General features: G+C 38.2%; 8 protein-coding genes and 1 long non-coding RNA gene across 12 annotated transcripts in view; 4 read left to right on the forward strand and 5 right to left on the reverse strand.

Annotated features, from left to right (window-relative positions):
* The window catches only part of LOC112182635 (peptidyl-prolyl cis-trans isomerase FKBP42), a 3,962-nt gene extending 300 nt beyond the window's left edge, over positions 1–3,662 (forward strand). The window contains exons 2-8 of one of the 2 annotated variants that reach the window (XM_024321146.2): positions 1–53; positions 1,011–1,193; positions 1,557–1,646; positions 1,919–2,103; positions 2,219–2,341; positions 2,465–2,617; positions 3,120–3,446. The exon at positions 1–53 is cut by the window's left edge and continues 11 nt beyond it. In XM_024321146.2, the coding sequence (XP_024176914.1) occupies positions 17–53; positions 1,011–1,193; positions 1,557–1,646; positions 1,919–2,103; positions 2,219–2,341; positions 2,465–2,617; positions 3,120–3,446 (1,098 nt within the window). In that variant the 5' untranslated portion in view covers positions 1–16. Of the gene's footprint in view, positions 54–1,010; positions 1,194–1,556; positions 1,647–1,918; positions 2,104–2,218; positions 2,342–2,464; positions 2,618–3,119 lie in introns of both variants that reach the window. The other variant, XM_024321145.2, reaches the window with a different exon arrangement.
* A 1,243-nt stretch (positions 3,663–4,905) lies between these two features.
* LOC112181836 (protein OBERON 4) lies at positions 4,906–9,989 on the reverse strand. The gene is made up of 2 exons (XM_024320231.2): positions 6,615–9,989; positions 4,906–5,828 (listed from the first exon to the last, which is right to left on the reverse strand). Exons 1-2 carry the CDS (start codon positions 9,730–9,732, stop codon positions 5,269–5,271), a joined length of 3,678 nt encoding a protein of 1,225 aa, XP_024175999.1. The 5' UTR covers positions 9,733–9,989; the 3' UTR covers positions 4,906–5,268.
* A 6,572-nt stretch (positions 9,990–16,561) lies between these two features.
* Positions 16,562–24,141, reverse strand: LOC112179575 (DNA topoisomerase 2). Its single transcript, XM_024318040.2, has 19 exons — positions 23,504–24,141; positions 22,164–22,456; positions 22,000–22,066; positions 21,641–21,911; positions 21,355–21,554; positions 21,065–21,274; positions 20,867–20,980; positions 20,673–20,783; positions 20,412–20,576; positions 19,955–20,296; positions 19,711–19,844; positions 19,269–19,623; positions 18,989–19,175; positions 18,848–18,897; positions 18,332–18,760; positions 18,057–18,246; positions 17,847–17,914; positions 17,640–17,736; positions 16,562–17,334 (listed from the first exon to the last, which is right to left on the reverse strand). Exons 1-19 carry the CDS (start codon positions 24,074–24,076, stop codon positions 16,775–16,777), a joined length of 4,416 nt encoding a protein of 1,471 aa, XP_024173808.1. The 5' UTR covers positions 24,077–24,141; the 3' UTR covers positions 16,562–16,774.
* Positions 24,142–35,104: 10,963 nt separating this feature from the next.
* Positions 35,105–39,794, forward strand: LOC112176041 (cytochrome b5 domain-containing protein RLF). Its single transcript, XM_024313856.2, has 6 exons — positions 35,105–35,230; positions 35,729–35,800; positions 35,949–36,309; positions 37,910–38,044; positions 38,757–38,807; positions 39,463–39,794. The coding sequence occupies exons 2-6, from the start codon at positions 35,768–35,770 to the stop codon at positions 39,558–39,560; spliced, it is 678 nt and encodes a 225-aa protein (XP_024169624.1). The 5' UTR covers positions 35,105–35,230; positions 35,729–35,767; the 3' UTR covers positions 39,561–39,794.
* Positions 39,795–46,744: 6,950 nt separating this feature from the next.
* Positions 46,745–49,528, reverse strand: LOC112182672. Its single transcript, XM_024321221.2, has 3 exons — positions 49,312–49,528; positions 47,947–48,444; positions 46,745–47,582 (listed from the first exon to the last, which is right to left on the reverse strand). Exons 1-3 carry the CDS (start codon positions 49,397–49,399, stop codon positions 47,062–47,064), a joined length of 1,107 nt encoding a protein of 368 aa, XP_024176989.1. The 5' UTR covers positions 49,400–49,528; the 3' UTR covers positions 46,745–47,061.
* Positions 49,529–57,860: 8,332 nt separating this feature from the next.
* Positions 57,861–60,921, reverse strand: LOC112181544 (nifU-like protein 2, chloroplastic). 2 transcript variants are annotated; one of them, XM_024319915.2, is made up of 5 exons: positions 60,766–60,921; positions 60,132–60,282; positions 59,917–60,022; positions 58,862–59,172; positions 57,861–58,206 (listed from the first exon to the last, which is right to left on the reverse strand). In XM_024319915.2, exons 2-5 carry the CDS (start codon positions 60,192–60,194, stop codon positions 58,018–58,020), a joined length of 669 nt encoding a protein of 222 aa, XP_024175683.1. In that variant the 5' UTR covers positions 60,195–60,282; positions 60,766–60,921; the 3' UTR covers positions 57,861–58,017. The 2 variants fall into 2 exon arrangements, with proteins under 2 accessions (XP_024175683.1, XP_024175684.1); XM_024319916.2 differs by having other exon boundaries at positions 60,132–60,291; positions 60,766–60,909.
* A 13,073-nt stretch (positions 60,922–73,994) lies between these two features.
* LOC121051728 lies at positions 73,995–76,404 on the reverse strand. The gene is made up of 3 exons (XR_005806681.1): positions 76,009–76,404; positions 75,886–75,936; positions 73,995–74,290 (listed from the first exon to the last, which is right to left on the reverse strand). It is a non-coding gene; the product is annotated as an uncharacterized LOC121051728 (long non-coding RNA).
* Positions 76,405–87,680: 11,276 nt separating this feature from the next.
* On the forward strand, positions 87,681–101,489 carry LOC112181939 (cycloartenol-C-24-methyltransferase). Of its 2 annotated transcripts, none has more exons than XM_040513010.1 (14): positions 87,681–87,699; positions 96,497–96,616; positions 98,018–98,084; positions 98,569–98,642; positions 98,761–98,845; positions 98,954–99,009; positions 99,324–99,378; positions 99,563–99,610; positions 99,735–99,818; positions 99,939–100,055; positions 100,166–100,249; positions 100,347–100,481; positions 100,585–100,682; positions 101,113–101,489. In XM_040513010.1, exons 2-14 carry the CDS (start codon positions 96,534–96,536, stop codon positions 101,180–101,182), a joined length of 1,056 nt encoding a protein of 351 aa, XP_040368944.1. In that variant the 5' UTR covers positions 87,681–87,699; positions 96,497–96,533; the 3' UTR covers positions 101,183–101,489. The 2 variants fall into 2 exon arrangements, with proteins under 2 accessions (XP_040368944.1, XP_024176112.1); XM_024320344.2 differs by lacking the exon at positions 87,681–87,699 and adding an exon at positions 96,193–96,352.
* Positions 101,490–137,042: 35,553 nt separating this feature from the next.
* On the forward strand, positions 137,043–138,452 carry LOC112198820 (phenolic glucoside malonyltransferase 1). The gene has a single exon (XM_024339928.1). The coding sequence runs from the start codon at positions 137,043–137,045 to the stop codon at positions 138,450–138,452; it is 1,410 nt and encodes a 469-aa protein (XP_024195696.1).
* Positions 138,453–144,179: the final 5,727 nt, after the last annotated feature.

Consider the following 144,179-nt stretch of genomic DNA (forward strand, 5'->3'; position numbering starts at 1 on the left):
AAGGCTGTGATATATAATGGAGGATGTCCAGGAGCAGCAAAGTCAATCACTTGGTACTTCATCCTACTCTGCCCTTCATTTTCAGTTATGAAATTTTTACAGCTCTAGTTGTGATGTTGGTACCTTTTTCATGTTGTTAATCATTGATGATTGATTATCTGAAGCTGAAATCACACCACCAAGTTTGGTTTTATGTGAATTTAGAGTAATATAGCAGTTTTGAAATTCAAGGGAAATCTACAATGACCGGTATTTGTTTTAGTAATAATCTTAGGAGGAATTCCGTTTTGTAGTGTAATAACAATCAAGAGATCATCAGTTTATTTTTGATGGAATGGAATTCAGTAGCGACTGAGTTCGATCTTAAGGTATAAAAAGACTCTAAACTTTGGGGATGCCACTAGTAGTAGTAGTTTTGTTAGCACTCGGATCAAACTGAGTCTTGAAATGTTCACTTATCTAGTGTGATACTGTTAGAAAGTGGTTTCGTAGCTTCAAGTCATGTTTGTGATTCAACAACCTTCAGATAGGTGTTTTTTTTTTTTTGAGTCATTGAGTTGGACTGCATACATGAAGATGTTTTTCTTTTATCGTTTTCTACTTAATTCTTGACAAACTATTTTAGGTCTCATTCTTATGATTGGTTACTTGATTACACCATCTTATGTTTTTCACGAGTTGATTAGCATCTGAAATGTATGTAAGTTCCAAGAAGAGACAAAATACTTGGACAACGGTGACTATGTTTTTGTGCTCCTCATACTTTGATTTGTCATTCCTCCACATTTTTACCTTGAATTGCGTGTATTTCAAAATTTAGTAGCTATATGTGAGGACAACTAAACAACACCTGTCTTGTTAAGCATAAAAGTAAGGTGTTTGTTTTCCCCTCCTCTTATGAGTGGAGCAGATTACAGATGACCATATTTTGTTCTCTTCAAGTGGTCTTTAGCAAGTCATGTGAGCTTTGGAAACATTGCAAGATATGCTAATGTCTGTATCTTTTCTAGGTCAAGATGGTGAAAACGAAATAGTCATTGAAAATGCTGCATCTGTTCATGGGGAACCTCCTCAGGATGCTAATGGCCCCCCAAAAGTTGATTCCAAGGAAGAAATTCTTCAAGACAAAGTCAAGAAGCAAATCATTAAGGAAGGCCATGGTCCGATACCATCCAAATATTCGACATGCTTCTGTAAGTGTCAGATGGTTTGCTTATTCTAGTATTTTTGATGGGGTAACCTTTGAGTACTTGTAGATATTCTTCTATTTCTGATAAGTTTCAAGCGAGACATCTCACTTATTGCACAAAATTCATATTTGGAACATCTAATAAAAAGTACATTTATAAAATATACAGACAAGACAAGCACACACCATATGTATCTCGTATGGTTGATGTTGAAGAAAAAGCAATCACACACAAAGTACACATACTATATCATTGGGAGGTTTACATATAGTGTAGATTAGCCAGATATTTTACTTTAAATTTTAGTTTTTTGTTGTCAATAATTAAGTAATTTATCAATATCTGACGTCTTCATACATGTGATAGTGCATTACAGGGCATGGACTGAAAGCACACAGCATAAGTTTGAAGACACGTGGGACGAACAACGACCACTTGAAATGATTTTAGGAAAAGGTAATTGCCTTGCCAAGTAATCTATTGCTATAAATAATTTGTGGATTCTAAATATATGGAAATGAATGTTGATGAGTTGCTTGTTCTTACGTGTTCAACACATTTAGTTTTGGAATTTGTATGTTGCATTAATTCACTCAATTTTCTTTCGTCATCCTGATTATTATGTAATTAAAGATTCTACACCAGTATCTATATGGAGTCATAGACAAGTGGCCAAAATAGGAAATGAACTTCTTCTAGTTAGTAATATTTTTGTTACTGCAACACAGAGAAAAAAGAAATGACCGGCTTGGCTATTGGCGTATCCAGCATGAAGGCTGGAGAACGTGCCCTATTACATGTAGGCTGGGAGTTGGGATACGGAAAAGAAGGAAACTTTTCTTTCCCAAATGTTCCACCCTCAGCAGATATATTGTATGAAGTTGAGCTTATTGGATTTGATGAGACCAAAGAAGTAAGTTGCTTTCAATTGTCCTCCCAAGTAATTATCAATAAAAGGTTCAATTTCTTTTTTAGGACTTGACTTGAGTAATATGCTAAATGTATATATGTGGGTCTTTCCTTCATAGGGGAAAGCTCGCGGTGATATGACTGTGGAGGAGAGGATTGGAGCAGCAGATAGAAGAAAGATGGATGGAAATGCTTTATTTAAGGAGGAAAAACTGGAGGAGGCTATGCAACAGTATGAAATGGTTACGAACTTGTGATTCCTAGATATTACATTTGTGATTCCAGATGAGTTCCTGAGTTGCACAGTTTCTTCAGCTCAGTTTCATGTGACAACAATCTGATGGGTGTTCTCTGTTTTTTGTCAGGCAATAGCATATATGGGTGATGACTTCATGTTCCAATTGTTTGGGAAGTACAGGGACATGGCTTTGGCTGTTAAAAATCCATGCCACCTTAACATGGCAGCCTCCCTCATAAAGCTTAAGCGATATGAAGAAGCCATTGGACAGTGCACTGTTGTAAGTATATCAAATCACAAGAAAAGTGTGTTTCATTTATTATTGGCAATTGTATTATTCATCCCTAAGATACTAGGAAGTTGAATTATATTAAGCTTATTTAGGGACTGAGATACCAGAAGTTATTTAGGGACTGAGATACCAGAAGTTCGAGTCGTAGTAACCTTATAGTGCTTGAAAAATGGTTGGTCTTTAGTATGGCTAGTTGGCTACAGTCCAATACAATGACTTTGAAGGCTTACTGGCAGGGTTTTAATCTATAATCAGAGTCAGAAAGTCCTTGCTTTATTTGAACCGTTGTTCCTATAACAAAATTAAAAATACTGCACTATGATCTTTGTAGTATACTAGTATGTGCCTATGACACTCCAACCCAGCCGTTTTTGTCCTTGTCATGATTCTTTTGCATTGTTGACAGCCTCATCATGCATGCTTTTTTTCAAAGATACCCAATAATAGAGTTTTTGAAACTTCTGTGATAACTATCTTTGATTGAGTGCAGGTACTGACAGAAGATGAAAACAATGTCAAAGCCCTATTTAGGCGAGCAAAAGCCAGAGCAGAGCTTGGGCAGACAGATGCTGCCCGTGAAGATTTTCTAAAGGCACGTAAGTTTGCTCCTCAAGACAAAGCTATTGCAAGAGAGTTACGCCTGCTTGCTGAACATGACAAGGCTGTTTATCAGAAACAGAAGGAGATCTACAAGGGAATTTTCGGACCAACACCAGATCCTAAACCCAAGCGAACTAATTGGTTGATCATTGCTTGGCAATGGCTGTTGTCATTGTTCTACAGTATCTTCAGGCGTGAGAAGCGAAAAGCTGAGTAGTCAAAACTCTTTCTTTTTTTGACCAAAGAGACTCTTGAATTGTAACATAAGTGAGGAGATTACATGATTTGAATAAACACTGAAGACTTGTTGTGATCCTAAAGGTTCACTCAATTGTGAGGGGAGGATTCCATTAAATCTTGGATGGCAACAGTTTTCGGTTCTAAGATACATGGACTGAATGTATGATTCTAAACTTTTCGGCAGGAATTTATTTCTCGTTTTTACCTTGTTAAAAGAACAAGAAATTTTTCTTCAAAAAAAAAATATATATGAAATTCATTCTCAAAAAAAAAAAAAAGAACAAGAAATTAATCAAAGCCTTTCTTATAGTCATGGCGGAGACTTTATGTTCGAGGGCGTTGTTGATCTCCCAGACCGGACATGAAGATATAAATCAGAAACAGAAAGCAGCCTTTCGTTGTGGTACGCTGTAGTGCACCACCATAGGGTTATAACATACTACTTTCACAATCATAATTGCAAAAGGAAAATGAAATTGCCTTGTTAAAGTGGTAGTTGTAAAAATCATATTCAGAATTACAGTTGGTTTTTATTTACAGTCTTTCTATGCTAAGCACCTACTTAGATTTTAAAATCTAAGGATTTTCTTGAGTAGAGTCACTTTTCGATCACATATTCACATCTCGACCGTTCAATTTTTAGATCTTAATGTAGAGATCACTTCTGCAAATTTTCAGCCAAATTGATGATCGTTAAGGTATCAATTTAGATTAAATCAATGAAAGAACTGAATCTGTCCAACCTGAACCGTTCATGTTTATAATTGTAAATCTCAGTTTTGAATTTTGCTGAAAATTTACATAAATAATATACTCATATACCTAAACACTGAACTGACGAGATGTCGATATGAGATCAAGAAGTGAGTCTATTCAAATAAATCTCTAAAATCTAAGGAGGTCCTTAGCATAGAAATATTATTATTTACATGTTTTTTTTTTTTCTTTCCTTTGTAATACCATGAGACCAGAAAGCATTGCCGGTTTGCGTTGACGTTTGAGGTCCAGAGTCTCACCCTATCCTGACCATAAGTCTCTCACCTATCTACCTTACACGTGGTGTACTGTCGTGTAGTCTAGTACCTTTCTCACTACCTTCGTAGTAGTAGTCTCCCTTTCAGTCCGACAAAACCCTATCAGACAGCAATTGCAGAAGGGAAAGGTCAAGGCTGAGCATTCATCTGGTGTCCGGTGACCTGGTCTATGGGCGGGATAAACCTATGGCTTGACGCCACGTTGTTGCACGAGCACGAGTTGCCATCAACATTATTCTAAAGAAAATTCTTGCTCGCGCGCCAATAATAATAGTGACTGATGTAGATACCTCAAGCATAGGCGACTGACCAAAACCCAAAAGCAAAGGAAGGAAGCGTGAAAAATAAAATTAAAAATTTAAGGTAAATGATTTGATTGCTCCATTAAGTTCAGCACACTACTGGAAATTAAAAGTGAGCACCTGCAATTGCTTAACCACATTACAATCAGGCAACAACCCCGAGACGTATCAAAAATTTGATCCACGATTTATCCCCAGATTCGTAAAAGGGGGGAAGATCTAACTTACAACACATAACTGGAAATAGGGCACTCTCTGTACAGATTATGGTTAGCAGTGCAAATACTGGTACAACAAAAACAAATACAACAGAACTACCTTGAAAATAAGCCTAAAGATCACCAGCTTCATCAAATTGGAGCCGCGATGCTACAATAGTACACATACAATTTTCAGCGGACACAAGGTTAGAATTACCTGCCACACTGACAAATTCTACAGCAAATCCTGTTCATCTTGCAAATCACAAGGAAAGGTTTCGCTTTGTTGCTTCCATTTTTAATAAAAGATCTTTAATATCCGCTTCCATCCTCATCTTCATATTGGAATATTCTCGATGAGCTCGATCTAGAGACTGCAGTTCCTCAAGTTTCTGTTTCCGCATTTCCTCAGCTTCAACAAAACGGAGTTTTGTTATTCTATTCCTATATTCTTCTTCAATTTTCTCATTCTTTGCCAGTGATATGCGTTTCAGCCCCTCAGCTTCTTTTCTTGCTTCGTCCGCACGTGTTTGGAACATTTTAGCCTCGGCCTGCTTGATCCTCACAATACTCTCCAACTCATCGAAAACAGGTTCTTTTTGAGAACTCATCTGCAACTCTGACTCCATAATGCGTTTATCGTGCTGCTCATAGTTGTAGCTAGGAAGAACGCTAGGAGCAGATTCCAACTGACGGGCCTTTTCTGTATATACAGACTTTAGCCATGCTGGTTCCTGGCTTGGCCCAGCAATACCACTGCTTCCTTTACCTAGATCCTTCCCAGGTAAAATGGGAGTTTTGCCCAACTTGGAACTGTCAGTATCTGCAGCCAAGAATCACACAGAAAACACTCAGATTCCGATACACATTGGAAACTGCAAACTCATGTCATTTGATGGAAATAAGATACAACTGCATCACCATATATCTGAATCTCATATAAGCATTCAAAAGCAGTTCAGATTTACTTATTGCCACTACAGATGCCTGGATCCCAGAATGCTAAAAACAAAATGCATCAAATACAGAAATCATTGTTACAGTTTATATGTCCAAAATTATATCATTTATTTTTGCACTCTGGTATTAGTAGATCCCTATTATATAAAGCAGAAAACCTCCCCCCCCCCCCCCCCCAAAAAAAAGACTTCAACATATAAATAAAAGGCTTAACTGCTTCTTTATTATCCGAGTGCTGCCATATCTGTGAAATCAAAAATACTACTGAAGACAATTTGACAATTTTTCACGAGTATTCCCAAAAAATTGCATTAGCACATCCATATCTTATAAACGATGGATAGATGCAAATTTCAAATAGGCAAGAAAGTCCGTTTGAGAAACTTTGACTTTTTTTTAGGCATAAAAGGCCAATTGGTATAAAAGGTCGAAGAATTGGCTTTTTATACATCAATAGCATATAACATTCTGCATAGATATTTTTGGCAAGACCATCTTAAAATCATTCCTAGCAATATTACTCATAGATAAAAAGCACAATACCAAACTGAAGTATTATGACAAAGTGTATGTATTATGACCTCAGAACCATTAGGAAAACAGAACACAATTTATTTTGCAGATAAAAGTCATAAAACAAAGAACTTACCCTCAAGAAAAGCCATTATGTAACTGTAAACCTCCGGAAGGCTAGACTTATTTGCCAATCTAACCACCGATTCATCAGCAATTTCATACAGCCGTCTCCCTCTCATGTCCTTGCTGACAAGGAAAATTCTCTTAACATATTCAAGTTCCCTGGCAAGATTTTCAATCGTCCAATCCTTGGCAAAATGCTGAAAAACCTCCTTCACAAAGCCAAACATCTCAGAAGGATGATCACAAGCAACACAATGAAATTGCATCTCAGTCGTCCCTTGAGATCCAGTTGCACTGCGTCCATTTCTAATATAAGATTCCCGCAATGCACAATCAGCATGGCACCAATGAAGACAAACATCACACCCAATCCAACTACATGTATTTGAGGCCATATCAAACTTTGAGCACACAAGACACATACAAGCGCTGCAAAATCCATTCTTTTGCGAACAGACCTTGCAATCACATTCATCCGCAGGCACAGGACTCCGACAAGAAGGATTTCTGCATCTCAAGTACAGAAAAATCTCAGCCAAATCAGAAGATGACACACTGCACTCTTGCTGAAGAAAATCTGGTAGACCAGTCTTGAGAGCAACCAATATTTCCAATTGTGCCCGATGGGCTTTTAGTAGCATCTCCAAGGTTATGTCAGACCTGTTCTGCAGTGCCTTCTGAAATGCAAATAGTTGCATGCGCTTATCCACATTTAACATAATCTCGCGAATGCTCTCCTTCACACATGCTGCATGTTGTCCTGTCATTTCATGAAACTTCTTGGCCATTACATGGACTGGATCAGATACTATCCTGGCAATGATTGTCTCAACAAAATCAGCCCCACCGATGAGCAACTGCTCTTTTTCCTTCTGGCTGCTAGTCCTATATAAACTACCACTACTTCTCTCTCTCATTAGTCGTTTCCTGTCAAAACTATAATTTGATCCCATTTCTTGAGATCCAACACTATGCGAAGGTGACCTAACATCCTCATGGTGCTTTGGGTGCCCTCCTGACAACTGCTTATGGAAGCTTAGCTGCCTGTCAAATCCATTTGCCACTTTAGAGCTTCCTTCCGAATGTTTAACTTGTTGCCCTTGCACAGATTGACCATTTGTAACGCCGGACTGTGGATGAGAACCATTGCCAGTCATCAAGGTTTTTTGATAAAATGGAACCTCCTTATTCTTAGCCTCATTCTGAGCTAGCGCCTGCCAATCAATTCCCTGGAAAAGGGGACGACTTTTAACCGATTGCTCAAAGTCCATTGAATTCTGGGTCGTTAGTGAACAGCTAGGATTGTGATAAAATGACTGAGAACCTGAAAAAGATACTGATTGAGTAAATCCATCCGAGTTGGTACAGAAAGTGTTAGTTAAAGACTGAACACTCATTGCTTGATCAGGAGAACCAGGAGTGGCACCAATAGGTAACAAAACATTAGGCAAGCTTAGTGAAAGGTCAAGCGGCTCAAGTACCAACTTCTCATCTTTCATATTAACACCAGAATCAGCTTTCTCCTGCCTCCTAACAGGAGAGGATGTAAACAACTCGAAACCCCTAGTGCTCGGTCCTTCCATATCATTGTCCATGCAAGTTAGTAGTTCTCTGGATTCTCTCTCAGCCCATCCACTATTTTCTGCTGAATCCTCCACATGGGCCACGCTTTTCCCTTTGTCCTTGAAATTCCGAGTCAAATCCGCACTCAGATTCAGTGTATGAACTCCAGTGTCCTCTGTCACTTCCCTATCAGACTCTGTCATTTCGTCATCCTCAGCCTTCACTTCAAGGTCTATCCCCTTGTCTTGCTTTGGCTCCTCGCACACTTCCAACGACCTCTCCGAAACCACTTCCTTGCTCACTTCCTCCTCGCACTCATTCCCTTCTTCCCTCGCAAATTCTTTTCCACCGTACCCATCTTCCTGCCCCCCTACATTTGTGGTCTCATCAACCGAAGGCAACTCATCTTCTTTCTTTTCCTCTTCTTTCCCCTCACACACTCCCTCTTTCACCTCTTCTCTATCTAAGCACCCATCTCTCTCCTCCATAACCGTAGTCCCCGTTTCGCTCCCAATCTGAACTCGGCCTTCTTCCATTTCAGCTCCACCTTCAGGCACCACCTCTGGCTCTTCACCTCCATCCCCACCTTCCGGTTCGGCTTCGGGCTCAAGCTCTCCTTCCTCCATTTCACTACTAGTCCTACTTCCACTCTCACCCTGAACCTCCTCCACCACAGCCTCGGCCTCAGGCTCTGGCATAGGTTCCGGCTCCGGCTCGGGCTCAGGTTGGGGCTCGGGCTCGGGCTCCCTCTCAGGTTCGGGCTCCGGCTCCGGCTCCGGCTCGGTCTCGGTCTCAGGCTCACTCTTCTTCACCTCAACACTCTTGGATTGCTCACTCCCAACAGAATCTTTGGACCAAGTCGGCGACTTAGACTTTGATTTCGATTTCGACGATTTCCCGTCTTTAAATCTCCTCGGCGGAGACCTAACCCTCGACTGCTCGCTGCCGGAATCCCTCGAATTCGACCACGACGGCGACCGGATGCTAAACCCTCCACCCTTCCCTCTCTCCTCCAACCTACTACTACCACTACTCCTCCCTCCTTCCTCAAACTCCTTCCCGAACCGCCGCCACGACAGCGCGCTGCTCCCTTCCCGCCGCGACCGGTCCCTCTCCGATCGGAACCCTTTCGGAAACTCCGACCCCCTGCTCCTCGACCCGCCGCCGCAGAAGCTCTCCGACCGGTGCATCAAATTACGATCGTACCCTCCGCCGCCGCCGCCGTCTCTGTTATACCGATCCATCCCCTTCCTCCGATCAAACCCCCCGTCGACGTCCGCCGGCCTCTTCCTCACCATCCTCGACCCTCCTCCGCCGCCGGCCGCCAACTCGCGATCGTCGTCTCCCCTATCCCGGTCGTACGACCTCGCCGCCGCCGCCGCCAGAGAAGAGGCGGAGGAGGAGGAAGAGAGCAAGCCCTTGCGGGCGGTGTCTGGTTTGTTGTAGTAGAAGCTTCGGTGGGAAGAGGAGGAGGAGGTCCGGCTCGGGTTCGGGTTCGGGTTCGGGTTTGGGCTCGGATCCTTACCGTAAGAATCGAGATCCTCGCTGGATCTCAGCCTCTTCATTTCTCCTCCCTAAAAAAAAGGGGATTAGCTACAAAGTCGGTTGTGAATTTTCCCCAGAGGTGGAGTTGAAATTACGGCGAGTGCCACCGGAAGCGGGAAGTCGGTTGTTGTTGTTGTTGGCTTGTTGCAGAGTCACAGAGCGGCGGAGGAGGCGGCAGGGGACAGGGGCATAATTGGAAATTGGGGAAAATGGGAGCGAGAAGGGAAGGGAAGGGAAGGGAAGGGAAGGGAAGGTTGGTGTTTTTTGGGTTCAAACTTGCGAGTCAACGCAGTTTTAACAACTGAGGAGAGAGAAAGCGAGAGGGTGAGTTGAATACGCAAACTGCGTTTGGAAATGCATTGAAATCTGTGTCTGAAAACGATGCGCGTGTTGCTACGCGCGAATTTTAGTTTCTAATTTTTTTTTATCTTTAGTTTCGAATATTTAAGATATAAAATCTTTCAACATTTAATTGATTCGACACAAATATTGTGCATCTGTTTATCACATAATTATTCTTTTAATCATGTAAAAAAAGTAAAGAAAAAGAATAGTGCCCTAGTAAATTATGTGTGGCCAAACTTTTTGTTTGTCCTTATTGGAATTCTTTTACCGAAAATTGAAGTGTGGAAGATTTTCCCTAATTTATTTTTTAATCAAAAATATAAAGCTTTGTTATAATCGAACTTCTAATACAATTTAATCTTAACTCATTTTTCTTGCATCTCTCATCAATTGGAGAGAGAATATTTTAGTCATGCTATATAGTAGCCCCAATGGCCCAATTGGCATGTATTTCTAAAATTATATAAATAATCAAATATTGTCTTTGTAAATCGTTAGTGAAAAAAAAAATGTAAATTAGAAATCATTTTTACATTAGAGTAAGACTCAATAGGTTCAATGACAGAAAACTCCTTGTTTATAGTTGTTCTTGATATCGGCCTCACCATTTTCTATCCATAAACCAATGCCTTCATTCGTTTATTCATTTTTTTTTTCTCAATGAGAGTTTTTCATTTGATGGTTGTTGCAGCAAGATTCTTCTAAGGATGTTAGATGAACTACCTGCACAATAAAAAAATACTACCGAATTCCTTTAGCAAGGAGGGCCTGGGTCTGGGAATCCAGAGAACAACTACCTCCCAATGAGGATCGACGAAGTCCAGCTCCTTCCGTGCACTGGCCTACGAACCAAGGTCTCGTTTGGTTCGCAGAATTGAGGACTCAGGAAAAAAAAGTCATTACTTTCCTTTGTTTGATAACCACAAACTCCGGAAATACTTTCCTGACAGAGGGAAAAGTAGGGGGGAAATCATTCCACTCATACCCCATGGGAAATCCCTTCTCATTTCCAAGCATTTATTACAAAAATTTTGGACAATAATACCCTCTCTTGCATAAAAAAATTGGTGTACTTTAGAATTTTTATGATGTTTTTATTTTAAAATACAAGGGTATTATTGAAACATTGATATATTTTTACTTTCCTTTCCTGCACCAACCAAACATCGGAAGGGAAATCAAATGGTCTTTCCTGAATACTTTCTCTGCTTTACCAAAAGAGGAAAGGAAACCTAACAAGAACTTTAGTTTCCCTTCTCCATGGGAAAGACAAGGGAATTGATTTCCCTTCCGTGAACCAAACGAGGCCCAAGGAGAACCCATAGTTCTGCAGAGAGTTCGTCCGAAACGGATTAACGACGCTCTCACTAATCTGAGCATTTGGTGGCATACCCAGCTAGGTTCGCTCAACCACATTAGACGCCAATCACACCTAACTATACAGTAATATGCATAGGATCTGAAGCCTCGCTTGGATCGGCAACACACCTCCTAGGGTTTCCAACACGGTTATATATAAGCATCATTTTCTCCATCACTCTAGTAAGTAACATCTACACTTTCAACTAGTCTACTGGTAGTGGAATAAGTCACTGACTTGACCATTGGAGCCCCTTTGGCCGATACCACATTGATGCCCTCCTTACTAAAGGAATTCGATAGTCTTTCTTTATTGTGCGGCTGGTTCATCCAACATCCTTGGAAGAATCTTGTTGCAACAACCATCAAAACTCTCATTGAAAAAAAAATTGAATATATGAATCAAGACATTAGTTTATGGACAGAAAATGATGAGGCCTATATTAGGAGCAACTACAAACAAGGAGTTTTCTGTCATTGAACTTAAGACTCTTTCTTTACTCCAATGCAAAACTCGTTCTTACTCATTCTGCCTTCTGCCTTCGACTATAAACACTTAGGTTAAGGTTGTAGTTGTGGCTTTAGGACTCTTTGATGCTCTTTCTTTCTTTTTGTACCAAAAAAAAAAGGTACATTTGAAATCTTAATGAAAAATAGATATTTACCTAACCAAATATCAAAAATAATGAGTACACCCTTTAACCACTTAGCATCCCACTCTCTTACTGGGATCCGACTCCTCTAAAGTGAGCAACTCATGAAGTTCGTGAATTTCATAAAATCTCCGACCTCCACTTAATCTAATGGCTCAAAAATGTCCACGTCAATTAACAAGATTTTAGAAATTTCTTTTCCATAATAACTTTAATTCTATGCATATTCTTTTGTCTCTTTTTTTTCTTTATTCAGTCTTCACCTTCATAATTCTCTGCTTTTAAGAACCCAGGCTTCCATGGATCTCTTAGAAAAGCAGAGTTATGGAGATTCTTGTGGTACATGCTTCAATCCTTCATCCTTCACATAGATAAGATTATTGCAGTTTGAAAATATATGATAGAACAAACTGTTTAAGGTGATATATATATATATATACAGATCCTCTCCAGAGCGGAGCTCCGCTTTGAAAATTAACGTGTGAAGTTCAAGTTTTGGGTCACTTTTCGGTCACATATCCACATCTCGACCGTTCAGTTTTTAGGTACTAGTGTATAGATCGTCTCTGCAAATTTTCAGCCAAAATGATGATCGTAAAGGCATTGATAACTGCCTTAAAGCTAGTACGGTTCAGGTTGACAGATTCAGTCCGTCCATTGGTTTAAGCGAGTTAGATACCTTAACAATCATCAATTTGGTTGAAAATTTGCAGAGATGATCTATACACTAGTACCTAAAAACTGAACGGTCGAGATGTGGATATGCGACCAAAAAGTGACCCAAAACTCGAACTTCACACGTTAATTTCAAAGCGGAGCTCCGCTCTGGATCGGATCTGTATATATATATATATATATATATATATATATATATATATATATATATATATATAACTGCTTGCTGAATAAGTAATGCACTTCAAAGACAACACAGCAATTGCTAACGCAGTGTAAACCTCTCCACTGAGGAAACTTCACTACGTGGCTTGTAACGTAGCAAACACGAGAAAATAAATCCACTATGAATCAACAAGTTTACAGTATACAAGTAGTGATGGTTATCACAATCACGTTTACTAGCAACATAGCTAACTTGGTTTATAACTAATCTAACTTTTCACTCAATTAACACAGTGTCTAGATGAACCTATCTTCCAATCCTCCTTGGTATCAACGTCCCACTGATCTTGAGACTGATGTATGCAAATGAACATAGTAAGCAAGGAAAATGAATAACAATCAAAGAGAGTTTTTGTAGAAAACGATTTGTGAGAACTTATGCAACACCAAGAGAACAATGTTCTAATTACTCAAAAACTCTACCCATATGATACAGTTTGAAAACCTTTTATAGAGGAGCAAGACTCCCCCTCAATCAAATCTCTTCTCATCACAGAATAATCAAAACATGGAAAGATTTTAAAAACTGATTTTGATAAACAATCGAATCTTCCTAACTATAAGTAAACAAGATCTTTATCTGATATACATTATGAAACCTTGTAATGCATATAAGGATTTCAGATCAACTAAAGGATATGCACACCAATTTTGAATCATGCAAAATGATATGAAATGTAAACCTTATTTATCTCAAGATTAGTGAGCATGATTTCCCTGGATTTCCTCATTGTAATCTGATTCTGCAATCTTTTTCTGTCTTCTTTAACCACTGGAAAAGTAGGAGAAATGCTCTCCTAGTCCTTTATTGCAATTTCTGATCTCCTAGTCGCCTTGGGAAAGTATGTGTTGAATAGTAATCACCCAACATACTTACACAGTTCATGAACAATTGGGATTTACTCGAACGAATTTATAAACCAAAAACTAGAAAATAGCCAATTGGAAACCCATCATCTCCAGTAATCAATATAGGATATAAATTACAAAGCACATAAATGAATGGTAGAGGAAACTGCAAATCTCTTTGGAATTATTAATTTGATAGTGAAGAAACAAATTAAAGCGTTTGCTATTCAAAGCTAAAAAAAATCCCAAGCAAATTAGCATCAAGTTTAAACTTATGAATTCAAATATGAAAATTCGCTTGACCTAGTTTCATCAAGATAGGCAATTTTTTTTTTTTTTTTTCTGTTGATAGAGAAAAACATGACTTACATATAAATAAATAAATAATTCAAATAGTTGGTATTTTTTAATATGGATATGTTTGAGCCACTAGATTAAATGGATGTCAGTAATTTTATGAAATTCACGAACTTTATGACTTGCTCACTTTAGAGAAGCCGAATCCCTCTTACTGAACTTGATAAGTTAACACCAAAAGCACTGATTCCAGCCCTAATTCAATGCATTGTGGTCATTTCTAATTTACAACAAACGAAACACGGAGAACTAATTCGCAAATATAAATTATAGAATTAAAATAAGGGAAAATTTCACAAATAGTCACTCAACTATGACTCATTCGACACTTTGGTTACTAAAGTTTCAAATATATCACTTTGGTCACTCAACTATTACATTGTCAATCACTTAAGTCACTTTGTTAATTTTTTTTATTAAAAAAATTATAAAAAATACTCTTTGTGTGATTTAAGTGATTGGCAATGTAATAGTTGAGTTACCAAAGTGATATATTTGAAACTTCAGTGACCAAAGTGTCGAATGATTCATAGTTGAGTGACCATTTGTGGAATTCTCCCTTCAAACAATTATGTAAAAGATTTTCTAGCTATAAACAAAAATTACAAATTACATAATAATATTTTGGGTTGGATTCTACACCAAAGTCAACATAGTGACTAACGTGAGTAGAAGCCAAACTACACCATATATAATATTCTTCAATGCATAAAACGTAAAAACCAAAACAAGAGCCATTCTTTCAAGCAATGAGATTTGTTTCATTGATTGGAGTAAGCCACGGATTGAATAGAACAAATCAAAATCTCTACAAGGCCAAGAACGAATGAAAATGGCCAAATGATATAAGCGTGGAAAATAGACAAAGAAGAATTGCCCTAGGAGCCTAACAAAGAGTCAAACGAACCGTTTGGTCCCCTTATTTGAAGAATTGTCCTCATCTCATCCTATTTCCTGTTCCTCAGACCTAATTCACTCGACCTCATTTGAACGGGTCTAGAATTGGATTTTTCTTCCCTTTGATATCTAAATCTTTACGGAGAAGATTCGAGAATTTTCTTCTTAACTAAATATTTGAACGAGTTTTGCTCGTCTAAGTGCATCTTTAGCAGACTCTATTTTGACTTTTTAACCATTTTGGAGAGTATGTTTAGCTTTTTATTTATTTTAGCAGCTGCACCAAACTCTTAAGTGGTTCTCTATTATAACTTTTAGTTATCTCACCCCTAAATATAGATAATGAAATTAGACCCTCTATAATTGAAAACATTCATTTTGAGTTATTTTATATAATTTATCAATACACTTAAACTATTTAATCTTTATTTAAAAACTAATATAAATTCAAAACTAGCTAAAATAGATAGCACTTAAGTAGACGCATTTCTAAAGTGGCTAGTCAAAATGATTTTTTAGCTACTTTGGCTAAAAAATAACTAGCATTGCTAAAGATACTCTAAATAACCTTTTATGCCAAATACAAAATGCTGATTTGGTTAAAACGAAACTAAAGCAAGTCAAATATCTTGAACTTAATTATTTTCTCTGTTCAAAATACTCATATATTATAAATTTTGAACGAAGAAAATAATTAAGTTCATTACTGGGTGCTTTCCGAATAAAAACATAAACTTTAGAATCTGTATAAATGAAAACGAAATTGACAAATGATCAAGTTGCTCGACAACGAAGTCTGCCTCGCTAGGGTCTCTACAGCTAAGAGCCATTCTCTAGCTCTTTTTGGGGTTGTTGAATCCACCGTTTGAACTAATTTTTGGGTAATGCTTAAGAACGACAACAAAGATCTACTCATATTTTCAGCCCAATCAACTAAATTACTACTAGCTTTTACACAAGGACCATTTCACAAAACACAGTAACTTCCATAACTACACTTGCCAAAAAGCCGTAGTTGCTTAGCTCTAACATACATTTCGAAGGTTACTCCTAGTATCAATTATGGATGGAGTGGGGATAAAAAATATTGGATACATATAACTACACTCAAACCTTGTGCTACACACACACATGGAAATTTATCTTCTTTTGTTAAAGACAAAACATGGAGTAAACCATTCTTCGGACGCAAACCAATCTTAGTCGTTGAATTCCAAACAAGACCAATTGGAATAAGACATTAAGACAAGGACTACACACCCACCACTTGCTTTTACAGTTTCCAAATTCAAATCAAGAAACTACTTAAAAGTGAGGCAACAACAGTACCTAGAAAATGACTGCTGCACCTACGGCTAAGGCAACAAAAGAAACGATTCCAAACAAGAAGAAAAGCTAGTCCAAAATCACAACCACTAACTAAACTTTGTTCTCTTGACAACGCTTTCGACACTGTGCAGGTAGAGAAAAACAAAGCAAACTCAGAGACTCAAAGTAGTTGACTAGTAGAGCATTTTAGCATATTTTCAACACCAATCAAACTTGATAGTTGATAATAAGATGTTCAATAATGAGTTACCATAATAAAGCAGCAAACTTGAAATTTGTACACGAGGGAATGAGCTGAAATTTCCCCACATCAAGTTTTACCGCCACTCTCAGAATTCTTAACAAGCAACTAAACTGAAACTACATGACTTGCTTACTCAGAATCGTCAGAATCAATTTCCTCCACCTCAGACTCATCACTATCATTTGCATCCTCAGAATCACTTGACAGAATCATTGTCCTGTTACGAGCAGCCGCCCTCTGCGGTCTAGCTCTTCCAGCTGCTACTGGAGCTTCGGTTTTCTCTTCACTTTCGTTCATCTCATCTTCCAAGTTAACCCGGCTCAACACAGAACCACTCTTCTTGTTGAATGGAGATTCCCTCATCTTTCTCACTTTTGGGTCGGGTGAAACCCCAGAACTCTCAGCAGCAGGCTTCAACATATCGGTTAAGAGCTTCTGGCCTGAAGATGATGATGTTTGAGTCTCCTTAGCCGCTGGACCTCTCTTCTTGGCTGCCACAGGGGGCTTCTTAGCTGCTGCTGCCTTTGTAGCTCCAGCAGGCTTTCTACCTCCCTTCTTAACTGCTGCGGGGGCAGCTGCTATTTCCACTGCAAAATCATCATCGTCATCGTCCTCATCATCTGTTATTGTGGCCTTTTTGGTAGGTGCTTTCTTCTGGGCTGCTTTTAGTGGCACTTCAGTTTCCTTGTCTGCACATTGAAACAATGTTAATGCTCAAATTGAGGCAAAAGAAGAGGATAAAGGAATTGTTTCAATGCTAATTTCTTCTTTTTAACCATGAAGCTCATTGGTTAGGGAGCTTTCCAAATAATTTGAAAGTTGATAAGACAAAAGGTAGATTCATACTATAATCATAAATCATTATATTAGAACATAGTGAAAATTAAGAGTCCCAATTATGGTACAACAGATACTAATACCAAACAGTATCATTACTTCCAGCATCCCCATAAGAAAATAGAATGGAAAAAATTATAAAGGTGCATATAAGTACCTGGAGACGAATCAAGATTATAGGCAGCCAGTCGATCTTTCAAATCAAGCATTTCTTCATCTTCATCATCAGACAAAACTACTGTGGATTTTGCTTGCTGTTAAACAAGAACAACAACAGTATAAGTTTCAGATGACATTAATTCATTCACTCTTGTACAGCATATGAATTACGAAAATCCAAATAAATAAAAGTGTTCAGACAGACCTTCTTAACAGGAGCTTTCTTTGAACCTGCCGCTGCACCTCTCCGTTTCACCACCTCAGGAGCTTTCTCTGAAAAAACAGGCAGATGATCTTGGTTCAGTGAGTGCATAATCCAAACATGGAAATATAAACTAAATATCTATTGGAAATATAAACCAAATATCTATTGGAAATATAAACCAAATATCTATTGTTTGTGTAGCAGGCTTACCCATTTCCATTGCAGAACTGGAAGATGTTTCCCTACTGTCTGCAATAGCTTCTGCATTGTTAGCCTTTTTAGTATTCTTTCGTGGCTTAGGTGCTTGTTTAGAAACCTTCCCAACAGGCGCATTCTTGATTTGGTTGTTTCTTGATTTCCTTTTTGCCTCATCTGCCAGAGCCTCACTTTTCTCCAGCTCCTGGTATAACGATAGTATATCAGACACAAAGGTTACAAATGAAGTAAACAAAAAATAGTGAAATATGAGTGGTTAGTATGCATACATCAAGTTCCAATTCAAGAGCATCGAGATCCTTCAACCACAGTGACTTTGGAGTTGAACCTCTCAAATCAGTAACCTGCTCATTGACCTTATCCCTATCAGCCAATAAAGCTTGAACCCTCTCAATGGTCAAGGTTCCAATTGCCATGGATATTAGGTACTCATAATCGCTAATTCGTACTCCATTACCAGTGACAGCTTCTGAGTTCTCTTCTGTTTCATCTGTATCTTCAGTTGCCCCAGCAACCTCTGGCTCCACAGCCTTAGTTTTCTTCGGAAAAGGAGTGAAACCTTTCTGTTGGAGCTCAAGGAATAGATCAGCTCTTTTCCTATTACTCACAATAATTTCTCCATTCACCACACCAAGGATGAATCTAACCTTGTTTTCCAATTTCAACAATTCCAACTCAAGGTTATCCAACAATACTTTCTGCATACATGATATAAAATTAGTTAAGTTGTACCACAAAATCAGTTAAGTTGTATTACATTCATATCTGACAACAAATAAACTAACCTTTCTTTTCTCATAGAATTCAAGTCTTAGGTGAAAGAACTCCTCAAGAACTGCAGAAAGAAGAAGGCAAAAACAAAGTCTAGTTATAGATTTGTAACACTAAGCATTAATCAAACCACACTAGATCACCTTAACACATACTTTGTTCTGGGGTTTCATATTTCTTAATCACACCCTTTGGATCAAAGAGATGCATGTTTGTTGTGCCCATGCTAGTGGTCAATTTAAACTTCTTCAGCAAACCCTCTTTTCTGGCTGCCATCAGGTTCTCCTCAGGCAAGTGGACTAGAATTTCTACAGTACTATGATCACTATGCTGTGTGAAACCCTGCAGAATGAGTAATTTTGATTAGAAACTCAGAAAAACCTGAAACAACGTTTGATATATATTGCAGATGCCAAGTACTTTAGTCGACTATACCTCGATCAAAGGATCCTTGGCCTTGTCATTCCCTTGAGAGATAGACTCCAGAAATTCCTTATAATCTTGAGTCCACCTACGGATTGGTAACTCCGAAATCCTGAGTGTTGTCTCATTGACTTCCTCAATAATCCCACATACTGTGTAGCTTGGACCAGTTTCCTTGACAGTTTTCTCAATAAATCCAGTAAAGCCTCTATACCAAGGATCCATTGGCACCATTTCATCACCATTGAGCAACCGCCTAACGTTTGCAACAATGTCTCTTGGATTATAATTAGGGATGTAAGAGCTCCACCCTGTCCCAATTCCTTCACTACCATTCACAAGAACCGTTGGGATAACTGGCACATACCTATACAACAAAATCAGTCATTCAGCTATACTTATCCACCCATGTGTTAAAATTATATGCAATAATCCTTTGATACCAAAATAATACCAGGTTGGCTCAATAGATTGCCCATCTTCATTCAAGTAGTCAAGAAGTCTATCATCATCCTTTGGAAAAAGGAACCTTGTAATAGGAGAAAGCTTAGTGTATATATAACGAGCACTTGCATGGTCTTTGCCTCCCTATATCGAGCAAAACATAAATGTAAGTAAAACATCTCTGAATAAAATTACACTGCAAGATGAAATCTTCTTAAATAACTGATACGTTGAACGAGATTAATAATTCTTACCAAGTTACGAGTCCCAAATTGACCATTTGGTTGAAGGAGATTAATGTTGTTACTGCCCACATAATCTTGTGCCATTCCAATGATAGTACTGGCAAGACTTTGTTCACCATGGTGGTAGGCAGAATGCTCAGACACATAACCAGAAAACTGGGCAACTTTTGCTTCCTTGATAAAGTTCCTCTTAAAAGAGCAGAATAGTATCTTTCTCTGACCTGGCTTCAACCCATCAACCATTGATGGTATGGACCTTTGCAGATCCGCCATGGAAAACTGTATAAGCTCCTTGTGAACAAAGTCACTGTACTTTACAAGCTTTGCCTTCTGATCAAGATGAGTACCAGGCTGCAAACAAAAAAGGCCAGTAAGTTACCATATAAGCATAATTTCATAAGACAAGAGTCACTTTGAAAATACAATTATAGAAATGTATTTGTATTTTTAAGCCAAAACTTCCCACCTCAAACTGCCGAAGCCAATTCTTCCTCTCTTCTATTTTCTTCTTGCTAAAAGCAAGTTCAATTGCTTCCCCATCCTGTTCATCTATCCAAACGAAGTCTTTCTTGTGCATACCTAGATTCTGAAAGTAGTCCCTGCCTTCCTTTGAAGTACTTGTTCCCAACCCCTAAGATGTAAAGAAAGTAAATATAAGAATCATACAGCTACTGACAATATAAATATACTACAATAAGGCTTCCTTGCAGAAGTATAAAATGCAAACCTTATAGTATTTTATGGTCCACCCACTTGCATTACCCCTCAAGCTTTCCCTCCAAGCTTCATACTCGGGCATTGAATAAAAAGCAAGTTCTTTCCCATTCTTCTGAGTTGCCTGTGCAGAGCACATTACAAGTTAAAGATATTCTTCAAGAAATTTGTCCAGTAAAAATAAAGGTTAACTCAACCAGAACCAACCTTAACAATAGGCGTTATAAACTCAACCAAAAATGATGGAACTTTTAGCAGAGAGGGCCAGAAGGAATGAATGAAATTGATCAGCAGCCCTTTTATATGGGAGCCATCGTGATCCTATAAATCAGATAAGCTGTTAATATTACAACTAGAATCTCAGAGTAGATATAAAAATAAAACCAATGAAGCATGAAATTTAACCTGATCGGTCATGATCATCAGATGCCCATATCTTAAAGATTTGATGTTGGTATATTGTTTATCTTGCTGCAGACCAAGAATCTTCTTAATATTCTTGATTTCTTCATTATCCCTGACTTGAGTTGCGCTGGCTTCTCTTACATTAAGCAATTTACCTCTCAATGGAAAAACACCATAATGGTCCCGACCAACAACAGCCAGTCCCGCCATCTGATGTAGATCAGATTATGTTATTATAGAAAGGATGAAAAAAATTAAATTATTGCTGAAGGTACCAAAATGACACTTACTGCAAGAGCCTTAGCTGAATCTCCCTCTGTTAAAATCAAGGTACACTTTTCAGAGTTCCTTCCTCCTGCTAAGTTAGCATCCTCCAGCTTGTTGATATTATGAAGCCTCTCCGTTTTTGTTCCATCAGTTTTCTTCAGATCTTTGTTCTGCTTAAAACTTGCCCAAGACAGAAGACTTTCCACAACCCCAGACTTTGCAACTGCAAAATAATCAATATATGAGAACCGACTTTAAACATTTTGAGAGTAGCCTACCAGTAGAGCAATTGAACTAGTGTAAGCATACCTTTCTTTAAGAACTCTTGCGGTAGTTCACATTTAGACCCAAAACTGCTTGGGCGAATCGTCAAAGTTTCCTTTGTTTGGGAATCAAAGGCAGGGTTGTCAATAAGAGCATTGACAAAGACCCAAAGATAATTCTTCACGTTGTGAGCCTTGAGGTTGGCATTTTTGTTCTTCTTATTTACAACATTCATCACATGAGCAGTAATCTGGTTTGTGACATAATCAACATGAGTTCCCCCCTTGATTGTAGCAATGCTATTCACAAAGCTGACCTGGCAAATTAAATCCAGCAACATGAGACACACAATTCCAAGTGCAAACTTTAATTTAAAATTAAAAAAAAAAAGAATTTATAGAAACCTGTTGAAACTGCCCGTCACTGAGACTCACACAAATCTCCCACCTATCATTGACTTTCTCAGTCATCCTGACAAGTGAACACATATAGTTAGTGAACAGATATAGTTAGCAAGTTCCCCTAAGTGACCTAGAAGATTGAGAATAAACAGTTTCATAACAAGCACCTTGGAAGTTTAGTATCTTTAGATTTTCCGGCAGATTGCAAGAAGAGATCAACATAATCAAGAAACGACTTTACAGGGACCCTCTTTCCATTCAGTTCAACCTTCACAGTCTTTCCAAGGCATCCAGCCATGTCAATCACTCGTTTTTTCATCAATGCTACCACATCATCTTCAAGATGTGTCATGTTAAATTTTGTCAAATCGGGCTTATATGTCACCCGGGTCCAGTTCTCACTCTCTTTGCATTTAGTGATGACCGGTTCAGATTTCTTCCCCATGTTGTTTGTGAACACCTGGAATCAACAAGAATCACATTATTCATCTATGAGACAAATTTACCAGATGCTACCTTTTGTTCTTGAAAAACATTTAGAAAAAGAAAGATGGAACATATTGAATCCATGTCTCCCTTTCAAAACCCAAAACAAGTGAAGTCACAACATTGTGCTATTCATTAAGGTAATAAATCCAGAGTAACAACCAAAGATGCTTATTAACGTATGAAAGCAAGACATCACAGACCACTTCATTCAGAAGCTATAAAACTAACTGGATGTGCAAGATTCACAAAACCACTACACCTAACACCATTATATCACAATTGTTATATCAAATATTGCTTGCCATACAGTGATGCACTGCAATTTCAAAAGACTTTGACTAATAAAGCAGGAATAGACTGATATATGTTATGTTGATATCTACAACTAAGCAAATGCCCAAAAGGAAATATACAACCACGCACATGGGAGAACCCGAAATGACCATGCCTTAAAATCATATACTTAAGCACATGATTAAAACCATGGACCCTGTAACCTTCTCAAAGCCCTAAATATGGCCCTAATTATAAGACCTTTAATTCCTCATCAAAACAAAATATGAAGAAGACCTATAACAATCACTAATCACCAATCGAAAACCACTTTGTCAATCAATTCCACAAATGAACCCTAATTGAGCAGAATACAAACATGGAGAACAAAATTCACAAATCAAACACAAGTTCGAACAATTCAATAATTCCAACTAACTGTGAAACCCCTAAATACCAACTCTAACCTTCTAAAAGCCCTAATTATAAGACCTTTTAATCCTCATCAAAACAAAACATGAAAAAGACCTACAACATCACAAATTACCAATCGAAAACCACTTCGTCAATCAATTCCACAAATCAACCCTAATTGAGCACAGAATACAAATATTCATAACAAAATTCACAAATCAAACACCAATTCCTAATTCAATAATTCCAACTAACTGTGAAACCCTAAAATACGAAAACACAGAAGCAAACACACATTATTGAATATACACAGACAGATAGAAATATATACCTGCTTGTACTTCTTCTGCCGCTTGCCGTCGGCGGTTTCGATGACGAATTCGGTGGAGAATATATTAGTGAGCTTGGCGCCGTAGCCGTTGCGTCCACCGGTGGTCTTCTTCACCGTGTCGTCGTAGTTACTACTAGTCAGTAGGTGCCCGAAGATCAACTCCGGCACATAAACCCTCTCCTCCTGGTGAATCTCCACCGGAACTCCGTCGCCGTTGTTGTACACACTGATGCAGTTCTGCTCGACGTCGATGGTGACCTTGAGAGCGTCCATGGACGGATCTCGCTGTTTGTTGTCGGCGGCGTTGACCAGAATCTCGTCGAAGATCTTGTAGAGGCCGGGGACGTAGGAGACGGAGCGCTGGACCATCTCGTCGTTCTCGAAGACCCAGAGGGTTTGAGTGTGCTTCTCTATGGATCCGATGTAGGTATCGGGTCGGAGCAAGATGTGCTCCAGCTGGCTCTTCTTCTGGTACATTTCCTCGATCGTCTTCCCGTGGCCGGCGCCGTCTGTTGACGCCGCCGTGTTGGCGTTGTTGCTGCTCTGCAGCGGGCGCTTCTTCTCGACCACCATGGTTTGAGACCAAAACGATTCGTTTTGAGAGAGAGTGAGTGAGAGAGACGAAATTGAAGGTTAGAGAGAGAGAATGGGGAGATATAAAGTGAAACGGTACTGGGGATTTGAAATTTGAAATGCGTTGGGGTCTGAGCGGGATTTTGAAATTTGAAATACGATCGGACGGCTGTGGTTTGAGTTAGGGTTTGACGGGGATGATGGAGGAGAGTTGGGATCGGGTGCATCGCGGGTGAAATGGAGCTTCAAGTTTTGTTATTACTAAATTGAGACGAAAATTCTTGTATACACGGATGCATTTTTCGTTAGGAAAGAAAGGAAAGAGATACGTTATTTGTAATTTTTCGATTATCATTGTGATACAATGTAGATAAACTCTCTTACCAAATTTGTAGAACTATTAATCTTTATACTCAAAATGGAGCTCTAGTCATTTATTTAGAGGTAATGTGTTGAGTTGCAATTCGTTGTATAATTAATATAGATGATTTGGCGATATTAGCCCTTCATTTGCTCTCTTTCTAGCTGGGTGTTTGCTAATGCTGGTGAATGGAGGAGTTGGGATCCAGGGCCTCTAAAGGCATCATGGAGGACAAGTCTTAGATTAGGACTGAGTTGTCCTTCGGCACTTGTACTTTCAATGGCTCTAGCAAGATTGTGGTTGGATTGAGGTCGTTTTCAACTTGACCAGGGACAAATATCAAATTGGTGGTGTTGCCTATACAAGATGGCGGCGGGGGGGGAGTTGTGAGGTTGCAGATCCTCTGGAGGCTACAATCAGAGGTTGCATTTTGGACCCTTGTCGCCGGTTGGTTAGAGGTTCAGGCCTAAGTTAGAGCTGCAGGGGCGGGTTGGACAAGCGTTTGGCTAGATTGGTCGCTAGGGTTCATTCTCATTGGGCTTGGGCTTTGATTTTGCTTTGCAGATTTGGGCTTAGGCCTGTTTGGGTGGCTTTGGGCAGTGGCACTTGGGCTCATTCAAGCCTGGATTAGAATTTGGGGACCCTAGCGGATTTTTTATAAACACTTGGGATCCATGAAGGTTTTCGTCTCGATATATAACTCCTTATTTTTATCTGGATCAATACTTGCGAGGAATTGTTGGAATTATTGGTCTGAGGTTGTCAGCTAGTCTATTAATGGATTTTGCGGAAAAATTATATTGTCAGTTTCTTATTAGTTTACTCCCCTCTAAGTTTCACCTAATAGGTGGAGTGGTATTGAGTTTAGCGGTGTCTCTTCTAACAGCCCCACTGAAGTGGGTCACTGTGTAACAAGATTCTAAAAAACGCTAGGCGCTAGTCGGGCGGTGGTCCGAGACCTAGGGTTGGAGTCTAGGAGGGAACTAGGCGGTTTTAATTTATTTATTTATTTATAACATATATCAATAAAAATATAAAAGACATTAATAAAATTTTTATAACAAGCAATTCTTTTCTAACATGGGACATGAAAGATATACATTTTTATAAGTCTTAATTAGACTCATACTCCTTTTTCCTTTTTTTATTTGTATAGTTGTTTTTTTTAATTAGATGCTTTTGCTTTTTCCTTTATTTGTTTTTGGTTCTTTTGCTTATCCTCCTGATGAGTAATGACATTAATTGAATGTATATCCACACCCGAGCATCCCCTGTCTTCCTTCTCTTTCCTAAACAAAGATTGAGAACAAATAAGAGTAGGGATGGCAATGGGGAGGGTAGGGTAACGGGATTAAGTTGCACACGGATTGGGTTGAATCGGTTTTCACTCCAAACCATCTCTATGCCAAAGTGGGTGGTTTAGGCATTTTGGAAAACCGGTCATAAAAAAATAAAAAATAAAAAATAAAAAATAAAAAAAACTTAATCCGACCCAATCCAATCCAACTAAAGATGGTTTGGTTTTGTCGGTTAGGCGGTTTTCACCTATATATTATTAAGTCATTCTTTGAGCAGTTCCTTTTTTAGGAGCCTCTCCTTTGCCTAGGTCTAGCTTGGAGTTTATTTTTGTTAATCTACATGGTTTTGTCTGCCAAAGAATATTGTTTCTCTAAAGTTTTTCCATTTTCGTAAAGTTTATTCATGTATGGATTGTTAGTCTGACAACTAAAAGGTAGAACAAATTGGTTATTAGTTACTCATATCCCTTCAAATCCCATAGCAACAGCTTCACACTAAAAGGTACATAGAACAAATTGGTTGTTAGTACTTCTATCTATTTCTTTCAGAGAAGTTTAATTGGTTATATTTTTTGACTGAATTCTTCATTGGTTAGTAGTGTTCTTATTCATTCTGGAGAAATGTAGTTTTGATCTCAGAATTCCTCATGATTTAGCTTGCTTTTGCTTAAATTTGATTGCTTTTCTCAAACCCCATAAGCAAGATATGAACCTTTTTGCTCCATATGTGTCAATTTTTGAAGTTATTGATGATTTCGACAGACATGGTTTATTGAGCTGGGTCCCCCAACTTCTAAAAAACAAAATGCTTGCATTCACAAGTAAAAAGGGCTTTAATTAGCTGCTCTTTGTATGATTTCAATTCTATTATTGAAGAATTTGAAAACTTTAATTGCTTATTAAGCTAGGTCAGGTGGCTTTAACTATAAAGCTAAGTTCAGGGGAGCTACTGCCAAGTCCCTATCTTTCCTACAAGAGCCAAGAAGATAAGGGCCTCCCAAAAAATGGTTTCTTATGCAACCATGTGTGCACTTTGGACGGTTTTGGAGACTTTTGAGAAGGGCAAGAGGACTCTTCAGGATTGAAGGTCAGTGCTTCTCTAGATGTGAAGAGATGAGAGGGATGACTTAATGTTATGAGTTACAACTGAGTTTGGTTGTGCAGGCATTTTGGAATAAATTGGGCTTTGATTGATCCAAAGGACCTCGGTTGAAGTTTTTGGTTTCTGTCAAGGAGTTGCTGCCATGGGTCATGATGCCTCTTCAGATAGTGTATGTGAATGAAAATAAAAGTAGTAAACAGTCTATGACCTCTTTTCGTATTTGGGGTGGCACCCTTCAAGGTCAATTGCTACTTAGTTCTTTTTCCATTTTCTTTCGTCTCAGACCCTTCTGCAGTGGTCGTAAATCAATTGAAAATAGTTTGCTATTTATTTTCTTTGGTTTACTTGCTTTGAATTTTTTGCTTTTTGTTTGTATTTTGCTCTCTAATCATGTCTCACTTCTTGGTTAATGTTTTTGAGGTAAAGCTTTGCATTGATGACCTCTGTTAGGCTTTTTCATACATGGTTATCTATTATATTCTAATAGTAGAGATTTCATTTTCTTTTGTTTCTCAATGCCAGCTCATTTTAAATTTTTGTTTGAATTCCAATCATGGTTATATGTCAATATGTAGGTGAAAGTCAAATGTTCAACAACTCATAAATGTTTGATCTCAGCTCCCATAATGTTATAGATTCCCTTGAGGTTGTTCCATATTTGAAATACTTATGGGAGGGAACCTGATTGAAGAGGAAAATTGCGTGATATTTAGGATGACAATTCGTGTTCCATATTTGGCATTTGCAATTGCATATTCCATGCTTTTGTTCGATAATGCTGAATGATAAACAACCATCAAGGTTTGAACGTACTACAGAAGATACAAGGGGCAAATGACAATCTCCCTTGCTGATATTCTCTATTTTTATTGAACATTAGTTTGTATTTAACATGCAAGGAATTTTGGTTGTCATTTTGAGTGGGACAAAGCCATTGGAGGAGTCACATTACAATCATATTGTACTATCTTATAAGTGGTTTGTTGCTTTAAGAAAAAGTGGAATAGGTCAATGGCAAAAAAAAGTTGTTTTTTTCCATGTAAATATGCTGCGAAACATTACGATATTTGACAAAATAGGCTTCAATTCTATACTTGCGGTTGATCCTACAACAATAAAGGTTGCTTAGTATCTATTGAGAAAATAAATTAAAATAACCATGTATTAATTTGGAGCAAGTAATATAGTAGATACGAAAAATTCTACACACACGCACATAGAAATTAATGCTAACAAAATTACATTACACATAAAACAAAATACTATGCATGCAAGTGCGGACCTTCCTATCTTGCCAATTCCAATTACCAATTTGTATTTACCGGTGGTGTTAGCTCAGTTGTTAGAGCACCTACTACCTAAGATTGAGGTCATGAATTCGAGTCATCATGAGGGTGGGAGTGAAATCTTTTATTCTCTTTTTAAATAAAAAAGAAAAAAAAATACCAATTTGTATTTACCAGTGCATATTTTTGTACAAAGTTTTATGTTTTTTACTAATGGATTTCTAGCGACATATACAATATTTTATAATATCTGTATGGGCTAAGAGTTAGCTAATATGCAACACATAAATTATATTGCACTCATAAGTAACATTTCAAACATGCGTAGCAAAAGAGGAAGGACAATACGCACGCGCATTGCGCGTGCAGGAAGGCTAGTTTTTATAAGTCTTAGACTCATACTCCTTTTTCCTTTTTTTATTTGTATAGTTGTTTTTTTAATTAGATGCTTTTGCTTTTTTCCTTTATTTGTTTTTGGTTCTTGTGCTTATCCTCCTGATGAGTGATGACATTAATCGAATGTATATCCACACCCGAGCATCCCCTTGTCTTCCTTCTCTTTCCTAAACAAAGATTGAGAACAAATAAGAGTAGGGATGGCAATGGGGAGGGTAGGGTAAGGGGATTAAGTTGCACACGGATTGGGTTGGATCGGTTTTCACTCCAAACCGTCTCTATGCCAAAGTGGGTGGTTTAGGCATTTTGGAAAACCGGTCATAAAAAAAAAAAAAAAAAACTCAATCCGACCCAATCCAATCCAACTAAAGATGGTTTGGTTTGGTCGGTTAGGCGGTTTTCACTTATATATTATTAACATGCTATATATGAAAAAATTCATAGTAAAAATTCAATCTCAAGAATTGAAATTATGTTAAATTATCTAATTAAAATCCAAAACATATAGTCCAAAACTGAAACCTAAATTAGATTCAAAGTGATTCACTTATTTAACGACTTAGCCATCAATACTAGCTTAATATGATAGTATCACAGGTCAAAGAATGAGAGATTGAGAGATCTGAGATGTGATATGAAATGATAAAAAAATTGTAGCGATTATATACTAAGATTTCAGGCTTTGGGCCTTGAATTATATATCATAGTATATAATTTTAGAATAAAGTTATAACTGGAGATTTAAAACTTACTTAAAACAAACCGGACAAATGAATATATATTTATTATGTGTGTGTGTGTATATATATATAAAATAAAAAATTTCTCTTATATTTCAAACATACCGGTCGGTTCGGGTTCCGCGGTTTAAGTACAAGAGAAACCAAACCAACCTAGTTTATAAATGGTTTGGTTCGGTAGTGAACTGATTTTCAATTTTTAAAGTTAAAAAACCCTAACCAAACCATATTTATCGGTCAGTTTTGACCGGTTTGGCCGGTTTATACTATGTTTTGCACACCCCTTATTAAGCTACCATCCCCATACCAGACTTCATTCCCCATCCCCTTACCTGCCCAATCCCCGTAATAAGATACTGGGGATTCCCCGTCCCCATCCCTATTGGGGATTAGGTCTCTGTACCCGCCCCAATCCCCGTTAACAAAATTACTAATTTATTATATAAAAATTTATACAAATAATTATGGATTGTAAAATATGAAGTTAAAATCAAACATCAAAATAAAATAAATTTCTTATTTCAATCAAGGAAAATTGACATGTTCAAAAACATCTTTTATTAAAAGAATCATATTTTTTTGAACATATTTATTAACAGAATTTAAATATTGACAAAAAGTTGAAGTTTACATAAATATTTATTTATAAATAATATCAAAAGATATATATATATATATATATATTATTTGTTTTATATATATATATATATATATATATATCAAATAATTTTTATTGGGTGGGTATGGGGATGGGGATCAAAATATCATCCCCGCCCCGTACCCAATTTCAGAATTCGAATACTGGGAATCCCCATCCCCATTACCCGATTTCTCCCGAATTTCCCCTTGTTAGGGTCGAATACTCGATGAGGATTTTTGCCATCCCTAAATAAGAGAAAACTTCAACACTCCATGTAGTCCCGACCTCACCTCACCTCTGCCCAATGCCTCTGATCGATTCTCTTCTAATCACCGCTGCATATCTTTGATCCACTCTCAGGTAACAATCATCACCTGCGTCTGGGTATGTATCAAAAGCCCTATTTCTCTTATGCTTTCATCTTCTCTGTTTTGTCACCGCCGTCTTCTTCCTCTAATGACGAGATTCTCCAGTTCCAGATCTGAAAAGCACCCGACGCCCAGCGCCCAGCGGCTTCGCCTAGCTCTGCCTAAAGCCCCTAGGCGGACACCTAATTGCCCACTGCCTAAGGCAAACGCACAGGCCAAAATTAGAGCTGCTCCTTGACGCCTAGACCGTTTTTTAGAACATTGCTGTGTAATATTGTTTTTTCTTATTGAATGAAAATGACTGACCTCTTACTCAAAAAAAAAAACGATGTTTTAATTACATTACAATTGAAGATGCACAAGAACAAGTCTATGTGTCAAACTTATAACTGTCCATTTTAACAAAAAGACGGACAATTCTTAGGTTCACCCATATTATAATAAATTTATAATCTAACGGTTCATATCTTAAATTAGCCTTTAAAAATCATCTCTATAAAAAATCAATCGAATTGAAAATCGTTAATTAGCTAATTGAAATGATGAGCCGTCTATGTATTTCATAAAAATGAATAATTAAAAAGTTTTTAATTTGATTGATTTTTTACAGAGCTAATATTTATATTATGTTATACAACGTGAACGTGAATGGTTAGATTAAAAAATTATAAAGTTATTATACGTTAATCGCAAGAGAATGTGAATTTGCTCATTCACCCAAAGGATGAACCTAAGAATTGTCCAATCCTTAACAAAATCCTATTGTCTATAGGCAAATGACCCACGTATTATTAATAGGTAAGATATTTTAAAAATTATTTTTTTCTATCTTAAATTTTACCTGAGACTTTAAAGTTGGTCTAGTTGTCCAGATATAGGTTAGATCCCAACTCCAAGTTGATAACCTACTTGAAACGTTATGCTCTGAACAAAAAATGTGAAGACCAAAGTTAAAAATGTGAAGTCACTTTTTTTTTAGAAAATTACACAGTAGCACCAGACCAAAGATATAAACACAAAAAACCAACCTTCAAATAGTTTTATACAAATAAGGACACAAGCCTAGGCCCAAAATCAAATTAAGCAGGCCTGGCTTCGAATTTTGATGAAAAATGACTAAAATGTCCAATTTTCATCACAATTTACGCGCATGCCACTGACATAATCGAAAACTGAAATCTCAAAATGTGTTTTGCAACGCAAACCTCAAATCAGAAACGCTAAAACCTCCAGCGACGGATCCAAAACGCATTGCAAAATCTCTGAAGCAGTAGCACTAAGCTTGAATCTGGCTTCAATGAAGGTCGATAAGGTAAGCCCTTACTCCAATTTCTGTGGGTGAACACAGCTTTTGGTTTATACTTGAAGATTTGGAATTTGGGAGACCTCGACTGTATTGTTCGCTGTTCATAGTGACAGTTTGGTTTGGTTGGCCCTTTTCCGACCTCAATTTGTTCCTCTGGGCATGGATTAATACTGGATAATGCTTGGTTCACAGAGCTGAAGAATTTGGTTCATAGTGACAGTTTGGTTTGGTTGGCCCTTTTCCGACCTCAATTTGTTCCTCTGGGCATGGATTAATACTAGATAATGCTTGGTTCACAGAGCTGAAGAACTTGATGGAAATCAGAGAATTTGCTTTGTCTCTGGTCGAGTTATCGAAGAAGAATAGCTAGCCCGTTTGCTTTCAATGTGAACTAATCGGTTGCCCAGATGGGGGCAGACTTGAGATTGATAGAAGTTGTGTTGGAATCAGAACAAGGGCTGGGAAGTTTTGGTTTGTTCGGACTACGCAACATAAAGGTATAATTCTCTATACTGGGAATGATCTCAACATGTAGATATTGATATTTGTTGAAAAATTAACAAAGTTTGGCAATTACTTTGATTATAGAATTGGACACCTAATTCTTCATGATTATTATAAAAAATGAATATGAAAGTTTGATGCAGGAAAGTATGGATGTACAACAAAGGTGCTGGGTTTGAAATTTATGTCGTCAAGGTCAGCTGGGTTTTATTTAAAGATTTTGACTTTGGTGAGATATGGTTGTTTGTGCGCAATGATAATTGGTTTACATGCTTATTTGAGTTCATTTCACAGAGAATGGTAGTTTGGTATCCAATCTTAATTAAGAGTGATTATATAGAAAGATGAGAACCATTGTATATTAGTATATGCATTGACTAAATTGGTCTTTAAACGTGAAATAAGAAGGGGAAAGAAAGATATTTGGAATTAGGATGCTGTGCCTTTTGCAAAGTAGCGGTTACTTGATAATTGTTGGTAATTAAGAAATGTAGTGGCTCTTAGTAAGATTATGAACTTAAGAGATGGAAGTGTACGTATAGATCGTTAGTTAATTTGGTATATGCCAGTTTCCGGCCAGTATACTTGGTTTACCATTAATTGTGATACTGGACATAAGTTGTAAGTATATGTATACATTGTGTGTAAGCACGGAAATTTTATTCCCACATGCTTTTGAAGTAACTGGTTTCTTCTTGTACTCACTTTGATTAATTGAAATCCTTGAGTTCTCTGTGAATAGGCATAAACAAACAAAGAGGAATCCTGTAAAATAAATAACACCAGCGAGTGCAGTAGCAAGATTGGACGATGACGAGTGCAGTAGCAGAACACGAGTACGAGGGCAGTAGCAGAACTGGACGAGTATGAGTGCAGCGAGTGCAGTAGCAGGATTAGATGAGTGCAGTAGTAGGATAGGCGATGACGAGGGCAGTAGCAGAACTGGACGAGTATGAGTGCAGCGAGTGCAGTAGCAGGATTGGACGAGTGCAGTAGCAGGGTTGGACGATGACGAGTGCAGCAGCAGAACACGAGTACGAGGGTAGTAGCAGAACTAGACGGAGTATGAGTGCAGCGAGTGCAGTAGCAGAACTGGACACGAGTACAAGTGATGTAGCAGAATTGGACGAGTATGAGTGCAGCGAGTGCAGTAGCAGGATTGGACGAGTGCAGTAGCAGGGTTGGACGAGTGCAGTAGCAGGGTTGGACGATGACGAGTGCAGTAGCAGGATTTGACGATGACGAGTACAGTAGCAGAACACGAGTACGAGGGTAGTAGCAGAACTAGACGGAGTATGAGTGCAGCGAGTGCAGTAGCAGAACTGGACACGAGTACAAGTGATGTAGCAGAACTAGACGAGTATGAGTGCAGCGAGTGCAGTAGCAGGATTGGACGAGTGCAGTAGCAGGGTTGGACGAGTGCAGTAGCAGGGTTGGACGATGACGAGTGCAGTAGCAGAACACGAGTACGAGGGTAGTAGCAGAACTAGACGGAGTATGAGTGCAGCGAGTACAGTAGCAGGATTGGACGAGTGCAGTAGCAGGGTTGGACGAGTGCAGTAGCAGGGTTGGACGATGACGAGTGCAGTAGCAGAACACGAGTACGAGGGTAGTAGCAGAACTAGACGGAGTATGAGTGCAGCGAGTACAGTAACAGAACTGGACACGAGTACGAGGGTAGTAGCAGAACTAGACGGAGTATGAGTGCAGCGAGTACAGTAGCAGAACTGGACACGAGTACAAGTGATGTAGCAGAACTAGACGAGTATGAGTGCAGCGAGTGCAGTAGCAGGGTTGGACGAGTGCAGTAGCAGGGTTGGACGATGACGAGTGCAGTAGCAGAACACGAGTACGAGGGTAGTAGCAGAACTAGACGGAGTATGAGTGCAGCGAGTACAGTAGCAGGATTGGACGAGTGCAGTAGCAGGGTTGGACGAGTGCAGTAGCAGGGTTGGACGATGACGAGTGCAGTAGCAGAACACGAGTACGAGGGTAGTAGCAGAACTAGACGGAGTATGAGTGCAGCGAGTACAGTAGCAGAACTGGACACGAGTACGAGGGTAGTAGCAGAACTAGACGGAGTATGAGTGCAGCGAGTACAGTAGCAGAACTGGACACGAGTACAAGTGATGTAGCAGAACTGGACGAGTATGAGTGCAGCGAGTGCAGTAGCAGGATTGGACGAGTGCAGTAGCAGGATTAGATAATGAGATGAGAGTAGTAGGAGAGTGAGATTTTGTGAAGTAACATAAAAAGATTATTCTCAAGGAAAAAAAAAATAACATAAACGGATTATTCTCAGAAGAAAAAAAATAACATAAAAGGATTATTTAAAAAAAAAAAGTAACATAAGGGGATTAGAAGTCAAAAGAAACAATTAAGGGTAAAAAAGTAAATTAACTCATGACATGTGACAAGTAGAGAGCATATTGTCCTTATTTGTAAGATTTGATCCTTATAAAAGGATTAGAAGTTAAAAGAAGTAATTAAGGGTAAAAAAGTAAATTAACTCATGACATGTGGCAAGTGGAGAACACATTGTCCTTATTTGTAAGATTTAGTCCTTATATGTTTAATTCAATCTTTAGATGATGTATTTGTTAAGTCATCTTTTGTCAATAACTTATATGTAATTTGTTATTGGCAAAAGAAGTTACCTTTTTTTATTAGAGAGAAAATGTTAATTTTATTTTTTATTTTTTAAACTCTTAACCCACCACACCCTCCTCTTTAAAAAAAAAAAAAAAAATTAAAAAAAACCCACCATACCCTTATATATATTAATGAGAATCGAATATATGATATTTACAAATTATAATGAATCAAACATATGATATTTATGAATTATAATGTTAAAATTATAATTTAGCAATATGTCACGGTTCACCTCCATTAGAAGAAAAATTTATAATAAAAGAAAGTTAGAAATAAAAGTTTGTTGAAAAGAAAAAAAAAAGGAATATAGAAATAATGCGAATAAAACGTGTATATTCTGCATTAGCTTATTTTTGACGTTGACAAGGACGGGTAGGCTGGGTTGGCCCCCCTTCAACCATCGTTTTGTTTCCCCTCCCATTCACATTCTTTGTTTCGGTCGCCTGGAAACTCCAAGTGGAGCCGCAACTAGACTTTGAGGCGGCGAATTTCTACACGGTACTCGAGCTTCTCTCCTCTCTTTCTTATCAATTTCGATTTTCGCTACTCTTTGATTTGTTGCTGTTGTTCACAATTTGGTCTAATTCCCTCTTGCGCAAGTTATCATAGATTAGATTAGGTTGATCATTGTTCGGTAGCTCAGAATTAGCGCGATCAAGTCAAAGAGTCTCATCCTGTTTCGGTAATTGAAGAATTTTACTTAACAAAAATTTGAGCTATTTCTGTTTCTAAATTAATTTCATACTCATCATATAACTGTCTGCTGGTACTGTGTATTCGATTATCTTAGTAGAATATTTGTTTGGAATGTCAATATGATTTTTGCAACTCTCTGTCTCAACAACAATGTTGCGATTCTTACGCTTTTTTTGGATTGCCTTATTAGATGTGTTTCTTCATTTCGATTTGGTAATCGAATAATTTAGGAGAATCATGTAATGATGTTTACGACATTAGAATGTGATGTTTTATGGTAATATTTGTTTGGCAGGAAAGATTGCTCGAAATAATCTGGGAACTTCATTCAGCTTCGGAATGGACACTGATAACGATTTCACATTTTGCCAGGCAAGTAGTTTGATATTAAAAAAAAAAAAAACCTACTCTTAAGTATGTTTCTTTTGAATAAATGCGGCATTTGCAGTAGTTTTTATTGCTGAAACATGATTTATCTTGGTTTTGATTATAAATGTAAGGTCTGTCGTATATATGTTAGGTTGGCTCACCTGAAAACCAGGATGCTCTCGAAACAAAGAAGCTTGCTTCAGATATAGATGCTATTAACATAAACGATGGATTGTCGAATGGCACTATTAGCAATCAGAATAGTGGTTCAATGTGGAAAGGTGGAGTGCCAAGGGGTGCCACCTCTGAAAAACAGAAAACAGTTGGATCTTTGTCTGTCACTGTTATTGATGCGTCATCCACGAACGAATACTCACAATTTCCAAAAAAAGTACCATCAGGAGATGGTGGAAAGTCAGTGAAGCCTGCACCTCGTGCCAAAGTTCCTTTTGAGAAGGGATATAGCCAAATGGATTGGCTTAAGCTTACTCGAACACATCCTGACCTTGCAGGTACATGTTGAACATTTCTTTCTGCTGAAATTGCTTAGCCTCTTTCATAAATTTGTTCTTCTTTCTCGCATTTGTCTTTTGTTGTTGTCTACTATATCCTGCTAGCAATGGTGCTTTCATAATTATAATTTTTCTTCTTCTTCAGTACAGTTTATGTTTCTTGCCAAGAGCCATTCTAATTCCATTTATCTTTAGTAAAAGCCTGTGTACCTTGTGATAATCCTAAAGCCTGTTCTTAATTTGGTTGTGGGTTGACTTAAGAAGTATATTGAGGTTCCTGATAGATGATTGATGGAAAGCATGTGGTATTTAATTGATATCTTCTTTTACTAGTGTCCTTCATTAGCCTTTACTATTATTTGGCCTTTCAATTGAAGGAACAACTTCAAGAGTGTTAGCTGCCATGGGCTTTTAGGTTTAGCTATCTTGAGAATCTTTAAGAACGTGAAGATGGGCTTTTAGGTTTCTATGATCACATCAGCTTGTTACCAAGGTTGTTTTGCAAATAATTTCAAGGCATTTCTGATCCTTCATTATGTGCACATTGTCTGACGTGAACTACGGAATAGTTTGTATTGGTAGTGTGATAACATACTCCATTAAGTCTAAGTCTGGTTTTGGATATGTCATTGCCAGTGTAATTACTTTTATTAGATAGATGCTATACAGCAGCTCATGGATTTTATTTTTATTTTTGTACCCTCATATATGTTATTGCTTCTCTTCTCTTGAATAAGAAGCGATCCCAGTTTCCTTAGAAGTAAGCAGCACACAACCAAGGATTATGCCTATTACCTATAAAAGAAACTATAATGAACCGCAATAAGATTAATGGTATACATCTTTAATTTCTAATAAGCATACATTAAAAGACTACCAGTACGATGTAGCAGAGTGTGACGATTCTGAACTCCGATTTTAAACCATCAACTCCTATAATCTGTAATTAAAGTTGGATTATGTTTTGGAAGGCCTCATTTTATCAAAGAATAAAGTCTTCTCTATATCTGATAGATATAGCTGTGACTTGCAGTGATGGTATGTAATGCCATTTTGTTTCAGGTTGGAGGAATACTTTCAATTTCTTAAAAATTGCCATTATTTGGATATAACATCCCATTCTCAGTTTGAGCTTGAGGAGGTGCATCTGTAGTTCAGGGCTTGTTACTACATTTGAGTGGCAGTGTAGTGCCAACCCAAATATCCATCCTATAATAGTACAACTATAATTTATCTTCTTTTTCAAGCCAACTGAACTGATGTATCCTGGTAATATTAATCCTTCATTATTCGTAGGGTTTCTAACTACAATAGACACTTCTAAGTGAGAAAACTTTATGGCTTGCATTCAAGGAAGTACTTGTTCTCTTAGTTAAACTTATTAGATTAGTCTGCCTATATCAAAATGGTCATATGAACCTGGGAATGAAGATACTTAATTGCATATATAGTGTGTTCTGAGATAGGTTTTTCAACTTTTCATTGTGAACTTATGATGCTTGCTATTATAAATTCAGGAAGTAACTTATGATTTCTTATAATTATAAAGTGCAGTGATTGCTAATCAATGTTAGCGTCTTGATATACTATCGTGTCTCAGGTTTGAAGGGACAGTCAAATAAGAGGCTTATTTCCATGAATGAAGTTAAACAGCACCAAAAAGGGGATTCTATGTGGACTGTTCTAAAAGGCCGTGTGTACAATTTATCTCCATACATGAGATTTCACCCTGGAGGTATCGTCATGATTTCTGCATTTCGATAGTTTTTGTCTCTCGTTTTCATTGTTCTGCTCAAGTTCAAATGTTTGTAGGAGTGGGTTCTGTCACTGGATTTATGTATTACTGATGTACGTAACCTGCACATTCTTTCTGAACCTTAAAATACTCTAAAGTAAATAAGTAATTTTGTGGAGGCATTTTTTGGTAGGACACTAGTCACGCTCCTATTGATGATTCTTTTGCTCCAGTATGTAGCCTGTGATGACTGTAAAATGAAGAGTATGGGCCATTTAGGAGAAATAATATACCAAAAAATTGTGCATTCGTTTTTGCTTCTGATGAAGGCTAGCTCAATATAATAAGGGAGGAGGCTGAGGAGGGCTAGTGATTTTAGTTCATTGAGAGATGCATACACCATCAGTTCTGAACTCATAATGTGATAGGATCAGTGATGATGTTAGGCAACACAGTTGCATTTGTAAGGCACTATGATGTTAAGGATATCATCTCCATTTAAACATATGCATGCATTGCCCTCCAATGTGTTGACTACGTCAAAATATTACAATTGATATGATGCCCTTATCTAAAAGCTGCTAAGCGATGGAGTCAATTAGTAGTCTAATGGCTAAGCATAAATGGTTAACTCCATCCAGAGTTTCTATACATCTTGTTTGGCATAAACTACATGACAGTTTTCCTGTTTCTGACAAAACCATCTTTTCAGGTGTTGATATTCTAAAGAAGGCTGTGGGGAAAGACTGCACTTCTTTATTCAGTATCCTTTATATATAATTTATTTAAGTTCCAGTGGTTTTTTAAGTACTTTCAGCCCAGTTTTTAACTCATTGCAAACTCATTTGTTTTTATTGTTTTTCGATCAGATTTCTCTATCAAACAAACTAACTGAAAGTCTTGCCATTCCTACTCAAGCGGGGTTAGGCTGGTTTTACTTTTCCTTCAAAATGTGCATATCTGTCATACATATAGTATTTGCAAAAATTGCATTTCCATGGATACGTGCAAATTAGTTTTTCAGCTTTACCATGGGTATCCAGAACCCCCAAATCAAGGATTTGCATTTGGGAGGGAATAGGTGCCTGGTTACCTAGAATCTACTCCTCGTTTAACCTTATATGAAATTCTAATGAACAATGCTTCCGAAATTAAATTTTTGTTTATGTCCTGATAAAAATATATTGTTCTCAGCATTTATGAGCATTCAAATTAAATGCTGGCTTCTGTTGAAATCTGAAAAGCTCATTCAAGTACCTGAAATTTGTTTAGTGTAAACCTCATGGTTTTCCCAAGGCAGGTTGACACTTCAAACGGCTCTAATGCCTAGAAGTCAGCAAAATATGTTCCATCTTTCTTTGGAGTTTACCTCTGTTGAATTGCTATTAACTATTGCAGTCCTTACTACATTGCTTTAGATAAATACCATGCTTGGGTCAATGCTGATTTTTTACTTGAGAAGTGTCTCGTTGGTACTTTAGATGATGGACAAGGGCAGCAAAATTCCAGTCACTAAAAAGTATAGGCTCATACTTCATACATGCAGATTGGTCCAGCAAATCATTCAAAGTGACAAGTTAACATTATATTGATACCTGATTATGTATCTAATTTTTGTAACAATATTTACTTTTGCATATAATTTGTGTATCAATCTGTCAAACTCAGATTTTTTTCATCATCTTACCTGTTTTCATTAACTTATTAGAAATGTAACTACATGCAATTGAACATTATGATTTGTACTTTCAAATAATTCAAATATGAAATTATTTTGTTACAGCTGTTTAAGTATATTGGTATTGAGAGAGATTGATGAGAGAAGTGTATTTCATTATAGAGAATAGGAGCCCTATATATAGGGATTACAAAGTGCATAATCTAATGTTACAAGGAATACCAATCCGTGTAGGATTGGGAAATCTAGAACCTTCTCTCCTATTCCTATTCCTAGTTTGATAAGGCACACTAAACTTGATTTTCCTTCAACACTCCCCCTTGTGCCGCTCAAACTTGGTAGTGACGCTTCATCCGTTGCCTCGTTAAAAACCTTGCCAGGTAACAAAAACCCTGTGGGACAAAAATAATCCTGGTCGAAGGACAAAAAGAGCACAACACGTCCTTCACTCTTCGAGATCGAACATGTAGACATCATAACTCCCCCTGATGTCGATATCTCCCCCTGATTGCTACAATCGTGGGAGTTCGGATAACTTTCTCAATCCGATGCTCTTCACATGTTTCTCGAAGGTGGATTTAGGTAACGACTTAGTGAATAAGTCCGCTACATTATCCTCTGATCGGATTTGATTCACTTCAATCTTTAGAAGTGATTGTTGTTGCTGATTATAAAAGAACTTAGGCGATATATGCTTGGTGTTGTCGCCCTTGATGAAACCTAACTTCATTTGTTCAATACAAGCTGCATTATCCTCATAAATGCATGTAGGGTCATCTGTGGTAGACTTCAAACCACAACTTCCTTGAATGTGTCGAATTACAGACCTTAACCATACACATTCACGTACAGCTTCATGTAGAGCAATAATCTCTGCATGATTTGAGGAAGTAGCAACAAGGGTCTGTTTCGTAGACCTCCAAGATATCGCAGTGCTTCCCATGGTAAAGACATAACCTGTTTGGGAGCGACCTTTGTGAGGGTCAGAGAGGTACCCTGCATCAGCAAAGCCCATCAAGACATCATTGTCGTTTTGATGGAGGGAGATAGGAGGACGCCGGCCACCATGAGCGGCGGCGGCGGCGGCGCCGGCAACATGGCCGGCGGCCATTCCGGGGGCGTTTTGCCTTTTTGGGTCCGATCCCAATTTTCCGTCATTCCTTTTCTCTCTGTAGGGATAGAATAGGCCCATATCAATCGTACCTCTTAGGTATCGAAAGATGGTCTTTACACCAATCCAATGGCGGCGTGTTGGCGCAGAGCTGTGTCGAGCTAACAAGTTCACTGCGAATGAGATATCCGGTCTTGTGCATTGAGCTAAGTACAATAATGCGCCTATTGCACTTAAATAGGGCACTTCGGCCTCTAGGGGTTCTTCGTCCTCATCCCTTGGACGAAACGGATCTTTTCCGGGCTCAAGACTACGGCCGATCATGGGAGTACTTGCAGGCTTTGCTTTATCTTCATTAAAGCGCCTTAGGATTTTCTGAGTATATGCAGACTGATGGATCAAGATTCCATCACTACGGTGCTCGAGTTCTAAACCGAGACAAAACCGTGTTTTCCCAAGATCTTTCATCTCAAATTCGGATTTCAAGTATTTAGCAGTTTCCTTCAACTCATCTAGAGTTCCAATTAGGTTCATGTCATCGACATAAACTGCTACGATTGCAAATCCGGAACTTGTCCTTTTAATGAACACGCATGGGCATATTTCATTGTTAATATATCCCTTCCCAATCAAGTAGTCACTTAGACGATTATACCACATCCGTCCGGATTGTTTTAATCCATATAGTGAGCGTTTTAATCTTATTGAAAACGCGCTCCGTGGTTTAGAGCCACTTGATTTGGGTAATTGAAGTCCATCTGGAACCTTCATATATATCTCTGAATCTAGATCCCCATAGAGATATGCTGTAACCACATCCATAAGCTGCATGTCAAGTTTTTCGGAAACTACCAAACTGACAAGGTAGCGGAACGTTATAACGTCCATTACGGGAGAATATGTCTCCTCGTAGTCGATTCCAGGGCGTTGTGAGAAACCTTGCGCCACAAGGCGGGCTTTATATCTTACCACCTCATTTTTCTCATTACGCTTTCTAACAAAGACCCATTTATGGCCAACAGGCTTTACACTTGGGGGTGTCTGCGTTACAGGCCCAAATACCTGTCTCTTTGTTAGTGAATCCAATTCAACCTGGATCGCATCTTTCCATTTAGGCCAATCTGCTCTTCGTTGACATTCTTCAACAGAGCGAGGTTCGATATCATCATATTCTATAATTCCTTTTGCAATATGATATGCAAATGCATCATCAATCGCCATAGAATTTCTATCCATCATCTCATGTACACTAGTGTAATTTATGGAGATCTCTCTATTCTCTGGAGTTGGTTCTGACATTGGAGCGTCCCCCAATGATGTCTCTTGGACATAACCATAATCCGGAATATTCTCATGAGATGGATTATTTATATCGATGATTAATGGATTATTCTGTGCCAAACTCGCTTTCTTTCTTGGGCGAGAATCCATCGAACCTATAGGCCTCCCGCGCTTCCTGGCAGGAGCCATGGGCCTAGCCACAACGTCACCATCACTGTGAGAGGGGACGTTGGCGCCATGCTCAAATCCTCTTGAGTTAGCGTCATGTCCTCTAGTTTTAGGGACATCAATCCTTGCAGGCACGTTTGCAGCAGGTATGTGTGATCTCGTCACTTTAGCGATATCAGAAAACGCATCAGGCATCGATTCTGCTACGTTCTGAAGATCGAGAATTCTCCGCACTTCAATTTCAGACTGTGCGGTTCGGGGATCAAGATGAGACAGAGTGGGGACAGACCACGACAATTCCAGTCGTTCCTGTTGAACATTGATGTTCTTATCTCCCCCTAACGATGGGAAGACTGTCTCATCGAAGTGACAATCCGCAAATCTAGCGGTAAAGAGATCGCCTGTCAAGGGTTCTATGTAGCGGATAATCGTTGGAGAATCATATCCAACATAAAGGCCTAATCGTCTTTGAGGACCCATTTTGGTGCGCTGTGGCGGCGCAATAGGCACATAGACTGCACACCCAAATATGCGTAAGTGTGAGACATCAGGCTCATACCCAGTAACCATCTGGGACGCAGAGAAGGGTTGGGTGGCAGTGGGCCTCAGACGAATAAGCACAGCTGCATGCAATATTGCATAGCCCCAAGCAGAAATAGGGAGATTGGTGCGCATCACCAATGCTCGAGCAACCATTTGTAGTCGTTTAATGGTGGCTTCTGCGAGACCATTTTGGGTATGAACATGAGGAACAGGATGTTCAACATCAATCCCAATGGACATGCAATAATCATCAAAAGTCTTTGATGTAAACTCCCCAGCATTGTCTAATCTTATAGACTTAATGGGATGATCAGGGTGGTGAGCCCGTAACTTAATTATTTGTGCTAGGAGTTTAGCAAATGCAGCGTTCCTTGTGGACAATAGCATGACATGTGACCAGCGTGTCGATGCATCAACCAACACCATAAAATATCTAAATGGTCCGCATGGTGGTTGAATAGGTCCACAAATATCACCTTGGATTCTTTGCAAGAATGGTATATTTTCTTTGGTGTCCTTTGCATAGGATGGTCTCGATCCTAACTTTGCTAAAGAGCAGGCTTTGCAGAACGAATAATGGGCTTTAGAAATAACCAATGAGGATTTTGGTTGAGCCATGAAGTCACTTTTGACTTTAGAAGCAGAAATTGGAGTCAGGGGAGCAGGGGTGGCGTCAAAGCCACCCTGGAGCCGCAGGGGGATGGCGGCGCCGGCTAGTGGTGGCCGGACTTGAAGGGGGAAGGCGCCGTGAGGCGTAGGTGCTCCTCCTTGATCCAAATTTCGAGTTTTACTTCCTTTCGTTCTGAAAAAGGGATGTCCGTGTGAAGTCTTTAATATACGGATCATCATGTCACGACCTGGGTGTCCCAAACGGTCGTGCCAAAGCCTATATGTGTCGGAATCCCATAAATCATCTCTCATGACATGGTTGGATTCAATGACTCGAATAGTGGTTGCATACAACCCACTAGAGTGACACATAAGTTTCTCTAAGACTCGTTTATGTCCGTAGTCATTAGAGGTGATGCAAAGGAACTCTTGTCCATTCTCACAATGTGTTTCCACATGAAAACCATTGGCTCTTATATCTTTGAAGCTCAATAGGGTTCTTCCTGCCCTAGGAGCATAAAGAGCTTCGGTGACATTCAAAGTAGTGCCATTAGGCAACATAAATTGAGCTGGTCCTCGACCATGAATCAATTGAGATGGTCCAGCCATCGTAGTCACAGAAGATCGAGTAGGCGCCATCCATAGGAATAGCTGCCTGTTTCGAAGGATGGTATGTGTAGTGGCACTATCCACGAGGCATTCGAGCTCTCCGGGAAACATACTGAAAAATAATAAAGTTCGAATTTAGAATATGTCCAAGACATTTGAATAAAATAAGTCGATACTTTATTAATGATAGCCAATGATTACATCAAAGTTTCTTGACTAAAATCTAATCCAATATAAAATCAAATAGTAGACAAATCGTAGTCACTTAATCCGTTCGGTAATTTCAATTTTGTTGTGACCAGGTAAGGTAAGGTGAGATTTTGGTGGAGCGTTGCTCACTTTTAAAACCGTTCTCTCAGATCAAACCTTGCCTAGACATCACAAGTACTCTTGAGTACGCCTAGAGGGAAAAAGTTAATACAATAAGTCATGTTATTGATTTAAGGCATAATTGCCATTACATGATTCTTGGAAAAAATAAAGGACTATACTAATCAAAATCTGCAGCATCCTTGTGCAATTCTTTGTCAGATTTAAAGTCCGCTATGGTGAGATTGGCGTGTGCATCATCACCTTCTTCTTCTACATCTTCGGCAAGATAGGTCTCATGTTCTCGAAATTCCCTATATGCCTTGTAATGTGCAGCTAATTGTTTGCTTGCATTGCATTGCTTGAACCAATGTTCAATAGATCCACATCTATGGCATGCATCATTACGATTTCCTCCCTTGAATTGAGATGCATCTTGTGCATGAGGACGAGATTGGCGTCCGTGTTGGACATTGGCGCCACCCCTATGGCCGGCGGCCTTGTGTCCCCCTCTCCCACGTTGGCTTTTGTTGCCACGTGTTCCCGCTCCATTGTGGCGGTTTCCTTCCTTTGTAGGGCGGTTATATGGACCAAAACGTCCGTTATGTCCCTTATTGTTAGGGTTCCGCTCCTTGCGCCCTCCTTTGGGTGCATGATTATAATTCGCCTCCTGAACGCTCTTAGTTCCGATAGGCCTTGAATTATAATTCTTCACGAGGATATTATCATGCTTTTCAGCTACAGACATAATAGTAATGAGCTGATGAAATCTCGTGATCCGTCTAGTATCGAATTCCGTTCGATATTGCTTTGAGAGCAAAATTGCTGAGACGGGGAAGGTGGAGAGAGTTTTCTCAATTAGTTCTTGCTCTGTGACTGGTTGTCCACAGAACCCCAACATGGTTTTGAGGCGTAGAACTTCTGAATTATATTCAGCTACAGACTTGAAGTCGGCGAATCGTAGATTGCCCCATTGAACTTTCAAGTCAGGGAGGAGGGTATCCTTGATATTACCAAATCGCTCTTCTAGCGCGACCCATAATTCTCTAGCATCCTTGATTGCCATGTACTCCAGTCGGAGTGATTTATCCATGTGGCGCCTCATCAAGATGAGGGCGGTGGCATTGTTCGTAGCCGTACGCTCAAATATGAGAGTAGGATTAGGAGCTTGAATTAAGGGTAGGATCCCTTTTGAAGTGAGATGGTGCTCAACATCCGTGGCCCAACTATGATATTCCGAGCCAGTTGAGGTAAGTGCAGGGAAGTCAAGTTTCGACATCCTGAAATAAGAAGAAGAAATATATTAGTTTCGGAGTTAAAACTTCCACGACAACTAAATATTTAAGATTTCCGAGCTATGCTACCAAGAAATCGATTTCCAAGAAAATTGGATTAGACCGAAACAATGATGTTTATAAGGTCATAAATCGATGCTTGCGGACGCTCTTAGTCCGAAGTCTTACGAACGCTCTTAGTTCGTTAATTGCGTGAATCCCCACGATTCCGCATTGAATCGAACCCACGTTCTATGAAAGGTGGGATGAAGAAGAAGGGAGGTTTTTAAGTCCCCGAGAAAAAGAAGAAATATTTAACTTTGAATTATAGGAACTTTAAAACTTACTCTTTTGAATACCTACTTGTATTTGGATCACGCGCGTGTCGATGCAGGCGTGATGGAGCGAAGCAAGTTGTGTATAAGTTTGCAGCGATGTGGGGTAGCAGGGGCTGCAGAGATGCTGCAGTGGCAGCGAGTTGCAGCAGAAGAAAAGAGGAGCTGCAGAGGCAGTAGCGCTGCAGGGGCAGCAGCGTGCGCAGGTGTGCGCGGTAGGAGCAGATGCGCTGCAGGGGCTGCGGGGCAGCAGGGGCTGCGGAGGTGCGCTGCAGGGGCAGGTGCGCAGCGGGGGCTGCGGAGGTGCGCTGCAGGGGCAGGTGCGCAGCGAGGCTATCGAGGGCTAGGAGCTTGCGCAGATTTTTGAGGAGAAGAAATTCTTTTCGGGTTTTTGGGTTTTAGCTTTTGTGGTTTAGGGCTCGTGCTGATAACGTGTTTAAGTATATTGGTATTGAGAGAGATTGATGAGAGAAGTGTATTTCATTATAGAGAATAGGAGCCCTATATATAGGGATTACAAAGTGCATAATCTAATGTTACAAGGAATACCAATCCGTGTAGGATTGGGAAATCTAGAACCTTCTCTCCTATTCCTATTCCTAGTTTGATAAGGCACACTAAACTTGATTTTCCTTCAACAACAGCAAAATTCTAAATTCTAAATGATGAATGCTATCACAGCAGGCTTAGTAGTTTAGCTGCTCTACCAGGCAAGGGAAAAAGGCTTTTGACAAGTTATGGAATACGACTAAGTATAAAACAGTTCTCAAGTAGCTTCTAATATTTAGATTGCCAAATGATGCAACATATATCATACATGTAGATTATGACCAAAGTAAGCCAGTAGACATATTCTGATAATTCATGGTTCACACCTTCACACAGACTAGAAATCTACCCCCAATATTCTCTTAAATTGGAAAGATTACATAACTCTGGTAGAAGATATAGTACTCTAGACTTGTCCAGATTACTATAATGGCAAAACATCTGCCCTCATCAACGGTCAAATATACAAAAACTCGTAGGAATGAGATCCGTTGCACAATCTCTATAAGGATATTAAAGTTTTATGGTGATATAACTAATTAAACTAGCATCTAAGCAATAGGAGAAACCCGAACTTCATCTAGGATGGGTCCGCAAAGAGCACCATAGTCATCAGTCCTGGTGTGGTAGAAAGAACTGAAGAATGTAATTCTGGTTCTGAATGAAGCTGCTTTGAACTTGAAACTGGCAGCCTTGAAACCGCCTTTTCCTTGAGAGTTGAAAGGAACTTTCAAGGTATCCTTGCCTGCAAATGCTTCGACCATCATTGATCCGTGGCAGCCGTTCCTTGCGTCACCGACAGTGAATGAGAGACTGTAGAGCTTGTTGGGAACTGTTCTAAGAATCTGGGCAATAGCACTCTCTCTCCCAGCAACAAGCTCAACTGCAGCTTTTCCAAATGGGACATTAAAGTGCTTGGCATCAATGAACTTTACGGCTTTGAGGGACTCGATGATCCAGCCAGGAAGTGGGGATGTTGCATCTAGTTGTTTCGGAGGAAGAAGTACACCATGGGAAGAGTTGAATAGCCTATGGGGTCCCTCCTCAAACCCAGGATTCCTGACCAGGTTACCTGCAAAAGACATTCAAAGTTTTAACAAACCCTTATGCGCTCTGTAATTCCAAAAACCAAAACCCATCCAAAACAGATTACAATGTCATGACATGGCAGTGAGTTTTGATTCAGATTCAGATTCTCAGATGTCAAACAATGTAAATAAGTAATATAATACAAGGTATATGTACGATATAGTTGGATGAAAAGCAGAAACAACTGCACACACTTTGGAGACCCTAATAACATTGCCAAAGAAACATATAGATCTGAGCCAAAATTAGCACAGGCAAAATTTATACCCATTCTTATAAACATAAGAAACAAAAGATTTATCCAAAGAATAGCACAAGTATAGTTACAATCATTGTAGGGTAAGTACCTCTAGTGGGCAGTGCAGGGAGAAGCTCCTTGATAGCAATTGCATCCAAGAGTGGACCGCAAGCAGGGTCTTCTTGAATTCCAGGATTGTGGAAAGTCACTTTAGCTGTGTTAGAAGTGGCTTTGAATCCCCAAGCATAAGTATCACCTCCATTACTGCTGTATAGAGTCTGCAAAGGAAGGTCTCCTGCCTGAGGAGGCACTGATACTCTCAAAACCTCTTCTTGTGCACAAGTCCTCGATGCCCCAAATGTTAGGGCATACAGAGACCCTGGTTTGACCTTTATGGTCTGAGAGATTGAGGCCTCATTGCCAAGCCTAACTGCATGGACACCATGAGCTACAGGAAAGTACATGCCGCCTGGTTGAGGCCCGCCAGAGATGTACTCCACAAGGCCATTGATTTCCCATTTGGGCAGTGCATTTTTGCCTATGAGTACTGTTTTCTTGAGGTTGCTTCGTTTTGGTGGTTCTTCAAAATTTCCATTGTCCAAGAGTCCTGAACAAAATAAGCACAGCAAAGAGGTGAGTAAAGAACTCGGAAAAGTAAAACAAGAAGAAAGCTTGACAAATCGTAGTGATTGCTAACATGTGTATCTGGAAACATCTACCGGAAATACATCAAATCTAAAACCAGTTCGTAGGTTCGTAAGTATGAACAATGGACAAACCAAGCCAAGGTCAGAAGCTAAAGCCATCCAAGAAAATGCGAGAAATTTGAAAAACCCATCTTCTGAATAATACATCAGAATGTTCCATGAAGTAGAAACATACTACAGTAAGCCCAAAAGGGTCAGAAAGACAAAGATGGGGGGCAGAAAATGGAGTAAAGAACATACTTTTGTATATACTAGATTCAGTTTATAACCTAAAAACCAGCTCGAGAAAGTGTTAAGTTAGTAAGCACATAGCTGATTTGAACAGATCAAAGTAAGATTCTCCACAACAACACAACTGGGGGAGATTATATCAATGAGAGTGGCTTTTGGGAAAAAGGACAATAACAATGTTAACAAATCCCACCAGATCAGAATCTAAAGCCAGTCCAACAAAATCCCAAGTATCACAACTATAGAAAACCCAACTTTTGCAGAACAGCATGAATCAAACACATTACAATACACCATGAAGTACATTAAAACCAAATGAGGTCAGAGACAAAGATAGTGAGCACAAAATGGAGCAAAGAATAGACCTTTCTATACAGCTAAGATCAGTGTTTATACACGAAAACCATCTCTAAAGAAATGCAAAGTATATATAGTTCAAAATAGTGAAGACATAGCTGAGTAGATCAGGTTAAGATATTCCACATAGAAACTGAGCTGGGGGAGGTCAGATTTGAGAGAGAGGAACAGCATATTACCTTCAAGAGGCCTAGGTGCAACTGCAAAGGCAGGACTAGTGGAGATGAAGGAGAAAGCAAGTACAAAAGAGACTAGCAGCAGAGCCATTTTCACCCAAAAGAAAATGGAGGCGGTTGGGAGTAGTGGTTCAGTTCAGTGCTTATATGGTATTTATAGTCTGAGTTGAGGATAAGATGGGAAATGGGAAAGTTTTGCAGAAACACGTTACCTTCTCTGTTGGGTTTGTCCTGGTTTCTCAGAAGCGTCTTCTCCTCCTTAATTCATGGTACGACTGTCATAATGAACTCCATTATTGATTATTATTACTTGGTTTTTAAATCTTCCATGACTGAAATTAGGAAAAAACAAAATCTTCAATCCACCGTCAGAAGAAAAACTACAAATTCTGTTGGGCAAATCCTATAATGTATCTACTGCATGATTGTACGTTGGCTTGAAGTTCTGGTGTCGCAAGGTGTCACACATTATATATTAATATAACGATACATTACGTTGAGTTAGTTCGATATATAGCTAAACTACTTGTATACATAAGTAGAGTAATCTCAAATTAGTCTACTAATATATGAAATCAGTCTATTACTCTATTTCTAAATCAAATTAGTATATTTGATATATTGATATATGATATACTGTACTGAGTCCTGACGTACTCTGCTCGCATCCGAAATTATTGGAAAAAAACTTTAGATTTTCCAAACCACATGAACAAGATATTAACATTAGTCAATAGTAGGTCATAAAAAGATGAAAGAGGATGTTTCCCACCGAAAAAACTTGAATATTATAGGAGCGAGTGGAGGGGTATGGTTGTCCTTTCAAGATTCTGCATTTGGAAGCTATGAGCTGCGAAAGTTTGTCAGATTCTGTCTCGGCAAATTAAGTCTTGTAATTAAACCGTGTGGGCTCATTATCATATTTTTAGTTTACAAGCCACCATCCCACTCCTCTCTCAAGCCCTACAATCTTTAAGGTACTTAACCTCAAAATTTGTCGGCAATATGTGGCTCCTGGTTGGAAAACATCATAATATATCTCTCAATTTTTTTATAAAATAAAGTAAATAGATGATTATATGATATTAACTCTTTTGTAACAGTTAATTTGGGACGTCAAGCGCCCACCTGAGAGTATTTGTGAAAGCAATGAATTCTGATTTTTAAGCATAAATATAAGGGCCAAATTATATATCTTGCCAAAGGTAATTAAGAAATATTTTGCTTCCGCCAATTCCATCATATGTGATACAAACTGTTTGGGTTCATTATATCAATTTACATTTATTCTTGAGAAAATATTTCAAACAGTACCCGAACTTAGGCCTACTCCTAACTTCAGTACCTGACTATGCAAACTTATCACTTTGGTACCTCAAGTTTGAAGCCCGACCCAAGAATGGTACACACCGTCAATAACGACGTTAAGTCTCAAGCCACGTGGCAAACCATGAGGGGTATTTTGGTCACTCGATGTGTTAACCCAGATTTTTTTTTTTGTTTATTCATACCAACTTGCTCTCTCTCTCTCTCTCTCTCTCTCTCTCCCTGTGCAACAGGTGAGATATCCTCTCCCCCATAATTGCTTGTTGTTTGTGTGATCATATCGAAGGAAGGAGGGAGAGGAAGATTGAATGTTGAATTTGTTAATTGGTATTGGATTAGCTCGAGATGCATCAAATTGCAAACCCAGACCGACTCTGACATCGACTCGTTTTCGTTCCAACGAGGAATCGACGATTTCTTCACTCTCCGATCACCGGCGCCATTAGCTTCCTCGAGGCTACAATAAGCAAAGCCCAGTCCTCCCTTCTTCAAACTAGTAGCGACGATGGCAGGACGAAGCCCGAAAGCTTCTCTGGTTTTCCGGCATATTTTTCGACACCAGCCACTGCTGCAAGCAAGATCGGTGGCGGTAGCTTCGTCTTGGCAAGGTGAAGAAGCCTATGGTACCTTCTTGTCCACCTGTCAACTTGGGAGAGATAATCAAAGAGGAGAAGATGTTTGGTTTTGCGGTGAATTTCCATGTTTTCCGGCGACGTTTGGTTAGAACTCACCGTGGTTAGCAGAAATTGAAATTTTGGAGTTACTGAACCACCGTGGTTCACTGTTCAAGTTCAAGTAGAGCTAAGCCTCTTCAATCCAAATTGTTACAAATTAATCGGAGGTGAAGAAATTGGAGGATAGGTGAGTAAGTGAGTAAAAGGAGGGATCTGCAGAACCCAGATGAAGGAGACGAGGAGGAGAAGGAGGGATATGCAGAAGAGAAAGTTTGGGTAATGAAATGACTAAAATACCCCTCTAAATATAGCACATGGATTGTTAGTTAACGTCGTCAATGACGGCGTATACCATTATTGGGTCGGGCTTCAAACTTGAGGTACTAAAGTGATAGTTTTGCATAGTCAGGTATTGAAGTTAAGAGTCGGCCTAAGTTCGGGTACTATTTAAAATATTTTCTCTTTATTCTTTGTATCTAAATTGTAAGTGGTCGAGCAAGATCGTCCTCATTCGACCCGCAATGGAACAATATCCCTTTCACTAGGGCACCATCACTGCTGGTTAGAACTCTTTCACTCTCTAACTCACCATACTAGCTAGGAAGTAGGAATTAAGTATGATCATCCTATTCTATAACCTTATCGGATAAAGTCACCAGTTCGAACTTCTCTTTCCTACTCACATTGTCGGATAAAGTCACTAATTTGAAACTTAGCTAGTCGGAACGGCAAGGAATTAAATTAATAACTTTTAAAGGTGAGTACTTTTTTTTTGGATACACAGAAGATTGGGTAAATTGATAGTGGAGATCAGATTGTGCTTTTAAGTTGCCCAGATGGGAGAGGATCCTCTCCTGAGCAATGAAATTGCCTGACCTACCTGAGCTTCTATCTAGATGTTGACACGTGGATATAATGAATCCAACGACCTACAACAAGCTTTAGCTTTTTTTTTTTTCCCTCTTTTTCTTCTCTCGTTATCAGTCTCTTCCAGTCTTCCTTCACTCCTCTCTCTCTCTCCCCTCTCTGTTCTTCTTTATGAGTCTATCTACAACTGAGTCTAAACAAGTTGTTGGAGATTGGAATACGATTATGACACCATTTTCTCTTTACCTAAAACTCTACTCCATCAAAATACTCCATATCTATTCCCTGCCCCCAATCCCAACTAAAGCAAAACCCTTCAAGAATCTTCCCTACAGAAAAATGTAATCCTAAGCAACAGCATATTATGTTTGAAGATAAGCTCTGATAACTAGGAGTAAACAGTAAAGGAATGGAATAAGATTCAGATCACAACAAATATTCAACTAGACATCGTCACACATGAACTGCTGATCAGCAAGACTAAAAATTGAACTGAAAAACTTGAAGAAAGAACAACAAGAAAATGAACCGGAAACTTCAAAATTCAAACTTGAAGAAATTTAAAGAGAATAGAGATGTTACTTTGAAATTTGCAAGAACCCAACTTTGAAATTGAAAATTGGGAAAACATGGAAAAGAAGCAAAATTTTTAGGGGAATAAAAATCTGATGCTGTTCTTTTCCATTGTACAGAGAAATTGGTTTTCCAGATGGGGTTGTTCAATATCATATTCCACTAGTTATTGAAATTTTACAGGGAAGAAACACATCAATGGAAAAACCAACCCCAAAAATCGAACCCATCAATTGATCGAATCCCAACCAATTCCAGGAGAAATTTATCAACCACCAAAACCCATAAGAACGAGTCAAGATTCAAGAACTTAACAGAGAGCGAAAGTCTTCTCTGCGGAGATCTGCCATTGAGAGAGAGAGAGAGAGAGAGAGAGAGAGAGAGAGAGAGAGAGAGGGAGATGTGGAAGACAGTCGAGGTTTCTGGCCTTCTGGGTACTGGTTTTGGATGTCAGTCACTACGTGGCACTATTATAGCCACTAGATGTTGTTTCTACACATGTCATTATTTGGTTAAAAGCTTAGGTAGCTCAGGTAGTTTTATTGCTCAGGAGAGGATCCGGACCCTGCCCAGATACCTCTGCACAAATGAATAAAGGTTCTCAAACCAAATCTTATAAAGTCGATCTTAATGGCCGACCTTAAACCTAGCTAATTGACTTTTAACAACATTTCTATATTTATTTATGAGGATTAAAGAAAAAGTTGATGAAATTGTACGTATTTAGTTCATGGATCATCATGTTACTGGTTGGGAGATGTTGGAGATTTATATCAAGGAAGCTTCACTTGGTCTCTCCAGATCGATATAGACAGTTAATAATGTCTGTTGCTGTATTCAAAACTCACTCTTGCTAGCTGAGTGTGTATTAATAATTTAGAGTAGGTATTTAGAGCAGGTTTCAACTCCATTAATTCCTTTTGAAGACGAACCTTCAAATGAGGTCAGAAATTGATTAAACTAGCTAGTTGACATTAGCTATAAAATTAATTGGTTGCTCAATCTTCAAATGAGGTAGGAGATTGATTAAACTAGCTAGTTGACATCAACTATAAAATTGGTTACTCAAATCTTCAAATGAGGCTCAGCAAGGGTTAATTAAGCATCCTGGTTGGGAACCTCTTTATCCGCATTCAATAATCAAAGTAGTTAGATCAAGATTTCCTCATTCATAATCCTCCTGTAAGGCGTCCTCCAGATGAGCAGGCGCACATCAAATGGAATCCTCCTCCTCCAGACCATGTTAAAATCAACTTTGATGGTTCAGTCATCCAACAAAACAACAATGCAGCTATTGGCTTTGTCATAAGAGACAGCTTTGGATGTCCTGTTATTGCTTGTGCTAAACGAATTGGGAAAGCTAATGTCCCTCTGACAGAAGCTGTTGCTCTCCGGGAAAGCCTCCTAAAAGCTCAAGAGCTTAACTACACCAACCTGTTGATTGAAGGGGATTCCCAACTGGTCATTCACTGTGTTATTGGGAAGACCAACACTCCTTGGCATCTACAATCTATCATCTAGGACATCAAACAGCTAGCATCCAACTTCAATTCAGTCGTTTTCACCCACACTTTAGGGGAAACTAATTTTGTGGCAAATGCCCTTGCCTCCATAGGCCATGGATCGGACGAGCTCATTTCTTGGACCAGTCACTTTCCCTCGAGTGTTAATTCAGCTATTAGCTTTGATCTGTTTGGCGCAGGCTGCTCTAGAGGAGCCTCCCTTTAGCTTGTTTTGTTAGTCTTTTCGTATAAAAAAAAAATAAAAATCAAAGTAGTTAGACACTGTGCTGCAATGCACAGTTAGACATTTCACATGCGCTGAGAATTAGTCCTTAGGCCTATTGGAATACTCTAACACTGTCAAAAAAACAAAAAAACAGAGGTTGTTCATGGTACCTTGTCAAGGTCTCCACTCTCCGACTATCTTGACCAGCTTTCCGGCTAAAAAGTAACATCAGACTATCAGAGAAGTTACTGCTTTTTTAAAGCAATTATTTTGTTTCTTGAGTCCCAAACCAATAAAATTGTCACATTTCGACGAACAAAATAAAATTTATTTTTAAGAAGCTAATTGACAACAAATTTTTACTATGATTATTTTAGGGGTAAAAATTGATTTCATAAATTTAAGAAACTCTACAATCAAAGTTTAAGGCCTCCTCCACAAACAGAGGGGGTTCCTAATAAAAAGAATCAAAACCAATCAGTCAATCACATTAGCATAAACTATTGATACATATTATAAAGATCTGAGTTGCAACATATAAGGCGACCGCCTCTAGTTTATGGGGCTCCTGACTTACCAGAAGAGAAGAAATAATAAATCGGCTTTGGAGTTGTGTTCGTTAATACTCTGACAAATAGCCACAAGCTACGGCATGATGGATTTGTTGAGTTACAGTTGTTTTGAATGACACGGTCTACCCCACGTGCATGCATGTCATAATTCCATGTGCACTGTCGGTGGTGCGTGACCATACTTTGACCAAAAGAGGAAATATGGGTCATTCTGATGGCCCAGTTCATGTGACCTCCAGCCCACTTTTGTCCAACATTTCTTTCCTTTTCTTTTTCCAACATTTTTTTATGCCTCCGTGGCTCCCCGTTTCGCTCAAACCCTCGATATCCATCGAACGAGAGATTCTTATGTAGAACAGCCGTACCATATGGCGGTAGGGCTGTCTAATTAGAAACTTGTGTTTTGAGTATATTGCTTTATTAAAAGAGGCCTAATTTTGAGATATGCAAAGTTCTTTCTTAATTTTGATTGGACTGCCCTATTGTCATGTGGTAAGTCAGTCCCTACTTAAGAATTTCTCTCCATCGAACTAATTTAGTTTTGCACTGCTAGAAGAACCACCTCACCCATATGGATCGAGGTCTCTAATATTAAATGTTAGGATTAGAAATGCGAAAGAGGAAATTACGAGAGAAAACAAAGAAATTAAAAGATAAATCGTTCATTCATTATATCAATGGATCTTACATTATAGACAAATTGCCTTATATAGTTCTCTATGTAACCAACCCTAAATATCTATTTACAAGACGACCCGACCCTAGTTCAATAGGCATCCATTTAGGTAAATCAACACACTAGCCTAAGGGCATCTCCAACAGTGATAGCTATCTTGATAGCTAAAAGTAGCTAAAATTGGAATATAGCTAGTTGAATATTGAGTTATGCTCCAGCAAATACCTAAATCTCAAGTTAAATTTAACTTTTAGTTAAATTCTCTCTCCTCTCTAGCTAAATATAGCTAGGTCTTTTAGCGAAAGCTAAATTTAGCTTTTGTCTAAAACTAGTTAAATTTCAATTTTTTTTTAAAATAAGTATTCTGTTGGAGATGCTTTTAAAATAAGTATTCTGTTGGAGATGCTCTAAGATAGGGATGGCAATGGGGCGGGTTGGGGATGGGGATCACAATACCATCCCCATCCCCGGGGTCATTTTCTACCCCCATCCCCGCCCCAATCCCCAATAAAAATATGTTGGGGATTCCCCGTCCCCATCCCCATTGGGGACTAAGCCTCCAAACCCGCCCCAAATCCCCAATAAGAATTTAATAAATAAAATAATTTTTTCTCATATTGTCTTTTTTAAAATCAAAATCTAGAACAAATAAATTTAAAATATGATTAAATTCATAAATCATAATTCAGTGAGTGCAAAAGTCAAAACACCATTAAAGTAAAACTGTAGCTATTAAAGTAAAGTAGTAAATGTATATATTTGTGATTTATATTATAAAAAATAAATTAAAATATATATAAGTTAAATATATGTATATATTATTGGGGCGGGTTTGGGGATGAGGATCACAATACCATCCCCGCCCCATCCCCAATCTTAGATAGCGGGGATTGGAGATCCCCATCCCCATTCCCCATTTGTCCCCGAATTCTCCCCCCATTAGGGGCGGGTATCCAATGGAGCTCCGCCCCGCTGGGGATTTTTGCCATCCCTACTCTAAGACAATATATAATAGATCCTAACAGGTTGATTAATTAGCTTTAGGCTTTAGTTGCGAGTTTAGGGCTTTAACCCTAAATATAAGTCGGTTAGTTGTAAGTTCGACTTTCTCTCTCACGTGTCGATAATTTGTGGCATGTTATTATTTGGAATTACTAATATTATGGAGATTATGATACGTAATTACTAGTTTTTTCTTCGTCCCTTCATCAAGGTATTTCTCAACTCAATTAACAAGTTAGTGAACATCCCGTCAATCAGTACCTGTTCCAGAAGATCACTAAAGAAAAGGGAGTTGATCAGAAGTGATTGTGCCTGATGCACACGTATTGGTTTAGAGTGAAAAGCAACAAGGAAAACACTAAATTAGAGATACACTCAGTAAGGAAGACCCCATTCCCAGAAGGCAAGAAGACATATAGACGTGTTTGTAGTCCAACTCCAACTTTGGTGTTTCAGTTCCCACATGAGCTAACTATAATTCAACTGCCCGGTACAACTAATGAAATACATTTCTTGATTGCATCTACTTACAATACTACATTGTCCGATGGCTATATAGCGATTGAGATGCTGCCATGTTCAGGGAGAGGCCGGTGGCATGGATTTTAACACACAGCCGAAGCTATGCTCTTCTACTTCCCTAGCTGCTTAGCAACTGGAAGTGTAATACAACGGCTGACAATTTCTTGTGAAGGATTTTACTTACAATACTGCATTGTTCAATGGCTTCTTCATAGTGATTGAGCTTTATCAGATATCCTACCATGTTAAGTAGAGGTCGCACGAATTTTAACAGCCAAATCCATGTCCTTGCACTTCCCAAACAATTCGAACATGAAGTCACCATATATGTTATGGCCTGTGAAAAAATATATAACAATAACAAAGAAAGTAAAAAATAGGAATAAAACCCACCAGAATTTTGTCAACAAGGAAACCAAAAACACTGCAATACTCAGAAGCTCATCTAGGACCATAAATGTCATATCTAAGCATCAGAAGTTGGTAACCATTCATACCGTTGAATTACCTCTCCAGTTTTTCCTCCTTATAGGGTCTGCAGGCCTTGAGCGTTCTTAGATTTATGCACCAGTGTATATGGATTGAGAGTTGAATCTTGTCACCAAAAAGCAAGGAAATGCAGATGATATGTAATATTTTTATTTATCAAGAAGAAAAATAAGTACATTGCAAAATATTCTTTGTTTAATCACCTAAACTGCAGATACTACTAATTATAACCCCAGCTTGTAAAAGTGGCCAGCTTGCAAATTTGAATGTGATTCTTATTTTACAGTAATTGAACTGCTGCGATGGTAGGGATTTTCTCACGCAGTTTCTGTGTGACAGCAACTCTAACAGTCATCACCCCGGCAGCAGGACCTGTGATCCGGACTTTGACTATAGGCTCATCGATTGCCACAAGTTCTAGAGATCCACCTGCTGCCCCTACTAAGTAGGGTCTAATTTCTTCAAGTACCTGGAAGAGTTTGTACATACATCAGATAATTTCATTTTGTTTGGGAGAAGCAGGTATTATTGAAATTTGAAAACCCAAAAAACTAACAATGACAAACAAGTGGATAATATATCCAAGCTCTTCACACACCATCACCAACAAGAGACCCCAACTAGAGAAGTAACAGCAGCAGACAAATCTAAATAAATAGCAAAGAACAATCTACTTTTTAAAAGCTGAAGAAATTGATGCCCATAGAGAAGCCCAAAAAAAAACTCCACCCCACAAGCTGTGCGATTCATCCCCTCTTAAATTTTCATAATTTTTGTTCACTTGGCATGATTCAATTACAATTATTCCAAACTACTGTAGCTTACCAACAACCTACTCAAGAAGTGCTTGGCACCTAAGAACAGATGAGGGAGAGAAATAATGATAATACAAGCAGGGGATGCAGATTGAACTCCAAGTAAGCTTTCAATTAAACAAAAAATGCAAGGACATCAGAGGCACTAGAAACAAATCAAAACATAGGCAACCTAATCCCAAACTAAAATCTTTTTAGTAGCAGTAGTGCAATACTATCTAGTATCTACATGGACCATTCAAAGAAAAGTACATTTAATTTAATAATTATAAAGGAGCCAGCACTTCATATAGTCAATTGAAATATTACCTTCTCTATATTTTCTTCATTCAGCTCAAGGCCTGTTTCTTCATCTGCTATTGGTTCCACAGCAACTATTTCAGGGATTTTTTCCATTAAACGTCGCTCAATACCCATTTTCATTGTCATAACAGAACTTGGACATGATCCACATGCTCCTTGTAGCTTTAACCGCACTATATTGCCATCAATTTCATGTAATGCCACATTCCCCCCATCAGAAATGAGATATGGCCGGATTTCATCTAATACACTTTCCACATTTTCTGCAGTCAATGGTAATTCCACGGCTGAATTTGGAGTAGCAACTGCCTTAACAACTGTGAAGTTCATAGATCAGATCACCATCCAAACTAAAGTAAAAAGAGACTCAAGCCGCACCCACTACATGAATAACAACATCCCCTTTACAGTAAAAAGAATATTTTCTATATTGAATAGTAAGTTTTTGACAGAAGGACATGCTCTTGTGATGTAATGAAGGCTGCAAATGGCTTTTAAACAACCTTTGTTTGGACTAGTGAGTTGAATATGTTAATTTTGGAGTATGAAATTATAATAATAGGAGTTTCCACTAATTTCACTTAGTAGTCTTTACACGGGTAAAATATATTCTTGCATAATTTACATGAAGGATAAACAAAACTAATGCAGAAATGAGGAGATAAACATATAAGAGAGCAACCAGTTAGAAAAGCATAGACCAGACAGCACAAAATTAATGATCCTTTAAGACCACAAATTTCAGCTTGAGTAGTTTTCCTACCCAAAAGAAATTTATAGAAGAATACTATCAGAAAATAGTGAAAGGTAAACACTCTCATGGTTGTGAAAAGTACTAAGATAATACGAAGTATGTCCTCCAAAAATATAGCAGTAGTGGTATCTGAATCTTCTAGTATATTCTGTTTCCTGATTCCTCTCAATACGCTTTGAATTCAATAATAGACGAGAAAAGTTTGAAAATGAAATTATCAATATTACTGCATCAAATTGAGGCTTTCAAATCAATTTCAATATAACAAAAAAAGTACAACAATCTATTTCAATAAAGAGGAACCAACCTAAATTGCGTGAAGGTGAAGGTGACTGAACCCGTGAGCTCTGCCGCACCAAATTATGCCCTCTAGTGAATGAAACAAGGGAGCCTCCTGATAATAAGCTCCAACTCTGCAAAGAAATGAAATTTTAAAAAAATTACAGAACTACCAAGAAGAGGGAAACTTTTTTCTTTTTCTTTTTTCCTTCTTTCTTTCAAATGAATGAAAACTGTGGATACCGGTTGCCGAAGTGCTTGTTGGGCCATGTAGTACGACGGCGGATTTTGAAGAACAGCTTTCATCCCTGCTTCAAATGCAAGTTGAAATTGACGACGAGAGGACGAATGGCCTTTTGTGGGCTTTCACCACCGGCGATCCAGGAATGCAAACCTGGGTGAGCTAAAACTTCTTAGTTAAAAAAAAAAAAAAAAGCAGTAACCTCTACCCCTCAAATGCAATACAACATTTAGAAAACAAAATAAATCCAACCCTACAAGTCCCTAAAAACTTGAAACTCTTTGATTACGGTTTCTGGGTGCTGGTTTTCAGCATTAATACTTAGAAATAGAGAACTTAGCAATCATGAATGAATATATTCTTATAAGCTAATCCAACATGGAAACTGATTCCCGATTCTGTTTATACTAAAGCCAAACCGCCAAAACATTAAAACAGCCGCCGGTTTACATCAAGTTTCGAGCTTTAGACCCCAGTTCAATGAACTAAAGATTAATTAAACAAGGCCAGATGCCCAGAAGCAAGGCATCAAGTATTCATCTTTTGAGACCAAACTAAGAATAGATTTAACTGGGAATTAGAAACAGCGTTTAACCCTAAAATTATGAGCGAATTAATTGGAAGTAGATAGCTTACAATTTGATGAGATTCGAAGAGGGGCTTGAGGGAGATTGGCCTGAAATCGGAACACGGAAGCGAGTCGGCTAGCTTCTAGCTGGAGATGATTTATACACCACGTCTTTGTGTTTCTAGTTTCTACTTGTAATTTTGTTTCCTATTTATACGTCTTTTCACAGTAACCAAACGACACAAGTCTCTAACTGTTGAACACTTGAAGCATCGATTAAAAGGAATCTGGCTTTCACCCATTGGTGCTCGATTTTTAAAATTTTTCATTTAAATTCTTGAATTGAGAATAGTAGTGTAAATAAAATAATAAATTTCATTCGAACTATCCATATTTTTTCACGGTCCAATAATAAATAATAACGCACCCCAAGTTATTATATCAACATACTTTAGCAGTGTAAAATGTTATTATATATATATATATATATTTTGAATAAGTGTAAAAAATATTTATTTTTTATAGATAGTTTATCTATATTATTATCAAGAGAAGAATGTTTGTTAGCCAAAATCTAGAATCATAAGGTAAAGTAATCAAGATTGAGGCTCGAGCGTTAGATGGACTAAACCTTGTTACTCATGTTCAACAATGTTATCACAACTTATGGATATGATTGGATAGTCAATGCTTTTATGGGCGTTATTGCTAATGTTGTTTAGATAATATGGGCTTTGTATCTCATATACTGGACAAAAATATTGGGCTTTGTTTAGCTTCTATGACAGTAATATGAAGACAATATGTGAACTAATAGAAATACAACAATCTCTCTACCTATTAGACTTAACGGCTAGCTCAATTTCATGCCCATCACTATAAGAAAAGGCGTTGGCGTGCAGAAGTACTAGTTTCTTCATCTGTTCCACTATGTTGAGTGAAATTTGTTGCTGATCGAGTGCCGGAGATTGCAAATATTCAAAATGGAAAGGTTGAGTGATTTCCTTGTGGCCCCAACAACTGCACTACGTGAGGGATCTTGCTTCTGTGAATGATGAATGCACGACAGAGCTAGCTACCAGTAGCATCATCCTCTGTGCTTTTCTCATCTCCCTCTTAGATCACACGAAGCAAATGACATTACTGCCAAGTCCTTTTTTGTTAAACATGTTCCATGCATGTCCACTTTGGTAGCCAGTCAATGACTCACTTACAGTACTAGTGTCCTAGTGTCTTTTTCTTCCAACAATTGTTGAATTCATGTTGATATGTATGCATATGCATATGTCTTCCCTAATTCTACTACTCCAGTCTCACTGACCAAGAACTCATTAAGAGAATCATTCTTCATGTACTCGTAGAATCGTAGAAGTTTAAAGGGCTTTAATTGCAGGGTGAAAGTAGTATAACTAGATCACATATGGAAAGTTGTTCCCAAGGTCCCAACTTCTGCCATAAACTGCTTCCAAATATCTTGGCCCTATCAATTGTTGTTGCTAAGGACCTTGGCAACCACTTGCATTCCATTTTTGAGAAGCCTAGCTTCTTTTATACTACTCCAAAAACACCTAAACCTAAAATTGTTGGAGTAGTTATAGTTGAGTGTGAGTTCTGCAATTTTCTAATTAGCAGCAAAAGTTATAGGCTTCACTCCTGGCATGTTGCTCTGGAACCACTTGATTGTCGGAAACTCAACTTGTGAGTACAAACTACTGAAATTAATCAATTCGTAAGTCCATTGCTACTTTGTTGGAGATGCTGTTGGTACTGTCACTGCTTATTATCCGGGCAGAAACTAGAACAGAACTTGCACAATATTTCAAGCAGTTGTTAATGGCACATACAATGGCTGTAAGAGCAATGATCAGCACCCTGATAGAAACTGAAAAAGGATCGAAAAAGAAATCCTTCTTTCTTTTCGGTAAATAAAAGAATCCAATTAATAAGCCTGGAAGCAAAATGTTACCATGAAATTAAGAACAACAAATGCCAGCAAGCTAATAAGCAAAGACCAACCCCACACCAGAAAATAACAACTACACCAGGGGGAACAACAAATTAAAAGACATAACTGCAGACATACTCGGTCCTGGAAGACTTCATTCTGAGTAGATACACGAGTTTGTTTTAATATAGACTCCAACTTTGGTATTTCAATTCCCAAATGGAGTTTACTATAATTCAACTTCCTATTACGTACCTTATGGATGAATAGTACCACCGCTGAGTATATAAAGTGAAATACAGTTGATTGCATCTACCTACAATACTGCATTGTCGACAGTCCAATATGCTTCTTCATAGTGATTGAAATAGGGAAAGATATCAAGGATTTTAAGTTTTTAACAGCCAAAGCCATGCCCTTGTACTTCCCAAACAACTGGAACATGCAGTCATCACCCATATTTGCTATGGAATGTGAGAAAAAAAGAAAAAATAGAGCCCCACCATAATCTTGTCAAGAAGGAACCAGAGATAAAGAAACTGGGCTACCCAGGAGCTCATCTAGGACCATAATTGTAATATCTAAGAATCACAAGTTGGTAACCATATCATAGTTGTTGTGGCAGAGGCCTTGAATGTTGGCAGATTTATGTACCAGCTATATGGTTCTTTCACTGTTATAATGTTTATATGGATTAACAGTTGAAATTCTCAGTCAATAAAAGAGAAAGGAAGTGCAAATGTTATGTAATACTTTTATTTATAAGAAGAAAAGGAGAAACTACACCGCCAAAAGAGTCTTTAAATCAATCTGAACACAAATACTATTCATTATAACCTCAGCTTCTACAAGTAGCCAGCTTGCAAAGTTGAACAGATGCCTTTGAACTAATTAAAACCAAGTAAGAATAACAAAACAGAGTGATACTTCTCACATATGATACGAAAAAGAATCATGTTGTCAATATGGTCTGAAAGTAGTTATTACTTGCTATGAAATCCTGAATCTTCCAGTGTCCGGGTTAATGCTTGATTCATCTGACAGAAGACCAGGTGATTAAGCTTAAGATATACATATACACACAGCCAGCTTCCATGTAATGTATAGGGCACGTTCTCCAGACTTCATGCTCGAGAGTCAAAACACTATGACTAAAAGACCAGTGATTAATTAGTCTGAGAAAACCTCGATCTCATTAGAATGTAGTGCAGATGTTGGAGGGAGACGAGGAAATTACTCTGCCATATTTTCCTATTGATCAAGCATTGATCATGAGCAATCTCCTCGAATCCATCGTAGAGGAACATAGATAGACTTCGAGCACTTCTGCATATATGATCAACAAAGATGTACGTATTAACCCCTGAGTAATATGCAACATAGGAATTTTTTGGGTGGCTACTTTTTCCCTCACTGTACAGCACAAAGTGAAAATACTGCTCAAGCTCATTTTACAGCATCTATTTCTTACTTTTCATATAAAAAAACTGCTTCCACACCAAGATTTTCCAAACCTGAACTCCTATTTCTTGAATTTTGTGGCACTTTCATGTGTCTAAATTTCTAACATACGCTTACATTTGCAACCTTTTTCACTACTTGTAGTTACTAATATTCCACTCGTGCACCGCCCATGAACATGTTTTTCAAACTAAGTAATTTGATTCTCATTCCAGACACCATCTAACACAAGGAGGTATGTTTTCTCATCTAATTCTTATCGAAGGCCACTGTGGAGCTGACTCATCTCAATGTTTTCAAGTGGCTTATTAGTTTGCCGACTCAATGATTTTTCTTAGCAAGTGTATCGAACTCAAACTCATACGAGATGCATACCCATATCCCTATTTTCAGCTCCAATTGTTTTTTTTCTGACCCACTTGCCAGTGTATGCAGTCTAGGCAAGTGCAGTATTTCTGATAGTCCAATATTATTCCTAACTATGGAAGTGGTAGCACATCCTGACAGATAAAAACCTTGCAATCTCTATATTTCAGTGTTTCCTAATTTCTTTTATGTTATATATGACCCATCCTTAGCAAAAAAGCAAACTGGCTTGAGCTTGAGGAAAAGATGCGAACCTTTTATAACAGTTCGTTTCCAGATACCAATTGTCTCCATTGAGCTTCACTGCTTCTCGTAGAATTCATCTAGCAAATTGTCAACATCAGAAACCACATCTTCTTGGCTTTGAAGTCACTCTTTGAATTGATTTCATTATCGGCTTTCTTCTTTCTGCCTCAAGCAGAACAGCGTTGATTTTGGCAACTAGCTTCTCAAGCTTTTGGAGCTCATCTTTGACACAGCAAAGCAATCCCATTTCTTTGAGAGCAAGGAATGAACTGCGCCTTCCGGTGTTCCCTTTTGTACTGTTGATGAGGATTCTCCTTCAGCCGCCCATTATGTTGATTAGGGATATAACTGAAGCTAAAATTACTGTCAATGGAGTATTTCAGAGGTTGTAGAAGGTAAAAATAGTGTTATAAGCAAAGTATATACTGTATATCCTTACCATATACCAGGAAAAGGAATGATAATAGTAATGCGTGTTAATGATGACAATTCTTACATGGAACAAGTCTGAAAATGAAATGTAGAATAAGAAAACACTATCATCCTTTGTTTGCTTAATGTGATAGTTTGATACCACTGCATGCTACTCCACCTTTGTTTGGCCTTGCGTAAGAAAACCAAGTGATGTAGAGTGAATGGCAATAAGGATTGAAGAACAGCTCGATCGTGCAAAAGGAGGAAAACTCGGTTTGCTACAACTTTGGCATTCGGTGTCTGAATCGCAATTGCTATAGCTTTCCGGAAAGGGAACGATGTCAAGAGCAAAACTCGTCGCTTTGCCACGATGTGTGGGCTTTTTCGGGCTCTCGAGATAGTTTAGGGCCTCAAAACTGCAATTTACTATTTTTCAGAAGTTTCGGTTTCCTAGTTTGTTTTGGATTGGTTTTGTTTTTACCCGTGGGTTTTAGGGTTTCATTGTTAATCGCCCTAGGATTTCTTTTCTCATATATAAGCAAACCTTAAATGGCTGTAGAACCTATCTTTTATCATATTATCAATCAAATTTAGAATTTTCTCTTTTATCTCTGGTGGACTCCAGAACCTTTGTTTTAGGTTTATTGCTTGTAAACTTTAGGTGATCTTTCCGACTGCGTCACCAAGTAAACCTAGTCTTGACTCTTCAGAATTCGTCCCTAACAAGCGATGGTAATAGTCTCTCATAGTAGGGATAGGTTTAACTTGAGGCATTTTCGAAAAGGACCATCAGCCTCTATCCAACTAGAAGAAACTCAATACGATTCCTTAATTTTCTTCACACACACACACACACCAAAGTGCAGATCACTTTATCTTCTAATTAAGTGAAGTAATGAACTAATGAATACCCCCATTATTAAAGCTACAAGAGCTCATGCTTTATTGGTGGTTCATTGCACCCTTTTTTGTCACATAAAGACTTGCTTTATGTTAGAAAAATAGTTCCATTAAACATGAAGAAATGTAATCCCATTCTCCAGTGTTTCCCGCAAATAATAAGTTGGTATCTGTCTGAAATAGGAAGAATGTAGAAGATGCCATTGGAATGTAAAGCTTTGGAGTTGCAACTCAAAACAACCTAACTAAACAGCTGTGATGCTATAATATATTGTAACCACATCACAAAAGCTTACTACTAATGAAAAAATAAAAATAAATAAATCCTTCAGTTCAGAATTTGAGTGATTTTGACACTCCATAGTGCAATATATTTTAACACAGTAGTGCAAGCTTGACATTAGAGCGCCAAATTAAAAAAAAAACTTAAAACTCATGTCTGAGGTACTTCATTGAACACTGTTTATACAATCTTTAAATATAGAAATAATATCAACCAAAAACAATAATATAAAATCACATATATAAGAGAGTAAATATGAACTGGAGATGTCATCAAAAAAATATATAAACTGGAGATTGATCCAAAAGAAAAAGAAAAGAATGGCAGTAGAATCTAATCTTTTCGAGTCAGGATCAAGATTTGCCAAATCTCCCCATGGGACTGGGAGTATATATTTACAAATATTGAGGTCACGTGTAGTGCTGGGGGCATGTGATAATCCAGCGCCCTCCGACTTGTCGTCAAAGAAGACGACACACACTGAGACACTGCCTTTCCCTTCGCCTTTGACCCACTCGGTCACTCCCATGTTTTTTTCTCTTTTGGTCTGGATCGATTTGGCACAACGTCCCACTCGGTATGTACAATACTATAATTAGGGTAAATAGCTCACTACTATAACATATCTCCCCAACTCACTTGCTTATTGGATCTGGCACTTTAAAAATATAAATTACAAAAAATATCTATTTTAAGAGCAAATGCATTGATGTACTGAGACCTGATTCACTGATTTATTGACTATAAAATTTTTTAAACAAAAAAAAAATTCCACTAATATTAACAATTGAGACTGTAAAGTCTAGGGATGGCAGAAATCCCTAGCGGGGCGGAGCTCCATTGGATCCCCAATCCCCGCTATCTAAGATTGGGGATGGGGCCGGGATGGTATTGTGATTCCCATCCCCAAACCCGCCCCAATAATATATACATATATTTAACTTTTATATATTTTAATTTATTTTTTAAAATATAAATCACAAATATATATATTTACTACTTTACTTTAATGGCTACACTTTTACTTTAATAGTGTTTTGACTTTTGCACTCACTGAATTATGATTTATGAATTTAATCATATTTTAAATTTATTTGTTGTAGATTTTGATTTTTAAAAAGGCAATATGAGAAAAAATTATTTTATTTATTAAATTCTTATTGGGGATTTGGGGCTGGTTTGAAGGCTCAGTCCCCAATGGGGATGAGAATGGGGACGGGGAATCCCCAATATATTTTTATTGGGGATTGGGGCGGGGTGGGGTAGAAAATGACCCCATGGATGGGGATGGTATTGTGATCCTCATCCCCAACCCACCCCATTGCCATCCTAAGTAGAGTCTAGTCAATCCACCGATTTACTGTTTTATTTTATTTTATTTTTTTGTGAGAGAATTCATTCACACATTGAAAGACTCCCATTCAAGGAGTACAGTGACCTAATTAAACCCTATCACAATTTTAAAATTTAAATAAAAATTCCAATGAAATGGAAAAAAGAAATGAAATATTGTTCAAGTAAATCTCTATTTTGTGTCTGGCCCAAATTCTAGGTTACTTGACCTAGTGATAATAAGGTTAATTAGATAATCTCGGAGAATCTTAGAGATTTCTATTCAATGTATGATTACCTTTCTTTGTATGATTAAGATAATATGCCTTATAATCCTCTATATAAATAGGCTCCTATTATCAATGAGAACACATAGCAATTCTCTCTCAAATATCGTTTCCCTAAAACATGTTATCAACACGAAGCCCTAACCCTGAAAATCCTAATTTCGTAGCCCTCAAATTCCAGCATCCACCGCCTCACATATCGAAGCCCTGGTCCCAAGGAACCTAGAACCGGTGGCAGAACCACCGGAACAGGCCGGAAACCACCTGAACCAGCCATCGGAAAATTCGATCCGGCCACTGCCTTGTGCCTGCCCCTGCGCATCTGCCGAGATTTGCCGACAGCACACGCACCTACCAAGACCTGCGCACCTCTGTGCTTGCACCTGCCGAGATCTGCCGACAGTCCCTGCGCGCCTCCTGCCGAGTCCTGTACCTGCCTCTGTCGACACCTGCAGAGTCCCTGCGCAGCCCCTGCTGACACATGCCGAGTCCCTGCGCAGCCCCTGCACCAACTCCTGCCGACAGCCCCTGCAGCAGCCCCGCACAGCCTAGCCTAGCTCTGGCCACCACCGCCTACCACTTTTCCGGCGACCTCCGATGACCTTTTTCCGGCCATCTCCATCAACTTTTCAAGGTAAATTTTTCTAAAAGTTCCCGTTTTTGAAGTTTTTCATTCTTTTCCTTCTTTTTCTCGGGGGCTTGCAACCACCTTTCTTCTACCCCCCCCCCCCCCCTTCTTCTTCATAGGGGAGACCAAAAGCCTAACTGTGGGGTTTGTGCTCACTCCAAACTTGGAGCTTGTAGAGATCTCCAAACTTAGAGTTTGTACAGAATTTATGATCGACCACTTACGTCATTGTTTTGATCTAATCCAATACATCTTGGAATTGAATTTCTTGGAAGCAATTATGCTAAGAAATTCCTAATTTCTTGGAAGCGATTACGCTAAGAAATTTTATATGTTTTCGTGGTAACTTTTTCCGATCCGAAACTAACTTTTTTTTCTTGTTCTCTTTCAGGATGAGTAACCAACCTGAACAAATTGGATTTTGTTCCATTGGGAACAACTGGCTTTGGATATCACAGGTGGGTTCGTGATGTCCGCCAGCATCTCAAGGCCGATGGAATCCTGGATATGATTCTCGAGCCTAGCTAGGACGTGCTAACGGTTGAGCAAGCTCATGCTTTGGAAGCAAACATAGCTGCCTTAGAGGCAAATAAGGCGAAAGCCATCATCTTAATGACTCGTCATATGGATGATTCGCTCCAGTACGAGTGTATGAATGAAAAAAGACCCCAGAAGGCTGTGGGTCTCACTCGAAGAAAGATTTGGCAACATTCGTGACTCCCTGCTTCCTGACCTAGAAGTGAGATGGCATAGCCTCCTCTTCTATGATTTCAAGTCAGTTCTTGACTACAACTCGGAAGCACTTCGCATTAAATCCTTAATGGAATTCTATGGTAAAAAGATCACAGATGCGATGTTGATTAAGAAGACTCTCTCTACCTTCCCCATCTCTGCATTGATGGTTGCTAAGAACTATCGAATAAATGTTACTGCAGGACGGATCACAAGGTTTCATGAGCTCATTGGAGCTATGAATGTCGCTGAAAAGCATGACAACATCCTTGTGAAGAACTATAATTCGAGATCCGTGGAAACAGAGCATATTTCAGAGTCCAATTATAGGTGCGCCCCTAAGAGAGGGCACCAAGAGCGAAACCCTAACCTTAGGGATACTTCTGGACGTTCTGGTCCATATAATCGCTCTACTTGGGAAGATAACCGCCAAAATAGGCGAACATGGAACTGAAGAGGTTAACGTGGAAAGAGAGAGGGAGGCAACGCCTCTGGCCATGTTGGTGGCGCCACTAACACTAAGAGTCATCTAAGTGACGCTTTCAAAGCGCCTCAATCAATGGAGTCTGAGCAAAGAGATGTATGTTCTCGATGTGAAGTATCTGGTCATTGGGCACACATTTGTAGAGCTCGTGAAGAAATTGACACCTTCTACAAAGCATATTGTGAAGCAAGAGATGCTCACTATGTGGAATAAGAAGATCATAAAGATGATCTAGAGTGAAGGGTTGAAGACTACAAATCTGGCTGGGATCAATAGATCGCCAATTCTGTTTAAGTCTTTATTTTTCCAAGAGATGTAATAGGTGATTGCCATATACTTTGTAGTAAATGCCATTGGTTTAGTTTTTCTTCACATAGGCTCATTCAAAATGAGTATGATGTCTAGGAAGGTTTTGAGATAAGTGGTACTTAAGTGAGCTTTGCTCCACCGACATCTCTCTACTCACCTGGTCATATTTATTTTGGAGTTATCGAAAGAAGTCAAACGACTACCTTTGTTTTGCATTAGCTTGCATGGATTAGATTCTCTGAATGGTTAAGAGACAATGATGTACTCCGTTAGCTTATGAATAAAATTTTGAGTTCTTTTCATTATGACTCCATTTTGATTCTGAGCATATTACTTTTGTGACTACGATGGCTGGGTCATCAATATTAATTCAAGGACATGGAATAGCCCAAGTTCCCCTTGCCAAATGACACCTTGATTACTATCACAGAAACTCTCTACGCTCCTAGGGCAAATCGCACCTATGAATAGCCAAAGGATTCCATGCGAAAACGCATGTAGAGAATGGAAATGAGTTCCTTTGCAATACCTCTAATGATTGTGAACAAAAACACATCTTAGAGAAGTTTATGTGTCTCTCTAGTGGACCCTATATAACTATTCGAGCTATTAAATCCAATAAAGTTATGAGAAAAGATCTCTTGGATTTAGACACATAATGACTTTGTCACGACATGATAGGTCATCCTAGTTATAATATGATGATCCGTCTACTAAAGACTTCACATGGATATCCTTTCTTTCAAGCGAAATGAAGCATGAATCAAAAGTTGATTCCTTGACTAAGTGTGATTGCCGCCACTACCTCTAGAGCCGCCGCCGTCTACCACCAGCCTAGGGCCGGCACAGTCCCTATCCATGACGCCATGGATGGCGTCTATCATGGTGATGGCTCCCTAGGTGATGCTTAAATCACCAACTTTGCTTCAAATAACATTTTAGATGCTTAGGCCCAACCAAAACCTTATTGGTTGCTTCTAAAGCCTCTCGCTCGTTTTACAAAGCCCGTTCATTTGGGAAATTAGGACTAAGACCGTCCTATACAAAGGATATGAAAGTACTCGTTCTGTTCTTACATAGAATCCATGGGGATTTTATGGACTAATTCAACCAACTTGCAGACATTTAAATATTTCATGATGTTGATTAACACGCAAACACGCTGGTCAGGTGTTGTGCCATTGTCCACTTGTAATGCTGCTTATGCTACACTCCTAGCACATATCATATGACAACGGCTCACTCCTCGGATCATCCTATTCCGTTAATTGGATTTGACTATGCTAGAGAGTTTACATCGAAGACTTTCGATGGATATTATAATGGGACTGATGTTAGACATCATATTCTCATGAACACACCCAAATGGTCTCGCTGAAATGACTACGATGGTAGTCAGGACATTGGTAATGCGCACCAATCTCCTTATATCCGCTTGGGGTGATGCAATATCGCATGCAGCTATGCTAATTCGTCTACGACCCACTACCACTCAATCTTCCTCTGCGTTACAGCTAGTGACTGGGTACAAGTATCGCACTGACGCATATTTGAGTGTGAAATTTATGTGCCAATTGCGCCGCCACAGCGCACTATGATAGGTTCTTACAGAAGAATGGGCAACTACGTTGGATTTGAGATTCCAACAATCGTCCTCCACTTAATGTCCTTGCTAGGCGATCTCCTTACCTCTAGATTTGCGGATGTCACTTTGATGAGACAGTCTTCCCGTCGTTCTCATCTCGATCCCTGTTAAGGTGATGAGATCACACATCTGTTGCAAATATGCCTGCAAGGAAGGACGTCCCTACAAGAGGACGTAGCGCCACCCTACACGGAGGTAGGCATGGCGCTAACACCAAAGAGAGTGGCACTCTGGCGTTATAGACAATGGCCCCAGCTAGGATGCGTGGGAGGCCCTTAGGTTCGAAGGATACTTTGGCATAACTCAATCCTTGGATCATCGACACTCAAAATCCGTCTCAAGAGTATCTTCCGGATTATGGTTATCATTGGGGGACGGCTCAACGTCAGAACCTATTCCTGAGAATATAGAGTCTTATGAAAATTACACTACTGTACATGAGACGTGGGATAGAAACTCTATCATAATTGATGACGTAGTTGCGCATGAGTTTGTTGAGTCCGATGATATCGAACCACACTCCGTTGATGAATGAAGGCCAATGTAGAGAAATTTGGCCTAAATGGAAAGATGCGATATAGGTTAAGTTGGATTCTCTAACGAAGAGGAAGGTTTTTGAGCTAGTGATGCCAACACCTCATAACATAAAACCTATTGACTAATGGGTCTTTGTTAGAAAGTGTGATGAAAAAAGAGATGGCAATCTCGCCTTATGGCGCAAGGCTTCTCATAAAACACCCTGGAATCGACTACGATGAGACATATTCTCTCGTCATGGATGTCATTGCACTCCACTACCCTGTCAATTTGGTAGTTTCCGAATAACTGAACATGCAACTTACGAATGTGGTCACTACGTATCTCTATGGGGTTCTAGATACAGAATATACATGAAGGTTCATGGTGAACTTCATTTACCCAAGTCAAGTGGCTCTAGACCACGAAGCGTGTTTTACAAAGAGGTTGAAACACTCACTAAAGTGACTACTTGATTGGGAAGAGATATGCCCACGTGTTTCCATAACAAGTTTCGGATTCTATCGTGGTTCATGTTGGACATGATCTTCATTGGAAGCCCTTAAAGAGTAAAGGGAAACCACTGAACACTTGAAATCCGATTTTAAGATGAAGGATTTTGGCAGAACACGATTATGTCTCGATTTGAAACTTAAGCATCGTGTTGATAGATGCTTAGGCATTTTGACAAGGTCAAGCCTTCAAGCACCCCCACGATCATCCATAGTCTTAATGCTGAAAATGATCCTCTTCATCCGAAGGATGATGGCGAAGATGTGCTAAAGGCGGAAGTGTCCTACATAAGTACAATAGGCGCATTATTGTACTTAGCTCAATGCACAAAAACAGACTTTTCATATGTTATGAACTTGTTAGCTAAGGTATAACTTTGAGCCAACGCGACGCAATTGGATTGGTGTAAAAGATATTCTTCGGTACTTGAGATGTACGATTGATATAGGCTTGTTTTATCCCTGCATCGAGACGATGGATTCAGACCCATCACACACCAAGAAAGCCGCCAACATTGGCCCGCGTCCTTTATCCCCATCCCAAAACCACACATATGTTTTGGAAGGTTTGCTGATATTGGGTATCTCTCTGACTCACACAAAGGTCATTCCCAAACTGGTTAAGTGTTCACCATGGATAAAGACCGTGATATCTTGGAGGTCTACAGAATAGACACTAGTCATTATAGCTTTGAACAATGTAGAGATGATTACTCGTCACGAAGTGGTTCGTGAATGTATATGGATTGGATCCGTAATTACACATGTTAGAACAATTGTGGTTTGAAGTCTACCACAGATGAGCCTACAAGCATTTAGGGCAATGCTGTTTGTTTTGAACGAATGAAGTAAGGCTACATCAAAAGAGACAACACCAATCATAATCAGCAACAACAGAAGCTCCTCAAGATCAAAGTAAACTAGGTTTGATCTGAGGACAATGTGGTAGACTTGTTTACTAAGTCATTGCCCAAATCCACGTTAGAGAAATATGTGGCAAGAATTGGCTTGTGGAAATTATCTGAACTCCCATGATCGTAGTCATCAGGGGGAGGCTGTGGCGACCCGAATGGGTATACCACAGTGCCGTAATATTAAGCCAATAGGAGCTCGATACGTCGTAGACATACTGTAGACCTACCAACTTAATACTACAAGGCCTTTTTGAAAATACCATTTTTAGAAAATAGGAGACCAAGAAAAAAACTTTTAAGAAAGGTCTTTAAATTAACAACCCAATACTCAAATTAACAAGTCTGGAAATGCTTAAAAATAAAGTGGGCAAGTGCACTGTGGCGCCTTAGGGCTTATATCATAACCGAAATGAAATGAAAGTTCAACAACAACAATAAAACAAAGGGGTGAGGTGCGCTCCCAGGTAGGCGGACCTCACAGAGTTCAACATGGAATGAAAAACGAGTAAATCGATGGAATACCAAAAGGGAAGCACTTCAAGCAACAAGAACAGCAACACACGAACTCGGCCAACGACCCCCTTCTAATCCAAATCGTCCGGAATGACCTTGTTGTAACCTGAAATGTAGGGGTGAGCATTTCGTCCTCGCTAGCCCAATAGGGGCCGACCCAACCTTAGTTAGGTTTGAAAACTAAGTAAAACATAGCTACTAAAATATAGGTTGCGCGCATTTGTAAAATCAAGTAAACAAATGCAAGCAAAAACAATCATAGTTGTTTCGTTTCAGGAAATCATATGCAGCATGCTTCACACAACTTGGAGCTCCGAGATACTTACCTACCAGCTAAACTAAAATAAATCGGTGACCGACCTGGTTCGTCAACCTTCGAGAACCGGCCAACTACTCTATAGTCTTAATGGCTACAAGTAGCGAAAGTGTCCATTTCCTGGCTCTGAGTCTCCTATGACTAGTTCAATGTCTGTACTCACCTTTCCTTGACAAACATAGGAGCATAGCTCCCTCCGGAGGTTCACGGTTATTGATACCGTGGGATCCCTAGGAATCTACGCGTCTAGGTTCCATTCACTTTCAGGTCACAAACACAAACATACAAAAGGGTACAATATGTCAACATGCAAGTCTAGCCTCGGTTTTTGCAATCACAATCATCAGTTATGAAAACATAGGTATCACGAGGCATCGACTAATGAACAACCAAAAACATAGTTGCAGGCAACATAATATTATACTAGAGCATTCCACATATATCGAAAAGCCTCTAATAAGGAAGGGACAACTCACCCTACCTGGAAAATGCTGGCGTACTCCACACTCTGATGCTTTCCGCTTAAGCTTCCTTAATGATCGTGTTTCTTGAACCATTACTTAGTTTGTAAGTAATTATTCAGGTAAACATTATGATCAATTTTAAGTAACCGCGCACACTAAATCCTTTTTATTTCAATGAGACCATTAATTATTTCTTTCAACCTTTACCAATTTGGGAAACTACTTCTTTCTTAAAAAGGAAAACGTCATTATTGCTCCGCTAAACTTTCGCCAATCCGAGTGACCAAAGTCGAGTCGATCCTCACGTTTTACGAGGTCGGTCAACCCTGGCCAACTCTCGGAGTTGACTTTTGACTTTTGACCAAGTATTCCTTTATTTACCATTATTTATTATTTATTAAAAATAAATAAGTAAAGTAAATAATTCTTATTAATTAAAAATAAATAAGTAAATAATTATAAATAAAGTTTTACTTTTACTTTTACCCATTTACTTCTCATTTTTCACCATTTTCACTTTACCATGACTTTTACCTCCACACTTTCACTTTTACCTTTTACCTCTTTTTTTACCGAATTTACCTTTACTTTCACCTTCTTCACTTTTTACCACTTTACCACAGTAAAAACTCATTTAATCCAACTTTTACCATTTTCTTTATTTTCCTTTTCTTCTAAAAACAAATCCATTTCTTTTCTTCTTCCTTTTCTTTTGGCCAAAACTACACAACAACAATCACCAAATCTTCCACAACAAAATTCCAACACTATGAAAATTATGCTAATAAAATCCTAATAATTAAACCATCCTCAAATCTCTATTTTTCACAATTTTTCCAACAACAACAACAGCTCAACATAATCAAAATCAACCAAATAAATTCCAAAAATTCTAGGGTTTGTCCAGAACCCATTCCTTACCCTTTCTTCTTCAAAAATCACGGCCTATTCCTTCTCCTTGGCCTTCTTCACCTACAAATCCGTCCAGCATCAACATCTCAACCAAAAAAACTCGAAAACAAGGTTGCATGGGTAGATTCTTACCAAAAATCCTTGCCAAACCGGTAGCCTAGCTTCATGGTTTAAGGAGAAATCAGGTTCATGCACCAAAAATCAAAATGGAAATCAAAAACTAGAATTTAGGAACAAATAGGTGTAGATCGGATGAATAGAGGCTAGATTAGGAGGGATATTACCTTGATTTGAGCTTGGAAAGAAGAAATCACAAAAACCCCCAAATTAGCTTCGGGTTCTAGGGTTTTTGGAGGATTAAATGGCCAAATTTCTTGATTTTGGTTGGAGAAATGGAAAGAGGGGATGAAGAGAAGAAAATCTGGAAATTTTGGTTGAAATCCGGGTTCTGTCGAAGGCGGCGACCGGCGATTTCCGGCGAGGATGAGGAGAGAGAGGCTCTCGGGTAGAGAGAGAAGGCTGAAATGAAAAATGAGGTGGGTTGAGGCTAGGGTTTGGAGAATGTGTTCCTTAAATACATCTCCTAAATTTAATTGTGAAAAGTCGAATCTGCCCCTCTTTTTGGGCCAATGGGCTTGGGCTGTCCCTATTTCACTTTTCCCTTAATTTTCCTTAAGCCCACTCCGAAAATACATCATCAAACATCCTTATTTCTCCAACACTTTACCGAATCCTTTCGGGAAAATTTTCCGGGCTTGTCCTAAGCCTCAATACTTTAAAAATACTTTTCTAGACTCAAATTGGATTTTCTCTAATTTCTTAATCTCTTAAAATGGCCTCATAGTCTTAACCTAAGCGCGAATACTTGTGTACCATACGAATACGTAATTTCATACGTTATACGATAAATTAAAATAAATAAGTAAGAGTATGGGGGTCTACAGAGGCGCAGACATCAGGGGGAGATGTCTACATGTAAATCTCGAAACGTGAAGGGTGTGTTGTACTCTTTTTCCCCTTCAACCGAGGTTATTTTTGTCCCACTGGGTTTTTGTTACTCTGCAAGGTTTTTAGTGAGGCAACGAGAGAAGTACAGCGTTTGGGCGATACAAGGGGGAGTGTTCAAGTAAATCTCTATTTTGTGTCTAGCCCAAACTCTAGGTTACTTGACCTAATGTTAATAGGGTTAATTAGATCATCTCGGAGAATCTTAGAGATTCCTATTCAATGTATGATTACATTTCCTTGTATGATTCAGATACTATGCCTTGTAATCCTCTACATAAAGAGGCCCCTATTATTAATGAGAACACATAACAATTCTCTCTCAAATATTGTTTCCCTAAAACAAATATATATTTTTTTAGTTCTCATATGGCCAATTTTTACTTTTGAAAAATTTGTTCATCTATTCTTTTTTAGAAATAGATAACTTCATTACTTATCCATGGCCAGAAAACACGTACATCATAAGTTGTCTCATACCAAGAGTTTTGAATGACACAAGCTGCCAAATATATGATAGGTGACCTCATTGTAAACAAAATACGCACAATTATTGATGTGCCTAGCTAAGTGAAACAAACTCCAAAACTATCTAAGTTCTGGCCATAGCAATCCTAACTACCTAGAGACCTTAATTGGTGTACGATTAGAGTAGCTAACCTACATAGTAGCAGACTACCTCAAATGCTAGACACACAAGCAGGAGACTTAAAGTTTCCCCTTGCCCTTACCTTTAGGGCCAGCTGCCTGGGCAGTAGTAGCAGATGGATAAGTGAGGCGTAAAGAAGTCATCCCCACCTTCTTTTGAGTTTGAGGGCCCTTGTTCTTACTCCCAAGTGGCCTACCCATCTTCTTATTCAGTGTCACAATTGCAACATCATCCTCAAGTTCAACCAAACCAAGAGCATCAGCATGAAGCGATAGAAGCTTGCCACCAAGTATAGTTTTGAACTTCTTCGGCGAAGGAACACTTGCTTCCTATCAACCTCTCTTCTTATAGGTTAGAGTTGTCTTCTGCTCACCTTGCATGGCAGGGGTAGCAGCTAGGTTTTCCATTAGGGTTCAGATGGAACCACCGAAACCAAGTCAGAGGCTAGGTCTTGCAAGACAGTCTCTTGATTCATACCTTCCAATTCTACTGTGGTGTGCACGGTATCCTCCTTCGCAGCAGACCCAGAAGTCGAGCGTTCTAAACGCCAAATGATAGGCTTCTTCTTCATCAGCAAGGTAGAAGAGGGCATAGGCAAATCTCGGCTATTCTGAGCCGAGAAAGAGAAAACACCGCTGGATGTATAAGGGCCGCCACCAAACTTCAAAACCCTAGGAGTAGAAACTGCAGCATTGGTTCCTCACACTTCTCTCCAGAGTGAGTGATCAGTCCACACTAAGGGCATCGACCCTTAAGATGTTCAAATTGAAACTGTAGTATAGGTTCAAAACCTGGCGCTAAGAAAACTCGACGCTCTAGAAAAACAGGTTTGGAGATGTCATGAGAGAACAAAATACGGATGGTACCTTTCCAAAATTCCTTCTTGTCATAGTCCAAATAGCCTCCCAGAAGATTCCTGATGAGTATGAAGTTGTCAAGTTCCTCATAGAGAGGAGGGATGCTAGAAAACCTAAACCAAACTCTGACATGCTTCATAGGGATGTCAGTAATAGGGAGGACTCCATCATATTCCTCTAGACAGACCAGAGCCTTATCAAAGCACCACACACCACCCTTGAGTACTTTGTTCCAATCACGGAGAGAATCAAAGGAAAATAGGAAACGGCTATCCGCTTGTTCCTGGATCTTAAATTCATTCTCCACCATCCACGTCCGAAGGAAGTGGGATTTGAAAGTAGCAGGATCAACTGGTTTGCGAATAAGTGGTTTTCCGAGAAGAAAAGACTGAGAAGATCGGCGAACAGAACCTCCTTCGATCTTTCCCAGATCCGGGGTGTCACCCCTATCAGCAAGTGCTAGAGAGGCAGCAAAAATGGCAGTAACAGCGTCGATTGAAGTCATTGAGGAGTGGAGAAGTTGAGAAAAGGCAGAAGTCACCACCTAGGGTGCTAGGGTTTGTAGAGAGAAAACGCTAGGGTTCGAAGAAAATCTCACTAGGGTTTTTGTTCATCTTCTTTTTGAGATAATGAAGTCAGCCTTTATTGAAATGTAGAGGGATTACATTGTGCACATTTCACCTGCAATTGCAACTAACAAAAACCTAGGTGTAGAAAAGTAGAAGCTCTCCTAATGTAACAAGATAGCATGAGCTTCCTATAAATAGGCAACCTTATTGGCACCCCTCCTAGTATGAACAATTTTCATAGTTGATTATGAAGTTAAAACCTCCCCTATATCTTGATGGGGAAATATCACCAATGGTCACTGAGTTATGACTTATTCGACACTTAACTCACTGTATTTTCAACAATATCACTTAACTCACTCAGTTTTACATCCGTTTTTCACTTAACTCACTGCCGTTAATTCTACCGTTAGAAGCCGTTAAAATTGAGGGTATATTTGTCAAAACACTTTAAAATCATTTTTAACTTAAAAAAAACTACATTTATTAGACTTTTTTTTCAATTTCCGAAATTTCTAATAAAAAATAATTTTTTTTAACTGAAATATAATTTGAAAAAAATTTGTCTTTTTTTTTAAAAAAAAGTTAGAAATGCATTTTTTTAGTGTTTAGACAAATATACCCTCAATTTACATTTATTAGACTTTTTAAAATTTTGAGATTTCTAATAAAAAATGATTTTTTTTTAACTTAAATATAATTTGAAAAAAAATTGTCTTTTTTTTTTTTTTTTAAAAGTTAGAAATGCAATTTTTTAGTGTTTAGACAAATATACCCTCAATTTATATTTATTAGACTTTTTTCAATTTTTTAAATTTATGAGATTTCTAATAAAAAATGATTTGTTTAACTTAAATATAATTTGAAAAAAAATTTGTCTTTTTAAAAATAAAAATAAAAGTTAGAAATGAATTTTTTTAGTTTTTAGACAAATATGCCCTCAATTTTAATAGCTTTTAATGACAGAATTAACGATAGTGAGTTAAGTGAAAGACGGATGTAAAACTGAGTGAGTTAAGTGATATTGTTGAAAATACAGTGAGTTAAGTGTCGAATAAGTCATAACTCAGTGACCATATGTTTTCCCTGTCTTGATATATATGTCCCAAGTCCCAACATATGCATTCGACTCTGCAGGTCTAGTCAATTGGCACTACACCAGACTGGAATCAGTCTCCACTATAGTAGGTTGTAGGTTATGTTCCTTCACAAAACTTATAGCTACCTTACACGTCAGAACCTCTGCATGCTATGGAGAAAGCAGGTTGCACAAAGGACTAGCCCCTCCCTCAATCATCACTGCAGATGAATCTCTTATCACAAACCCTAAACCTCCATTGTTCGTACCATGCTCAAATGAACCATCAATGTTGACCTTCAGAACAGCAACTGGAGGGTGCACTCCCTTCACGTTCCTTGTATCACGCAATCCAGTATTCATTGATTAAGCATTATGGAATTGATAATCACGCAGCCTAGAGACTGACCTTAGAAAAACATCACAAGCTGGAGCACTTCTTGGTCCTATACTCTACTTGATTCAAGTTCGCGCAACATAACAGACTTGACTCAGGTTCACCTTAGTTTGTAGCACTTGCTTGGTAAACGAGCAATTGTGACAAAGATGAAGAGTAGTTTCAGATTTAGCCTTACATAATACCCAAAATTGCGACTCCAAAATAGCTCTTTTAGAATCTAACCTTTTAAGAGAAGGAAGAATATCATGGCACACTCTCCACACATGTACCTTAGCAGAATTAGGTATCACCACCTTCCAAATCTTCTTCCAAAAATCTACCCTAACTAAAAGAGTAATAAGGCTCTTCTAGAATTAGAATGAGCAAAAGAAAATATATATGCAATTTTAATAGAAAACAAGCCATTCCGTTCTAGTCTCTATACACATCTATCTTCAACTATTCTAGAGTTCAATGGGATATTCAAAAGTGGTCTGCCTAAAAAGGAAACGTGTTCCTAACAACAAACTCATTTCATGCACTAGAGTTAAGTAAAAGCTCACTAACCTTGGTAGGTATGTTTACACCTGGTAGAGGTACATCTGGTTTGTAAGTAGGAAACTTTGGAATTCAAGAATCATCCCAGGCACGTACTTTCTCACCATTCCCTATTTGCTAATAAGATCGAACCCTGTTGAAGCAATTCTCTTGTGGAGAAAATACTTCTCCAAGAGTAAAACGGAGAGGCATGCAGTTTGATTGTCTAAAAAAGGTGTTCGAAGGAAATACTTGGCCTCATAAATCCAAGCAATAAGAGATAAAGGACTATTGATAACTCGCCAAGCTTGCTTGGCTAACATAGCTGAATTGAATTCTGCTAAACTTTGAAACCCTAACCCTCCTTCTTCCTTAGGGTTATACAATGAATCCCATGTTTTCCAATAAATTTTTGTCTTGTCCAGTGTACTGCCCCACCAAATTCTTGCACACATTTGCTCGAAGTCCTCACAAAAACTTTTTGTAAGCTAAATCACTCATAGCATATGTTGGCAAAGCTTGACTCAACACCCTAATCAATATGTCCTTGCCTGCTCCACTTAACAATTTACCTTGCCAATTTTGCAACTTCTTGGCCAAATTATCTTTGACATACTAGAAAGCAGTTGTTTTTTTCTTTTCTTTTTTTACCAACAAAAGTCGAGAGGCCCCGATACTTTTCACAAGAATCAACAATCTCCACCCTCAAGAGACTTGAATCTTCCTACTGCATGTACTTAGAAAATTTTTGCTGAAAATGACTGAGCTATTATTAAAGTTTACCAGTTCACTTGAGTCTTTCCCATAGGTTTCAATAAGCTCTTGAAGCTGATAACAATTTTCCAAACAAGTTTGAGCATATAACATACTATCATCAGCAAAATTAAGTGAATGACTAAGGGGGCATCCATACAAATTTCAATACTTGGAAGCAAACCTGCAGCTTGTTTTTGTTGCAATAAAGTTGGATAAATAGAGAGATAACGGGTCTCCTTGCCTTTGTTTCTGTGGATTCCAGCGAGGGAACTGAGGATCATCGAGAGAACAAGTGTCTTCAAACTCCATTACTTGTCAATCATGAACAAAGGTCAGAGGGTAAACCGTGGTTGCCAGCTTACGACTCTCTGATGCCTAAGTCAGATATTTGTAAGAGTATTGACAAAGGCTGCGTTTGGGGGGCTTTTTAGCTCCCCTGCTTATAAGCACAGGACTTGATTGTGTTTGGTAACTCGGCTTATTGTCGGCTTTCTCCAGAAGCTGCGGCTTTTTTCATCAAAAAGCTGAAGCTGTCTCACCCTAGCTTTTAGAAGCCAGAAGCCGCGCGCTACTGTAGCGATGTTTTAATGAATTTTTGAAATACCATGAACTTCAAGGAATTACAGACCAACCTCTTGTCTCCCTCAACTCTCTCTCTCTCTCTCTCTCTCTCTCTCTCTCTCTCTCCCTCTCTCTCTCTCTCTCTCTCGGTGCTCTTAGGACGACGTCGTGCATTCATCGGCGCCTCCAGCTTTGCTCTCCTCGGTGGACACCTCGAGTTCGGTAGGAGTATTGTTTATGATTTTGATTTCTTGGGGTTTGATTTCATTTTTCTCTATCCTGAATCTTGGTGACTGTATCTTGATATGGGCTTTTTGACTGTATCTTGATCTGGCCTTTCTGTTGTTTTGGGTTGATGTTAAGAGTGAGGAGTGTGACTATAGTTTGATATCTTGATCTGGGTCGATGATTATGTGTGACTATATATAGTTTGATATCTTGATCTGGGTTGATGATTATGTGTGAATATAGTTCGATTGTTAAGGAATCTTTAAGCTAGATTAGGAGTGAAACAAATTGTAATTTATTCATGGAAACTTTGTGCAGAGCTTGATGACTTTGTATTAGGTTTCTTTCTTGCTGCTTCATTTTTTTTATTGGGGTTGTCTTACGTTGGGTGGTTCTGTGAACAATATTGCAGGGGTGGCATCTTTTTCATATCAGAAATATTGCAATTATAGTTATGTGATATCTAACCTCGTTCAATTTACATTTGAGTTGTTATCTGATATCTTGTTCATGGAAGAGTTGTTTTCTGGTATCTTGTTCATGGAAGCTGTAGTGATGAAGCAAATGCAGATGATGAATGATTGAATGGACATATAAAATAGACAAAAAATTATGGAAGTTGTTATCATATTCATTCATTCATCTTTATTCAACGTGGGACATGGTTGCACTTCTTGATATTAACAAGCACAAGTTTTTATATTTGAGCATGACAATGAAACATGTGGGATGTGGCAGACATGTTGGCCTTAATTTTTGGTAATGGCATGGAAAATTTTGTGAATTTATTTTTTGAGGAGATAGTAGCTCATCCATTTTGCCTTCAACTCTGACTGAACCTGGTGGAGACTCTGTGCAAATTGCTCTGTTGTTCTTTTTAGGAAAAATTTCAGTTTAGCACCCTGATGTTTGACCTCGACATCATGTTAGTCCCTACAGTTTCAATTTAATCAGTAACATCCCTGAGGTCTCAATTTCGATCAGTGCCCAAATTTCAAATCAGACGTTAAATGATGAGCTGGCTCCGACAAACCCAGCAAGTGGGCCCACATGAAGGGGTAAATTCCTAATGTGCCCCTAATGGTTCGCAACTTCACATCAGCCGTCCTTAACTCCTCATTCTCCATTCTTGTCCTCTTCTTCCTCTTGTCCTTCATCGCACTCTCTTCATCCTCCTCCTCATCATTTATAATGGCCAGCCTAGCCAGCACTTTGCACCATCTGGTAGTGGAGGCCATCGACGGCGGCATCAAACAGCTTTTCAATCCTCCTTCGTCAAGCCCGAGATTCCGGCCACCATGCCCTCTTATACCGACTCCTCCACCGCATCTAAACTCCAATGCCGACACTACTATACCACTATCTTCAACCTATAAGGAAAAAGTATGGGTTAATTTGAAATGGGGAGTACGGTTTTAGTGCAGCACTACAACATGAGATCACCGCCGCCCAATTCCTTAATCGGTAGCTCTCTACACGACCTCAAGGTTGTCAATTCCCACTTCACCAAGCTCGAATCAAATCCACTGTCGATTCCCTCAACCCAGAAAGAAATTCGGCCCGATCGCCAGTTATGAATCCCAGCACGAACCCACCACCACCACCACCAAACCCGTCGCAGTCCCACCTACCCTCTACCTCCTGCGCCACCCAAAGGAGAATTTCTGGCATCTGCCAGTCATGCCTCTTCGAACGACTCGCCGTTTTGCACTTTTCAACCACCTCTGCTTCCTCCTTGTCCAGAAAACCACTGACTTCCTCCACCATCGTCGCTACCCTTAAGGCCATTTTTATACCCAGGGCTTGAAGTCATTGGAGGAGGAGATGGACCAGGATCGGCGGGAGAGAGAGGCAGAGAGGGCGTCAGTAGTGGAGGAGGTGAGAGCAGTGTCAGGCTTGAGCGAGGTGGAGACGTGTGGGAGTGAATCTGAGGGTGGAGGTTTGGGAGGAGAGGCAGCGAGACTTGAGGAGAGGAAGAGACGGCGAGAGAGTGAAGGTGGTAGTCAGCATTTTCGAGGCTTAGACATCGAGATCTCAATGCCGGAGAGAGATTGAGAGTGAGAGTGAGAAAGAGAGAGAAGAGCCTCGAAGAATCCGTCGAGGCAGAGAGGGAGAGGTTGGTTGGCTGGGTTGGTAGAGGGAAGTGTGCATTTGTAAAAATGAAAAATGGGAAATTAAAAATAGGAAAAGAAGAAAATGTGTTTGAAATGACCTTTTTAGCCCTAAAAGTGGGCCCCTCTGTCAAAGTTAATGTTCAAATTGGATGGCACAGTAAAAATTGGACACGGCTGATCGAAATTGAGACCTCGGGGGTGTTGCTGATTAAATTGAAACCACAGGGATTGACATGATGTCGAGGTCAAACATCAGGGTGCTAAAGTGAAATTTTTCCTTCTTTTTAATTCTTTCTGTCCAATACCTCATATGGACTTTTTTCAGTCAAATCCTATGAGCAATGAAATTTAGGTGGAGAAAATTTTGTTGCTCAAACATGTGACTATTGGCTTGAAGATTGCTTATTCAATCTTGGCTATTGAAACCCTCATTTGTTTCTTCTTGTATAGTTGGCTGATTCCACAACACCAGATTCAACTCTCCTTTGCAAATGTAGTGTGAAAGCAGATGGAAAGCTACAACTCTACAAGGCAAGTTTTCTAATCATCCAATTATATTGAATTTGGTGTTTCATAAATCATGATGATCATGCTTCTATTGCATCATATTTAATATAATATATTTACTGCAGTATGATCAGATTTTTAGAAGAAGACTAACTGTTGATGTGAATGAAATCAAGTTCTCCCCTCCTTTAAGTTTCCCTTTTGCTTGTCATAGTTCTATTTAGTCTGTACTAATACTTATATCAATATTCAACTATCATTCAGGTTGAACTAATCCAACTGCGTAATATGGTGGAGGATATATCCATCATTAATAAGAATCTGGACCTGAGACTGATGTTAAACATGAAGAGAGTCTTAACAACTCAGACTGTAAGTTACTTCACCTCGTACCATTGGAAATTTCATTTATATTCTTTGTTGTTTTGGAAAAAGAAGAACCTATTATTATAAAAACAAGCTACAAAAAAAGGTGAAATGTTATCTATGTGTTCAGATGACGAGAGTTAATCACATTGGATCAAGGGATGAACTTTTGTACCTTGCAATGAGGTTGTGTAATCGGATAATCCTTTTCTGTTTCAGGATGATGAGATGCAAAGCATTAAGGATCTGGTTGATTCAGCGATTAGTATTAGTACGATATTCCAGACCAAGCTATATTGATAGAAGTAGGTTTGCTTACACATGGTTGTGTCGAACGTTTGGTGTATGTAGTTGCATGAAACTGAATCACTACATGGCTGCAATTCGATCCGTAGATGAGTTTGTTCATCTAGATTGATTAGGCTGGTTTGGTGGCAGTTGAGGTTTTGTGTTTGCTATCTCTCTACATTTTGTAGTTTTATTGTTTTACTCTGTGTATCATGCTTTCTGGTTTAATCAATAAAAGGTGTTTCTTTTCAAATCATGCTTTAAAGCTAGAGGTGAATCAAGTCAAAATGGATACAAATAAGAAATTGATGATATGTTTCCTAACATGACAACCTTTAACTAGACAGCTCGATGCAACTTAATTAGTTATTGAGTTAATTAGTTATCATATCATTTGTGGATATTTACTGATCATTTGTTTCTAGGTGCAGTCCTTACTTTCTAGAGCTGATGCTAAAGTGAAGGAGTTGCGACATTCAATTGATGTTTTAAAGGCTGAAAGTGAACATTTTGTCCACGCAGTGAAGAAAGAGAAGGTGATAGGTCAAGTGGTAGGATAGAGATTGACGATGATGTAGAAGAAGAATATCATGGTAATGGTGCACAAGAAATGGAAACAATAAGAAATAGCATTACTCAAAGTTTGATGAGTGCGCGTAATAACGTGAACATTTGAATATATTATGATATTTTTTGTGGTTACTTGATGCGAACCAGAAACCAATTGTTATTAATGTTACTAATATATTTGTATAAATTATTTTTAAAATTGTCCAATATTAATCATATGGTCACCATGATTTATAAAAATTAAAAGTTGACAAAAATTAATAAGGACATAATAAAGATTAAAAATGATAACAAAAGCATTTGAACAACATTGTATTACCAAACAATCAAGGCAAAATAATCTCATGTCCAATTTGGTCATTCCACAAACAAAAAGCACAAGCCAGTTTGAGTTTACCAAACATTTTGCCACTGCTTTTGCCACTGACATCACTTATAAAAAGCCAGTTAACCAAACACTTAGCTGCTTTGCTTTTCAGCTACTTATTCTCGCTTTTCAGCTACTTATTCTCAGAAATAAGCAGAAGCCAGCTTTTCCTCAGAGAACAGCCATACCAAACATAGCCAAAGTAGTCTCTAGAGTAGTTGCTTACCATAAATGAGAGGAGAAACATGTATAGATAGTGAAGGTTTGACTTTTCATCTCTCTTTTAATGTAGGACTAAATGTGGGTTACCAAAATTGGTAATGTCTAATGGCCAAGTATTTGTGGTGTTTCTACTCAGCGCATAACGAGTATCAAAAGCTTCAATTCCTGGGTAGAAATCACACAGCCATGAGGCTGAACACGCACTAAAGAAGAGTGTACCTCACTAAAATAACACATTACACCACTGTATCAATAGTACTCTTGAGCAAATCCAAATCCATCCATCACCATATAAAAGAATTGTTGATGTAATGAACGTCATGTGAGTTTTTTTTTTAATGAACATCATGTGAGTGTTTTTTTTTTTTTAGAAGAACATCATGTGAGTTGGAGGATCTCATATATAGAAATCACATTTCTGTCAAATAAAAATAGTTTTGGTGATCCAAATTAATTTTTTTGACCACTAAATCAAATAAAGCAGTTGGAAAAAGAAAAAGAAGATAAAAAGAAGAGCAATGGTATGAGGTGGACCGGGTTGGAAATTGAGATTGATTGATGGATGGATGTGATTTAAAAATGTCGGTGTTTAATTTCGCCATCCCTCTCTCTCTGTCTCTGTCTCTCTTTTTCCTCAGCCTCTCTGTATATTTAACCAAATATAGCTTTTCACCAGCGAATCTCTCTCTCTAAGTATCTATCTAGTCTTGAGCTTCCGTAAGAAAAAGTCTTCTAGTTTTCTCGGTCTGTCTCGGATCCTCCTTTTCGATTTAAAAACCAATACATTCATACTCACATTATCTTCCAAACCCCAAACCCCCACACACTCACACGTTTTCTCTTCTTTCTTGATAATTCTCTCTTTGATGATGATAATGATGTTGTGGGAATTTGGTGCAGATCTTCGTAACTTGGTTGTTTTTGGGATTTTAAGGAGATGTCGAAAGCTGATCTCTCTCTCTCTCTCTCTAGAATAAGCTTAGGAGGATCTTAGTTGATTTAACTATAATCTTTACTTACAATGTTGTTTTGAGTAGTAAGCAGAGTCAAGATGATCAAAGCTAATCTATAAATTATGAGACTTGAAATCATGGAAAACACACAGGTATTGTTGGGTGATCTATTATGGGTTTAGGGAATGTTTGTACATGTCACGTGGGTCTGATGTGTAACATGTGATGCTTGGTGGCTGCCCATTCACGTTTGTATGGCTCTGCCTCAAGTTTTTATAGGTCCCAATTTCAAGTGTGGTCCTCTACAAATTTTTTTTTTGGTATCTAGAAATAAGTGTGGTCCTCACGTCAACACAGTCTTCGACGACCCTGATCAGGCTCGTTGACCCCCGCCACTTGGGTATCAAAGATTGGGCTCACTACCCAACACCCCCTGCTCAGCACAGCTCCCCTCAACAAACAATATACTGGCCAAACGGAGACCTATCTTAGCCGGGGAGTGGGGGACTCCCTGGGGGGCCTAGCAGGGGCCCACCCGAAAGGGTATAAAGCGTTTGCTTAGAACAAATCCATGGTTGACAACGCACTGACGCTAATTATGCTTTCGCAAGACTAGCAGAAGTAACGCTTCAAACCGCTAGGCAACTCCCCAACCAATATTGCTTTCCTTGACTGGGGATTTGGAGGACTTGTACTTACATGAGCATTTGCCAAGCATAATTAGCTATAATGAGCCACACTCATACCACCACCAGCTGTACCAACTACCATTAAGGGTATGACATACGGAAACACAGCCAAACTGGCTATCACCCGAGCCCCGGCTCATCCCAAAATCACCGCTGACGCGCCGTGCCAAGATCATCTCACTGAAACATCAGAAGCTAGGAACTGAAGCATATCAGTCCCATATTGAAAACAAGGAAGAGATCAGTCCCTTCCCCACCTATAAAAGGTCCACTCCTCTCTCCTCATTAATTACGCATTTTACTACTTTACCTATTGTTATTCTGTCAACATAAATACATTGACTAACTTAGGCATCGGAGAAAAGAAGACTGTCAACCGTGGTCTCCCTCTGATGCCCCTTTGTATTTCATTTGACAGATAGCGGAATCAACAAAGAATACCACAAGTAGCGGTTTGCCCCTCGAACCAACGTTAACCAAGATTCGGCTACATTAACAAAGTTCTCCCCTCCTTTAAGTTTCCCTTTTTCCTTGTCATAGTTCTATTTAGTATCTACTAATACTTATATGAATATTCAACTATCATCCAGGTCGAACTAATCCAACTGCGTAATATGGTGGTGGATATATCCATCCCTAATAAGAATCTGGACCGGAGACTGATGTTAAACATGAAGAGAGTCTCAACAACTCAGACTATAAGTTACTTCGCCTCGTACCTTTGGAAATTTCATTTATATTCTTTGTTGTTTTGGAAAAAGAAGAAACTAATTATTATAAAAACAAGCTACAGAAAAAGGTGAAATGTTATCTATGTGTTCAGATGACCAGAGTTAATCACATTGGATCAAGAGGATGAACTTTTGTACTTTGCAATGAGGTTGTGTAATCGGATAATCCTTTTCTGTTTCAGGATGATGAGATGCAAAGCATTAAGGATCTGGTTGATTCTGCGATTAGTATTAGTACGATATTCTAGACCATGCTATATTGATAGAAGTAGGTTTGCTTACACATGGTTGTGTCAAACATTTGGTGTATGTAGTTGCATGAAACTGAATCACTACATGGCTGCAATTTGATCCGTAGATGAGTTTGTTCATCTAGATTGATTAGGCTGGTTTGGTGGCAGTTGAGGTTTTGTGTTTGCTATCTCTCAACATTTTGTAGTTTTATTGTCGGGCTAAATACTAGTTAGTACTCTGTGGTTTAGGTCCAAAATCAATTTAGTCCCTGGACTTCCAATTTCATCAAAAACACCCCTGCACCTTCAATTTTGATCTAGTTGGTCAAATTCGTTAATATTCTATTATGGATTCAAGTTATAGTTGGATTATTTGTTGAAAAATTATTTATTTTTAATAGTATGACTCACTCCTAAATTGACTATGCAGACCACCTCGACACCACATCATAAAACATAGGTCATATATGAGCTACATTAATAAGTTAAATAACTCAATTGTCGAAAAACTAACAAATTGGACCTATTAGATCAAAATTGAAAGTGCAGGGGTGTTTTTGATGAAATTAGAAGTTCAGGGACTGAATTGATTTTGGACCTAAACCACAGGGTAGTAATTTGTATTTAGCCCTTTATTGTTTTACTCTGTGTGTCTTGCTTTCTGATTTAATCAATAAAATGTGTTTCTTTTCAAATCATGCTTTAAAGCTAGATGTGAATCAAGTCAAAATGGATACAAATAAGAAATTGATGATGTGTTTCCTAACATGACAACCTTTAACTAGACAGCTCGATGCAACTTAATTAGTTATTGCGTTAATTAGTTATCATATCATTTGTGGATATTTACTGATAATTTTTTTCTGGGTGCAGTCCTTACTTTCTAGAGCTGATGCTAAAGTGAAGGAGTTGCGACATTCAATCGATGTTTTAAAGGCTGAAAGTGAACATTTTGTCCACGCAATGAAGAATGAGAAGGTGATAGGTCTAGTGGTGGGATGGAGATTGATGATGATGTAGAAGAAGAATATCATGGTAATGGTGCACAAGAAATGGAAACAATAAGAAATAACATTACTCAAAGTTTGATGAGTGCGCGTAATAACGTGAACATTTGAATATATTATGATATTTTTTGTGGTTACTTGATGCGAACCAGAAACCAATTGTTATTAATGTTACTAATATATTTGTATAAATTATTTTTAAAATTGTCCAATATTAATCATATGGTCACCATGATTTATAAAAATTGAAAGTTGACAAAAATTAATAAGGGACATAATAAAGATTAAAAATAATAACAAAAGCATTTGAACAACATTGTATTACCAAACAATTAAGGCAAAATATTCTCATGTCCAATTTGGTCATTCCACAAACAAAAAGCACAAGCCAGTTTGAGTTTACCAAACACTTTGCCACTGCTTTTGCCACTGACAGCACTTATAAAAAGCCAGTTTACCAAACACTCAGCTGCTTTACTTTTCAGCTACTTATTCTCATAAATAAGCAGAAGCCAGTTTTTCCTCAAAGAACAGCCATACCAAACATAGCCAAAGTAGTCTCTAGAGTAGTTGCTTACCATAAATGAGAGGAGAAACATGTATAGATAGTAAAGGTTTGACTTTTCATCTCTTTTTTTTTTTTTTTTTTGAATAAAGGGCTGGTGCAGCTGCCCTCAAGCCTTGAATAATGAATATGAAAATGTCGAATACAAGGGGGGACATTAAGCCTAAACCCCTGATTACAATAAGCATCTAGAGAACGTCCTGAAATAGTATCATGCGTCTGTATCAAATAATTGTATTCAACTAGGCACCATCTAGCAAAGAGCGCACTACTGGCTGCTCTATTTGCTTTGACATAGCGGTGACATAACGGAAAGATAACTCGATATGTAACTTGATTACAACGTAGCATAATTACCTTACGCACAGTTTTCCTACTATGTTGCTGCTGGAGGATAAATCCGACGACATTTAGTCTCACCCTGCCACTAGGAGGCAGCGACCATTTGACAAAACAAGGAACTTGTCGCATACTTAGAGCAGACAAGGCACATTGAGTGCATACACAGGCATACAACTCGACTAGCCCTACATGAAAACTGTAGGGACTTATTGCTCGCAAAAAGCGCAACCATATTAAACAACGTAAAACAAATAACAACATTTAAGTAAAAATAAAAAACTGCCAGGTCAAAGCCCAAGAAATGAGCCCAACCCCACAGACCAGCCCTGATTGGGCCCAAATTCTGAACTCAGGCCCAAATTCGAGCACAAGCCATTCTGTCAAGGAAGTGAGAAGACCACATCCCACCATCGAAGCCTGCCTCCAACCCAGCACGGCCACCCCCGACCTGCCAACCTCTTCGCCGCATGACCACCTTAGCCAGATCAAATCCAGATCGCGCCAGATCTTTCCCCAGATCAGAACCTTTCTCAGATCGAAACCAATTCCAACCCAGATCGCGCCACCAGGAGCACTCCAGATCGCGCCACCAGGAGCACTCCAGATCGGACACCAAAGAGATCGGATCAGCCACGATCGCCGATCCAAATCTAGCCACTCCGCTATGCCACGCCACCACCTCCGATAGCCGCTGTGATCTCTCTCATTCCTCACCTCACACACCGCCGTAATCTCCTCAATTCAGACGATCAATCGAGGAGGTCTGCCTCACACCCATGCAGGGACAACAAAGACCCGTTCGACGACATAGAAAAGGCTCACCGCTGGACAGGGAGTACAATCTCTCTTTTTTCTTCAGGCGCGTGCAAGCGCGTTCTCCAATTTCTTCAACACTTTAGTTAATAAAAATCTGGGTTCTTTTAATGTAGGACTAAATGCGGATTACCAAAATTGGTAGCGAATTTTCATCTTTCTTTTAATGTAGGACTAAATGTGGGTTACCAAAATTGGTAACGTCTAATGGCCAAGGATTTGTGGTGTTTCTACTCAGCGCACAACGAGTATCAACAGCTTCAATTCTTGGGTAGAAACCACATAGCCATGAGGCTGAACACGCACTAAAAAAGAGTGCACCTCACTAAAATAACACATTACATCACCGTATCAATAGTACTCTTGAGCAAATCCAAATCCATCCATCACCATATAAAAGAATTGTTGATGTAATGAACATCATGTGAGTTTTTTTTTTAATGAACATCATGTGAGTGTTTTTTTTTTTTTTTTGAGAAGAGCATCATGTGAGTTGGAGGATCTCATATATAGAAATCACATTTCTGTCAAATAAAAATAGTTTTGGTGATCCAAATTTATTTTTTTGACCACTTAATCAAATAAAGCAGTTGCAAAAAGAAAAAGAAGATTTTAAGAAGAGCAATGATATGAGGTGGATAGGGTTGGAAATCGAGATTGATGGATGGATGGATGGATGTGACTTAAAACGTGGGTGTTTAATTGCGCCATCCCTCTCTCTGTCTGTCATTCCTCAGCCTCTCTGTATATTTATGGATAGCTAAACATTCTTATGGATACCTAAACAACGTTTTAGCTGTTTACCTGAGAATGAGGCTCTGAATTTTAGTCTGTAATTATGTTTGAATAAAGAGAAAATTAGATATAAACCCAAAAATATAAGCTTCTATTGAGAAAAACCCATAGATATTTTTCTTTCAATTTACACCCACTCTACATAAGCAAACCTTCCATATAGAGTATATGTCTATAATTAATGGTTTTTCTCATTCTTTTGATATATCTAATATGCCCTTCTGATTATGGAGGGTTAAATTAAGTAACTTGCTTAATCTTATCATCCATTTGAATTTGAAATATTAAGCTAAAAAATCAATCATAATCAATTACGTCCTTAATTTCTTCCTTACTTTATATTTTGATTACTGACTTGAGTATATATTTCTATATATGATCATTACAATAGTAGCTCATTTCTAGCACAAATTTCAATTATTGTTTTCCTTATATGTAGGTATTTTGTTTTCGAATTGATTTTCAATTTTCTTTTCCTTGATGGGGTCAATTATTGTTTCAAAAGATGAAAAGAGATTTTGATTCAATCACTTGGAGAAAATGTTTTTCTTGCTTGAAAGAAATGGTGGGGGGCAAGAGGTATGATACTTCTTTCTTGTGTCTATGAAGAACGACTAAAGAAATGTTCTTAAAGAAAAGAAAAGGATTCGAGATGGGGTCAAGAAATGGGGAAAAAAGCTTCTGTTATTGTGTTTTCACTTCTAGGCTCACACTCGGTGACTCTATATTCTCGAAAGATTTCTAATTATAAGGTATGTATCTTGTTCTTGGATTACTTTCTTCTTCTTTTTAGGTATATTGTCATATTAATCCCATGATAGCTTTCTACTCTCAACAACTACATTTCTAATTTACCTACTGAGTAATTAGATGTAAGTGAGGCTTGAATACCATAAACCTTCAATCTAAAAAAAAGTCGTATCTTCTACGATCATAGGTATAATATAATAGAAAACCTAATAAAGAGGTATGATACAAAAAAAAAAAAATAATAATCATAATATAGAGGTGTTTGTGTCATACAAAAAGAAATAAAAAGAAACCTCCTATATATTAGATACATACTTGAAATCAAATTAACTAGAAAAAGTGTTCTGATGATCAAGTACTTTATTATATAGGTATACGCATATATTATAGATACTTTCAACCTAATAAACATGGTCAACTCGCAATGATAGAATACCTAAAAAAGAGGCTGATGTTGAAAATGATTCTAATAAATAGGTTGATATGAAAATTTCTAGAAATCAAGTTAGCTAAACATACCTATCTAATCTTTAGGTTGTAATTAACCTTTGAATTTAGAAAATTATGTAAAAAAAGATCCATAATTCTAGCAATCATGATGAATTTAATGAAAATTGCGATAATAATGGGACCAATAAAAAAGATCTACAATTAAGGTATTTAAAGATGACGTTAATTTTGCTAGTTGACTTATGTTTGCCAGATTTAAATTATGGCAATTTGTGTAATTCTTCAAAAAATGAAATCTAATATTTTATCCTAGTAGGCAATAATTGGGTATAAATTGAAAAGAAATAATAGGTGGGTTTTTTCTATTAGATCTTTTAGAAATTGGGTGAATAATGAAATGCCCCTTTATATAATTTCAGATCGCTCATCCACTTTGTCAATTATGTTTTAAATTTTAGTTTGATATTTTAAAATGTTTATAAAAGTTTCTGCCTCTATTCCTGTACCTTTTAGGCTTAAACTTTCTATTTCTTAGAAAAAGTTGACTCAGCTTAAGATAGAAACAAGCAGCAGTGATTCCGCTTGTTAAAGTAACCGTTAGGTGAAAAACTTGGGCATGTTGAAGGCTAGTTTTGTTTTTCTCAAAAGTGTGAACAGTTTTTTTAGAAAAAACAAAGGTTAGACCCAAAAGTTAGCATAGGACATATCTGATATGTTTAGAAAAGACTACCCCTATAGGTCTTTTCCTCTAAGATTTGTGTAAATGGGCACAATACAAACCTGTTGGTGCAAGTGGGCAAAATACATGTGATTTCTGGGTAAACATGAATTAACCATTCTCATAAATAAGCAGAAGCTAGCTTTTCCTCAAATAACAGCCATACCAAACATAGCCAAAGTAGTCTCTAGAGTAGTTGCTTACCATAAATGAGAGGAGAAACATGTATAGATAGTGAAGGTTTGACTTTTCATCTCTCTTTTAATGTAGGACTAAATGCGGGTACCACAATTGGTAGCGACTTTTCATCTCTCTTTTAATGTAGGACTAAATGTGGGTTACCAAAATTGGTAACGTCTAATGGCCAAGTATTTGTGGTGTTTCTACTCAGCGCACAACGTGTATCAACAGCTTCAATTCCTGGGTAGAAATCACATAGCCATGAGGCTGAACACGCACTAAAAAAGAGTGTACCTCACTAAAATAAGCAGAAGCTAGCTTTTCCTCAAAGAACAGCCATACCAAACATAGCCAAAGTAGTCTCTAGAGTAGTTGCTTACCATAAATGAGAGGAGAAACATGTATAGATAGTGAAGGTTTGACTTTTCATCTCTCTTTTAATGTAGGACTAAATGCGGGTACCACAATTGGTAGCGACTTTTCATCTCTCTTTTAATGTAGGACTAAATGTGGGTTACCAAAATTGGTAACGTCTAATGGCCAAGTATTTGTGGTGTTTCTACTCAGCGCACAACGTGTATCAACAGCTTCGATTCCTGGGTAGAAATCACATAGCCATGAGGCTGAACACGCACTAAAAAAAAGTGTACCTCACTAAAATAACACATTACATCACCATATCAATACTACTCTCGAGCAAATCCAAATCCATCCATCACCATATAAAAGAATTGCTGATATAATAAACATCATGTGAGTTTTTTTTTTAATGAACATCATGTGAGTGTTTTTTTTTTTTGTTTTTTTTGAGAAGAACATCATGTGAGTTGGAGGATCTCATATATAGAAATCACATTTCTGTCAAATAAAAATAGTTTTGGCGATCCAAATTTATTTTTTTGACCACTTAATCAAATAAAGCAGTTGCAAAAAGAAAAAGAAGATAAAAAGAAGAGCAATGATATGAGGTGGACAGGGTTGGAAATCGAGATTGATGGATGGATGTGATTTAAAACGTGGGTGTTTAATTGCGCCATCCCTCTTTCTGTCTGTCATTCCTCAGCCTCTCTGTATATTTAACCAAATATAGCTTTTCTCCAGCGAATCTCTCTCTCTAAGTATCTATCTAGTCTTTGAGCCTCCGTCAGAAAAAGTCTTCTCGTTTTTCTCGGGCTGTCTCGTATCCTCCTTTTCCATGTAAAAACCAGTACTTTCGTACTCACATTATCTTCCAAACCCCGAACCCAAACCCAAACCCCCACACACACACGCACGTTTTCTCTTCTTTCTTAATAGTTCTCTCTTTGATGATGATAATGATGTTGTGGGAATTTGATGTAGATCTCTGTAACTCGGTTGTTTCTGGGATTTTAAGGAGATGTCGAAAGCTGGAGCATTTGATCTTGCATCGGGTCTCGGTGGCAAGATCGACAAAAGAGATGTTCTTTCTGCTGTTGACAAGTATGTTATGTTCTCCCATTCTAAATCTCTCTCTCTCTCTCTCTCTAAATTGTAGTGATGATCTGATCTCTCTCTCTCTCTCTCTCTCTCTCTCTCTCCCTCTCTCTTCCCAGATTAAGCTTAGGATTAACTATAATCTTTACTTACAATGTTGTTTTGAGTAGTAAGCACAGTCAAGATGATCAAAGCTAATCTTTAAATTATGAGACTTGCAATGATGGAAAACACCCAGCGGTCTATTATTGGTTTAGGGAATGTTTGTACAAGTCACGTGGGTCTGATGTGTAACATGTGATGCTTGATGGCTGCCCATCCACGCTTGTATGGCTCTGCCTCAAGTTTTTATAGGTCCCAATTTCAAGTGTGGTCCTCTACAATTTTTTTTTTTTTTTTTTTGGTATCCATAAATAAGTAGGGGAAATAAATTGAGTTCTGGGAAAATTGTGCTTACTTTGATTTGGTACTGGGGAATTATTTTGCAATTACACTATTAATGAGAGTCTGAATGGTAGTTGTCGTGTTTTATTTCCTTTTCTAGTTCTAGGTGATTTCTTGTCAGATCTACCTAACTTAAAAGGGTTGAAGCTCTATTTTTTGGAATGTAGCTTTAGGCTATTAATAAGCAACCATGAAATCTTGCCAAAAGGCAAATTACACCAGAACTTTTCACTATGAGTTTCTTTTTAAGTTTTTATTATTATGTTGAATTTTTATTTGCCTTTTACACTTTTGGAACTGAATTACGTTTTTCTTATGTTCTAATAGAAGTTTTAGTGGGTTTTATCCTTTGAAATAAGTAATTAGTTAGATAATGGGTTAAAACACTCGACTTCACGCTTTTCATGAGTTATGTGTGTATTGAGGATTAAAGCCTAGGAATTCTTGCAAAAAAGAATATCAAACAAGTTTAATTAACAATTGTTCGATTTGGGAGCATTTAGAGGGCTATGATTTTCCCTCAATTTACAAAATCATGGTTCTTTTTTATTTTTTTGGTGTGTTAGTTCTGAATTCTTTGTTGCAGCTAGGTTACTATACTTTGTAAACTGCAATTTTCTTTCAAGTGCTATAACATTGTAGATAAGGACCTAACGTTTGTTCAACTTTTTCAATTTGATGTTAATACACCACAGTGTTTAATTCATAGTCTCTTCATGTTAAATATTGAACATAGCCACCTGTTGTATGGGTTGTGACACAATAAGGACTTCAAAGCAGTTGTTTATTTTTATCAAACTATTAAATGCAGCTGGGTACCAATTCTTGACCCTCTTGTAATGTAAAGATCCAAGAAAAAATAACCAGACATAATGTATCCTCATAACCTTTTATTTTACTTATCTATTTTTTCATGTCCTGGGATATGTGGTTGTGATATCAGTTAATTGAACAATGGTTCAGGTATGAGAAGTATCATGTCTGTTATGGAGGTGAAGAGGAAGCGAGAAAATCAAACTATACTGATATGGTAAGAGAAGCTCTGTTTTTAACCCTTGTCTGTTGCATGGTCAATTATATCTGTCTGATTCGAAGAACCTGTTTTAACTCCCTTTTTTTATAAGCTATATGTTCCTGATTGGGATTGTGCTTCTCTCTCTTGGGGATATTATTCAACTTATATATCAGATTCATGAGATACGCTGCAAACTTGTTTATCTATTTATAGTGACACTTTCCCTGGAAAAGAGTGCTGTTTTACAATGTACATGCTCCTAATAAGCTACCTTATCCTCATAGATAAGGCATAGCAATTTAAAAGATATAAATTTTTTAATATCATTGGTAATGTGACTCAAGTATGACAAGCTATGGGGTGAGGATTTTACAGATATTAACTTGATGGATTATGTTGTGCATAGGGGGCAAGTTTAGCCTTTCGATGTGTCTATAGATTTTAAAGGATGAATGATTCTTTGTACTAATTAACATGGTTACCTTTTCTTTGGTTTCAGGTTAATAAATATTATGATCTGGTTACCAGCTTTTATGAGTATGGCTGGGGAGAGTCCTTCCATTTTGCACCCAGGTTCCTCCTTTTTCCTATTTCCACAAAGAAGCCATGAAATCTTTCATGTAAAAACAAAAAACCAATGAAGTATCATCTCTTTTACAAGAGTTTCTGATGATGAACCTTTTTCTTGCAGATGGAAAGGAGAGTCTCTTCGAGAGAGCATCAAGAGGCATGAACACTTCCTTGCCTTACAACTAGGACTGAAACCTGGACAGAAGGTTTGCCTTCTCAAGTAGACTTAATGTAACACGGATTATTAAGCCGGGGAGATACTTCAGTATTTGGTTCAATATGGTGACTTGGTTTTTGGTATCTTTTGGTGCTAGGTTTTGGATGTAGGTTGTGGAATTGGAGGACCACTTAGAGAAATAGCACGCTTCAGGTGAATGCCATTTAATTATTTTTACTTTGGTTGATGTGGTCTGTCTTGTTGTGGCTATGATATTTTGATTTGAAGTTGCACACACACATCTAGAGGCCAGACTATGCTATCAAATGTGCTTTTAGCTCCCTTATCTGCACTGTTTCTTTATAAATTTTGAATCTGTACTACTATTGCCAAATAATACTACATACAATTAACATTGACTATTAGGCCATTTGCAATGTTCTGATTGAGTAGAAAATAATTGAATTGTTCAAGAAGAAAACTCTGGAAATTCTTGTCTATAATTTTGTATATGGTGGTTTATGCAGCTCGACGTCAATTACTGGGTTGAACAACAATGAATATCAGATAACAAGAGGAAAGGTTGGTGCATATTGAACAACTTGCTTTGATATATTTTCAATAGCTAGTCTGGAATGTTTCTCAATTTTCTTCAATGGAAGTATAAAATCTAGAAGACGTTTTTTTTTTTTTCCATCTTTGAAATTACCACTGGGATGACTCTGTTTCAAGGTGGCTTAATTTTCAAGCGTTTTTTGCTCCATAGGAACTGAACCGCATTGTTGGAATTGACAAGACCTGTGACTTTGTTAAGGTTGGTAGTCCAGTATATTAAGTTCATGTTTTTGGAGGTTCCTTTATGAAGTACTCCTCGCCTCCCTTCTTAATTTTCTACAGCAATGAGTTAATAATTTATACTTTGTACTTGTATGATGCAGGCCGACTTCATGAAAATACCATTTCCTGAAAATACGTTTGATGCAGTATATGCAATCGAAGCTACCTGCCATGCACCAGATGCGGTAAGTTGCCTTTTCAGTTTTTGGCTTGGAGGCTTCTAACTCATTTAAAGATCAAAAGCAAATACTCAATGGTAAATCCAGATGCGTCTGATGGCTTAATATTTGGTTCTTTCTGTGCAGTATGGATGTTATAAAGAGATTTATAGAGTACTAAAACCTGGTCAATGTTTTGCTGCATATGAGTGGTGCATGACTGATTCGTTTGATCCCAATAACGCAGAACATCAAAAAATTAAGGTATGAACCAGATGCATAAATCTAGATGTTGATCTAAATCTTTAAATTACTTCTGAATGGATTTTAGATTTTGAGTAGACACATATATGAACACAATTTTATTTACACAGGCAGAGATTGAGATTGGTGATGGCCTCCCGGACATCAGATTGACAGTAAAGTGCCTTGAAGCTTTGAAGCAAGCAGGTTTTGAGGTCAGTTGACAGGTTTTTCTTTCTTTCTAAAATCTTATAACATACGACGGAATTTTTTGTTTAATTTTATTTGTTTCTTTTTTTCTTGTGACCAAAGGTCATATGGGAGAAAGATCTTGCAAAGGACGTAAAGGAGTCACCTCTTCCTTGGTACTTGCCTTTGGACACAAGTCGCATTTCACTTAGTAGTTTCCGTCTAACAGCTGTTGGCCGCTTTTTTACTAGAAACATGGTACGATTTTTTGATATTATGGTTATCAAAAGATTTGGAAGGCCTCTTTCTTCCATTGATTTTATGCAGCATAGTAAATATGTCTCTTTTACTATTCATGTAGGTCAAAGCTTTAGAATATGTTGGACTTGCTCCACAAGGAAGCCAAAGAGTTCAAGATTTTCTAGAGAAAGCTGCTGAAGGGCTAGTCGAAGGTGGAAAGTAAGTATTCTTTTTTACATGCATAGTGCTTCATAGATTGAACCTTCATCCTGACCACTGACCAGTGTATGGGAATAGTAAATTTGCTGAAAGATGTAGTATTTTGTCTGGAGTCCTTTGCCTCAAAACAAGATTTATACAGCATGACTTCATAATTATTGTCTTAGGTAGCTTGCAGTCACATTACTGGTTATTGAAGTCGAACAATATGATTCATTTTCTTTTTCTTCTCATTTTTCACTGATAATATCGGAAAACAGAACCATATAGATTCTCAGCTTCTAAATTAGAGTACAAGAAGTGGATTGGATTAGATTGAGATTTCAAAATTTCCTCTTGTGGAGTAGATTATATTCTGTCTTTAATCAGTCCAAGAGATTTACATATACTGGCTATACTGACAATTATGTTCTTGATTAATGATTTTCAGGAAAGAGATCTTCACACCAATGTATTTCTTTGTGGCCCGGAAGCCACTTTCAGCTGCAGATAGTCAGTAAATTAGTAGTGCAGGCTAGTTAACCTGCCGCTGTGGTTTCAGAATCTTCCCAGGGAACTCATGGAGAAGAAGATGTACTTTAGAATTGATCTGTGATCATGCTTACCTGACATGGAAGTTGTCTAAAGCTGCTTGTTTGTGTTTTATCATGTGTGTTTATCTGTTATTAGCATCTGTATTTGTATTTGTACTCGCCTACCTTGTCCAGACAATGAGAGAACGAAATTTCAACGCTGCTTCAGCTGGTTTGTTTGTCTGTTCATGTATTGTTTCTTTCTTTCTTTCTTTATTTCATGTATTATTATACCCCTGCGTCTCCATGTGGAAATTTAGACTTGTTCACCAGCAACATGTGCACAAGTAGACGTAACTTAGTATCAAACCAGCTAGTTGATAACTGTAGGTTTGTCTCTCATTTAGTTGAATTTTCTTTTTGTCGGTTTTCTTTTACTCTAGTCTGTTTTTGAGATTAATACTTGTATTGTCCAGAAGATGCTGCCTTCATTTTCTATTCTTTTAGCTACTTATTCTCCAGTTGGTCCTATTTTCATGCTTTGATTTACATCATCTAACAGAATGCATCGTTTTCTCGATGCAGTTATTTCATTTTATTTTGTCAAAAGAAGGTATATAAGGTCACGCTGGAAATTAATGTTCAGCCTGTTTACATGTAATGAGTTGACATAGTATTTTCTGCGTTCAAACTATAGTTGTAATTATTCGTTATTTGTGACTTGTGACTACTAATCTCTATAGCACACAAAATTAGACTTTCAGCATGATACTGCAGAAGTAATTGAGATGTGAGAAACCAAGGGACCAAAAAAATCACCTAAAAGAAAAAGAAAAAAATCTCATTTTGCTCGCTTATAGGAAGGTCATGACGGCGGGAGAAAACAAATAATGGTCATAGTCTCTCAAAACTAGACTCATCAGGTACTTTAGAGTTTAATCGTGAGATGATTATTAGTAAAATTTTAAACATGAATGTACAGCTCATCAAAGGATTGAACTTAAAAATCAATGAGTTCATATTCGATCATTTCTATTCAAAAAGTGAAGTATGGTAAGAAGTTTTGTCATGGTATAATACATCTTTTAAATGGCTATGGGATCGATGGCACGTATAATAGTAGATAAGACTTGAAAGAGGGATGAAAGTCATGAAACACGAAATTCATCATTATGTTTTGATTCAAATGTACACATATGTTTGGAAGCTTTAAAACGTGTTCGAAATACGGAAGTATTTTATATTTTATTAAAATACATGAACATACAGATGGAAGTATGAAACTTGAATCAAAGAGAAGTCATTCAAAGTTATCTTCGTTGTATTTTCAAGCTTTCTCTAGTTGTGAGGAGTTAGTTTCAAAGAGGAGTAAAACCTTTATTTATTTATTTTTTTTTACTACAAATCTCAATAACTGAAAACATATCACAGCTAGTTTATAAATTGAACTCAAAGCTTTCCACTTGCAAAGTAAACACGTGTCTAGATCATATGTTATTGGGCATGAGTAAAACCTCTTTATTTCTTAAGAGTAAAGTTAGTGTCTGATCCAAACTTAAGGCCAACGCAAAACTTCGTCCGGCGAAGAACTAGTAGCTCAAGTAAATGTTTACATAGGAAGCCAGAGTCAAAAAGTTTGATGATGATGGTTTGCAAGAGGAAACCCTGTCAACTCTTTAATAATTAGTCTACAATCCTCCGTCATTGGTTTTTATATTCTAGTGGAGATGGAAAAACTAGATGCATGTGTTGGGATTGAAGAGGCGATGGCACCATTTCAACTCACCGAAAGTCGTTTTGTTCCATATGTTTTTTCTTCTCCCACTTTGAGATTAATAAGCACGACTTGCTCTCAAAAGGGTATAAGTAAATATTGCCAAAGGGTTTTGATGCATGTTGCTTCAGTATGAAATGAGAGCAGGCACCCGGTCATCTTTGGTCTTATACTACTTGTATGAAAATTCTTGAGTCCAAGAACTCAATGAATGTGACAGAAGAATTTTCTAACATTCAATGAACAAGTTCTAGCCAGCAATTAGTCACTACCAAGATTTTCAATACATTGCTCATGGTGAGGCAGTGAGAATAATCGCCAATTAAGGTGGGTAACGTCTCCGCTGAGTTTATGACATAGTCTCCTTCTAGCTACTCGAATTGATTTGGTCCACTTTGGTATTTTGGTCTATGCTGGAATTGGGTGGTTTGGGTGTTTGACTTATTTTTGTAATGAAAAGTAAACCCAACCCTAAGCCACTCTAATGGGTTGGTTCAGATTTTAGCCTTCTTGAAAGTGACCTCGTTTACAACGTGAACCCACCAGCCAACCTAGAGTAGTAGATGTCAACAGCTAGCTTCAATTGTCCTCAACAGGAAAAATATCACAAAAGATTGTTTCATAAGCATACAACTCCAAAATTGTTGTATAATTCCTCCTTTTTTTTCATTTTTTTTTTAATCTATTCATGTGTGGGTTCAAGAATTGGTGTTGCTAATGTCCAAACTACTACAACTTTAGCTCTTCGGGATAGCCTCATCATTGCTAAAAAGCGTAATTTTAGAAAGATCATTGTAGAAGGGGACTCCAAACTTGTCAATGATGTTTGCAACATTTCTTGGAAGTTGAAATAAAATTGGAGCAGGCATTTCTTGCTGCATCTTTTGACTATTTAGTTTTTTTTCAGAAAACAAACTTTACCGCTGATGCTCCAACAAATTTCAGTTATTCGTTTAATTTAGTAGCTTTTGGGATGACAAACTCCCAACTACTGGTTAAAACTTTGATCGGATTGGTTCCATTGCCCTCCATACTTTAATCTCTAGTTTGTTGTAGTCTTTTCTTACATAAAAGAAAAATACCAACTCCAAAATTGTTTATAGTTCCTCTTTCTTCGACTTATTTCATGTGTTGGTTCATATTCTAGGGCACAGAATCATTTGCACATCATAAAAAGTTAATTTCTTGATATCTCACGGGACAATCTTGTCAAATTGTCCATGTACCAACTGGTGGACGAAAAAAAGGGTATCCAGCTTATTGTCGATCCAATTTGTCAGGACCGAAAAAAGGGTATCGAGCCATTTTGTCGACACATAATGAAAAAGATCATGAGTAAGATCTGTAATCGGCAAAAACAAAAAAAACCAGATCTGTCAATTTCCCAAAAAGATTCTTGTTTTGGAATTTCACAGACACAAGCTGTGTGTATTTCCCAAAACTCAATAATATTCTCAACTCTCTAATAACCCCTAAACCACCATTGCAATGAGAATATGAGAAACATAGAACCACATAATTGCAGAAAAGTATAACAATTTTCATTTCCCATAATCAATGATTACGAGTATGACCCAAAAAAATTTTGTAATGAAAAGTAAACCCAACCCTAAGCCACTCTAATGGGTTGGTTCAGATTTTAGCCTTCTTGAAAGTGACCTCGTTTACAACGTGAACCCACCAGCCAACCTAGAGTAGTAGATGTCAACAGCTAGCTTCAATTGTCCTCAACAGGAAAAATATCACAAAAGATTGTTTCATAAGCATACAACTCCAAAATTGTTGTATAATTCCTCCTTTTTTTTCATTTTTTTTTTAATCTATTCATGTGTGGGTTCAAGAATTGGTGTTGCTAATGTCCAAACTACTACAACTTTAGCTCTTCGGGATAGCCTCATCATTGCTAAAAAGCGTAATTTTAGAAAGATCATTGTAGAAGGGGACTCCAAACTTGTCAATGATGTTTGCAACATTTCTTGGAAGTTGAAATAAAATTGGAGCAGGCATTTCTTGCTGCATCTTTTGACTATTTAGTTTTTTTTCAGAAAACAAACTTTACCGCTGATGCTCCAACAAATTTCAGTTATTCGTTTAATTTAGTAGCTTTTGGGATGACAAACTCCCAACTACTGGTTAAAACTTTGATCGGATTGGTTCCATTGCCCTCCATACTTTAATCTCTAGTTTGTTGTAGTCTTTTCTTACATAAAAGAAAAATACCAACTCCAAAATTGTTTATAGTTCCTCTTTCTTCGACTTATTTCATGTGTTGGTTCATATTCTAGGGCACCGAATCATTTGCACCTCATAAAAAGTTAATTTCTTGATATCTCACGGGACAATCTTGTCAAATTGTCCATGTACCAACTGGTGGACGAAAAAAAGGGTATCGAGCCAATTGTCGATCCAATTTGTCAGGACCGAAAAAAGGGTATCGAGCCATTTTGTCGACACATAATGAAAAAGATCATGAGTAAGATCTGTAATCGGCAAAAACAAAAAAAACCAGATCTGTCAATTTCCCAAAAAGATTCTTGTTTTGGAATTTCACAGACACAAGCTGTGTGTATTTCCCAAAACTCAATAATATTCTCAACTCTCTAATAACCCCTAAACCACCATTGCAATGAGAATATGAGAAACATAGAACCACATAATTGCAGAAAAGTATAACAATTTTCATTTCCCATAATCAATGATTACGAGTATGACCCAAAAAATTTGGTTGTGTATACATTTGCCAATAATCAAACAGAGAAAAGAATAAACTCATTGCTGCTCTCAGCATTCTTAAAATGCATCCCCGCCGTCGCCGTCGCCGTCGCCGTAGGGTCGCCGCCGGCTAAAGCGTGGTGGGTGTTGTTGTTGTTGTCGTGGTGGTGGTTGTCGTCATGGTGGTGGGGCGCCGGAGGATGGTAGTACTTGCGACTGGTCTGGGGGCAATTAGAGTGAAACCTGGCGGCCACTCTGACTCCCTGATCCAAAAGCTCCACAAACTTCATGCCCATCTTCGCCGGAGAAAAGGGTCGGAGAGACGAAACGAGAAGAGGTGAAAGGCAAAAGAGGAGGAGATGGGAAAATGGGGTTTGCTTAGAACACGTCCCAGAGGTGGTCTATGGAGAAAGAAGAGCCCATAAAAATTGGGACAGAGGAATTTGAGAGGACGATGACGGCAGAGTTGGAGCCTTTGAGTTGTTTATATAGCTGTCTTGCTTCACGTTTTCCCCTATTTCCTATTTTTTTAGGATTTTATTTTGGGGGGCTTCGTTGTTCTTTCTTCCCACGTTTGGCCCCTATGTTTTTAATTTTAGGTGCTTCGTTGGTCTTGTTTTTCACATTTTACCTGAGATAGTACTTGGATAACCAATTATGGGGTGACCGTAGCCAGTAATAAGAGGATACGTGTTTTTTTAACAAGGATAATGCTTACGGTTTATTACGGTGAAATCTTCTTCACATTCTTTTTTGGATAAGAAATCTTCTTCACATTCTTGTCAAGCACTTTTAGCTGGTTAATTAACACGTGTTCTCTTGTTATAGCTGGTTAGCCAAGTATTATCCTGCTATCTACTGAATATTAAGCTGTCTTGGATGATGTATTTGCAATCATGCCCTTCAAATTTTGTGTATTTGACTTTATTTTTTTTAAGAGAAATGAATTGATGATGGATATATTGCCCTAGAAAGCACCTACTCCTGCTGATAGTCCAACAAGCAACGAATACATTTGAATATGGGGGAATATATTATGAAGTAAACCATACTCAAATAGTCTGAGGATACGTTTGTTTCATGGCTAGTGGCTAGAGAATAAAGAAGTGTGTTATTTTTCATGTTTGGTAAGAGTAGAATCAAGAAAAAAGAATTCACTTAAAAAAAATAAGAGGAAAATTGAAACGCTCCGTTAACTGTTGCGTTTTTCTTCAGCTTCTTGCACACCATTAATTAGACAATTTCAATATTACGCTAATAGCTACACTATTTTTATAGCTCATCTGAGAAATTTATGTTAGTTTTGTTTCTTATATTATGTTTCTAGTGTTTTTTTAATGTTATAATAAGATCTTTGATTTTTCACAAAAGAAAAAAAAAATTCAATTACTTACACTCTGCCTAAATCCAAGGGATGGACGAAGACTCAACAAAATAAAATAAAAAAAGACAACCGTACAATTTAATAAGTAGAACTGTAGAAGAGGTGGAAAGTGGAAATATGAGAAAGTATGAGGAGTCTTGGTGCAAGAAATAGAAAAGCGCGTGGAGATGTGAACCACAAATACCCGAATTTCATGGGAACGGAAACGCGTCGGGACGTCTAAAAATGCGTAGCATGTTCGCCGCGTTGCGAGACTTAGGGGTAATTAAATGCCATTCATTCCACTTATACCCCTGGATTTAAGTCAAATTACGTGATATTCCTTTCGGACTTTTGAACTGTTCCTTTTTGACTTGCTCCAAAGATCAACGACTAGCCGTCTCTCTAGATGCTGCCCGCGCAAACGACCCTTCGTTTCAGTTTTATTGAAAAATAGTGCTTTTTTGGATGATTCCAAAACAAAAGGAGAAAATGGCATCAAATTTTATTACTTATGCCGTGTGTCTTGGCTGATGTGTTTGTGGTTCTTACCTTAGTTGAAAAGGTTCCATTTAAAATCTTCTGTAAGTGAAAAAAAAAAAAAAAAAAGATTTCTTCCAAATTTTTTGGATTAGAATTAACTGGAATATCCATGTGTGATCTGATCCACCTAAAACATACCCATATAACTATATAAAGCTCATGACTCCATACGTCATGGAAAAATATGCCGCGTGACAAGTATATTAGAAGTATAAACCATTATCTTTGGTGTGTACTTAAATAATAACTATAATTTTTTTTATAATTTTTTTTATCAAAAGCTATAATTGCTTTTGTTGTTTTTTGTCCATTTATATTTGATTTTTTTATTATATTTTCAGAGATATTTAAATTAGTGTTAAATGAGCTAAGTCGTGCCTAGTTCAAGCTCAACTTCGTTCAACAAACAAGTAAAGTAAAGTCGAGTGTGAGCTTGAAAATTATCAATTGAGAAGAACTAAACTTTTTTTTTTTTGGAGAATGAAGACGAACTAAACTTGAGCTCTTTAAAATACACAAAGTCGAGCTTGATCACCTTTAAAATAGTTTAAAATTGGGGTGCACGGCCTAAATATATGATCTCTTTTAACTCTGTATATATGCATATCAAGTCTTTTTTTTTTTTTTTTTTAGAGTACTAGCAACTTAAGTATCAATTCTTCAAATAAAAAATAAATAAAAAAAGTATAACTTTGGGTGACATGGAGCTCGCGGTGTAGCTGCGAGGTATGCACAAGTGGAATAATCCGGTCTGATACCATGATAAAGTAATCTAGGGTTCACATCCAAAACCAATTGACAATGGATGGAGTAGCCCAGATCCTTATAAACTCATAGGCAATGTCTCATTTTTCCCATGTGGGATGTATATATTCTCAACAGACTAGACCTTGGAGCGGCAAGTGTGGTGGCATTCCAGGATATTCACTCTTATTGGTGGGGCGTTACAAGAACCTACTCTGCTGGTAGAGGAGGGACTGGTTTTGGCTTTGAAACAAAAGCAAGGAAAGCTTCTCATATCTTGACAAAAAAAAAGAAACTTGGGCGTCCGAAAGGAAGTAAGAACAAGACCAAAGTGATGTGTGACAGTGTGAGTTAGAGAAGGAACTGATGGCCAAGAAACCTAGGAAATGGAAAGTTTTCTCAAAGCTGTGTTGGAAACACCAAAGGATGCAGAGGAACCAAATGTGACAAAGGAGGTCGCATAAGCAACAAATATGGAGGAGGTGAATACTCCGGAGGAAGGTGTACGTGGAGTCTGAATTATCATCTTCTACTCCCATTATTTATATCTTGAAGGGTCACACAGAAGAACTAATCTCTCTATTGAACAATTTTGTCTGCTACGGAGGATTAGTTTTTATGAATTAATAAAAGTGCGTATCTTTGGAAGGTGGGTATATTGGGGATATACTGAATGCTTATTCTTTTATAGAGTAGGTTTTCTTAGTGTATTATGTGAAACCACTCTTTCTGACGATCTCTACAGATGTGACGTTTTTGTATTATTTGCTTAAATTTCAATATAGGTTGAACTTTTTAATTAAAAAAAAAACTCTATATATATGCAGTTCCTTCCACTCCACTTATGAATTCGAATTCATAGTCGAAATATAAATTTGTCTATTGTGGATGCATCAAGACAGTTAAATAAGAGGTTAAAGCTGCATGATGCATTGAGTAATTAATTAATCTGATGAAAAAAAAGATACTACAAGCAAGCAAACACATTCAAAGAATCAAGAGAAGAGAAGATAATTGATGTCCACATGCTCTGGCACCGCCATAGCAAATTAACACAATTACATCGTGATTAAAAAACAAATAAGGAAAATATTAATATCGTTTTCATTGGCCGTATGCCGATTGGTACCAAGTACCAACCTACCTACCAATATAATTAGACATTGTGCCCGCGCTTTGCTGCGGGTTTTGGAGCTAACACAATGTTATTTAAGGACTAAATTTAAAAGCATGAAAAATATAGTTGCCATGATCATTATATTAACAAAAGATTAAGTCTGTTTCACAACAAAAGATGAAGTAGATCATGTTCTAGTAACATCACCACCAGTACAGATGTTGTGGTACTTGTTCATGCATTAACCTCGGCTTTTCTTTTATACAACTTCTGAAGAAAGAAGGACAATTATCCCACCAATGAGATCCTGCATTGTCCACTCCATAATTAGCTAGCTTGGCTGCTGGTTGATTGCCTTCATGGTAAATATGTGAGAAATGAACCACCATCAAAGACAATAAATTACAACAGTTATGCCAGAAGACTGTTAATTTCCAAGGCATCCCTGAATGCGAAGTTGAAGATAAAAAATGTATGGCTAGTGAGGAATCACATTCAATCCAAAGCAGTCGCCAACCCATTTTCCAAGCAATGTCCACCGCATAACAAATAGCATAGAGCTCAGCCTCAAGAGTCGTGGCTACTCCAAGTGAAACTGCAAAGCAACCAAGAGAGAGACCCAAATGATCTCTAAAAATCCCCCCAGAGCCTGCTAGACCAGGGGAACCCCTAGCAGCCCCATCAGTGTTCACCTTCACCTCATGAGAAAGTGGAGTCAACCAGTTAATCTATGTGACTTTTGGTGCACGAGGTAGCCTTCCAGGAGCTCCAATTGAACAAAGTACACATAGTTCCACTGCTGTGGTATGCATTATACCTTTGCTAAGAGAAATAATATCACCAAGTTGAGAAATCACATCCCATGCAATAGAAGAAGCAGATATGATAATTTCCCTAAAGCGAAAAGCATTCCGTGCAAACCAAATTTCATACACGACGGCCCCCAGCATTCCCCACCATAAAATTCGTAACTGAGAACTAAAATCATGTTGGATGGGATATAGAAACATAGCTTCCATGTCTCCAAAATTTTGTGAGACTCGAAATAACCTTAGTAAAATTCCCCAAATATGCTTCGCAAAGGAACAATGAATAAAGAGATGGGAGGTAGACTCACAGATAATAATCAAAACCAAAATCAACATCAAAAGCTCTAAACCACATAGATATTAATTAATGGGAATTGGGATGGAGTCTAAACTTCTTTGGAAGCCCTTTTCTGTTCTCTAGGAGGGTTTTGGGCTTTAAATCAAATGTCAAATTTCCACAAACTTAATGGAAAAAGTTTTCGTCTACACGTATACTTTTGATAATTTAAAGTTAACCGCTTAGAGAGCGAGCTGCCCTTTCTCAACCCGAAAAAACAGAGACTTAAAGCGCACACTACACCAATTTCGGAATCAGACAACACATATCAGACGACAACAAACATTTTAACTGTCGTCTGATTTAATCAGACGACAGCAAGAAATATTGTGTCGTCTGAGTTTTCGAATTAGACAACAGTTTTTTCTTGGCTCTTGTGCAATAGCATTTCAGACAATGGTTTATTTTTTTGATGTTGTCTGAATGAATTAATTCAGACAACAGTTATTATGTGATGTTGTCCAAGGTTCATTTATACAATGGTTGATTTTTGTTGTTGTCTGATTATTTTCAGTCACACAACTGTTATTAGGTGTCTGTTGTCTGATATCTTGTAAGTCAATGGCTACTGAAAGATGTTGTTTGATTTAAGTGGTTCAGACAATGGTTTTTAATTTGTCTGTTGTTACATGAGTTTCAGACAATGCACTTTATTTGATGTCGTCTGAGTTTTAGATTTTTTTTTTTGGATACATTGAATAGCTGACTTTAGTTAGGGTTTGACTTATACTTTTAACACTTAAACTCTTTCAACTCGTTCCCTCTCCATTCCATCGAGCAAAACACCCAGTCCGCCTCCAGCTGAAAATCACTCTCTCTCACTCTCATCCCTCAGTCCCGCTCTCAGCCCAGCCCTCAGCCCCGCCCTCAGCCCGCTCTCAGACCACGAACCCGTCTCTCTCAGCCCCGTCCTCAGCCCGCTCTCAGACCACGAACCCGTCTCTCTCAGCCCCGTCCTCAGCCCGCTCTCAGACCACGAACCCGTCTCTCTCGATCAGCCCCACCCCCATTCCATCGAGCAAAACACCCAGTCTGCCTCCAGCTGAAAATCACTCTCTCTCACTCTCATCCCTCAGTCCCGCTCTCAGTCCCGCCCTCAGCCCTCTCTCAGACCACGAACCCGTCTCTACTAAGCAGTTTGAAGGCAGATCCTCTCAAACTTAACCTTCATCAACAACAGCTTCATGGTCTGGAACCCGCCGGAGTTCGTCAGGGATTGTATGGATGATGGGGAAACCATGAGAAAAGAGAAGAAAAATTAGTGTGAATCCTGAAATCCTGTTCGATATCATGTCCCAGTAGGTTGTTAAGAGATTTCAAGCAAATAGGCTTGAAGTGCGAAGTGTTGGATGTGTTTTTTTTTTTGGGTTGCCCAAGCTCGATCTGCTCCGACTCATTCACCCTGCTCCCTCTGAACTTTAGGTACTCAACTTTGTTTGATTTTACACTCTGGGTATTGCTGAATAGCCATTTGTGTTATTAAAGTCTGAAGCTTTTGATAAACTTTAGAAGAAAGATTGAAACTTTGGTTGCTGTCATTCAAATTTTGCATATTTTTTAGTTATATGCTTAGCTTTTGATAAACCCATTTGATATATTAAAGAAAGAATGAAATTTCTGAAGGCTTGGGGAAAATTTGGGTTTGTCTTCGAAGAGGTTGCTGGGTTTTCGAAGAGTTGTGAGTTTAATTTGGGTATATCTTTGGTAACATGAAAGAAGATGTCAAAATTGTTTGAACTTTAAACATTTAGTATTGAAAAAGATAAAATTTGAAAGGAAGCTATTTCTGCAATTTTGGTTTTAGTTTTGAGTTTAGGATCATTTTCTGGACTTTGCCCTCAAACTAAATCTGTGAATTTCAACTGGTGAGTTTTCTCTCCAAACTATTTTGCCAGTTTGGATGCCGTGGTGTTTATGCGCATTTTCATCTTCAGGTTAGTGATGGATGGACTAGTAGTGTTAAAGGGTATATTGGATTTGAGTTTGATTTTTGAAGTTGGGTTTTTTTTGTTTGTGCAGTTTGAAGGTGTTTGGGTTTGGTGGGATTATTGGGGTTTTTGTTCTTCTGCCAATAAATTTTCTGGGGACCCAGCTGGAGGTGGATTTTTCTGATTTGCCCAACAAGTCTTTGGACTCGTTTAGTAATTCGAATGTGGATGATGGCTCAAACTGGTATGTATGTGGTTCTTATGGGAGGGTGGTTGAAAATTGTGGGAAATACTGAGATAAAATTGTAATGTTAAACACTAGGTGTTGTAGTTTTTGATAGTTGCATTAGCTACACTGGGTTGAGGGTCATTTATAACATCTATCATATTTCCACACGTTGTTTCCCAGTTTCCATTCTATTGCTTTCAATTTTATCAAATTTATGGCATTTATAAGTCGTATAAGTCGGTGTGTCCTTCGGTTAAGTTAGAGTTGGTTGATTAATGAGAGGTGAGGGCAGCTTGATCTTAGGTTGAGATTTGGGTTTAGGTCTGTGGTGAATATTCTAATTCCCCCTGGCAGATTATGATAGCTAATATAAATAGGATATGTTCCTCCGTGTTTGGCACCTGACTTAGAGTTTTCACTTACCTATTGTGTCTGAACATTCATAGACTCGGAGGATATTGAATTACCTGCTTGCAGATTAGTTTAATCTTTACTTCAGCGTGTTCCTCTTAATGGAGTTGTGGCCAGATATTTCCAAGTTCATTTATGTTTATCATATTTATGGTAGGCATATGGTAAAACCTATTATGAGGAGACCCTGACTGTTAATTTTGGTTTCAAAGGTTATGGGTTCATTTTTGTGCAGAGGTTATGGGTTCATTTTTGTGCAGCATATATTTTCAGTGCAGTCGTCTGCTATCTTCTTTACAATGTAAGTTATATTTTGTTTCTTTTCTATGGCTTTGTTTCATCAGATTTTGGTGGTTCATTTAGAACAATAGAATCAACAGTATTCAACTTAATCACTATGCAGGAGTACAGTTATATCTCATCAAGAAGAATTGCTCACTTCTATTCATCCAAACCTCAGCCTAATCAGTTCACAGTATTGGTTCGTGCAGCTGCAGTGAAACCGTTGAAAAATTCTTTACAGAATATTACTCTTATACTTATCTTTCACACTCGTTGGTTCGTCGAACTAGCAAACTCCAACGTCTCACTGTAAGCCTCAGCATGATAATTTCATAGTTATTTTTGAAGGCTTGGGGATTTTTGTAATTTCTGTGTTTGTTGTTAGTTTCTCTCTTATATTATCACCTCAATTTGGTGCTTGCCTACCTAAATTTACTTTTAATGTGCCGACAGAGGAGAAAAAGCTAGTTCTTGTTTCAGATGCTTTGGTCTCCTATTCTTCTCAATACCCATTATTGATTCTTGAATTCTCGACCTGTTGCTGTTCTGGGTTCTTGATCGGATTCGGTTCCAAACAGAAATCGCTTTCTGGGTATTAAAGATTTATGCTTTATAGTTTGTTAACCTCTAAATTTGGGCTAATCTTATGATTGCTTGTGTGCTCTTTGTTGGGTGTCATTTCTATATGATTGTTCTTGTTCTGGGTTTATGTCTGTCGTTATCTTGTGTTGTTTTTGGGTTCAGATTTCATTTTTTGATTTGTTTTCTATTGCTTAGTATAGTTGGATTACCAAGTTTTGACTGTTTCTGATATGGGTTGATCGCCAAGGATTTTATCATGATTTGCTTAGATTTCTTGCGTTTACACTAACATATACGATTGATTTTGACGTCTACAGAGGCCATGAGTTCAAAAACGAGGGTTTTGGTCCTGGCACAGTTATTTTATGTGATCAGGTACTATGATTGCCTACTGATCTTGACCTTCCTAAATATTGACTTTGAAATTTTTGCTTCTTAAAATGCTCTCTTTTTGGCTGGTCAGTTTATCTATTTGTATATGTACGTGTTTAATAGCTGTAGGTTTACATTTGTTGGTATGTTCTGTTCTACCATTGTTGGTCTGTGGCATTTCACATTTGTATGATTGGTCCGGTTAAATACTGTGCTCTATATAGAAACAATGAACTATAAAGTAGTAAGAAGATTTAAAAGTGTACATAAGAAGATTTAAATTCCATAAACTTATGCTTTGCTAGTTGATGTTGTAAATAGGACTATCTTAGCAGGTACAATGGAGTAAATTCTTGTAAGAACTGTAATTTGCATTTGATTAATTGAACGCCTTTATCTCTAATATTTCTACAATCTCTTTACAGCTTTTTAAGATATATAATACTAATATATAATGTATTCACTCATCTCTACATTATTATATGCAGGTTCTTACTGAGGGTAAACAAAAAGATGTACTTAAAGCTGCCGGTGCATTGTTTTCACATATTTGTGAGGTTTAGGCAAGGTTAATGTGCATCACATTTATGGACAAGCTAGTATCGTGGGGGTTAATGTTGGGATAGAATGACTTTGTTGGATATATGGATGAATGTATCGAATCTTTACATAAATAAATGTGTTTTGGGTTGTCATTTGGATCCCATATATGCAGAATGTAGGTCTTTTGAATGTCTCTCGGACCATTCTATTCCAGCTAAAAACTATTGTCCAATAATTGATCATCATAAAATGCCTAACAAAAACTGTTGTATGAGTCATCTAACTATAATACTTTAAGGACTAAAAGAACGAGAAAGCCATTGTCCAGCAAAACAACAGACAATGGTTTTTTTTAGAAATCTATAGTATCAATAATAGATAGACAATGAGATTTGCAAGTACATATTGTCTGATCAAGCCTTCAGACAACAGCAAGCATATAAGCCCCTGTTGTCTGCCACAGCCTTCAGACAACAGTAAGTATATAAGCTGCTGTTGTTCTTCGTGGTATTCAGACAACAGACATGATAGTAGCTGCTGTTGTACTAAACTTTATTAGACAACAGTAAGTATATAAGCTGCTGTTGTTCTTTGTGGTATTCAGACAACAGACATCATAGTAGTTGCTGTTGTACTAAACTTTATCAGACGACAGTTTTTTGGTATTGTCTGATTATGTATCAGACGGCATTGAGATAGACAACAACAATGCCTATAATCAGACGACAGTGAAAAACTGTCGTCTGATTGAAAAATTGGTGTAGTGGCACAACACACAAAGTAAATAAATAAAGAGTACTCATAAATAAATGTACCTACAAACCCAGAGCAGTAAGTAGAAAATTTCAATCCATGTGCATTTCCTGAGTACAAAATCAAACAAAATAGGTAAGAAAGTGTTGTTGATAAGAATGAGATACCATACAGTCTAAATGACTTGAAACAAAAACATAAAGTATAATTATTCTTATTTCCAAACTAAAGTTTTAATTCTTCTATGCAAGAAATCAATTGAATGCCTTCAAAACCTAATCTATACATCAATTAATGTAATTACAAAATGGATCTAGGCAATTAAAGCAAGCATATCAATTCATTTAGTATCAGAGCTGCATATGTATGTGTATAGTTCCAGAGTTCAATATAGCAAGGAAATAAAGACCACGTGGTTATCTTGTTCTTTCTAGTTAATAACCTTTTTCGCAGACAAAAGCAAAAACCCTCAACAATCACATATTGGTCTAAATATTGGTAACACAGGCATATAGACCAAGTCGAAAAGTTTGGAGTGAATGAAATTAATTGTACACTTGAATAGGCAATAAGAGATATAAGATTCCATATAAGAGATTATGTCGTAGTTGCCATAACCCTGCTGATTATGGGCAAGTGAAGAAGAAAGAACTGAAAAACTACTCAATTACAACAACACTTCTCTTTACCCAATATATTCAATTATTTTCCTTAAAACTAGATATCTCAAGTACTATATCACATTCTTTCACACAAAGCCAATTCTCTACCTTTGACTTCCCTTTTCCAGCAGCAAATCTTGGAACCACGATACTTAGGATCACAGCAAGCGGAATCTTGGGATCACACCAGCAGGATCCTGGGATTATAGCAGCAGGATTCATGGAAACATAGAAACAGCAACAACCCTAAACTTAAGCCATAGCCACTCTATAAATTAAGAGTTATAGTTGTTGTAAAGGAGGGATGAGCGGCCGGGAGCAATACACAAGCTAAACACTAAACATCCCAAGCAATTCCCTCATTCTCCCAGACACCATCTCCAAGTCCAGAAACTCTTCTACCTCCATGTAGATTCACACTCATCATGCTTGATCGTATAATGATCTTCTCTGCCATGCTTCTTCTATCTCAAATCCATCCTTAGTCCTCTACCTTCCCAACTCCCATCTCTTATACCGAATACCTCAACCAATCCACTAATCACTGCTGGAATCTCTTCTTCCAAAACTCATGCTTTTCTAGCTCCCATGCCACACACATCTTGCTAAGCTTTTACTAAAATTGCACACTAATTCACTGCTGTGAACATGGAGAAGAGCTGCTTAGAGGGACACAACAACACACTTCCTAGGACTTTTAGTCATTCAACATCACACATCATAAAAAATTGATTGCGAAATCGAATGGGATATCAGTGATTGAATGATAGCTTAACGGTATACCTTGAGAAAGATATATTCAATGTCATTGACAATGAGCCTATAATTCAACGATTCCAAAACATGGCTCCTTGTCGAGGACAACTATTGATGACTTGAGCAATATTGTTTTAGTTTTGTTAAGAAATATAGATTGTCTTTTGTGCTAGGAAATAGCTCAAGTCTTTTTTGTATAATGCGAATCATTTTTGTGTATTATATGCATTGATTGCAAATAAAGGGGATGTATTTTGGTTCATCAATGGTCTTTTGGTGTTTGCTTAAATTTTTTGGCCCCCATACATATAGACCTGTAAATGGACCGGATTTTGATCCGGACCCGCTCCATTAATGATCCAAATCCCTTAACCCGTTTATTTAACGAATCAAATACGGATTTAGGTCGATCCAATTCGTTAATGATCCGGCCCGTTTTTGTAATAATAAAATATTATTTTTTATTAATATATTAATTTTTTTTAAAAAAATATAAAATATAAAATATGAAGAATTTCTAATATAAATTTTTTGCAAAAATTTAAGGAACGGGTAGCATTAAGAATTTTGATAACGTAATTATACTTTTGGTAATAGTTTTCATGTTGTTTTAAGGATAGTACTTGGCTGACCAGGTGTGGTTAGCACCTCCTGACCAGGTTTTGGGTACTCCTCTAAGTGTCTTACACATGTCCCTCTTTTCTTTTTCAACCTTTTTCTACCTTTATCTGTTGTCCATAATTATCAAGCCTGCAATGTAAAATCCTAAAGCATAGATCTAGCCTTCAACATGCCATATTTCACCTAACGACATCCTGTCTAAACGGTTACTTTCGGGGCGGAATCACTGTTGTTCTAGGCTTTTTGGATCGTCAATCTTAGCTTGCAACTAGTAAACAGATAAATTGCAGTATTCAAAACTTAAACAAATATTTTCAGACTGCATATTGGGCTTCATATATAACTTATTTATCAAACTTGAATACAGAAATTCAGAGCCTCATTCTCAGGTAAACAGCTAAGAAGCTGTTTAGCTATCCATAAGAATGGTTACAGTTACTTACTTGTAAGGAAAGCACACTTCACACTACGACAAGAAGGAAAGAGCACACTGCTATTCTGGCTTTCTTAGAGAATTTGATTCTTCTTTATTTCCTGTTCTAGGAATTTTTTGAATCTAGAACTGATATCCCAATTTTCGCCTCCTTTCCTAGAGAAGCTAAAGCTCCTTATATAGGGAGCGGAACTCAAATTACAATTCAAAACAACAAAATGTACATAATGACTCCGTGATTTCCTGCTTTCCTGAGTGCTCCTGCTGGTGGAGGTCGGACGGGGAAAAGCAGATTCCTCTAGGTGAAATGCTTTTCACCTTTCTTTTCTGCAAAGCAAAAGTAGCTTTTGGGAAAGATCCAAAAGTACTTTCGGTGCTTTCTACGCCTACTGCTTCACATGTTCTCGTCTGTTTCTGAATTGTGACCAAGGACAAACGAGTCGTTGTCTCCCTGGGTCATACAAGCAGTTGTTGCATTATCTTCGACATCTGTATCAACATACATCTTATAGTGATTATCTGTTTCAAGCCTTTCAATCCACTGTAAGCATGCCAGAGTCGAGTCTATCTCCTTTCTTGTGAGAGATAGGAATAGGTCACTGCTGACTACGTCTGGATGATCATAAGCAGTGATGATAGTTTTTTCTCCTGCTGCCAGGAAGGTATTGTTGATATCTTCAGAGATGATCTTTTTGATATATTCTAGAGCCATGGCTTTCATCCATGGGATGCTTGAGTTTGGCTGGCCATTGTAACCAACACAGGCAGGCTGCAGATACTTCCTTTGAATAATTCTCACATAATGATATGGAGAAATATACTCAACCTCACCGTTTGCCTTCTGGATCCATTCTGGAGGAGTGGATCTGAACTTCAGACGAAACATGCAGTCATTTTTTCTAATATTTTTGACTGTGTTGACTATGATAGGGGGCAAGCCTTTGAGATCATCATTTGTCTTGGTCCACAGATTATGGACAAAACCATTTTCAACAAGCCAGAGCTTGTGTTCTTGAGGATGCTCACTCTAAACATTAACTAAGTATCTTCCAACATATGGTCCTGCAATAATGAAGAGAGTTGGAGGAATACGGTCCTCAGAATTATGACTTCCTATCAGACTATGGAATTCATGCCATTCTGATTCATTAAGTGCCATGATAGGGACCCTAGCACTTTCTGGATCTTCAAGGAAGTGAATTTTTTCTTTTTTAACAGCACTCTGCTGTGTATGAAGTTCTTCAAACTGTGGCCTCGCATTTTCATAGAGTTCTTCAGCTAGTGCAAAGAGAGCTAGGAACATCAGACCACTGCTTCTTTCTTGAAAAGCAAATAGGAGATTATCCAGAATTGCTTTCTGATGGTAGGCTAATCTCCTGCCAGTTCTGAACACAGAAGCATAAAAGGTTCTTAATTCATAATTAAAAACATTTATTACTCCAGTTGGAGTAGGTCTGCTTTTTGGCAAAGCAACAGCCGTCAACGGTCTTGATGAGCCTTTACCGTCTGCCGTTTGAGACGGGCTAGCCAATCCTTTACCCTGGGATTGATCAGTTGTGGCTAGTCCTTTTGGATCTAGCAAGAATCTTTTGAGGATTTTCTCTTTAGGATCCTCAGTAGGTTCATGTTCTTTCCAAGGTCTTCTGCTTTTGGGATTACGACCTTCGTCGTCATCTTTTCGATTGAACATGGCCAGTTCTCTGGTTAAGGCGTCTGGAAGATAATTCTTGTTTCCTGCAATCAATTCAACGTCATAATCATATTGGTTAAGAAATAATTGCCAGTTTGCTAATCTTCCTCTATCAGCAGCTTTATCAAGTTTAAAATTTTTGAAATTCTTTACTCTAGCACAATCGGTGCGGACAGTAAAGGGTTTTCCAAGAAAAGCTGGAGAATTTAAAATTGTTTTCTTGACAGCCAAAATTTCCTTTTCCCCTGTGGGATAATTCAGTTCTGCAGGGTTGAACTTGTCGCTACAAAATTTACAGATTTTTTCAATGTTAGTTCTAGGCGTTTTTGCCAGAACAACACCAGACTAGTAATTATCACTCGCATCTATCTGGAGGATAATGTCATCATTTTCTTCTGGTTGTTGTAGAGGAGGGAGGTTTTTGCAGAGATTTTTTCTCTGCTTTACAATTTTTTCATCATCTTTTGTGAAGTTCCATTTTCTTTTGAGACTTGTTTTAGGAGATAACATTGTTGTTAACCTTGAGATTTTGGGAATGAAATCTCTCCCATAATTTATGACTCCTAAGAATCTCTCTAGACTCTTGGCACCAGGAATTCTATCTGGGAATTTCCAGATCTTCTCAAGGATATGAGGTTGAAGTTTTATTACTCCATTTTTGATATTTATTCCTAGGAAATCAACTTCATCGAGGATAAAGAAGATTTTCTTTTCTCTTTGGATAATTCCATGCTGAACTATCAGCTTCACAACCTCGTGGAGGTGTTTCATGTGTTCTTCTCTGTTTTTAGAGAAGACAAGGATGTCATCTATGTAGACGACGCAGAATTCTGCAATATGTTTGAAGATGTTGTCCATCTTTCTCTGGAAGATTGAGGGAGCTTGCTTTAAACCAAAAGGCATTACCAGCCATTCGTAATGACCTTGTGGTGTTCCGAATGCAGTGAGAGGAATGCTCTCAGGATGCATCTTGACTTGCCAAAAACCCGACTTTGCATTGAATTTTGAAAAGACTTTGGCTCCTCTAAGCTGGTTGATCAGTACTTTTACTTGAGCAATTTGATAACCGTCTTTGACAGTCTTTTTATTGACATCTCGGTAGTCAATCACCATTCTAGCTTTTCCTCTGAGGTTTTCTGCATGATTTCTCACGTAGAATGCAGGAGCATGATGAGGCTAGTGGAAGGTTGAATTAATCTCTTGTTCAGGAGATCTTTAATATCTTTTCTGAATTCTTTTTGATCTTCCTCTTTGTACTGAGGAATGGCTTTGACATGACAGATGGCATTCATGTCATGTAATCTTAATTCACAGACCATTGGGTCTTTTTCCCAAAACTTCTGAGGGTCTACATCGATATTCTGTTCGAGTAGTTTCTTGATTTTTTCAAGAGTGGGAACTTTCTGAGACTCAAGCTTATTCTAAAAGTGCTTGAGGTTATGCTCATGAATGAAACTAGCTTCTTCTTCTGCACTAGTTGTTTCTTCTTCTTCTTCTTCTGAAGATGAGTCTGCAACAAGTAGTTCTTGTTGTTGTTTGATTTGGAGGATGGTTTCAAATTTGGGTTTGTAAAGGGTAAGAAGATCACCACTATTCTGTTGCGATCTCTGATATTGGGTAGTAAAGTGTGGACCTACTACACTTTTGGCCTGGATAAGCCTGTCTGGCCAGTACATCCTTTCTCCTTTTCTGAAGCCTATCGCTTCTTCATCCTGGATAAATCTCTGTTGGAGAATGAAATCATTTCCCAACAAGAAATTTGATCCTTGGCCTTCAGATTACCAAACATTATGGATGATAAATGTTCCTCCACCATTGGTGATGCGAACATTTTTGGCTACTTTGTTCATGCTGAGATGGCTTCCATCAAATGTGACACCAGTAGCTGTTCTTTTCTTGTCTTCTTTCCAGAGTTCTTCTGGAATTGCAAATCTCTTTGCAACAGTAAATCCCGATCCATTATCTACGAATGCATGTAGATGATATTTTTTGTGATCAGGGAATTTGAGTCCAATCTCTATGTAGTTGCTGTATCTACTAGTACAGACGACTTTCGATTGTTGAAGCTCATGTTCCTGAGCTTGTTCCTTTGGAATGAACGGTTTACATTCTTCTGGAACAATTTCTGGTGGTTCAACCAGTTCAATAGTTTCATCAAGTTTTTCTTCGTCGATGATTTCTGCTTTTATTTTTGAGGAAGATGGTTCCATGATTTCTTGGAATAAGGCTTCTATTTTCATCTCTTTTTGTTCAGAGAAATACTCTTCATATTCTTGTTCTATCAATTGGCTGACAAGGCCATTCTTGGTTTTTCTTCATTCTTCAGCTATGAAGCATTCTTTGTGATAAGTCTTTTTTTACTCTTCACTAAACATGGGGAGACCGTTCTTTTCGTGACATAGGCAGTAGTCACAAACAAATGTACCAGGGTTCACTTGATAAGAAGACGTTAATGATTCTGTCTTACTTTCTTCCCAGTTTTTTATTTTCAAAACATTCATCTGTCTTGATTCGAAGTACTCTACCTCAGAATCTGTTTCTGACTCAGATGATTCTTCTTCATCAGACCAGGTAGAGTAGACTGACCTGTCATCATCTTCATCATCAGAATAGGCTATTTCGTAGCCCTTCATATTTGCTATTTCTACTATAGGTTCATATTCTTCAAATAAAGCTTTAGTAGATCTTTTACCCTTTTCCGGGCATTCATTGGCATAGTGCCCTTCAGCTTTACATAACCAACATCTGCAAGCTTTCTTGCTTGGTTGTTGTTTATACTGATGATTATTCTTCTTTTTCTTGATGAATTTCTTTTTAGGATCTTCATCCTGTTGTTTCTTGAAGTTGAAACTTTTCTTGAATTTCCAATCCTTTTTCTTATTACTCCTTTTGAATTTTTTCGAGTAATATTTTTCTTTTCTTTTTCTGTGGAACTTGGATTCATGACATCCCCAGTTGGTTGGCATGTCCAGTATCCCATAGCAGAAATTTTCAACTCCTTTGAGTTGTTTCTTAGCCATCTTAGCTCTAACATTGGCTTTGCATTGTTCTTTTAGTAATTGCCTAATTCTATCGACAATTCCTCCAACTGAAAATCGTTCAATTGGTTTTTTGGCTATGCTTTCTCACACAGCTGTTCTCCATGGAAAAGGGAGTTTTCTGTGCAACAGGTTGACTAGATCAGAATTTTCTAGTTCACCGATTGTACAGTAATATTCTTGAAATTCATTCAAGTATTCTTCAAAATATCTCATATCACAGATTTTGAGAGCATAGATATTTGATTTGGCTGTTTCTTTAGCCTTCTCACTCAGATTTGAGAGATCTCCACAAAATTGATCATACAGGGGTACTGCAAAATCATACGGAGATTTTGAATTTTTGATTTCTTCAAGCCAGTCTTTCCCTCTGGCAGTTTCTTTGAAAGAGAAGTAATACTTCTTTGCTACTCCGGTAAGAGTAGTTTCATAATACACCTGAAGATCTGGTGCTTCAAATTTTCCAAGGGTTAGAGCAGAAGCCATCATCAGGCTATCAACCCATTGGTCAAGAGTTTTTCTCTTGTCTAGAGCTTTGTCTAGATTCAGCCAAATTCCATGGGTAGAAATTGGTATTCTGGGTATATTGTCTTCTAGGACAAATCTTTGAGAATTTTTTTCTCCATTTTTGCCCGTAGGGGCTTTTTGAAAAGGAAGTTTGACTTTTCCTTTTCCTCTTGTGATAGCTGTTTTAGAATTGGAGTTTTCTCCTTCTTCCATTTCAATATCCTGATAGGGAAGGAGTTTTCTTTCCTTTCCGGGTTTGAACTTTTTCATTTTTTCGATTAGTTTTTCTAATCGTTCAGGATTTTCGCAGCTTTCTGCTTCATCATAGAGATCATAGAGTTTTTGTACTCTAAGCATATTGACATGTCTGTTTAGATAAGCTTCTAGATCTTCTTCTGTGATGGACTCTGAAGGTTCTTCAGAGTATGCAATACCGCTAACACTAGCTTCTCTAGTGTTGTAACTTCTTCTGAGAAGATTTTTGTTTATCCTGATATTTTCAGGACAGGCGTCACTTTTTCTGTGACCGTCAAATTTTAGACTGATATCTCCAGTCTTTCTGCTTTCATATATTGCCGCTTTGGCATTTTCTGCTTGTTTTTTTGGACCAGCCAATTTCCATTCAATCGGAAAAGTTACTTCATTCCAAGTAACCTTGTGAATCTGTTGTGAATGATTCTTCTGGCTGGTGAGGAAACCAGTAGTAAGACCTGGGATATTTGATATCCTGGTTTTAGGTTCTATTGTGGTACTCATCAATTTATAGTATATTCTGTATACTATAGCCAGTTCTTGCATATCTTTTTTCATGGATATGTCATCTGTCTTGACTCTCAGTCTTAGACAGTGAGCTGCATCTTTCAAGCTAGTTGAGAAATTTGGGAAACAGTTGAAATAAGCCACTTGATTGCATAAAGATGCCTCAAGGGTTCCCAACAGACTAGCTTGAAAATCTGTTAATCTATTGTCTTGTAAGACACATAGAACTGAACAATTTATGCCTTCTCGAGCCAAGAGTTTTATGCCTACTTGGACTGCTCCAATATGCATAAATTGATAATTTTTTGTTCTTGCTCGGGCAACTTCTTCAGGAGTGATCATCAAAAGATCTGTTTCTCCTGTTGTAGAGGGGGTTGTAAATTCTAATAATTTGAAGTGGTGGCTATCCAACACGTCAAATTTTCCCCTTTTGTAGATTTGTTTAAAATCTAGCTTTGGAATTGCGGAGTTTTTTACCTCCTGTTCAATTTCGTTGAATTCGAATTCTTTAGCATTTAGGAGTTGTACTCCTTTCTTTCTCCCGAAGATGCTCATCATTTTGACATCTCGAGTTTCTTTCGGATTTTCATACTGAATACTAGTAGAACTAGTTGATGGATCCAGAAAAATCATACTTGGAACAGGATTCTTTTCTGGTCTTTCTAATGGTTTGAATCCATTAGCTTTCTTTGTTTTTACTGTAGGCACTTTCTTGTCCTTCAGTATATTTTTCATAGAATCCAGCATTTTTTGCTGTTCATTGATTTTTCTACTAACACTTGTTAGCTTTTCTTCTTCCGTTTTTGGGAGTTCTTTGATATAATCCAGTTTGTTTTCCAATTTTTCTAATTGGTGGATTATAACAGGTATTTTTTCTAGATGATCTTGATATCTAGATAATTCTTTCTGCAGGTTCTGATATTTTTCATCAGAGGATTTTAATAGAGAATTCAGCCTCTCTATTATTAAATCAGACATTGTTCCCATTGGGGATTCCCCTTTTGAGCTATTTTACAAGCTCTGATACCAGCGATTTGCGGATCTAACCAATGCTCAAATAATCAAGAGGTTTTTGTTCCTCTTGAAGAGTATATAAAATATTTTCAATATCTTCTTCAACTTTATAGATCCTTGTTTGCAATTTATAGATGATATCCCAATAGTTGGGAGTTTCTCTGCTAAGGTTATCTCTAATAGTTTTCAACTTTCTCAGCTTTTCTCTTTCTTCTTTCAATTCTTTGCTAGTATTGTTACAGATAGCAACCAACTCAAGTCTGTCGACAACTGAAATTATGAATAGTAATTTTTAACTGCTTACCTTTGAGCATTGAGGATGAATTAACTGCAACATATTATAACAAACAAATTCAAATATGGGCCCACTATGTTTCCCTAATAATAATTGTAAATGAAGTAAACCTGCAGTAGATTTGAGAGATGAGGCAAAGGAATAAAAAGGGGCCAGACCAAAAGGTCTCTTATGTCTAAGGTTATGAGTGGTTATGGGCAGCCCTTGCTGACCAGGGCTGGTCAGCGAAGTTTTTTCCTTATTTTAATATTTTATTAATATCTTATGAGGTATAATGATATAAATTTAATATTACTATTTAAAATTTTAAAATATTTGAAATTATAAACGGGTCGGATTAGCGGATCGGGTATCCGTTAACCCGGCGGATACGGATTTGGATCGAGTTATCAATGATCCGCCGGGTTAACGGAGCGGGTTTGGATCAAATATTTTTTTAAGTAAACGGATTTGGATTTAGGTCGATCCGATCCAAATCCGATCCATTTACAGGTCTACATACATATATATTCCTCCCTCCGCCATTGAAGACATGTACATTTTACTAGAAATTATTCATCAATAATTGATCATGAATCTAATTCAAAAATCTGAAAGTAGGCAATTAAAATCCAGTTCATTCCAATATAATGAAACCGACAGATATATACAGATATAAGATTCGTCTCAGTATGGTGGACTAATGAGTGATGATGAGGTTGAGAAGTTCTGGAAGTTTCCTATATAGAAAATCAATGACAGAAAGGAAAGGTGCCTGAATCCTAAATTAACCAGTACCAGAATAAGTAGGTCAACTGCCAAACTGGGCTAGCTAGCTTGAGTTTGATGTACGTACAAAAAATATATATTGATTTCGAGCATTCAAACAGAGGAAATCAATCCGATAAAATCCTAACTAAACCATGAATATCTTGCAGTACTAGTTTTCCACCATTGAGCTTCCACATATTCTTCATCAATTAAGCATCAGCAACATTTCCAGCCGTGGCATGATTATCCTAACTAAAGTTGTTATGTTATTGTGCGGTGACCACAATTATACCAATACAAACAAGATTCCCTAGAGAATACCATTCCATTACCAAACAGATCGATGCATGAAGTGTGCTATTGATTTTATTTTTGATTTTATTTTTTATCAAGAGGTGTGCTATTTATTGGATGCTCTAAACAAAATAGTATGGGCAAGTTGAGTGGTGGACGCAGATTTTTTTCTACAGGGGGAGAAAAAAATTGAAAGATAATAAAATAAAACTTCGATGAATGAGACAGAGCTTCAATCTGTATATTTCCTAACAAATAAAAAGTTTGTTTTTCAATGCATTTCTCAATTCGTAAAACTTTTTGCAATCACTTATAAAAAAAAAGGTTTTTTTTTGTACCAACAGTGTCTAGACATTTAGGGAAGATGATACTTGAACTTACAAAGTTATCAATGTGATACCTTGACTCATTTTTTCTTATCAGCGTCGTACCTCCGTTCATTTTCCGTCACTGAGCCATTAAGTTTATCATGTGTGAGGCACGTGATGTACAAAATAGAGGTAAAAAGACTGATTTGCCCCCTATCACTAACATTTTAAATATTTTTAATAAAAAAAATCTATTTACCTTTAATTTTAATTACTTTTTTTTTTAACCCTTCCACCTCTCGTCTTCTTCCTCTCACCCCTCAATCAACGACTCTCTAAAATGACCGACTTCGCTGGCCGATTTGTCCTGCAACAACACCTCAGTCCTCCTTGATTTCAGGCACATGGCCCCAACAAAAGGATCGGCGGGGGCGCACTCCATCGCCAATTTTAGATCTCCAACGAGCGATGCTTCCAAAAGACTCTGTCTGTCATTCTGGAGGACAAAATTGAAATTGGGATTTGGATTGGGTTCTCTGTAAATTTTGACGGTGGAGGGGATGAGTTATTAGATCTCAAAGGGGGACTTGAGGTCGAGGAAGGAGGAGGACGGAGAGATTGTCTATATCATTGATTGCTGGTCTTGTTGGAAGAATTGATAGACTTTCAATAATGGATAATTATGGAGATTTGCAATCAGTTGCCAAAGTTTCAAGAGTCTTGCTTTCTTTTGATGGGATGTTCTGTTCATTGTTTAATTGCCAAATGTGATAGATGGAGAATCTAATAAGTGAATTGCAAGCTAATTTTGAATTTCTCCTTGCGACTGGAACGGATTCCAAAAATACCACAATTGTTTTAGTACTAGTTTCCAGAATACCTTGGTTCTTCTTGCTGTTATGGAATGGGATTTGGATGCAAAGCCTCCTACTTCTACTAAGCTTTCAATGTTTTTCATTTTAATTTGATTATTACTGATTAGGAATCTAGGATTACTGTTGTTTATGCTGTTTCCAATGTAAGCTAAAATAAAATGAAGAGGAATGAGTAGCTACGGGCTGAAGCTCAGGCAACAGCAGAAGAAGAAGGTTGGATGAAGAACATTCATTGTGTTTTTTTATCTGGGTAGGAAGACAGGAGGGAGAGATGAAGAGGGTACTGTGTTTGGTTTGGGGTAGTTAGGCCTGACATTTAAACCCGTAACCTGCAAACCCGTACTATACCTGCACCCTAAAAACCCACACAAATCCGCCAGTTTATTAATTTGGACTAAAAAAAGCCCGCACGCAAAAAACCCGCAAATTAACGGTTTTTGCGGGCTAAACCCGTTAGAACCAGTTGGAACCCATTAACTCAAAATTCTTCCCAAACCCATTTCCCATTACCCATACGGGTTCCCCTTTTTTTTTTTTTTTTTTTTTTCAACCAAGGCATTTTTATAATTTTTCTTATTCCCCATGAGGATTCGACAGTTGGATCTTCGTATAATTGTGAAAAGACGATTCAAAAGGAGATCCGTGAGGATTCGACCATTGGATCGTCGTATAATTTTGTGAGGATGATTCTAAAGGCGATCTGGGACGATCCAACCGTTGGATCTTCGTATAATTGTGCAAAGATGATTCAAAAGGAGATCCGTGAGGATCCGACCGTTGGATTGTCATATAATTTTGTGAGGATGATTCTAAGGGCGATCCGGGACGATCCAACCGTTGGATCTTCGTATAATTTTGAGAGCATAAACCTAAGGGCGATCTGTGAGGATCTGACCGTTGGATCATCGTATAAATCGGTAAAGATGATCATCTAGGTGATCTGTGAGGATCTGATTGTTGGATAGTTGTATAATTTTGAGAGGATGAACCTACGGGCGATCCGTGAGGATCTGACCGTTGGATCGTCATATAATTTTGAGAGGATGAAACTAACGGCAATCTGTGAGGATCTGACCGTTGGTTCATTGTATAAATCGGTAAAGATGATCCTCTAGGTGATCCGACCGTTGGATCATCGTATAATTGTGATTTGTGAATTATTTTTTGTCAAAAAAGAAAAGGAAAAAAAATCTAAAAAGATAGAAAATAAAAAATTTCAAAATAGAAAACTAAAAAAGTTCGTATAGAGAAAATGACAAATGAGAGGTTATATACAGTCTTAATTGGTTTTAGTTGCTTTGATAAAAAGTTAAAAAAAAAAAAAAACAAAATGGTACCTGACGATTTAAGCCCGACCCAATTTATGTACCTAGCAACAGTAAAGCCGTCAACTCTGTTAAATTTTGAGGGATAAAAATGGTACTTCATGTATTTTGATACAGTAAATCAATTTTAAAACAATGAAATTCCAAAATAAACCCCCAACTTTGAGGTTGGGGAGACTCAAACCCATCCCAACACAGATGGGAATGAAAGCCCTAACCACTAGAATACTTGCATGGTATTAGTATGTGGCAAACAAAAATTATATATAACATTTAGCACAAAATAACTTTTTCTTTGACCATTCTGTCATCTTCCTTCTCGTGTTTTGCAGTCTCTGCAAATATATCTCTCTCTCTCTCCTCCTTCTTCATTCCAGATTCCCAGCCACAAAGTTTCTTACTATTAATTGGAGAAGGAACACATGTTACATGTAAATCTAATTCAACTCTTCGATCCAAGATCAGTTATTTTCAACACCAAAAACCAACAACAATAACAAATCCTTGACAATTGGATTCTTCAAGCTGCTGGTCTGATTCAATGGCAATGGAAGCTGGCCCAGAGAATCCCAATATCCTTTTAATCATGCACACAAACAAATAAAAGTTCTACCAATGCTCATACTCAATCATCAAATCTGTATACACAAAATTCTCCAAGAACAAAATCATTTTCTTGCTAGAGAAACATGGAAAATGAAAGACAAAAGTCTAGAAAATTAGGCTTGATAGAACTCTTCTTGGACCCAGCCACTGCATCGAGCAATGTAAATCTTGAAACTAAAATTGCGGAAGAAGAGTTCAATGAGAAAGCTCCAAATCAAAGAGAAAGCTCTCTCGATCGTCGGAACTTGTCCATTGGTGGGAGGCTTGGGAGGCTTGGGAGGCGGTGTAAAGGAGATCGGCGCCGCGCCGGAGGAGCCTTAAATCCAGTGGCCGGAGCACCAATCCCAGCTCGCAAAACCTAAACCTAACTACACCACTCTTCTTCTTCTTCCCAACACAACAATCCCAGCCCCACTGCTTCACGAATACGTCAATCCACATAGGTGTAGGTACAAGCTCATCCTAATCTCTGCATACACCTCACCCTTCCACTTCCTCTCCCCTAGCTTCTCCGCCACGCCCACCGCCGCCTCGGCGCTGTCGTGCGCCGAGTCCACTATTCCATACTCACCACCTCCTCTCTCCTCCCCTTCATCCCCCTAGGCAGGACGAGACTGACCCAAACTTGGCCCGGAACACCGTCGTGAAGTAGTCCGGCTCCGTCGACTCCATTGCTGGGATCTTCAGCGACTCCCTCAACAAACCCACCAAACCACGCGCCATCGCCGTCTCTGTGGTCAGGTTCTGAGTGCTCTGCTGCAGACATCTCCGGCTCCGGTTCCTCTTCACCATGTCCAAAGCCTGCGATGTCTACTACGCCAATCTCAAAAGCTGCCTCTTCCTCTCCATCGCTCTCTCCTCCCCAAATTAAGGTTCTGGAGACTGATTTGGGGGAAAAGGGTTAGGGAAGTGAAGGGACGAAATTACCCTTGAAAAGTTAACGTCCCTAACATCGTTAGTGATTTCAGGTATGAATATTGGGTCGGGCATAAATCGTCAGGTACCATTTTGATGTTTTTCAAAGTATAGGTATGAAAATTAATAGTCTGGAAAAGTTCAGACACTGTTTGGATGATTTTCCCTTTTTTCAATGGTGTAAGAAGATAATTTTACCCTTGAAAATCATGTCACATGCGTTGCACGTGCTTAATTTTAACGGCTCAATGACGGAAAATGGGCCGAGGTACGACGCTGATAAGAAAAAATGAGTCCAGGTATCACATTGATAAGTTTGTAAGTTCAGGTATCATCTTGACAGTCCATTAAGTGTCTAAACATATTTGTAAAAGAAGGTAGTAGAAATGGTAGGAAAAATTTTGAACGGTTCTTCCTAGGAAACCAGAGTTTGGGGATAGAATTCCAACAATTAATACATAATTCAATGGGGAAATGATCATTTATCCAATTTTAGCTTAAAAATTGCCCACTTACCCAAACACTCTAAGAGATTATTTCTCTATTACCCAATTAAGTATTTTTTTTTATTCTTTTTTATTTATTTTTGGGACAATTTTGCCCTCTCCTTCTTTGTCACTTAGAGAGAGAAGTGATAGGAGACCTTGCCAAACTCCGGTGACCAGTGGCCGGCTCGGACTCCTGTGACAGGACTCCAGCGACCGGTGACCGGATTTTGGCATTTGATTTTATTACCCTCCAATAACACCCAGTAATCATATTATTGCCCCCCAATAATCATATTATTGCTCCCTAATAAACATATTATTGCTCCTCAATAACAAGTTTATTGGGGATCAATAATTAGTGAAAAATGAAGATGGTTTGAATTTTGAAAGCTTTCGGAGGTTTATCCAAATAAATAATTTTATTATTGCCTTAATAAACATTTTATTGCCCCCCAGTAATTTTTTTATTTGTTTTGTTTTGGGTTTTCACGGAGGTGGTGAAAACAGACCGACACCTCCATCAATTGTTGCCAACTCCTCCATCCTGGAACACTTCAGAGAGATAGAAATAGAAGAAGACTATCTCATTCTCAAAAAAAAAAAAAAAAAAAAAAAAAGGCCACCCGGAAATTTGCTCTGGGCACCTAATCGAAGCAAGCTTCAGCAACCCCCAGTGGCGGATCCAGGATCCAAAACTTGTCTAGGCTAATTAGACAATCAGTTAAATTAGACTAATTTCTCTATAGATTTTTTTTGGGTACAATGATGACAGCTCATAGCTTTCTGTACAAAATTGAATGTATAGAAGTGCATGGGTATATACTCACAGCTTCAAGCCAATGCGATATATCATGAAAGATATGAACCTAACCAGAATAATTCCAAAAGTTGTGCTAACCTTGAAAGTTGAAACCTAGATATGGAAATGTGTAAAGTAGCAAGAACAACGAAGACCTAGAACACAAAAGGTCAAGTCCTGTAATCAAAATCCTCCACTACCCAGAATCTAACAAACAAACAATGAAACAATTAAACAAACAAAAGCAACTCTAATTGCACCTCCACTCTAGCTAGGCAGGAATAGAGTTGAAGATTTGGAACTTTTGGGCATTCATCGCATTACACCCCCCACAAAAACCCAAAGAAGCAAAAACGGAAACCCACCACCTCGGCACCTCCACTCTCCCATATTGAAATTCCACATTGGCTGGTTTTGATGGAATTTCAAAATTAATTGAAAAAAAAAAAACAGAAATTGAAAATGGTGTGAGAGAGAGGTGAGGAGGACGATGATGATGATGATATGTGAAGATGGCCAGCAATTTGAAATTTCAGAAATTTGGGGAGTGTGGTTTATCACAAAGGGTTTGGGGGTTTGTGGGTTAAAGTCGAGTAGCTCCAGTATCCAGATAGTTTTTTTTTTTTTTCCTTTGGGTATGGACTGAAAGGAAATATACATATACTTGAGGGTTTTTAGGCCAAATTCTTGTCTAGGCTACAGCCTAGATAGCCCACCATTTGGTTCCGCCCCTGGAAACTCTCCCCCCCTCCCCCCCCCCCCCCCCGGCTGGGACTTTTTCTCAACTAATCCTTCCAGCTGCCACCTCCTCCTCGTCATCGGCGACTGCCAGGGCCGCATTGCCCTCCTCCACAAGTCCCCGTCCACTGGTTCGACGCCGACACCACCAATAACTCTGGCCTCGCAGTCCAGGCCCGATCTAAATCCTACTTCCTTGGCGCCACCTTCGGACTCTCCTTCCTCTCCGTCTACGACCCCAACGAGTCGTCGAATCCAATTACGAGATCGAGAAGTCGCAGAGCTTGTTGCAGCAGACGAGTATGACGATGGCGATGGTGGAGGCATAGGCTCGATGATGGAGTGCGGCAGTGATGGCCGAGAAATTCCCATTGGTAGCCGGCGATGATGGAAGCTACGAGGCGTAGGGCTTGACGGCGGTGGTCTGGGTGAGGAGACGGTGGTCTAGGTGAGGAAGCAGATGTGTGTGTGTGTGTGTGTGTGTGAGAGTGAGAGAGAGAGAGAGAGAGAGAGAGAGAGAGAGAGAGAGAGAGAGAGAGAGAGAGAGAGAGAGAGAGAGAGAGAGAGAGAGAGAGAGAGAGAGAGAGAGAGATGATTGTAATTTAATAATTAAAATATGGTCAAAACTATCAGTAGTTGTTAGATTGGGTAAATGGGGTTAAAAAACTCTTAATGGAGTAAGTGAGCAATTTTTAGCCTAAAATCGGGTAAGTGGTCACAGCCCTTATATATATATATATATATATTTATTTATCTTTTTTTTTTTTGGCATGATATGTCATGTTTGATTGAGCTTTGCCTTGCATAAGTTCTTTATGCACATACAGAACAAAGAAAGCAGTTAAAAGAATCAATGTATCAGGCTTTATGAATCTCACTTGGTTGACATGGAACCAATGGAGACCTCCGAGCTTTTCGAAGCGATCTCAAGCTGCGAAACCCTCCTACAGTTTTGTGTAGCGATGGCGGCGACCTCGATGTCCCAGACCAAGCAGCAAGAACGGTGATGACAAGGGGACGGAGGGCAGACTTCGGGTTCGGTGGAGTCGTTGTTCGGGTAGCGTGCTCGACGGAAACGTTTTGAGGCAGTAAGGCTCCAATCGCAGCAGCTCACGGGCTACGGTGGTTGAGGGTGTGTTGCGGCGGATCGTGCTTGTTGGAGGTGGCGATCTGATCTTGTGTGCTTCAGAGGTCGGGGTCTCAGAGTTCTCTCTCTAATCCAAGGCTATGGCGGAGGATTGGGGTCGTCCTCCAAATCAGTGATGGGTTGCTGTCAACAGTTTGATCCGGAGGGAGAAGGAAGGCTGTCGAGCTTAGCGTTAACCGAAAAGGATGCTTCGTGGTGGTCTGAGTCGGTGACAGTCACATAATTGGCTCAGGCGGCATTCGGAGGTGGTCCGGACAGGTTGAACTTGCTGTCCGGTTTTCTCGGTGGAAATCCTAGCTTCATGCTTGGGTTTGGGCTGGGTTTAGGGCAGTGGGTTAGTGGGCCAGGTGGGTCTGCTGGGCTAGCCTTTTCCTTTTCTTCTTCTTTTAGATTGGGCTGTTGTGAGGTAGCTGATTTTTTTCCTGTTTTCAATAAGTACTCTCACTTTGTTCTGCCCATGGTCGAAGCTGTATGCTAGTTTATGAGTGGCGATGTACACTAGAAACGTCTTAGGCGTCAATGCTTGTCAAGTTGGTTGCTCTGATTTAGAGTCAGACAGGTGTAGGGTTTTTATTCATCTCAAAAAAAAAAAAAAGGTGTAGGGTTTTTACATTTTGTGTTTTTAGTTTTGATTAGTTTTTTTGTTTTTTCTGATATTCTGCTTTTTGCAGTCTGAATTGTACTCTGAGATGTATTATGAAGGATTTTCGAATCCTTCTACCTTGACGCAGTGACGTCGTTAATATATTCGAACCTGATTCCATTCCCCTAAAAAAAAAAAAAAAAGCAGTTATATGCTTGCTAGATATAATTGCATTTAATACCCATAATTAACCCCATTGAAAACTTTTGGTACATATGTAAATTGATATAAAATCTTATATAAGTAAAGGTGTTGTACGGGTGAAAACCTTAGCCAGAGTGAGTCAAAGTAGGTCAGTGGAAGGGACAACAGATCTGGTACGCCTGGTTTTGGAGCCACCCTGCAAATCTCCACTAGTTTCACCGAGTTTGGTTGCGCCATTGGGGAAGAATCAGAAGTTTAATGCTTACAGCTAGCTTTTGAATGTCATCTTAGAGAAAATATTACAAACAGTACCCGAACTAAGGCTCATTCTTAACTTCAGTACCCGACTATGAAAAACTATCACTTTGGTACCCCAAGTTTGAAGTCCGACCCAAGAATGGTACACGCCGTCCATCACGGCGTTAACTAGCTAACCACGTGACATATTTTGAGGGCCCTCATGGTTTGCCACGTAGCAAAGACTTAACGCTGTGATGGACGGCGTGTATCATTCTTGGGTCAGACTTCAAAGTTGGGGTACCAAAGTGATAGTTTTGCATAGTCAGGTACTGAAGTTAGGAGTCGGCCTAAGTTCGGGTACTGTTTGAAATATTTTCTCGTCATCTTATACCGAAACGTCGTTGTGCTTCTTTTTTCGTGTAATTGTTTCATTATTGCCCACATTTTTTGTGAACCATCTATTCCACCAAACAAATTAACACCACATGGAATTGCAGACTGAGGCTATTTAATAAAGACAGAGCCATTATACCATAAGGGAGGCCCCGAATGGGTCCTGCACCACTTAAAGCTCATGTACTCTCTTACTGGAAATTATTCTATGCACCGACGGTGTAAATGACCCAACACTTATAAGATGATCTTAACCCTTGATATTTGTAATTAATATTTTTATTAATAAACTAAGAGTGTATTTAATATAATCTAACAATCTATTTATGTCAGTGCAAGTGCACGTCGGTGCATTGAATCCTCCCCCCTCTCTTACTCTCTAACCACTTACCAGAGAAGTCCGCAATAAATAATATGCAAAATATACAGATAATCGGCAGTGATGTGCCTAAAAAGAGATGCTTTATGCTTTTAATAAACATAGGTTTTTTTTATTTAATTTTTTTATAATTTTTTATGCGATAAACATAGTTAAGTACAGTGCATACACAAAAAAAGAGTAATGTTAGGTGAACTACCATTTTAGGTACCACATGCATTCTACCTAATGTCGCAGCTGATGTAGCAGAAAGTCCGACCTATATATCATAGAATTTCATTAAATGACGTGGCTGTATCATATCAATTATCACATAAGATAAGATGCAAATGATACCTAAATAAATAGTTCATCTAGCATTATATAATTTTGCTATATAAATAGTTCATCTAGCATTTTATAATTGTGTATGCCATGTTTGATATATATATATATATATATATATATATATATAATTTTGCTCATGTGCGGATATCCGCACTTAATAAAAAAAGGTACGGATTTCCAGTTTTGACCCACTTTTCAATCATATTTTCACATCTTAATCGTTCAGTTGTTAGGTCCTAATGTATAGATCACCTCTGCAAAATTTCAGCCAAATTGGTGATCGTTAAGGCATCCAAAACAGCGATTTACACGAACGAACTGAATCTGCCAAACCAAAACCGTTAGTGTACATTGTCGTAAATCGTTGTTTTGGATGCATTAACGATCACCAATTTGGCTGAAATTTTGCAGAGGCGATCTATACATTAGGACCTAAAAACTGAACGGTTAAGATGTAAAAATATGATCGAAAAGTGGGTCAAAACTGAAAATCCGTACCTTTTTTTTTAAGTGCGGATATATATCAAACATGACATACACAATTATATAATGCTAGATGAACTATTTATATTGCAAAATTATATAATGCTAGATGAACTATTTATTTAGGTATCATTTGCATCTTATCTTATGTGATAATTGATATGATACAGCCACGTCATTTAATGAAATTCTATGATATATAGGTCGGATTTTCTGCTACATCAGCTGTGACATTAGGTAGAATGCATGTGGTACCTAAAAAAGTAGTTCACCTAACATTTTTTTTTTGTGTATGCACTGTACCTAACTACGTTTATCGCATAAAAAAAAATTTAAAAAAAAATAAAAATAAAAACCTATGTTTATTGAAAGCATAAAGTATCTCTTTTTTAGGCACCTCACTGCCGATTATCTGTATATTTTGCATATTATTTATTGCGGACTTCTCTGGTAAGTGGTTAGAGAGTAAGAGAGTACATGAGCTTTAAGTGGTGCAGGACCCATTCGGGGCCTCCCTTCTGGTATTATGGTAACTCAGTCTGCAATTCCATGTGGTGTTAATTTGTTTGGTGGAATTGTGAACCATCTAAAATTGTGGGCAATAATGAAACAATTACACGAGAAAAGAAACAATTGCACGAGAAAAGAAGCACAACGACGTTCGGTATAAGATGACATTCACAAGCTAGCTGTAAGCATTAAGCTTCTGATTCTTCCCCAATGGCGCAACCAAACTCGGTGAAAATAGTGGAGATTTGCAGGGTGACTCCAAAACCAGGCTCACCAGATCTGTTGTCCCTTCCACTGACCTACTTTGACTCGCTCTGGCTAAGGTTTCCACCCGTACAACACCTTTACTTCTATGAATTAACATCTTCTTCCTCTTCTTCTCCCACTAGTACTGATTCTGCAGTACTTGCCTATCTCAAAACCTCGCTCTCCCTCACTCTCAAACACTATGTACCTCTCGCCGGAAACCTAACTTGGCCTCAAGACTCCCACACACCCATTATCAGCTATGTCCAAGGCGACGCCGTTTCACTCACATTAGCTGAGTCCGCTGCTGATAATTTCGACCACCTTTCGAGCAACAACGTCTTTCTCGAATCCAAAGCTTACCATCCACTTGTTCCCCAATTGGAGTCGTCTCATGAACGAACTGCAGCCATTGCATTGCAAATAACCCTATTTCCTGGCCGTGGCTTCGCCATTGGAACAGCCATGCACCATGCAATCCTCGATGGCAAAACAATGAACTCGTTCGTTAAGTCGTGGGCTCATGCATGCAGCAAACAGATTGAAAGTGGCTTGTCCATTGGATCAGATATTTCGTTACCAGAGCAGCTCAAGCCATTATATGATAGAACGGTCATCTATGATCCGACTGGGCTTGGACTCGAATCCATCTACTTAAACACTTGGCAAAACTTGGATGGCCCCAACAACAGAAGCGTAAAGGTTTGGGAATTCAAAGCTCCACCAGATGACTCAGTTCGAAGCATCTTTGAGTTCACACGCACAGAGATACAAAGCCTGAGGCAGATGGTACTAGAAAAAATTTCTGATCCCGTACATGTTCATTTGTCAACGTTTTCTCTAGCTTGTGCTTACACTTGGGTTTGTTTAGTCAAGGCACAAGAAATAGAAGCCAACAAAGTTTCTATTCAAGCCTTTAGCGTGGACTGTAGGTCTCGCTTGGACCCTCCGGTACCTGAAAACTATTTTGGAAATTGCGTGAGGGGTGTCGCGGTGTTTGCGGCAGTAAAGGAGTTATTGGGTGAAGATGGGTTGGTTGTGGCGGTCACAGCAATTAGTGAAACTATAAAGGGTTTGGACAAGAATGGGGTTTTGAAAGGGGCCCACGAGGTTTACTTTTCGAAAATGAAGGACTTGGTTCAGGCTGAGGGGATATATTCTACTGCTGGTTCGCACCGATTTCAGATTTATGATACCAACTTTGGATGGGGTAGGCCGAAGAAAGTTGAGGTGGTTTCTATAGATAGGACCGATGCGATTTCAGTCTCGGATTCCAAGAATGGTGGTGGAGGTATAGAGATTGGGGTGGTTTTGAAAAAAGATTGTATGGAAGCATTTGCTTCTCTATTTGCTGTGGGTTTTGGGGTTAAGTAATGAGTATTACGGTTACTACAAATGTGGTTCAGGGCGCGTGCTTGGCTATGTCATTGAATGATGATTACCTAATACAGCTTTTGTTCAAGAGTACAAATTTGGGTTTGCATTATCTTTACCTATTGCTGATTGACTCAAATTCAGGGGTTCTGGCCCGATTATGAGTTACAGCACCGCGTATTGTGATCTTTGTATTTTAACAATGGTTGTTTGTTTGTTTGTTTTTTGCCTTTTCCATAAAGCGCCGGGGTCTGGAACCTAGTTGGAGAACTCATTTTCGTTAATAAACTTTTTGTTTGAGAATAATCTTTCTTTGATGACTCTGCTGTGCCAAAAAACTCATGGGAGGCGACATTATTCATTCAAGAGAAATTACATAAAAAAAAAAAAACATAAAAAACATTGCATGCATGCAATGACATGTATAAAGAATTATGCTTTATTCTTTCAAATTTCCTCATTGCATTCAGGTAAGAATACGATGGTCAAACTCCTTTATGTTATCAATTTCTATTGGTTAATTAAGTTTGAAATTAATTGTCTAAGAACAAACTCCGTTACTTGTTAAGTCGTCATTACTTGCTCTTAAATATATAAGGGTTTTTGTCCATTTAACCCATTTCTATAGATTTTTTTCCCACTTATCCCATTAAGTTTTTTTAATTCTCACTTACCCAAAACACTCCAAGGAGGTCTTCCCTAATACCCCATTAATTTTTTTTTTTTTTTTTTTTTTACCAGAGCAGCTGAAGCCATTATATGGGATAAGTTTCAAAGTTTATAACTATCCAAAGCCCACAAAGTTTATAACAAGCTCTACGAAATTGATTGGTAACCAGATGAAACTTTGAGCAGCACAAAGTTTATAACTATCCAGAGCCCAGATTGGTTCAGATTTAATACGTAAAGCTGTTTCATCTCATCGTTGACCGGTAAATAGTCTTTCCGGACTCCTTTTCATCAATGCCTTGAATGCTTCACGTCTACATGAACTGAATGATCAGATCCTTGAGTTATTCTGCTTCACGCCTACATGAACTTAATGCTTCAAAGCTAGAACAAGCTACTTATAAAATAATAATAATAATAAGGGTTATTATCACAAATGGTACCTGAACTTATCCTCTATTTTATCGATGGTACCTAAATTTCAATTTTGATCACAACCAGTACCTGAACTTTTCGATTTCATTTTAAATGGTACCTAAGGCCACCTTCGATCACTATTCCGGCCAAAAAAGCCAAATCTAAAAAAACAAAAAACAAAAAAAACAAGTTCAAGGCAAGTCTATTACCAAAAAATCATCACTATATATGATCGCAACCCTCGAAATCATCAAAAATCATCACTATGATCGCCTCCCTTGTCGTTTTTAGTCTGAATAGTGATCAGAGGTGGCTCTAGGTACAATTTAAAATGAAATCGAAAAGTTCGGGTACTGGTTGTGATCACAATTGAAGTTCAGGTACCATCGATAAGATTGAGGTATAATTCAGGTACCATTTGTGATAATAACCCTAATAATAATAAAGAAAACAGAACAAGCTAACTAGTCCAAGACGAGGTAAAGGCAGGTTCCATTCTCTACTACGACATTGACTTTTTACAATAACGACTCTAAGTTTTTACTGATAACAGCTCCGTCTTATAGCTTGCGTATTTTAGACATCTCCCACAACAATTTTTAGACTCTATTACTGTTGATCCATTCTGCTCATTTATTTTGTTCACTTGCTCACTTCTTTGGTAAAAGTACGTACATCAGCTTTAAATGGGTGCCGGACCCTTTTTTATTTTTTTTTTTGAGAACAAGAAATTGTACATTAATAAGCAATTTTGATAAGTACAACAGATATAGATACATCGGATAGCTAATGAGGTCTATCCATTATCCCAATAAAATGCAAGAAACCAAAGCGCGACCTAACTAAATCATATGCTACTTGAATATATTCCTAGGGCATATGTATAAATAACTGTAAGGAAGAAGCGGAAAAAGGTTATCACTTCTTCTACTACAACAATTGCAATTCAACACATGATATGAACTTGATAGTGAAGAACGAGTAATGTTAACAGTGTAGTGGTAACAACAGGAGAAAACTGAGGTACAACCACACAAGTATTGCGAGGGCTGGCAGCTTTATATGTGATGAAGGTCCACAAGTACTTAAACCAAAGACCAAAATTATTTGAGTAACCCCCTGTGACCGTTTCGTAGACCACTTTGATGTCCGTAGAGTGAATATCTATTTCGAGCATTCAAAATACAGGAAATCAATCCAACAAAATCCTAACTAAACCACAAGTATCTTGCAGTATTAGTGGAAATTGAGCTTCCACGTATTCTTCATCAATCAAGCATGAGCAACATTTTGTCCATCGGGGCCATAAATATCCTAACTAAAATTAATTGTTTTGTTGTTGTAGGGTGACCACAATAATACCAATACGAAGAAGATTCCCTAGAGATTGAATTTCATTCCATTACCAAACACATGCATCGAGTACTGGTCGGGGAGGCTGCAAATTAACAGGTGTAGGAAAGGAAAATTGAGCTTCATTCCATTACCAAACACATGTATGTGCTATTGATCGGGATGATAGGTGTTGGCATGGACTCTGCTGATCAAGGGCGGCGATGGTCTGATGGTCCGAGCGAGTAAGGTTCTGAGGAGTTATGCAGCGGCCAAGTCTGTGGGATCTGGCAGCAGCTTGTTGGCGGAAGTGTTTGCACGGCGGTGGTGTCTGTTGGATCTGGCTGGTGAGGTTTGGGGTGTAGATCAACCGAAAAGGCGGCGCGGCTGGCTGCAGTGGAGGAGGGTGCTACACGGATCATGCACGGTGGGCTGGAATGTGGGCTTGGCCAGCTGTCCTGCTGGGCCTAGGGTTTTGGGCTTCTCTTTTTGAGTTGCTGGGCCTTTAACTTGGACTACGGCTTTGGCCCTTGGTCCAACACTATGTTTTTAGCTTTTTGTCTAATTACAATAAATTTCCTTGTATTAGGAACCTAACTAGTGTAGTTTGGCTTGTCTATTCGCTATGTTTTTTCATAGCTTATAGGCTTACTTTTAAGTGAGTGATAAGTTCAAATATAGTTGGTCTATCCTATGTACCACTGTGGCTCATCCACGAATCCTTGTTCTGGCCATTGTTATGTGTCAGCGGGTGGGTATGTAATGACTTTCTTGGCATGCGCTATTATCAAAAGAATTACTATTATTTCAAAAATATAATTGTTTATTATTATTTTTTTATCAAAAACTATAATTATTTTTGTTGTTTTTTTTCTATTTATATTTGAATTTTTTTTATTATATTTTCAGAGATATTTAAATTAGTGTAAATGAGCCAAGTCGTGCCTAGTTCAAGCTCAACTTCGTTCAACAAAAAAGTAAACTAAAGTCGAGTGTGAGCTTGAAAATTATCAATTGAGACGAACTAAACTTGAGCTCGTTAAAATACACAAAGTCGAGCTTGATCACCTTTAAAATAGTTTAAAATTGGGGTACTCGACCTAAATATATTATCTTTTTCAACACTGTATATATGCATATCAAGTTTTTTTTTTTTTTTTTTTTTTTTTTTTTTTTTTTTTTTTTTTTTTAGAGTACTAGCAACTTAAGTATCAATTCTTAAAATGAGAAAATCGGACCTAGCTGACTCACTAAATCTTCCATGGCTGACGCTATTGCGAGTCTGGCCGCATCCTTCCACCTTTCGGACACCGCTAAGCTAGACCTTGGAGCGGCAAGCGTGGTGGCATTCCAGGATATTCACTCTTATTGGTGGGGCGTTGCCCGAACCTACTCTGCTGGTAGAGGAGGGACAGGTTTTGGCTTTGAAACAAAAGTAGGGAAAGCTTCTCATATCTTGACAGAAAAAGAAACTTGGGCATCCAAGAGGAAGTAAGAACAAGACCAAAGTGATGCGTGAGTTAGAGAAGGAACGTTCCTACTAGAAACCTAGGAAATCGAAAGTTTTCTCCAAGCTGTGTTGGAAACACCAAAGGATGTAGAGGAACCAAATGTGACAGAGGAGGCTGCATAAGCAATAAATATGGAGGAGGTGAATACTCCGAAGGAAGGTGTGGAGAGTGAATTATCATCTTCTACTCCTATTATTTATATCTTGAAGGGTCACACAGAAGGACTAATATCTCTATTGAACAATTTTGTCTGCTACGGAGGATTAGTTTTTATGAATTAATAAAAGTGCATATGTCTGGAAGGTGGGTATATATATTGGGGATATGTTGAATGCTTATTCTTTTATAGAATAGGTTTTCTTAGTGTACTATGTGAAACGACTCTTTCTGACGACCTCTATGGATGTGACGTGTTTGTACTATTTGCTTAAATTTCAATATAGGTTGAACTTTTTGATTAAAAAAAAAACTTTGTATATATGCAGTTCCTTCCACTCCACTCATTCGAATTCATAGTCGAAATATAAATTTGTCTATTGTGGATGCATCAAGACAGTTAAATAAGAGGTTAGAGCTGCATGATGCTTTGAGTAATTAATCTGATGAAAAAAAAAGATACTAAAAGCAAGCAAACACATTCAAAGAATCAAGAGAAGAGAAGTAATTTAGCTCCAATAGAATTGATGTCCACATGCTCCGGCACCGCCATAACAAATTAACACAATTACATCATGATTAAAAAACAAACAAATAAGGAATGTAAAAGTAAAATGAGAATTGAAATTGGTCTACTCATTTCATTTCATAGTCCCTTTATATAGGGAGTGAATTACAACGGAAATATCAATTACAATGATGACATTAAATGCTGATTGATCCATAATCTTTGCTGATTGATGGTAATCGCTAATTCCTTGATTCCCTCTCTGTCAGTCACTTTGATGAAGACACATAATGTGTTTTTCCTTTAACATTCCCCCTTGTGCCAAGTCAAAGACGAAATGGTGCATGAGTTATTGCCTCACTAAAAATCTTGCCAAGTAACAATAAAAACCCTGTGGGACAAAAAATACACCTTGGTCGAATGGAAAAGAGCACAACGCACCTTTTACATTTGAGGATGACATGTGTGTGTTAGACTACCGCTGACGTCTACACCTCCCCCTAATCCTTACATTAATCAAGGGAACTTGGAAAGTCTTCACATTCCTATGCTTTTCACATGTTTCTCAAATATGGCCTTGGGCAATGATTTGGTGAACAAATCTGCTACATTCTCCTCAAACCTTACTTGATTCACTTGAATCTTGAAGAGGGCATGTTGTTGCTGATTGTAGAAAAACTTTGGCAATATGTGTTTTATATTATTACTCTTGATATATCCTACCTTCATTTGTTCGATGCAAGCTGCATTATCTTCATAAATGCAAGTAGGCTCTTCAGTGGTATAACTCAAACCACTAGTCCCTCAAATATATGTAATGATAGCTCTTAACCATAGTGTACTCACGAACCGCCTCATGTAGAGCAATGATCTATATGTGGTTCTCGGAGGTAGCCACAAGGGTTTGTTTGGTTGATCTCCAAGATATCGCCGTGTTCTCAATGGTAAATACATAACCATTTTGGGAACGACTTTTATGTGGGTCAGAGAGGTACCCAGCATCAGCAAAACCGACCAAAACGTCATTTGGCGTTTTGATGTAGTGAGTGGCACTTTCGCCATCAACATTTCCTTTAGGGATTGCAGTTCCATCTGCGGTCCCTCTTGTCTCTCTGTAGGGAAATAACAATCCCA

This window comes from Rosa chinensis, chromosome 1 (genome assembly GCF_002994745.2).
Source record: "Rosa chinensis cultivar Old Blush chromosome 1, RchiOBHm-V2, whole genome shotgun sequence".
NCBI classification, from domain to species: domain Eukaryota; kingdom Viridiplantae; phylum Streptophyta; class Magnoliopsida; order Rosales; family Rosaceae; genus Rosa; species Rosa chinensis.

What these genes read in the sequence shown, in the direction of transcription:
- LOC112198820 (XM_024339928.1), top strand. Translation starts at nt 137,043, where the DNA reads ATGGCGCAACCAAACTCGGTGAAAATAGTGGAGATTTGCAGGGTGACT.
- LOC112182672 (XM_024321221.2), bottom strand. Translation starts at nt 49,399, where the DNA reads ATGGCTCTGCTGCTAGTCTCTTTTGTACTTGCTTTCTCCTTCATCTCC. An exon ending in TGCACCTAGGCCTCTTGAAG is followed by an intron (nt 48,445 to 49,311) that starts GTAATATGCTGT and finishes TATTTTGTTCAG; the next exon opens with GACTCTTGGACAATGGAAAT. An exon ending in CCCTGCACTGCCCACTAGAG is followed by an intron (nt 47,583 to 47,946) that starts GTACTTACCCTA and finishes TGTCTTTTGCAG; the next exon opens with GTAACCTGGTCAGGAATCCT.
- LOC112179575 (XM_024318040.2), bottom strand. Translation starts at nt 24,076, where the DNA reads ATGGTGGTCGAGAAGAAGCGCCCGCTGCAGAGCAGCAACAACGCCAAC. An exon ending in ATATGAAACCCCAGAACAAA is followed by an intron (nt 18,898 to 18,988) that starts GTATGTGTTAAG and finishes TTCTTTCTGCAG; the next exon opens with TTCTTGAGGAGTTCTTTCAC. An exon ending in AATTCTATGAGAAAAGAAAG is followed by an intron (nt 18,761 to 18,847) that starts GTTAGTTTATTT and finishes TCATGTATGCAG; the next exon opens with AAAGTATTGTTGGATAACCT.
- LOC112176041 (XM_024313856.2), top strand. Translation starts at nt 35,768, where the DNA reads ATGGACACTGATAACGATTTCACATTTTGCCAG. An exon ending in ACGATTTCACATTTTGCCAG is followed by an intron (nt 35,801 to 35,948) that starts GCAAGTAGTTTG and finishes TATATATGTTAG; the next exon opens with GTTGGCTCACCTGAAAACCA. An exon ending in CATGAGATTTCACCCTGGAG is followed by an intron (nt 38,045 to 38,756) that starts GTATCGTCATGA and finishes CCATCTTTTCAG; the next exon opens with GTGTTGATATTCTAAAGAAG.
- LOC112181544 (XM_024319915.2), bottom strand. Translation starts at nt 60,194, where the DNA reads ATGAAAGCTGTTCTTCAAAATCCGCCGTCGTACTACATGGCCCAACAA. An exon ending in TTCACCTTCACGCAATTTAG is followed by an intron (nt 59,173 to 59,916) that starts GTTGGTTCCTCT and finishes TGAACTTCACAG; the next exon opens with TTGTTAAGGCAGTTGCTACT. An exon ending in ATGAAGAAAATATAGAGAAG is followed by an intron (nt 58,207 to 58,861) that starts GTAATATTTCAA and finishes AAACTCTTCCAG; the next exon opens with GTACTTGAAGAAATTAGACC.
- LOC112181836 (XM_024320231.2), bottom strand. Translation starts at nt 9,732, where the DNA reads ATGAAGAGGCTGAGATCCAGCGAGGATCTCGATTCTTACGGTAAGGAT. An exon ending in CATAATGGCTTTTCTTGAGG is followed by an intron (nt 5,829 to 6,614) that starts GTAAGTTCTTTG and finishes TCTTGGCTGCAG; the next exon opens with ATACTGACAGTTCCAAGTTG.
- LOC112181939 (XM_040513010.1), top strand. Translation starts at nt 96,534, where the DNA reads ATGTCGAAAGCTGGAGCATTTGATCTTGCATCGGGTCTCGGTGGCAAG. An exon ending in GTTCTTTCTGCTGTTGACAA is followed by an intron (nt 96,617 to 98,017) that starts GTATGTTATGTT and finishes ACAATGGTTCAG; the next exon opens with GTATGAGAAGTATCATGTCT. An exon ending in ATCAGATAACAAGAGGAAAG is followed by an intron (nt 99,379 to 99,562) that starts GTTGGTGCATAT and finishes TTTGCTCCATAG; the next exon opens with GAACTGAACCGCATTGTTGG.